General features: G+C 30.8%; 11 protein-coding genes and 1 pseudogene across 12 annotated transcripts in view; 8 read left to right on the top strand and 4 right to left on the bottom strand.

Moving 5' to 3' along the window:
• LOC133831636 (sugar transport protein 14-like) overlaps positions 1-469 on the bottom strand; it is a 2,968-nt gene extending 2,499 nt beyond the window's left edge. Inside the window, exon 1 of the mRNA XM_062262005.1 lies at positions 26-469. Within this exon, the coding sequence (XP_062117989.1) occupies positions 26-164 (139 nt within the window). The 5' untranslated portion in view covers positions 165-469. The remainder of the gene's footprint in view (positions 1-25) is intronic.
• An 11,671-nt stretch (positions 470-12,140) lies between these two features.
• LOC133831635 (uncharacterized) lies at positions 12,141-13,796 on the top strand. 2 transcript variants are annotated; one of them, XM_062262004.1, is made up of 4 exons: positions 12,141-12,298; positions 12,524-12,673; positions 12,934-13,077; positions 13,565-13,796. In XM_062262004.1, exons 2-4 carry the CDS (start codon positions 12,560-12,562, stop codon positions 13,598-13,600), a joined length of 294 nt encoding a protein of 97 aa, XP_062117988.1. In that variant the 5' UTR covers positions 12,141-12,298; positions 12,524-12,559; the 3' UTR covers positions 13,601-13,796. The 2 variants fall into 2 exon arrangements, with proteins under 2 accessions (XP_062117988.1, XP_062117987.1); XM_062262003.1 differs by lacking the exon at positions 13,565-13,796 and having other exon boundaries at positions 12,934-13,323.
• A 20,187-nt stretch (positions 13,797-33,983) lies between these two features.
• Positions 33,984-40,255, top strand: LOC133831632 (mitogen-activated protein kinase 9-like). The gene is made up of 11 exons (XM_062262001.1): positions 33,984-34,574; positions 35,510-35,915; positions 35,991-36,118; positions 36,268-36,327; positions 37,197-37,346; positions 37,552-37,707; positions 37,839-37,976; positions 38,074-38,147; positions 38,914-39,030; positions 39,193-39,430; positions 39,770-40,255. The coding sequence occupies exons 1-11, from the start codon at positions 34,284-34,286 to the stop codon at positions 39,842-39,844; spliced, it is 1,833 nt and encodes a 610-aa protein (XP_062117985.1). The 5' UTR covers positions 33,984-34,283; the 3' UTR covers positions 39,845-40,255.
• Positions 40,256-45,093: 4,838 nt separating this feature from the next.
• Positions 45,094-45,979, top strand: LOC133831633 (large ribosomal subunit protein eL13z-like). Its single transcript, XM_062262002.1, has one exon. It carries the CDS (start codon positions 45,190-45,192, stop codon positions 45,811-45,813), a length of 624 nt encoding a protein of 207 aa, XP_062117986.1. The 5' UTR covers positions 45,094-45,189; the 3' UTR covers positions 45,814-45,979.
• A 21,171-nt stretch (positions 45,980-67,150) lies between these two features.
• On the top strand, positions 67,151-69,688 carry LOC133831631 (uncharacterized GPI-anchored protein At4g28100). The gene is made up of 2 exons (XM_062262000.1): positions 67,151-68,200; positions 69,141-69,688. Exons 1-2 carry the CDS (start codon positions 67,529-67,531, stop codon positions 69,483-69,485), a joined length of 1,017 nt encoding a protein of 338 aa, XP_062117984.1. The 5' UTR covers positions 67,151-67,528; the 3' UTR covers positions 69,486-69,688.
• A 6,946-nt stretch (positions 69,689-76,634) lies between these two features.
• LOC133833159 (uncharacterized) lies at positions 76,635-78,380 on the top strand. Its single transcript, XM_062263410.1, has one exon. It carries the CDS (start codon positions 76,635-76,637, stop codon positions 78,378-78,380), a length of 1,746 nt encoding a protein of 581 aa, XP_062119394.1.
• A 4,285-nt stretch (positions 78,381-82,665) lies between these two features.
• On the top strand, positions 82,666-85,830 carry LOC133829529 (protein MOTHER of FT and TFL1). The gene is made up of 4 exons (XM_062259233.1): positions 82,666-82,987; positions 83,224-83,285; positions 83,976-84,016; positions 85,430-85,830. Exons 1-4 carry the CDS (start codon positions 82,793-82,795, stop codon positions 85,648-85,650), a joined length of 519 nt encoding a protein of 172 aa, XP_062115217.1. The 5' UTR covers positions 82,666-82,792; the 3' UTR covers positions 85,651-85,830.
• Positions 85,831-91,325: 5,495 nt separating this feature from the next.
• Positions 91,326-97,129, top strand: LOC133831630 (actin-interacting protein 1-2). Its single transcript, XM_062261999.1, has 6 exons — positions 91,326-91,839; positions 92,436-92,597; positions 93,048-93,234; positions 93,888-94,310; positions 95,415-95,822; positions 96,294-97,129. Exons 1-6 carry the CDS (start codon positions 91,448-91,450, stop codon positions 96,549-96,551), a joined length of 1,830 nt encoding a protein of 609 aa, XP_062117983.1. The 5' UTR covers positions 91,326-91,447; the 3' UTR covers positions 96,552-97,129.
• Positions 97,130-102,390: 5,261 nt separating this feature from the next.
• On the bottom strand, positions 102,391-113,261 carry LOC133831629 (beta-glucosidase 24-like; annotated as a pseudogene).
• Positions 113,262-116,600: 3,339 nt separating this feature from the next.
• LOC133831626 (beta-glucosidase 44-like) lies at positions 116,601-124,842 on the top strand. The gene is made up of 11 exons (XM_062261996.1): positions 116,601-116,942; positions 117,026-117,084; positions 121,691-121,766; positions 121,972-122,043; positions 122,333-122,420; positions 122,514-122,766; positions 122,875-122,990; positions 123,216-123,433; positions 123,957-123,988; positions 124,060-124,162; positions 124,377-124,842. The coding sequence occupies exons 1-11, from the start codon at positions 116,657-116,659 to the stop codon at positions 124,649-124,651; spliced, it is 1,578 nt and encodes a 525-aa protein (XP_062117980.1). The 5' UTR covers positions 116,601-116,656; the 3' UTR covers positions 124,652-124,842.
• A 2,416-nt stretch (positions 124,843-127,258) lies between these two features.
• On the bottom strand, positions 127,259-133,667 carry LOC133831628 (beta-glucosidase 44-like). The gene is made up of 11 exons (XM_062261998.1): positions 133,370-133,667; positions 133,215-133,273; positions 130,572-130,647; positions 130,176-130,247; positions 129,948-130,035; positions 129,370-129,622; positions 129,154-129,269; positions 128,842-129,059; positions 128,365-128,396; positions 128,175-128,277; positions 127,259-127,737 (listed from the first exon to the last, which is right to left on the bottom strand). The coding sequence occupies exons 1-11, from the start codon at positions 133,611-133,613 to the stop codon at positions 127,460-127,462; spliced, it is 1,539 nt and encodes a 512-aa protein (XP_062117982.1). The 5' UTR covers positions 133,614-133,667; the 3' UTR covers positions 127,259-127,459.
• A 3,460-nt stretch (positions 133,668-137,127) lies between these two features.
• LOC133831627 (beta-glucosidase 44-like) lies at positions 137,128-142,329 on the bottom strand. Its single transcript, XM_062261997.1, has 11 exons — positions 141,991-142,329; positions 141,466-141,524; positions 140,473-140,548; positions 140,317-140,388; positions 140,113-140,200; positions 139,382-139,634; positions 139,159-139,274; positions 138,562-138,779; positions 138,410-138,441; positions 138,221-138,323; positions 137,128-137,535 (listed from the first exon to the last, which is right to left on the bottom strand). Exons 1-11 carry the CDS (start codon positions 142,256-142,258, stop codon positions 137,264-137,266), a joined length of 1,557 nt encoding a protein of 518 aa, XP_062117981.1. The 5' UTR covers positions 142,259-142,329; the 3' UTR covers positions 137,128-137,263.
• Positions 142,330-144,179: the final 1,850 nt, after the last annotated feature.

The raw sequence follows: 144,179 nt of genomic DNA, 5'->3' as shown, positions 1-144,179 counted from the left end.
CAAAGAAAACCAACAATAGACTGACCTGAAACACCAAGGTCATAGCCAAAGAGAGAGCCTCCAAGAGCTGCAACAATGCAAGCAAAGATGAAATATCCAGTTATCTTATGCTCATAAAGATGAGCCCTTTCAGATACTCCTCCAGCCACAAATCCTCCAGCCATTTCTTCCCCCCTCTCTCTCTCTCTCTCTCCCCACTAAAGTTTCACTATCTGTAAAAATTTTCCCCCTTGTTAGCACATGAATGATTTAAGATAGGGGTGTTCATTGGATGAGTCCCCCATCCAACACTAAAGCAAAGAGCAAAGAGTAGTCCCTGTGGGGCAACCAGCCAGCAAAGGATAGGGCTAAGGATCCGGGGTTTTCATTGACCAGCGATCAGAAAGCGGTTAAAGTCAGGTCAGACCGAGCTGGTTGAGCAGCAGGAGGAGAATCGGTCTAATCTCAGGGAAACCACAGTCGGAGTCATAAGGAAAGTACCAGTTGGACAGGGCCGGTAAAGCCATTTCTTGATCTTTCACAGCTGTCAGACGGTAGTTCAAAAAGAGCTTCAGAAGGCTGGCCAGCACACGAGAAAGCAGAAGGATAGCTATAGAAGTGGGGGATTTATTCAAAAAGTGGTTTCAATAAAAAAAAAAACAGGGAACAAGCATCCAATGTTTTTAAGCCCATCCGATCCGATCCGATCCAATCATCCAATTGGATGTGGGATTTTTGGAACCGATCCGATCCAATCATCTTGAACCAACCGATCCGATCCGATCCGATCCGATCCGATCCGATCCGATCCAATGGATGATTGGATCGGTTCGGTTCCATCCATTGGATACATCCATTGGTTATCCGTTGGATCGGATCGGATCGGATCCATCCGATCTTTTAAAACCTTTATTTAGGTTGATTTTTTTAAAAAAAATATATTATTTCAATTATAAAAACACTAATTACTCATCCAAATAATAAAAATATTTAATTGTAATGATTTAGAAGTTTACAACACAAATCTAATATAAAATTAAAAACATAAGTCTTAATAATTTGTAAGAATCCAACATAAAATTACAATAATACATCATAATTAAATAAAAAAGTTTAGTACATCAAATATAATATATGTAAACAGTAAATGTAATAAAATATAATACATTTTAATTTTTAAAAAAATATATAATATATTTTTTATCTGAATATTAATTGGATGGCATTGGATCATTATTGGATTGGATCGGTCGGTTGGATCCATTGGATTTACATGTCATCCAAGAACCGACCGATCCAATATTGAATTTTTAAAAATGTCATCCGATCCAATCCAATTATGATTAGATATCCAATTTTTAGCGGTCGGTTGACATTGGATCGGTCGGTTTGTTATTGGATCGGATCGTTTCTGCACCGCCCTAATTTAAGAGCAGGGCATATAACAGAACACATATATATATAGACTAAGAGAAGAGCACAAGTGACCAACTTGAAAATAAGCTTTAGAGTCAAACTTAAATGATTTCAGGCTAAAATACAAACTCTTCCTTTGAAATCTATTCAATCAATTAACAATGCGCATACATACATACGTCCATACATATATATATATATATATTTAAATATACAGTCTACTTGACTACAGGTGTAGAAAATATGAGAAAATGACCTGTAGAAAGCTTTGAGGAATTAAATAATATCGCTTTATTATATGTATTCTTGGAATCTTTAATTTGTATAACTCCTAGGCCACCCTTACAAAAGTCAACGATGGCCTATTTTTTCCTTCTTGGTCCTCTCTTTCTCCATCTCCGATAGTTTAGCTTTAGGATAATTGTGGCAAAAGTACCCAATGTTTGGGTTTTGTACGCGGCATATACCCAAAGTTTATTTTTCGTGGCAAAAGTACCCAAAATCAGTAAAACTGTAATTCCGTCAGCCTCCTCCGTTAGGCAGACACGTGTCACGTTTTTATTGGTCCAAATCATAATTATTTTTAAACATTGGGTACTTATGCTGCTTACAAAACCCAAACATTGGGTACTTATGCCGCAAATATCCCTAATATATTATTGAATTAGACCAATCACGAAGTGACACGTGTACACTCAGATGTAACTAACGGAGGAATCCAAACGGAACCAAACGAAATAACACTTTTTGTTACTTTGGGTACTTTTGCCACGAAAAATAAACTATGGGTCTATGCCGCGTACAAAACCCAAACTTTGGGTACTTTTGCCACAATTATCCTTTTAGCTAATCATAAACTGTGCCATGACAATTCAATTGATTTTGCTTAGAAAAAGTGTGATTGAGTTACCCATTTATATAAGACCTAACATGGAAACTGGGAATGCAAAATTAATGCTGAAGAAAACGATTTTGCCAGATTAACGTTGTTGTATAAATCATATGAGACGACATCACGTTTGTGTTGGATAATAAAGAAAAACAATTAATTGGTAAAAAAAAACAGATTTGATTATAAATTGCATGGTACAATTCATTTTCAACCATACACACCAGCTAGCTACGATGAAGATAAGATAGATGACTTTGTGGTTGACCAAAACACCCTCATCTTATAATAAACAACAAAGACTGAAGCCATGATTATCCAATATTTTTCTTTTGAAATATATCTTTCCAACTTGGCATATTTTAATCTATAAACTATAATTCAGTTTCACACTTTTTAAAAAAAAAAAAAAAAAATTATAATTGTAGTTTTCAAAAACAGAAGTTTGTTTCTGTACAATACATCTCTTTACTTATAGCAATTTGGTATATTACCATGTTAAATGAGAAGATTTTTTATTTATTAAGAATTAAAAATAAAATAAAAGTTGTTGTGTGAGAGAGAACAAAATTATTAATATTTATTTATAAGATTATTCTTATTAGCTGAATTTATTCATAAAATAAAAAAAAATATTTTCTCAACAAGAGCTATGGTTCTCATAGAGTTTTGCCCCCAATTTTTTTTTTAAGTTGAAAAAATTCTCCCCAAACTATAGAAATTATTAAAATTGTACTACGAGTCCAGAATTCAGACGAAAATTACATGTATTAATATTGATCTAATGAAAAATTCTAGGAGTATGTATTTATATTCTTAGAGCTAATGTTTGTATGTTTAACATCAATAAATTTTATTTCGGCTAAATTGAGCATCAAGTATTATTATGCTTACTAATAACTGGCATTCTTTCTTAAAATTAGCAAAATATGCTCATAATTTTCTTTTGGACAAAAAAGTCCCACATACTCCAAAACACTCCAAACATATGACTAGGTAGATTCCATCACATCCCACTTTTATGCCTAAAAAAACTTTGTTTGAACCAATTTTGGAGCCCCAAAGATTTTTGTTTGATTTTATTTGTAATTTCTGAATTTTTTTTTCCTAAAATTTTAGGAAGCTATATTTATTTATTTACACTATCCATTTTGCATCCTTTTGTCTTCAAAAATCAAGATTGTACATAACCATTGACTTGGGATGGATTTTGCATTGTATTATCCGCTAAAATCAAATTTTTATGGGACCATCAATTTGCATTGTTTGTCCTTCAAAATTAAATTTTGATAGAACCATCAATTTTGTCTGTTCTCTTGCTTTCAATAAGAGAAAGAGATTAGAGAGAATATGATTTTTTGGAGTGAGGGTTTTATTTTAACTAAATCAGAATTATGAGTATAGTTTTTCGATTTTTGAGTAAGGAGTTATATTTATTTTTTTAAATTTGAGGTATTAATAAGAATAAGACCTCAAATTTCCCCAAGTACACATGTGGTACCCTCTCTAATTATGTCACATGAATTATAATATTTTCATATATGTGTATATATGTTACATAATTACACTAATACTGAAGCCGACGCCAAAGGGAATATGTGTAACAATTATGTGAATCTGATTGTGGAATATATGAGTTGTCGTTTTGGTGGTTTAATAATATGATAGTATATTCGTTTGTGCTTGAGTTGAGACATTATGATTATGAAGATCTCGCAAAGGTAAGGTGGTTGGAGACTGAAGGGTAGGATATTTTGCATTACAAATCACTTGATTATATTTTCTAAGCAAATACATGTACTTCTAACTACAAACATCCAATTCATTAAAAAAATATAGAAAGAACCATATAATATATATTTAAAGAGAAAGTTTAAGTGGGAATCTCTTTTGACACTTAATTTTAAGAATGCCCCCCTTTTTTCTTTTCTTTTTTAATTTGGACAAAGACATAAATTGTATAATATTATTACTAATTATGATGTGCTGAGGAATTTCGTCTCACTAAATATAACATTAATTTTATATTATTTGGTTGAAGATGATAAATAAGTCTAAAATACATCTTTTTAGAAATGAAATGAAAGAAGAAAATTATATTAATAGTGCAGTGCAATGGAATGTGAGTTCTCCAGTGCACCTCTCCTCTTGTTTTTAGTATTTTGATGATTTTTTATGCAAATATTTTTTTTATGTTTGTGTATATTGTAGTTATTTATATAACATCGTGCAAATTTTTAGGAAATTCTTAATAATTTATGTTATATTATTTCATATAATATAATATTATATTAAATAATGTGACAAAATGTGATTTGTCACACAAATGTGATTTATCACACCTTGTAACATATTATTGAGAGTTACAAAATTGGACATATGTGCGAGCCCAAATGTAACATATTTTAGAGTTACAAAATCAGTTACAAATTTGTAACTCTCAAATATCACTCAATAATGTGTATAGATTTTATATTACACATTTTGATTTGAATTCATCAAAGTCATAAGTGAAATGACTGTTGGGAACATGATTTTAACCCCCATAATGTGTATGGAGGTTGCAAAGTCATGTGAGAAGAAGATAGAACCGTTTGGAAATGCAAAAGTTGAGTTTTGATGAAATTGGAGCTATGGTCGCGACCATTGATTATCCCTGGTCGTGCCCTGGGGGACAGAGGCCAGTGGCCGCAGCCAGGGACGCTGACAGCCAACTCCAACTTCTTTTTTCCATCTTGAACGGTTCTAACATTTCATGTAACTCTCAAAACTCATTTTTAATTTCATAAACATCCAATTAAACATTGGTAACAACCATGAAAGTAAGTAGAATTTGAAATTCAAATGGTGTCTCAAAAATCTATAAATAAGAGCCGATTGCTCACTTGTAAGACAACACTATTTCTATCCACTACAACACTTGGCTAGAAATACACAAAAAAAAATTGATTATTCCAGAGATATATTTCTAATATTGAGAGAATTCCTTAGTGCTTGAGATATGGGAAATAAGCTTTTGGACAAAGGTTGCAAACTTTGTTGAAGTTGGTGATCATCAATGCTCTTCACTTTGGTTGTGTAAGTGAGTGATTTATTTCATTGTTCTTGTTGTTTATTATTTCTTCTATTGTTCGTCTTGTCATCTTTCTTCTATTTCCTCTTACTATAAGAGTTATATATTCTTCCACCTTTTTTGCTTTACCATTTCTAGTTTATTTGTAATTTTTGTCATAGAGTTGTGATTTCTTCTATTTCATCTTCTTATTTCTATATTTACTTGTATTTTTGCAATAGAGTTGTAAACTTAGAGTTGTAATAGTTCTTATTTTTTATTGAGGCAATAACATTTTCTCTAACAATTTATAGTGCCGAAGAAAATAAAGTCAAATATGATACGCATAAAAAAAGTCACACGTTTAACAAAATTTAAACATTGTTTTTAGCACTATAAATTATTCAGAATTTCTAAAAAAATTACATAACAAAGTAACTACAATGTACACAATAAAAAGAATTATACCAAAAATTATCAAAATACTCGAAAAACAATAAGAGGTACACCAATATACTTGAAGAAGCCCCTATAATTTATTATTTATATATTTTTACAAAGAAGCCATTACTTGTACATTTCAAGCTCCAAATTTATATATATACCACCCAAATATTGTCATATTTTGTGTAACTTTTGGAACTGATTTGAACCTTCAACTTGAAATTACCTCAATAAAAATCTATAAAAAATATTTAGAAAGAATCAACTAATTAAAAAGAGATGTGGATTTGTTGGGGTTTATTAAAGACAAAATGAGGAAGAAGATTGAGCAGTGGGAAGGGAGATTTTTGTCTAAGGCAGGGAAGGAGGTGTTGATTAAAACTGTGGCTCAAACGCTGCCTTCTTATGCTTTGAATGTATTTTTGCTTCCATTGGGGTTATGCAACGATTTGGAGAAGCTCATGTGCTGTTATTGGTGGCACTCCTCCTCTAGTAATGGTAGAGGAATCCACTGGAAGAAATGGCATAATTTAACTGTTCATAAAGTTAAAGGGGGTATGGGTTTTAGAGATCTTCATGATTTTAATAGATCTCTTTTATGTAAGCAGGCTTGGAGGTTACTTAGCAACCCAAGCTCCTTGGTGGGTCGTATCTTTAAAGCTCGTTATTATCGAAATGGGTGCTTTTTAAGTGCAGATCTTGGTTCTAATCCAAGTTATATATGGAGGAGTATATGGGAAATGAAGCCTTTAGTCAAAATTGGTGCCAGATGTAGAGTGGGTAATGGTGAGACCATTTCTATTAGCTCAGACCCTTGGCTTCAGGATAAGGTTAACCCCTGGATCACTACAACTCATCCTGCTTTATTTGGGACTAAAGTCTCCACCTTGATGCATGCCGATAGACTTGAATGGGATGAAGATGTGATAAACGACCTTTTCAATTCTAGAGACGCCGATTGCATTATGAGCATTCCTCTGTGCTCTAATCGGCCTATTGACAATTGGTATTGGTCGATGGAATCATCTGGGTTTTTTTCTGTGAAAAGTTGTTATAAGGCGCTTCAAGTTCTTAAGCATGGAGAGGCTTCAGATATGGAAAGAGTGTTTTGGCTGGGTCTATGGAAAGTGAAGGTACCCCCCAAGGTTAAGGATCTCGTACCCAACTCCACTTTAGACATGTGGATGTGAGTACAATATGCCCTTTGTGCGAGTTGGGTAGGGAGACTAACTCTCATTGTTTGGTGACTTGTAGTCAAGTGTGGCCTTGCTGAGTTCGTTTGGGGCTCAACCTTCTGGCTCCAGGCGCTGAATCATTTGGCAGTTGGTTAATGCAGGCTCTAGTTCGGCTAGATGAAGATCAGAAGGCTAAAGTCTTTATGTTGCTTTGGGCTGTGTGGAAGAGGCGCAACGATTGGGTATGGCAGAATAAAAGGGGCTCGTGTTATGGTAGTTTGCATCTGGCTGAACATTCGTTGACATCATGGAAGAAGGCTCAAGACCGTGACATTGCTCCCCTGCCTCATTTCTTGTTGCCTGAAGATGGGCGTGAAAAATGGAGCAAACCTCCGCTGGGATCCCTAAAGATAAATGTTGATGCAACAAATTTCATTGAGGCCTCGAAGTACAGCTTTGCTGGAATTATCAGAGACCACGATGGAGTCCTTTTGGAAGCCTTCTCTGTTTGTAGATCTGGTTATGTGGCTCCGGAGTTGGGGGTGCGCGAGGCTTTGAGCTGGCTAAAGGGAAGGAATTGGATGCAGGCGGTGATTGAAACTGACAGTGTTCTTGTAGTTCAAGCCTTGAGAAGCAACATTACCATGGATTCATATTTTGGGTGTGTTATAGAAGATTGTAAAGTCCTGTGGAAGGACCTCAATTCTGTTTCAATTTTGTTTGTGAAACGCTCTGCTAATGGGGCAGCCCATGCTTTGGCAAAGGAGTCTTCCTTTGTGGCTGAGCGTAGTTTGATTAAGGAGACTATCTCCTCTTTTGTGTTGGATGTAATTTTACAAAATTGTTGCTAATAAAGTCCACACTTTTCAAAAAAAAAAAAATTATAATTGCTATTTATATTATAATTATAAATTATTTTATATATAATTATAATAATATTGTGTATGTTTAGTTTAAATAAATAGTTTATTTATTATCACTACAAGTTTATGTTATCACTATGTTTAATATATCTATTATTTGGTGATATTTTTATATCTATGAATTGTGAGAAATTGCTACTGCTTATATCTTAAATTGCTTTACGAGAAGTTCGGTTGAACTTGTACAAAATTTCACTAGAGAAGTTGTGTAACATTCCCAATTTGCTAATAAGGTTTAGGACCTTGATTAGCGTGCCTGGAGGGCAATAAGTTAATTAACATGATAATATATGAATTTGAATGAATATGTGGTTAGAATGCATGTTTAGGTGGTATAAATATGCATGTGGACCCCGTTTGTATGTTAGGGGTAAATTGGTAATTTTAGCCCGCTGATGGCATAAATGTAATAATTGTATTATGTGATTTGTACCACGTGAGTGTGGTAATGTTAATGTGATGCACGTGCCGAGACGGTCCTAGGGAGCTAGTAAACTTAAAAGTCACAACGGGATTAAATACTCGGCTCAGGGTATTTTGGGAATTTTGTAAATTTGAGAATTAGTGGATAATGGTTATTGATGATTGAGTAACTTGAGTAACTATTAGTAATTGCTGAGAGTAACAAGTTGTGATGGGAAAATGGTAGAATTGTAATAGAGATGAGATGACAAAAGTGCCCTTGAGGTTTAGTTAGGAAATAATTTTTATGGAAGGGTAGAATGGTCATTTGGCTAAGGGTAGATAAGTTTCAGCTGAAGGAAAGATGGTTCACGTTCAACACTTTATTATTTTGGTTTATACTGAAATTGAAGAAAAGGCTAGAAAGAAAGGGAAGCAAGAAGGAGGGCTGAAACTTGAGACCTAGGAGGAAATTCAAGAGGGATTGGAGACAACCAATGTCAAATTTAAGCTAGGACTACTCAGAGGTAAGGATTATGCTCTGTTTTTGCTTGAGCTTAAGGTTGATTTTCAGAGATTAAGTGTGGAAATTTAAAGATAGGATGGCTGGTTTTATTTGAAAATTCAGTTTGGATAATCAAAAGGAAGGTGACTTGAAGCTAGGATTGAGAAGAATTCAAGTTGAGTTCTTGACTGAGGTAAGAGTTTTAGCATGTTTAAATTTTCGTAGCTGATGTGGTTTAAGATTTTAGAAGCATGGTGTATAGTTTTCAAGCTCTGGGTTATATTCTAGAAGCCATGATTTAAGTTTCTGAAATTTGAAACTCAAGTATGGATTTTGAGTGTGATTGTGTAATTGGGCTTGTTTATGATGTTTATAGGTTGTTAAAGGGTTCATTTGGGGTTTTAAATTGATGTTGGGGTTTAGGTACTTGTGTTGGGTTGAATTGGAGCTATTTTGGCTCGGGAAAAATGCAGGAGAAAACCCAGAAATCTGGGTTCGCGTAGGGGCGCCGCGGCCCTGTTCTTTGGTGCCGCGGTGCAGGCTTGCATCAGGATCAGGGAATGCTTCTGGGCGCCGCGGTCCTTGATGGGAGTGCCGCGGCCCTAGGCTATTTTTGACAGTCAAATTTTGCATTTTTAGGGCTTTTGCCCGAGGGCTCGGGGGATGGTTCCAATACATTGTTTTAGGGAATTAGAGGTCCCGAGAGTACGGGATTGGTTATGGGAAGTGGTTTTGGGATTGGTTAGTATTAAAAGTGCTTTATATGTGTTGTGACTAGGATTTCGGAGAGGCTCGGGATAGAGGACCGTACTTGTGACCTTGGTGCATCGGAAAGCTCGAGATACAGGTAAGAAAACTGTAACACCCATAGAGCAGGGCATGGGCCCATAGTGTTGTTGCAGGGCACGGCCCTAGATTGTATTATTGTTAGGGTGTAGGTTTAAATGAATTATTATATGTCTGATTGTTGTTTGAGAATGCTATATGTGGTTATAGCAGAATGAACGGCAAAGGAGCCGGGAACGGCGAAGGGCGAGAACGGTAGTGGGCCCGGGAATATCACTTAGCACATGGAGTGCTTATGGTTAGGGCGAGACCCCAATGGGTACATGGGATATCCTTACGGTGTGGACCGAGAACCCAGGCTTTGGTAACGCTTCTGGGACGACATGGCCGTATATGTGTTAAAATCTTATAGACTATCTGTTTGTCTGTGGATTATCTGACATAATGGTTATATGTTATGCGTATGTTATGTGCTGTGTGAGTTTTCTTGCTGGGATTCAGCTCACGGGTGCTCTGTGTTGCAAGTAAAGGCAAGGAGAAAGTCAACCAGCCATGAGTACGGAGAGTGTGGGGGTGGCGCGTACATGTTTGGCCTGCCCGGTTGCTTTGGTTGGGGGCATTTTGAGAAATGGCTGTATTAAACTATGTTTTTGATAATTAGTCATCTGTAAATCTATTTTGAATTGTAAATATTTTACAAACCTCATTTTGGGATCCCGAATGTTAAACTCTTGAAACTTTTAATGGAATGGAGTACTTTTAAAGATTACAGCCTTGACTTTCTGTTTAATCACACTTTTGTTCTAAAAACCTCGTTTAATGAGTTAATTGCATATTTTAAACTCACTTAGTAACGACTCTAAGGTAGTAGGGCGTTACAAGTTGTGTCGAGAAATCTGGGTTTTAAGTGAGACTTTTTGTGACCCCTCCAGACTCTCTTGGAACTGAATATTTTTACAGAAACTAGATTGCTTCAGCAAAGAGTGACTCTCCTAATCTTCTTTGAAAATTATATAGTTGAGATATTTGTTAATTGGGGATTGAATAAACACTCAAATGAAATATTCAACAAGAGGTTAGACCTGGTAGGGATTTGACCCTTTATGAGATTATCTTACAAATACAATTCAAAATTCTCAGTCAAAATGACAACTAAAACAAACCAAAGTGGTAGGAACGATGATATGATAGTTGAGACACCAGTTCTGGTAGTTCAAGCTCATACCCAAACGGTACCGGAGTCGGTTTCTATGAGCATCTGGGAAAGACCTAATAAATTCAACTGACAGAATTTCAAGAGGTGGTCGCAGAAGATGATGTTCTATCTAACTGACTACCTTCAATTTTACTTTTACGAGATTTGTGACTGATGATGAACAAAAGCTCAAAGAAGATGAGGATGATATCCAAGTCATTAGTGTTGTTAAAGCTTGGATCGAATATGATTTTCTTTGTCGTAAGTATGTAATGAATGGCTTAGAAAGTTCTTTGTATGAAGTGTATGATACGAAGAAGACGACTAAATAATTGTAGAAATCTATAGACTGAAACTATAAGTCTGAGGATGTTATTGCAAAGAAATTTGTGATTGGACATTTCCTTGATTATAAAATGATTGTTTCCAAAATAGTGATTAGTCGAGTTCAAGAATTTCAAGTAATCTTGCTTGAGATTCACTCTGAGGGTATATGATGCTGAGTGAGACATTCCAAGTAGCTGTCAGTAAGACCTTCCAAGTAGCTATAATGACTAAAAAACTACCTCCTTAGCTGCAAGGAGACCCATACACTATATATGGTGTTGCACCAACACTAAAACTAATGAATCTTAGCACCATATTGTTTTTTCATTCTAACCATAACACAAAAAATATATTCTTTATTATTATATTATTTTTTAATAAAATAGAATATTCTTTTTATTATTTTATTATTTATTTATTTAAATATTACACTACTAAAATAAAATACATTCAATTAACTCTAAATATAACACACCCTTGAAATATTAATTAAATTAAACTAATTTTCCGATACTATATTTGTCCCACAAGTGTTCAATTAATGCATTTGAAATTTTATTTTGAAAATTAAATTACATGTGTATTTATAATTTAAAAAACTCAACATAAAATATAGACAAAAATAATACTAATATATATATATAAGATATAAATATATATATTTTTAAAAATATGATATATATTAAAAAAAAAGCTTTTGCCGTGTGAACAGTGCACAACATATATACCGTGGTACTGTTCACACACGACTAAATAGGGTATTAATTGAAATCGGGTTGAAAGTTTACATGGAGTCTCACGGCATATATATATATATATATATATATATATATATGCAGCAATGACGTTACGTTGGTCTTGCCTTAAAACTACTTCCAAGTAGATGCAGAGAACTATTGATTTAGTTGCCTTAATCATTGCAGATAAAATCACCCCTAACACTTGATTTTACTCAAAATTGACCTTGAAAATGACCCCATCAACCCATAAACATAAAAACCAACCTCCAAACTCAACCAAAACATCACGTGCATAGCACACGTGACCTCTTCAATTACTCCACCCATAAAAACCACCACCTCACTCCTATCTCACTCCCTCGCCACTCACCACCGTCCCTTTCTCTCTCATCGTCTCTCGCCGAAGTCGCCGTCGACTTGTTCTCCTCCCTCATCGTCTCCGGCGTCCAATAATCTCGGCCCCAGGTAAGTTTCTTTGCTTTTTATATTTGTAGATCTTTTTCTTTTGTTTTCTTTCAATATGTTTAGATTTGAGTTTGAATTTCGTTGTTTTTCACGAGTGTTTGCCTTCCAGCAGTGAGAGAATTTTGCAATCACTATACATTTCTTTGTGTGGCTTTGTTTCTGCTATATGAATTATGTACTATGCCTAATGCCTAATGATATTGTTATGTCGCTGTGCTCAAATAGGGATTTGAAGTAGTCATCTGAAGAGATTGCAAACCAATGGATGGAACAGTGAAATCGCAACTCGCAATTCAATCTGCAAAAGCCGCTCATCTCATATTGAGGTTGAAAGGCTCCTCCAATCGTCACCGCCGGCTTACGTTTCAGAACAAGGTACATTATCATCAATGGCTTGATATATGTTTGACTGAGATAGATACATGTTTTTGACCGAACAAAAAATGTTAACCCACTTTTCACTACAAAGTAAAGTATTTAGTTCTCTGTATTTATGGAATATGAGTGTGTGATTTCTACGATTTGATCCTATAGATAATATAGAGGGTGGGTTTGTCATCTTTCTAGAGATGGTTTTACTTTGTTGGGTATTGTTATTCTATGATAGTATTTACTAACACTTCTGCTGTGAACAGGATGAGACGGTGTTAGAGGAAGAGATACTGAAGAAGGAGAAGGAGATTGAGGATCTGAAGATGAAATTGGTGATGGAGCGTCGGAAGAATAAGAGGGTTAAGCTCTGTGGCAGCTTAATGCAGCTTCTTCTTCCCCTCATCCTGGTGCTGCTCTCTCTCTCACTCTGGTTTTCACTTTCTGCTGTTTATTTTCAATGAATAGGAGTCAGAATTATATGCTTTTTAGCTTTGTTGGTTGATCTATTTGTTTGTTTCAATCAAGTCATGTGTATAAAATAGAAAAAGTGAATTGAAAATGTGGATACCACCAGACTAGAGGATGAATATTTGAACATCTTGGTTCAGTTGTTAAACAATGAGCACCAATGCATACTTGAGTGGTGTAAGAAATTCTCTGTCAACATTAGTTCATTTACTGGTAAAAAACATATTTGAATTATCGTATTAGGTCTTCCACTTGAAGCAGTTATATACAGAAGAGTCAAGAATGAAAGAGAATTCTCCTGAAAAGCTTTAAACAAATAGGACATTGCCAGCAATTGTTGGATTATATTATCATATTTTTTTAATATCAAATGTTTATTTGTAACTTGTTCGTCGAGAAAGTAACTCAAACTTTATGATTTGATAGAATTATTATGTCAAAAGTGTGGTTGAAGGCATGTAGATCCAGAGACCCTTCTATTCATTTTCCAAAGAAAGAACAAGAGTTATATTTTGTTGCACACAAGTTATGTTACTTAAGTGAGAAACATTGCCATTTTGTTTTGATGTAACAAAGTTCATTTTCACTTTGTTAAGGATTTATTTGATATAGAAAAATGGTTATCTTTTATGTTATATAATCAATCTTTATTTCTTAATGCATTATTTGGTTTGGGATCCTTTGTTGGTGAACAAATTGCAATTTCATATTGAAGTGTCTCATTAGAATTATTTTTGTTAACGTGTTTTAAGTGTTGAAAATCCATATGCTGGTTGGGTTAGCTATAGTTATCCAAGGAGGTCTCAGTTTATCTTTGTGAGATTTTGTTTTCAATTTCTATTGATTGGCCAATGAGAGGAATTGAGTGTTATAAATAATAGTCTTTTAGCTTAGAATGTTTTGGAAGAGTCAAGCCTTTTTTAATAGTCTATTTGTTTACACAGTGAAGTGAAATCAAATCAAACGGAAACTGTTAAACCAACAAATTCTGTAAATACCACTTTTTATATATAAAGCTACATTTAGTAACAAAAAAACAAGAATTAATAAAGTTTAAAGCTAATATCTGAAGAGGAAATTAGATTTTATATGAGATTTTTAATAGAGTGTGCAAAAATATGGCTTTTTCTAAAAAAAAGTTAATATATGGTTTTTTTTAAGAATTTTACTTTTATGGGTTTATTTTCTTATAATTTTGTATAAAAGTTGGTTGATGCCATAGTTTTACTCTTAATCAAGTTTTATTAATTTGGAAGGGTATATTTGTAATTTGATTATTATTTTTTTAGTTTATTTGTTTTTTTTTATATTGTTTTTATATTACTAATTTTATATTAAATTTTTCTTTGTTTGTTTTGCAAATTTTTTTTTCGTAATATGAATTGTTTTTAAAATTATGTTTTATTTATTATAAACATGTTTTTTTTTAGATTGTTGTTTTTTTTTTTGAAATCCTGGGTAAGGTAACCAGTTACTTGATTGATCTTTGACAGTTATGTAAAAAAAATTCATATAGCTAGGTTAAATAACATGCACCTGGAGGGGTAACCAGTTATCCTGAGATGGGTAATTTTCTACCATAAGATGAGTAACCAGTTAACTAAAAGGGGTGATAAGTTACTCATATTAAATATGAAAAGAAACATGAAATTTGAAGGAAAAAATGGAAGAACACTTCATTAAAAAAGGAAGAAGGAAGAAGAAGTAATTATGATTTTAGTAATATAGGTAACCAGTTACCATAAAGAAACCACAAATATACACACACCAGAGCGTGAGGGTAACTAGTTACCCCAAAAAATATACACACAAAGAAGTGAAGGTAACTAGTTACCCATTTACGTTTTCATATTTTTATTAGTTTTCTTTCCAAATTTTTTGTATTCCTATAAGTGTTACAGTAAAAAGAAAATGCTAAAAAATTGATTTGAATTTCTTTTACATATAGTGGAAAAAACTATAAAAAAATTACAATAATAAAAGATAATAAATAAAAAAATAGAAAAATAACAAATGGAATGAGAAAAGAATAAGTACAAAAATGAAAAAAAAAATATAAAAGAAATGATAAATGAAAAAAAATAGATGAATAAATAAAAATGAAGGGAAGAGAAGAAAAATAATGGAAAAATGAAAAGAAAAAAAATATGAATGAAAAAATTGGTAGAAAAAATGGAAGAAGAAAAAAAGCTTATATGTGTGAAAAAAGAAAAAAAAATGGAAGGGGAAAATAATAAATACAAAAATGAAGAAAAAATAGAATGAAAAAAAAAAAACTAAAAAAATATGAAAAAAAAAACAAAACAATACAAATGAAAGAAAAAAATAGATAAATGAATAAAAATGAAAAGAAGAAGAAGAATGGAAATAAAAAAATTGGTAGAAAAAAAAAAGAAAAAAATAGAAAAAATGGAAGAAAAATAAGTAAGGAAAAAAAAAAAATTAAAAAATGAAGGAAAAAATTAAAAAATAAAATAAATTACCTTCAAAATCAAATAAAACATAACTATGATAAAAAAAAAATGTAATATTTCTATATTTTAGTTAGCTACTAATTGTATTTCACATATTTTAACTTTCTTTTAATAAATTTTCTCATACAAATTAAAAAAAAATATATAATTATCATATTTTTGCACATCAACAGTGTAAAAGTTATATTTTTTAAAAAATTCTAAAAGATGTAAAAAGGTTGCTATAATGGGATTCTTTTCATCGCTTATCATTAACCTTCCCAAGCCTTTTTTTTGCCATATTTATCTCCACATGAGTTTTGGCAAAGCCAATAAGAACATATATGATGTCTTCCCCATGTTTCCGTTTTGTACTCCACATCCGACGAGTACCATAGCATTCCAAATTCTTCATTGGACAATAAATATCCTATATAAACAATTAAAAAATCATGTTAGATACATCATAAAAGTTGTATGAATCTAACTAAATTATCCTTATAATAATAAAATAAATAAATGGCTTCTTGGCAAAATGACCTAATTTTTTAAGTCATTTTGCACTCTAGTTTAGTTTTAATAATTATTTGCAAAATGACCTCTCATAATTTAGAGAGGTAGTCGAAAATTTAGATAGACGGTCGAAAAATTTAGACAGGTGGTCGAAAATTTTGACAGCTGGTCGAAAAATTTAGACAACTGGTCGAAATTTTTTGACAACTGGTCGAATTTTAGACAGATGTCATTTTGCAAAAAATTATCAAACGTAGGCCAGAGTACAAAATCACTTAAAAAAAAGAGGCTATTTTCACAAATTTCCCATAAATAAATGTGTTTCTTACCCTGAGAAATATTCTTTTAATTATTTTATCCTATAAAAAAAACATATATTAGTATCTTTAGAGTTTATTATAATTATAATGATTATATGGTATATAAATAAAATTTCTTTCTGGAGAGGAGAGAAATTAATTATTCTTTCATACAGTTAATCATATTCGTTATATATCTCGCATTTTATGATAAAATCAAGTATATCTCCTATAAAAGCTTCTTTACTATCTGTTTTGTAGTTGTGACCGTAGCAGCAATCAACCAAGTATTGTATTGATAATTTTTCTTTAATACCATGGAATTTTGCTCTTAGAGCCTCAGTGCATGCAACTATTGTGAATGCAGCACAATAAGCTATATATATATATTTTAAAATGAGATAGTTAAATTTTAGAGTTTAAATAAAGCACAAATGTATATAAAGGAAAATTATAATACCTACGTGTTTGTTTTTCATCTCTTATTGGACTTAAACAATTATAATGAATGATATCTAATTCATCATAGGATATGTTTAGGCTTTTGGAGCACGCTCTTTGGTCTATAAGGTGAGCAAAAACAAATTAAAGTAATTAGTAATGAAATTCAAGTACATTAAAAATAACTCAACATAGAAATAAGACTTATTTGTTGTAAAAATCTTCAATCTAACCCCCACACTTCCACACTTTTTGCAGATAGATAGGTCTCTAATGAATCAAGATTCTCTATCAAATTATTATATATCATATTGTGTCAAACTAATGCAAGTGTGACACCTCATATTAAAATCTAACTTGTTGTGAAAGAACAGTAACAATTTTTTCATAAATGAAATATTAAATATGAAGTGTCACAATTACATTGGTTAGACACAATATGAGACACACTAATTTGATAAAAAATCTTCATTCGTCTCTAACTACCACAAATGTTTTACATTTAAACCCAAATTTAATCTTATATTTTAAGAAAACAAAACAAAACAAAACACTATGTGATGATGAAAGGAATAATAATATATGACCAATAATGCAGCTCACCGCTCCACCAATCTCCAAAGCCTCATTAAACAATTTGAAACAAATTAAGAAGAAGTAAATTAATATTGAAAAGTATATTTACAAGAAAGAGATGAATTATTACCCAGTGAGAAGAATGATATGTTTGAGCCTTGAGGGGTGACTTGATTCATTAAAATATGAGGTTTTTTTAGATTATTTAAAGTTTTTTCTATTACTTTGTTTCTTGTTGAAAAAGAAAAAAAAATCACCTGTTTTTTTTTTCATCTATACAAAAATAAAACACTCACTTTCCCTTTTATTTTGATTTGAGCTTTGGAAAATGTGGGTATGTGCTAGATTTGATTGGAGGGAAGGAGTGAGAACACAAGATCCTTTGAATGTTGTACATCACTATGAATGAAATGAGCCAATATTATTTAAACGGTCATAAAAAAAAATCGCGGAAAAACCGTTCATGAGCCGAGAAACACAAAAGGTATGCACTATAGAATTATCTATTTATGGGCCCATATTGTTTAATTCCCCTCTTATATTAATTCAATTCTACAAAAATTTATTTATACAAAATAAATAAATAATTTATTTATCTCTCTCTTTCGCTAGTCCACAAGCAACTCTTATCTTCTACCACACTATTTAAGCTTACGCAGTTCAACTTCATCTTCACTGATTTCTTTGTTATTCATTTTTTCATTTTCTCACGTATCACTCTAAGGAAAATCCGTGGCTGCAATTTTCATAGCACTGAAGAACATCATGGATCGCAATCACCACTGACTAACAGTAGCTCGTCCCCCACAACACAGTCTGAAAGTTTTTCGGGTGCCAATACCAACTGTCGCTTCCACACTCCCACCGTCTCGGCCCTCACCCGACCCCGACTCCGTCTCCAGCAAATTGCTTCCTTTGCAATGGCTTTGTGGCCAATGGAGAAGGTATTGTTTATGTCCACCGGAGTTATCCCACTGAATGGGCAACCAGTAATGAACAAGCTAACATGGAAGATCATTAGATGGTATTGTTTGTGTTTTTATTTTAATTTAAGTTAAAGTCATTGTTATTCTGTTTGTAACTATATTTTTTTTATCCGCGTGGAAAACAACATGTTTTAACTTAGTTTTCTGCACTGTAAATTATTCAAAATTTTCTAAAAATTTACAGGATTATCTAAATAATTACAGTATATACGATCATAAAAAGAATTACGCAGAAAACAGTTCCCGAGCCAAGAAACATAAAAAGTATGCAATGGTGGGTATGCACTATAGAATTATTTGTTCTTGGGGCCCATATTGTTCAATTCCCCTCTATTATATTAATTCAATTATACAAAAAAAAAAAAAATTATACAATAATAAACAAATAGTTTATTTTATTTTTCTCTCTCTTTTGGCAGTCCAAAAGCAACTCCCATCCTCTACCACACTATTTAGGCACATGCAGTTTAACTTCATTTTCACTGAATTCTCTGTTATTAATTTTTTTTATTTTCTCACTTGATACAATGAGGAAATTCGTGGCTGCAATCTTTATAGGATTATAGACCATCATGGAGATCCTTGAAGAAATCGCTAAAGAATAACAAGCAAAGTAATGTTTAACAAAAACAAAATACTAAATTCAGGGCAATTAAATAATGAAACTCCCTATTCATTTTACACTGAAATGCATTATGTATAAGGCATTGTATTAACAAGTAATTTGTAAGAAATAAAAGGAAAAATAGAAATTGTAATTTATGGGACCATAACTTCCAAATAGAGAGTGTAAAGCATAAAACCCATAGAAATTAGATCACCAACTAAAGTTAAAGAATAACACACACAAAAAAAAAAAAAATCTCTTGAAGGCCTAATGGTCAATGTATAAAGAGTTCCTACAAAACCTCTGAATTATATATTCTAGGGTGGCATAAACCTAATTTTGATGAACAAAAAAATAAGTATAACAACACAGTTCTTAGGCAGAATGACTGTATTTTTATTATGAAGTTGTTAGTTTGATGAATTATTTGTGATTTTAGTTCAAAAAAAATTGATCAAAATCGAGTTTAGGGGTCTATTTGAACTATTTTAGAAAATACAGGGTCCAAAAAGTAATTTGTCAAAACACAAGATTCAAACAGGTAATGAGACAAAACATAGAGTCTAAAAAAGAATAAACCCTATATTCTAATAAGGCACTGAAACACTTAACATCAATAAAGTCAGCTGTAAGTATACTACATTTAAGGATGGTCCAATTTCAACAACCAACATCTACATTTACTCTAAGTATACTTAGAGCATGTTTGACATTGTTTTTAAAGTTGTGTTATCAGAAATGAGAACAGAAAACCGTTTTTGTAGTTTTCAAAAAACAAGATGTGTTTGGTTAATGTTTTCTAAAAACAATTTTTTAGTTTAATTTTTTTCAAATCTTAAATAAAATATTAACAAATATATTTACAAAGAGAAAAATATTTTAAAAGTTTGTAATAAATAATGAGATAAAATAATTTGAAAAAAAATAATGAAAAATAAGAAGTAAGAAAGTAAGGAGAGAAAATTTGAACAAATAGAAATTGAGAAGAGAGAGAAGTGAGTAGAGAGGAAATGACGAGAGAGAAAATGAGGATATATTAAGTGATGAGAGAGAAAGTGATGTGAAAGAAACTGAAGAGAGAGAAACTAATGAGAAAGAAAATTATGTGACAATAAATTATGTTAGATAATAATAAATAAATAAATGATATGAGAAAAAAAAAAAGATAGACAAATTTTTTTTGAGAACAACAGAAAATAACAACAGAAAATAACTTTTTGTTGTTCTCCAAATTTTCTGTTTTTTGTAACTTTGTTTTTAAAAATGATTTTCTGAAGACAACGCCAAACACCCCAACTTATTTTTTAAAAACAATTTTTAGCTTTTAAAAACAAAAAGCAGTTTTTTAGTTCAGGTGCCAAACACCCTCTTAATTTTTTGTTTATTTAATTTTCAAATTTATGCAACAAACAAGTACCAACATAAACCTATGCATAGCAAGGAAGAGGAAGAAAAATATTGGTGCCACTTTGTCTCTTCATCATCCCTAGAAGGAGCTACTTTCTTTGGAAGAATTTCGCCACCCAGTTTATCAATAGAGTAATGATATGTGCACCCAAAATATACACTAAAACATTACACACAGTGATGTGGTAGTTTAGCCTAGCCAATCACATTTATTAAAATTGGGGCCCACTATGTGTAATATTTATGTGCATATTTTGTGTACACATATCATTACTCTTATCAATAATAACTTCAAACACCAACATGTTTGCTTAAAATAAGATAAAAATAAATTCAAAGCAACCTAACTACATACTTTCTTATTTTTAGTTAAAAAAATAAAAGAAAAAGTTCAAACAATCTATTGAACCTGATGAGTTGACCAATTGTTCACCATCAACCACCAAAATAGGAACCTTCTTGTAATCAGACTATTTATGGGGTGCTTGTTTTGAGTAGTTGAGTTGTCTTGAAAGTGTAGAGAGGTTTATGATGGATGTAATATTAAACTCTTGTGTACAAAATGTTTCACTTTACCTTTAAAATAAATGTGGGATCTACACAAATTAATCACTTTACCCCTTTAAAATTTGAACCAAACATAAGAATGATTTTAGATTCTCATTCCCACATTTACTTTACCCCATACCAAACACCACCTTAGTCTCTTTCTTGCTAATTGGGTTGACTTCTACAACTTTGTAAGGTATATCATAGTAGTCCAAGAATGCTTAGAAAAAACAAAAAAAACCCAATAAGGTACTAAAAACATTTTAACACCCAAAATTATCAGATAGGCCAATAAGATGAAACAATGTATTAATGAAGTTTTCCAGTAACTGCTATACACCAAATAATTAGCATGTTTTTAAAATGAAATATTGAAGTCTAAAGAAAATATGTAAAAAGTATTGATGTTTGAAAGATTTATAAGGACTAATTGATTAGTGTCATCTTCCTTTCACCTTGTCAAAATGATCAAATTTGTTCAAATAAGACATCAATACAATTAAATTGCTACATATTGAATAGGTAATCAAATTATAATATGAGACCAGGATCCCTAATTGTAATGACCCAACTACTCTAGACTTTGGACCATTAACGAAAATTATCCATAGACACTAATCCTTAATAAAACTTACAAGTGAAATGATCATAACTTTATTAAAAACTTGTAAAAATAAATGTTAAACTTACAATTTAAAGTAGGATATGAGATCCCATTGTTTTAAAATCAAAACATAACATAATTGTAATTAAAAGGGATTACATAATAAAGTGCGGAAAAATACACATAAAACCATAAGTAAAGAAACTTCATCCTCGAATCGAACTCTCGACCCTTCGATTCCATTCCGCCTCAATACACATGCCCAAACTACCAAGAACCTTTCCCGCCATCAAAGCTATTTTCCTGCACATATAAACATTAAAGGAGTGAGCCTAATGCCCAGCAAGGAAAATCTAACACATAAACCATATACATAAATTTCACAATGTAACATAAAACATATCATAACACATATGTCACATACATACTATAATGACCATTATTACTTGGGGTCCCATAAACTAAACAAGTCATATGCCCATTAGATTAGTGGGGCTTGCTAGCTAAGCAAGTCATATGCCCATAATTTATTGGGGCTTGTTAGTTGTACGGGTCATATGCCCAAGTCTACAATTATACATATTATAGCATATTATATAACACATAATCATAAGATAACATTTATCATAACATATAAATCATATAACATAAATCCTATCCTATTTTCCTTACTAATATACCGGGATGATGAGAACAAAGTCGGGATTTTAGAACACTCCTAAAAACCATTAATATAGAGGTGAGTATTCTAAAAGAAAGAGATGAATGAACTAAAAACCACCGAGAATATACTTACCGAGAAGAATCTTACGTTCAAGATCTTAGATGCCTAACCAAGAATAAAGAATACGAGTTAGGATTTGAGTAGAAAAACTATAAGAACAATACAGAAAGGAACTAGAATAAGGAATACCTTGAATGCTTCTATGACCGAACTATACCTCAAAACCGAAATACACTATAACTTTACTTCCCAAGTGTTTATTAAGCTTATAATGATTAAGCTTATAACCCCAATCCAAGTGTTTATCACTCTATAGTCTCACTAGCACATGGAAGGCTCTCATCAATGCTTGAAGAATGAATGAAAATGCTTGGTGCTAGGTCCTATTTATAGAGTTCTAGGAATAAAAATCTTCTTTTTGGCTTTGAATAAAAATAATGAATTTAATTGAAAATATTAGAATATACTTCAGCCAAAGACTTAGGAATTGGTCAAATTATTCAGAGAGATTTAAGGAGTCAAAGCTTGATTTTTAAAACAAAAATAATAATAAAAACAAATAGAATCCTAACTTCTAACTCCCTAAATCTCGTAACTCTAAACTTACCTGCAGTAAAATCAATATATTTGAAGATATAGGACTCCGATTTAGACTCTTTTTATACCGTTAGAAAGCTAATTCAATTATCTACAACTTTTAGAAATACTATTTTTCGAAATTCATAACATAACTGGGTCAAAAACAGGTCGGAAGTTACAATACCCTAAAGTTACGAAAAATCTATTTAATTATCTAACCTAATCCGCAAATAAATAAAACTATGACAAATGTCATACTCCTAACATATTCTGATGAAGACTAAGTCTTATATTTCCTTTATTTTATCATTGAAATAATAATTCCTTAATAACCATGCATATGACAAGTGTCATAATCCTATTGGCTCTATCTAAACCTTAAATTATAATAATTATCATATTAATAGCCAGCAATATTAATCAAACCTTATGTTATAATTAATATTCTTAAACTATAGATTAAACTTATAAAATCCATAACTATTGCTAGGAGTTTCCAACTAAATCACGGCTTGAACCAAAATCCACAGTCATAAAAATACTACTACTATTACTATGACTATTACTACTACTATCTAACTAGCTAAGTAAAGTTCTTGGACTCTACACTAATATCTTCTTCTTAGACAGTAAAGTGTAAGCAAATGTCATTATAATTGGAGAAATATGATTCATCAATGAATTCAAATGAAAAAAAAACCTAAATTTTCTCTTATAATTATACAAAAAAATACAAGAATATAAGAAAAACCAATAACCTTTAACATAATTGGAGAAGGGGAAAGCTAAAGAACGACGCCTTTGGGGACCAACTCCGGTGGCGGAGGCTCCTTAGCGTAGACCTCGTCAGACAGAGTTACCGCCGCGGCCCCCAATACCATTACTCCAGCGATACCAACTGACATCGCCCTAAACAAGCCACTGGGAAAATATTCAACAATGGGAGAGAACCACAAGCTACGAGAGCGAGAAGAGGCTTCGCTGGTGCTACTACTGGCGAATAGAGCTACCTGGAGGAGATGACTGCGCCGTCATCAACAGTGGCCAGAGATCTGGAGAGAATGGAGGAGGTGGCGAGATCTGAAGTCCTTCTCTCTCAAATCATGAACATCATCATATATAGTTGTTTATTGTCTACCCTATATATCATATGGTCCATAAAGCAAAATTTGACTCATCAAAACAATTCTTTTATAGGGGCTTCACTTTAAGCCCTACCGGTAGGGCTCTCAGTGTTTCTCGATCCGTGAACATTTTTCAGCACGATTTTTTTTTATGACCGTGTATATTGTAGCTATTTAGAGCATCCTGCAAATTTTCAGAAAATTTCGAATAGTTTATAGTACCGAAAACTATGTTCAAACATGTTGTGCATGCATGACTAATTTTTTTTATGCGCGTGGAAAACAACATGTTTGAACCTAGTTTTCGGTACTGTAAACTATTCGAAATTTTCTGAAAATTTGTAGGTTGCTCTAAATAGCTACAATATACACGGTCATAAAAAAAGTCGCGCCGAAAACTGTTCACGGGTCGAGAAACACTAAGAGCCCTACCAGAGGGCTTAAAGTGAAGCCCCTATAGAAGAATTGTCTTATAAATATATAGCATATTTATCAACCTATATAAATATATCATATGGTTGATGAGATTGAGGTTTACGTAGCCTTGTTGTGAGAATCAATAGTAGCTCGTCCTGAAGTTCGTCAGGTGCCGATTGCGCCTCATCCTAGTCCCACTATTTTCACCCCCACCAACCACCGCTTCTTCCACTCCCACCGTCTCGGCCCTCACCCATTCCCAACTCCGTCTTTGGCCAACTGCTTCCTTTGCAATGGCTCCGTGGCCAACAGAGAAGCCAATGTTTACGTCCACCAGAGTTGTTCCACTGATTGGGCAGTCGGCAACCACCAAGCTAAAATGGAAGATCATTAGAAGGTGTTGTTTGTGTTTTTATTTTAATTTCAGCTGAAGTCTTTGTTATTTTGATTTTGTTGGTAAATCAAATCTTTCGTCTTGTTTTCTCTTAGTATGTTCAGTTAAGTTCTTTTGATTTAGATTTGAGTTTGGGCCAAATTTGGCACAAATTATACACCATCCATTGAATATGGACTTATTGAGTAATTAAAAGGTTTTTTAGGGTTTGATTGGTATAGTATCTGAATCTATTTTATTATTTTTAAAACTTAAAAATAGTGGGACTCATAAGAATAACTGATTGGTAAGATGGTTTTGAAAATAAAATTCAAATCAGTATTCTAAATTTGTGTTCCAAAATAAAAAACAAGAAAATCATGTTTTCTCTGATTCCAAATTATAGTATCCTAAAATCCTACAAATCTATCACTTTTTTATATTTTCAGATTCCCTATCAATCACATATTCAAATTTTTTAAATTCAAAAATAATTTTCAGTTGCTGAACCAATCACATTTTTAAAAACATATTTTCAGACTATAAATTCAGATTTTTATTTCAGAAACACACTTTTTGAAAATACATTTTTCCAATCGCGAACAAATCTGCCCCTTAGGTTTTAAAAGCCTTCCTGAAGTGATTATGGCATGTTTGGGTTTGATTATTGCGAACTTGTCTAGTTTGAATATGAATGTTGTTGTTGTTTTTGTTTTTAGTTTGAATATTGTTCTCTCCTCGATTCAATATCTGGTTTGCTATGTTTTTCTGCATCATTTTGAAAGCGACCATGGTGTTGGTGTTTGGCTTACATTTGCAAATATTTTTACCCTTGGATCTTATGATGTTCCAAAAATTCAAAGATGATTTTAATCAATTTGTACTGAAAACCAAAAAGAATGTTGAATGTGTTATTGAGTAATTAAAAGGTTTTTTAGGTTTTTAAAGCATTCGTGAAGTGATTATGGTCTGTTTGGGTGTGATTATTGTGAACTTGTCTAGTTTGAACATGAATGTTGTTGTTGTTTGCTTTTTTAGTTTGAATTTCAATCTGTCCATGATTTAATATCTGGTTTGCTATGTTTTTCTGCATCATTTCGAAAGCGATCATGGTGTTGGTGTTTGGCTTACATATGCAAATATTTCTTACCCTTGGAGTTCACGTTGTTCCAAAATTGCAAAAGTGTTTTAAATCTATTTGTATAGAAAACAAAAAAGATTGTTGAATGTGTTAGGACATCTCGAATGGAGTGTTATAAAAGTGATGTATAATCATTTTTTAGTCCGTCTCCATGTCTCCTGCAAATTTTTGAGAAATTTCTAGATAATTTATGATATCGAAATTAGAGTTAAAACAGTTTGTCATTAAAAAATTGAGATTATAATTAATTTATGTACCTAAAACATGATCATGTCCTGCTAAAATCACTAATGAAACATACCTTATTGTAAATTTTTACAATATATATATTTTTAAAATTTTCATGTGATTATTATAATATGAAATATATTCTTATTTATTAATGGTGATTAGTAACACCTCATATTTGTATTAGTGACTAATAAAGTCTAAAAGATTAGTTGTAAATAAACCAATTTAGGCAAAAAAGTCTTACGTAAAATAGGGGTACTATTATTGTATTTGAATTTAATAAGTATGTAATGTGGGCACCTTATCAAATTGCTTTCACACTACCATGGCCATCACATGAGCTAAGTGTAGAAGTATATGATAATTTCAAATAAATCCCAAATATAATTAAGTTTTAATATGAAAAACTTAATTATATTTGGGATTTATTTGAAATTATCATATACTTCTACACTTAGCTCATGTGATGGCCATGGTAGTGTGAAAGCAATTTGATAAGGTGCCCACATTACAACTATAGTTTATAATATTAATATATTAAAACTTAATTATATCAGTTTTAATATAATTAAGTTTTCCATATTAAAACTATAGTTTTAATATATTATAAAGGAATATTAAAACTGACTTCATGTACAAAATTTTAGCTATTTTCTTGATCAATGCCCAAGGACAAAAAGAAAATAAAAAAAAGTGATCTCAAAAATAAAAAATTTATTAAGAGCAAGATAAGAAACATATAAGTTGTGTTTGGTAAAATTTTTGTTTTTGAATGTTTTAAACACAAAAATAAAAATATAATTTTATTTTTGTTTCTTTATTTTTAAAAAATAAAAATATGTTTGGTAACTATTTTTGTTTTTTGTTTTAAAAAATAAAAAATAAAAATCCGTTTGATAACTTTTATATTTATTTTTTGCTTAACAATATGAGGTGTTGATTTGAAAAAGAGAAGAAAAAAAAAAAAAAAAAAGTCAAAAACGGTTTAAAAAAAATTTGAAAGTGAAAAAATTTTATTTTCAAAATTTAATGAATTTTAATTAAAATTTTAAAAAATAATAAATAAAAATAGAGTTAACAAACACATTTTATGTTTAATTGTCAAATTTTTAATTAATTAAATAAAAAACAATTTTTGTAAGTGTTACCAAACAATACCATAACTTTAACTGTAGTGGTCCAATTTCACATGCAAGACTTGAAAAAAGATTAGTTGCAAGCAAGCATAGTCTCCAACAAGTTAATAAGTGAACTTACTAGATAATGAGTTGACAAGTCCTTGATTAGATACTGTTGTAAAACTTAACAACACAGCTGAACTCAAACAAAGAACCAAAGCAAGAATCGGCAATACAAAACTTAGAACAACAAACGCAAAACCGAAACTAAAGGAAGAACACAACCAGATTTTTATACCGGCTAACAAAATGTTAGCCTAATCCAGTTCCCTCTCCGGGTTCTACTAGCTCAAAACAATGTCAATGTACAGCTTGTTCGAATACAATCTTGGACACCACAATTCATGCATTCAAGAACCGAAAGAAACCAGTTCAAGAACACTCGTACAACTCGATAATCTTTTGGACCAAACTTAGAAAACTAACTCTCCTGATCTTATTCCCATACACCTCACTCGAAGTGTTTCCCAAACCAAGTTACAACTTCAGAAATCTCTGTTACAATTAAATAAAACAACGAGAGTTTAAATAGAAGGTAATACGAGAGTAGAAAGACACAACTGCCCTTCACACATAACTAACTTAACTAACCGAGACTAAATTAAGTTTAATGATCAGTTTGGCGAGGATTAGAATACCACAGAGACAACGTAAAGACACTTTCATTTAGCCACTCCAACTCTCTGTAATTCAATTCTAACTTCAAATTCCATAGTATGTTAACTACAGGACCAAACCATAGTTTAAATTTCACTTATAGTGTATATTCCATAAATTCCCTGTATTGAATTGTTTACTCAAAATATCACTTAAAAATATCACATAATAACGCTATAAATATATCCCATAAAAGTTGAAAACTGCAGTAGTAAAAGAAGCACAGGTAGGATCATAAGAAACCAAAGAAGCACAAGCAGATGTTTAATAATCAATAGAGGTGTTTGTGGTGCGGTTGGTGTGGTTTTTCTCTAATTTTTTGGACCGCACCACATATGCAGTTTGAACAATTTTCCAAACCGCAACCCGCACCGCATAGACCTCAAACCACACCGCAAAAATGCGGTGTGGTGTGGTGCGGTGCGGTTTATACATATGGCCAAATAATTTAATAATTAAATATTATAATTAAGAAAGATTCATAATAAATCTCACAACCATAGAGTGTTTAACAAAATAATTAAATGTATAACAACAAGCTAATAAACTTAAAGCAAAATAATAAAAATATAACAAACTAATAACAAATAAAAAATGTAATATAAAAGTAAATATTATTTTAATTAAGGAGAAATATCTTTAGATTGAAGTATAATATGTGTTAACATCCTATGAAACATTATATTTTTTTCTAGATATTGTGTATATTGTATTATATTATATAAATATTTATGCATTAACTTTAAATATAGTAAAATTGAAAAAAATAATATAAAAAAATTAATATATACAATGATACGGTGCAGTGTGGTTTGAACTGTATTTATAAAATTTAAAACCACAAACCGTACTACACCGCGAAGGGTTCTAAACCGCAAATTGCGGTATTGTGTGGTGCGGTGTGAGCAGTTTGTGTGGTGTAGGCAGTTTTATGAACACCCCTGATAATCAATCGAAACAAACACAAATGAAAGGAACGGAGATGAAGCAAACCTAAATGTACCATCAGAAGCAAGAGTCAAAGCCTAAAATGCTTCCATAATCACTAATATGCAATGATATAAAGTTCTTTTGTTTACTTTATTATTGTGAAGTCAAGGACATTTCTACAAACACATTGACTGCATTATGTATACAAGAAAGAGCAACTCAATAAATGTGCTAAAAATTAAAACCCACAAAATTATGTAGAGGAAAAAAGCAACAATGGTAAAAATGGTGAGCAAGGCTCATGTGAGAATACAAAGATAGACCATTTGGAAAAGATTCAAATCAGTTAGGTTGCTCACAAGGGGTAAAGCAAGCATAGTCTCCAACAGGTTGATAAGCTACCACCACCAACACTTAAATGACAACTTAAGTTTAATAAATTGCACCCAAAACAATTGGGGATAGGTGTGAACTTACTAGATAATGAGTTGACAAGTCCTTGATTAAGAAGATAATGGACACTTCCAACAACTTAATTAATTCAGGTCACGTTTGGATATTAAGATTGGATTGGATTAAAAATTATAGAAGAACAAATTAGTTGACACTAAATTAGAATAATATAAGTTAGACCATCTTCAATGCAAGACGTAAATTTTGTGCCAAATTTGACACAAAAGATAAGTCAATGCTATATTTGGCTCAATATTTACAATTGTGATCTAATGCACATGATTCAAATTAACTAAAAACACTCAACAAAGTAATTTTTTTATTGTAAAAAACGTAGTAATAATTGTTAATTAATAAATTTGTAATAATATATTAAATAAAAAAGTGACATTTGTTGTTGGGCAAAATTTTATCCATGTTATATCTTGTGTCAAATTTGACGTTGACACAACTTTTAATATGGGCTAAATTTGACACACTTTTTAGAACATTATTAGAGTGATAATTTTGCAAAAATATGCTAAATATAACAATGCAACATCATTTTGGCACTCTATTGAAAATGCTCTTAGGATATAACAAAGTAATTATTTTTTCTTACCAAGGAAATACATGCAGGAGGGGATTGAAAAAGATAAAATTATCTTAAGTTTTTTAATAAAATTAAGTTATCACGAATTCGGGGGATTATTTAGATTGTTGGATTACTTTTTTCAATAATCTCTCTAATATAATAATAAAATTACATTATAAAAATCGTCTTATCATATCCAATCTAATCCCACCATCCAAACGAGGCATCAAAGTAGTCGCGTGTTTATTTTGTTAAGCAAAACCTCCTTGAAGAATTTTTATAGTGATTTTATTCTTTCATGTTTAGAGTTCATTTTATATTTACTATAAATGGAATTAGGACAACCAATGGGAAGCATTTTCTTCTTTTGACATATATAGAGAGACATCATTTTTAATTATTTAATTATTTTTATGAACCCTAGTATTTAAGTGGAGTATTACTTAATGTGCTATCACATAAATTAATAATTTATTTTCAATAATGTGCTGCCCATTGTTTTTAATTTATTTCGTTTTCAAATGTATTTCAATAATTGTTTATGGATATACATTAATTAATAATAATAATATAGTATAATTATAATGGGGGACACTTAGATGATGGTATAAAAGTCAAAATATTAAAGCTTTAAAGTATTATTTTACTCGTGTCATCTAATTTGATGGCTTTGTCTATCAAATTATCATTTATTAGAAATAGTGCAAAATCAGTAACATGAAACTGACACAAAAGCTTGACCAAAAACAACATCTCACATGCTATGGTTTATCACATGCTATGATTGTAACTTAAAATAATACTTGATGTACCATTTATTACAACCGCATAATTGTACTTAATATAAAATAAATAAATAAAGTTCTCAAGTTTTTTTTGCATTCTCGCTTAATTTTGATAATTTTTTGCAAAATAGCTCCTAACACTTCAGATAGATAGTTGAATTTTTGTAGACATCTCATCAAAAAATTCAGATAGCTGATCGAAATTTTTAGATAACTAGTCAAAATTTTAGACAAAAGTCATTTTGCAAAAAATTAACAAAAGTGCAAAAAGATGTCATAAAAAAAAGGCTATTTTTACCAATTATTAAAAGGGAATTTACTCATTTGGTACCTTATATTTTTGCAAAGTATTATTTTAGTACTATCTATTTTCAATAATGCTCATATGGTATCCTGTATTTTAAAATTGTACATATTTGGTACCCTAAACTCAGATTTAATAGATAAAATTTTGTCAATATGATCAAACTGTCATTTGTCATCAGTTATATGTAATTATGTAATTAAATTTAAATTTGTAACTTACATAATTGACAGCAGTTTGATTAAATTGGTAAAATTTTATTAATTAAATTTGAGTTTAGGGTATCAAATATGTACGATTTTAAAATACAGGGTACCATATGAGCATTATTGAAAACAGAGGGTACCAAAATAATACTTTGCAAAAACATATGGTACCAAATGATTACCTGTCCTTATTAAAAACATAATAGTTTAATGCGCGATCAGCTTTCACCATTCACATATCTTGTTTCAAAATGTTGATGTAAAAAAAAGTTTGGCAAAACAATCTTCTTTTCATTGTTACTTTACATACTAATTTTTTTTTTTTTACAAAATAGTCTTCTTATCTTATCTTGTAAATTAAAATGTTATATTTTAACTAATTATGCCATATAAAAAATTAAACAAATATATATATAATAAAACTTTTATACCAAAATATTGTTAATACCAAATTAATTTTATTATTATGAACATGTTATCACTTATAACATATTTATTAAACTATAACCGTAATAGTAATAAATCAATGAAAAAAATAAATGGGAATAAAATATTAAATCATCAGAATTATTATTTTATTATATAGTTTACTAAATTGATTGGAGAGGAATCAGAAATATTTTATTTTGTTTACATAACTAAGAAAAGTAATCAAAATGGTTTCATTTAACTAAATTGTCATTTTATAGGAAATGTATATTTTCAGAAGAGAAGATTTTTTGAGGGTATATTTGTCTTTTAATTTTTAATAATAAAATTTGATTATCGATAACGTCATTACATAAGAAAATGGGAGTATTTTCATTATTTTCTCCTAAATTCATGCAGTTCATTGAGCATTTCTATTACTAAATAAAAGTAAACAAATAAATGTAAATGATTACAGTGAATTCAATTACTAATTAGTAAACATGCAATTTGAGATGTAGCTAAAACATTTTAATTTCCATTAAAATATACTTATGTTTGCCAGCTTATAGTTTCGTAAAGTGGAAGATTTTATAACAAATTTAAACAATAAATTATTAGCTAAAAGAATTACAAATAAATATTTTATTTAATCTTAAATTATATGAGTAAGGTATGTAATTTTACCATATTGGTAGGCCATGATCTCAACGTAAATCAATTATAATTTTATTTTGTTATAATAATGTTTATTGTAGTCATAATGTGTCTCTTGCAACTTTTTTATTCTAGATAATTTATGGTACTAAAATTAGAGTTCACACAGTTTGTCATATGCACATTATTTTTATATACGTAGAAAATAAATTTTTTGAACCATGATTTTGGCACAGTATATTATTCGAAACTTTTAAAAAAATTGCAAAAGAGCTAATATGACAATAATGAATTTCGTCATTAAAAAAAACTGAAATTATAATTAATTTACATACCTAAAATATGATCGTGTCCTACTTAAATCACTAAAAAAACATATGTTATTGTAAATTTTGACAATATATATTTTTTAAAATTTCATGTTATTATTATAAGGGTCATTGGGCAAAATGATCTATTTTTTAAAGTTATTTTGCATTCTAGCCCAACTTTAATAATTTTTTGTAAAATGATCTCTCATAATTTAGACAGCTAGTCAAAAATTTAAACAGGTGGTCGAAAAATTTAAACAGACGATTGAAAATATTAGATAGCTGGTCGAAAAATTTAGACAATTGGTCGAAATTTAGACAGAGTCTATTTTACAAAAAATTATCAAAAGTATGCCAGAGTACAAAATTACTTAAAAAAAAGAGGTTATTTTCACAAATTTCTCTTATTATAATATGAAATATCTTCTTATTTATTAAGGGTCTTTTGGCAAAATGATCTATTTTTTAAAGTCATTTTACACTCTAGCCTAGTTTTAATAATTATTTGCAAAATAACATCTCATAATTTAGATAGTTAGTCGAAAATTTATACAGGTGGTCGAAAAATTTAAACAGCTGATCGAAAATTTTAGACAGCTCGTCGAAAAATTTAGACAGCTGATCGAATTTTAAAAAAAATTATCAAAACTAGATGAGAGTGCAAAACCACATAAAAAAAAATATTATTTTCACAAATTTCTCATTTATTAACGGTGATTAGTAACACCTCATGTTTGTATTAGTGACCAATAAAATAAAAAAGATTAGTTGTAAATAAACCAATTTAGGAAAAAAAAAGTAGAATTGCTAGGGCTACTACTCTAACTAAAAATAAAGTTTTATGCTATTGGTTCAAAGCAATATGGGTTCCTACGACTTTGAATTTAATAAATATGTATTGTGGGCACCTTGTAAGGCCAACTCCAATCTGACGGGACTACGGCAATATATGCCGTGGAGAGCACAAATTCATCTCCAACCCAACTCCAAAAATACCAGTATTTATCCGTTGATGAACAGTGCCACGGCATATATATATTTATATATATAAACATACGAGTATTATTTGGGTTTATATTTTATGTTGGGTTTTTTAAATTATAAATACATATATAATTTAATTTTTTAAATAAAATTTCAAATATTTCATAATTAATTTTTTATATAATTTATTTTAATTTGTGTGAAAATTTTTACTCTACGTTATAAGATAATAAAATTAATATTGAAATTGATTAAATATACAAAAGATAATTAAAATAATATAATAATAAATAATATATTTTTTGGTGTAATTTTTGTTTTTTTTGTGATTGGAATGGAAAAAAAAATATGATGTTAAAGATTACCCAAATCAAACGGAAGAGAAGAGTCACTTCTTTCAATCTTTTCTCTCTGTCCACATCTCTGAAAGTTGAGTCCGCAACCTTCGGGTCCGGGAAAGAAAAAATCAGAGGGAAAATTTTGTTGATTAAAAGAGAAAGAGAGTGAAAGGTATAAGGATTTTTTCTCGGATAATTAATACATCTCTCTCTGTGTGTTCAGTATTGAATGTCAAAGCCAGCGAAGAAGTAGAGATAGAGAGAGAAAGCGGGAAATGCTGGAATCGATTGGCTGTGAATCAAAAGCCTAAAAAGGGGTTTTTGTAGTTTGTGTTTATGGGGAGTGGAGCTACGTTAGTGGACGGTGTTCGTCGCTGGTTTCAACGTCGCCCTTCTACAACATCTACTTCTACTTCTTCTTCTTCTTCTATTGATAATAACAACAATGATTCGAGTACTAACACAGACTCTGATGACAATGATCGTAATGATGGCCTTGTCTCTGTGAAAGAAGCATCGGAGGAGCTCACTGTTGTTGAGGAAGATTTCGACATATCTGGATTGAAGCGTATCAAGGTCCCCATTAGGACCCAATTCAAAGTTGGACATATGCAGACTCACAAGAAGGTTTTTTTTCGATCTTTCTTTTGGTTTTAGGATCTGGGTTTGTTTTATTTTCGAGTTTTAGTGAGACCTTCTTTGTCTTTTTGTCGATTATCTTTTTCTGGGTATTGATCTATTCACTTTGTTGAAGGTCTTTGTTTATTGGTTAGTTTAATTTGATTAGATTAATTGTTTTTATAGTGTTTTTTGGAGGGTTTGTTTGGTTATAATGATAAACATTCTGATCTGGCAAAGCAATGAAATTTTCGAAGTTTATATGATGTTGGATAGGGCCGTGGAGACAGGGATTTTGTTTGATGAAGCTCATTTATGACTTGGGAGACATCGTTTTAATTTCTGTGTCCAGTACGGATATCTAGGAGGGAAAAAAAAATATAAATTTATGTTTAAAGCTAACATCTTTTACTGTTTTGTTTTTTTTAATATAAATCCCTGTAAAACAGAACTCATGCTGAGTTATAGTTGATTACTAATTGAATGTGTTAATTGATATAATTTTTTTTTGTCCTTCTATTCTTATTTTTGTTGATCTAAAATAAATAAAAAAATAGTTTAAGCATTTTCCTTTATGAATAAATCTTTCAGATTAGATATTAGTCAGTAAGGCTATGGTGTTTGATTTCGTGTCATCTATTGATTCACAAAATGGATCTGAAAATTATAGAACAGTTTTGTATGTGAATTGTGATCTTAGGAATGTAGCCAGATTGCATTTTCATATTGAAATTGAAGTGTCATTAGAATTATTGTTTGAAGTTGCAGTTTCATAAAGCTGATGCACTGTTTCATCACGGGGGAAATTAAAAAGACCATGTGAACTCAGATTGCTGCAACTTTTTTTGTTAAGGACGAAATGTGATCACATTTCCATGTTTTAAGTATTGAAAATCAATAAGCCCATATACTTGCTAATGACTCCTTATTGCTTACTTGTGTAGGGAGCAGAGGCAGAATTCTTCACTGAATATGGAGAGGGAAGTCAATATGAGATTCAGGAAGTTATTGGGAAAGGAAGTTATGGTGTGGTCGGTTCTGCAATCGACACCCACACTGGAGAAAGGGTTGCAATAAAAAAAATTAATGATGTTTTTGAGCATGTTTCTGATGCTACTCGGATTCTGAGAGAAATCAAGCTGCTGCGATTGCTTCGCCATCCAGATATCGTTGAAATAAAACACATCATGCTGCCTCCTTCACGACGGGAATTTAGAGATATCTATGTTGTTTTTGAGTTGATGGAATCTGATCTTCACCAAGTAATCAAGGCAAATGATGATCTTACTCCTGAGCATTATCAGTTCTTTTTATACCAGCTTCTTCGCGGTCTTAAATATATCCATACAGGTTGGTGCTGTTTAGTAATTTCTGAGTAATACAGCTTTAGTAATTGTTGGTTGATTTTCATTGCATTTCTTACAGCAAATGTATTTCATCGCGATTTGAAGCCAAAGAACATCCTTGCTAATGCTGATTGCAAACTAAAGATATGTGATTTTGGGCTTGCTCGAGTTTCTTTCAATGATGCCCCATCAGCAATCTTTTGGACTGTAAGTTAATTTTTAAGGCAATATGTGACATCTTCTCTTGAAATTCTAAAACTACACCTTTTTTCAAATGATTGTCAAAGTTTATTTAGTTCCGATATCTGAACAGCAGCCTGTTAAACTGCATTACTTATACATTTTTTCTTTTGAAGGACTATGTTGCCACTCGATGGTACCGTGCTCCAGAACTCTGTGGGTCATTTTTCTCTAAAGTAAGCTGGGATTGATCTTTGTGATTTCATTTCTTATTGTGATTTCATTATCAATTTCTATTGATTGGTCAATGACATATGCATAAAGTATTGCATTTTTTTTGTTGATTTTGTGATGTCTTTCGAAGTTCTTCTTTCCTGTTGTGTCTTCAACTTCTTTTATCACTGATACCACAGTATTCACCGGTACTTTTCTTCAAGTATTGTTTCCTTGCTTAGTGCAAGCTATTGTGGATATAAGTATATTTGAGTTGATATTGGCTTCTTCTAGTGTATTTAGGTCCTGGTTGGATTTACTATCCAAAAGAGTTTATTACTTTGAAAAATTATTTCTTAATAAGCTACAAAAAGTAGCTTCTCCAAGAAGAGCTTTTGATAAGCTCAAAACTAAAAGTGGAAGTTTTGCCAACCAAGCCCATAGTACTGGTTGTGTGGCCATTATTATTGTCTATTATGTACATGGCAAATAAGCTACAAAAAGTAGCTTCTCCAAGAAGAGCTTTTGATAAGCTCAAAACTAAAAGTGGAAGTTTTGCCAACCAAGCCCATAGTACATGTCTATTGTGTGGCCAAATGTTTGTTTCTGTCAGCACCATTGATCTATTGTTCTTTATTTTATTTACATGGCAATGGTTCAGTCTACCTATTATGTACCTTCATACCTATTTGTGGTAAAAGAAATAGTTGCCAACATTGTTTTTGATTGGCAATTAACAAGTAGCAATGCTTTTAAGTATTTCCCAATATCTTTTGAAGGGATTGGCTAATGTTAATTTTTATATTACCTTCTTATTCTAGATCATATCAAGTGTATGGTTGCTTATTATTACTTTGTTTCTAAGTGTAAGACCTCTACTTTTTGTCTTCAGTACACTCCTGCAATAGATATTTGGAGCATAGGATGCATATTTGCTGAAATGCTTACGGGAAAACCTCTGTTTCCTGGGAAAAATGTTGTACACCAATTGGATCTCATGACTGATTTGCTTGGCACCCCCCCAGCTGAATCCACTGCAAGGGTTAGTTTTTATTCTTTTTATCCATGCTGGTCACTCATCCATTAGCAAGATAATCATGATTCATAAGATAAAATATTTTAGTAGCTTTTCCCTGAATTCTCTTGTTGTAAACACTATTTTCGTCATGCTTAAATACTTGATTTTTAGCTTTTGTGTTTCATTTTATGGCTTGTTTCTTAGCCTCTTTATATGATACAACTGGCAGATTCGAAATGAAAAAGCACGAAGGTATCTTAGTAGCATGCGGAGGAAACAACCGGTTTCATTATCACAAAAGTTCCCTCATGTGGATCCATTAGCTCTTCGTTTACTGGAACGCTTGCTTGCATTTGACCCTAAAGATCGTCCAACAGCTGAAGAGGTATTGTACCATGCATAATTGTAATTTACCATATGAATTTTGCATCTAATAAATGAAAAAAGATTGAATCTCTATGACAACTTTCTGGAGTATAGCTGTTTTGACAGTATTCTTTATGTTTATGCTTCCAGGCACTAGCTGATCCTTACTTTATTGGTTTGTCAAATGTGGAGCGTGAACCATCTACTCAAGCCATCTCTAAACTTGAATTTGAGTTTGAGCGCAGGAAATTGGCAAAGGATGATGTTAGAGAGTTAATATATCGGGAGGTGTGGCCCTGCTACTTGAAACTTGTTCATTTGCTAGTGCCACAGTTTCTTTTTTTTTTAGATTTTATTGTACTGATACTCTGTTTGAATTAAACAGATTTTAGAGTACCATCCTCAGATGTTGCAGGAGTACCTTCGAGGTGGAGAGCAGACTAGCTTTATGTACCCGAGGTCAGTTGGAGATCATAATTTTTATGACATTCGTTGAGCATTGATAAAAATTTAGATGTGTTAGCCATATCATGTTATTCTGTACTTATTACTACTATTCTAGGTTTTTTTTTGGTGTGGTAATTAGATTATTCTATGTCAAGGTGATGTTCGAGTCCCTCTTGGGTACCTATATAGAAATTGCTATAGTTTCTTGGTCCCTAAATATTGTAATGCTTGGCGGAGAGCCTAGTTTCAAAAAAAGAAAAATGATTATATGCTTTTCTCTAGTGTGTGCAACTATCAATTTATCATCCCAAATCTTTGCTAGAAGAGGAATTTCGATATTTCTACATCCAGGAATTTATTACTAGTCCTCCTTCCAGGTTCAGATTGTTTCTCACCTTGTTTCTTTAGAGATTCTTCTAGACTATAACTTCAGCTGAAGACTTGTTCTATAGTATTGAAGACTTGTTTAGACTATACATTTTGAAGCAAATCATGTAGGAAGACATTTCTGGTCAAGTTCATTAAATGTTTTCATCATCTTCTTCCCCAATGGTTCATCTTTTAGCTAAGTTAGTTTGTTTAAATTTTAATTGTTTGAGGGCCTTAGACATGATGGATGCTATCAAGTGTTATATCTGGGAACTTTGCGACTTTTGAAAGCTTTTGACTGTATGGTATTGGATAGATTACTTGTCAGTTATTTTTGATGAACAGGCTTTGTGAAACTGTTTTGCTTCTAGTTGTCAATTAGTAATTAGTTCTCTTCTTGTCCATTTAGTGGTGTCGATCGGTTCAAGAGACAGTTCGCTCATCTCGAGGAACACTTTGGTAAAGGCGATAGAAGCAAGGGTGGAAAAAATACTCCCCTCCAAAGACAGCATGCTTCCCTTCCAAGGTTTGTATGCTTAAAAATATAGCAATTGTAAACATTGTCTGGTTTAAATTTTTTATCAAAAGGCACAAAATGAGGCAGCATATTCAATTTGGTAGACCATTTGTGCTTTTTTTGAGTTGTTATTACTTGGTATATTGATTTTATTTTTCTCTTTTTAACCAGAGAGCGGGTTTCTGTACCCAAGGATGTGCTCGATGAGCAAAATGATGATTTCGAAAGGAGAACTGCTGCTTCTGTTGCCTCAACTCTCCAGAGTCCAAGGTCACAGCAGCCTGATGGTTTAGAGAGCGTAAATACAGATACGCCCAGCAAGTCAAACCCCAACGTCCGTAGCTTGTTGAAGAGTGCTAGCATTAGTGCTTCCAAGTGTATAGGCGTGAAAGCAAAAACAGATTTGGAGGTAACTGATATTAACTGTGAACATTACATTTCTCTCTATGATGTTTATCTTTACTTTTATTGTATTCATCTCGGCACCTGAAATGTATTATCTATATAAATTGTTTATTTGAGTTTTTGGTCTTTGAAATGAATTTCACTTCTGTAGTTAATCCAAATATATATCTAAGGGTGCAGATTCTAAGAAAGGATTTCGGTTCATTTTTATAAACAAGGAAGTATAACCAGAAAACCGAAATCAAAAAGAAAAAAACAAAGACAAGTAGAATTCTGTATAGCATTCATCACTGGGGAGACTACAATCTTTCTCAAGAACTATATCATGTGTTTATGTCTGCAGGATGAAGCGATTGCCGAGGGTATGGATGAGGCCGTTGATGGGTTGTCTCAGAACATAGCAGCGCTTCGTGCCTGACTCGGTATGATAACAAGTGATGGAGTATATCAGAAGGTTAACATCTTCCCGTTACCTTTTTCCTCATTATGTTTGTGAAGAGGCGTTTGGCCACAATTTTATATTGAAGATCTTCATTTGCTTGAAGGTAGTTGCTAAGCTAACAATAGGATTCCATTGAAATATTTCTTGATTTTATGCTGGTACTACTACAATTACAAAAAGATGAGGTTTTCTTCTGTAATTTTTACTCTATTCATTTTCCAAAGAAAGAACAAGAGTTATATTTTGTTGCACACTGTGTAACCATAGAAAAAAAGTTAATGTACTGAAGTGAGAAACATTGCCATTTTGTTTTAATGTAACAAAGTTCATTTTCACTTTGTTAAGGATTTATTATATAGAAAAATGGTTATCTTTTATGTTGTTTAATCTATCTTTATTTCTTAATGCATTGTTTTGTTTTGGTTCCTTTGTTGGTGAACAAAGATGGAATAATTTTTTTCTTTTTTTGTTGAATTTTATAATTGGTTTTTTTTTTTTTATCTAGAACTTAGGGTGAAATCAAACTTGTGTAGTACATGTATTTGAATTTATTGGATCCAATTCAACAAATTGTGTTGACATGGGATATTATTTTGTCTTGTGTATTATAATTTTTATCTTTGTAAATTATCCTTGATGAAATAAAAGTTTAGTACTTGAATTTATTACAACTACTACAAATGGTGTTTAATATATATTCATTTGGTATTTCAATGAAATTTCTAACATGCTCCAAATGATATGTTGGATAATTTGGTTTTTAAAAAACTCTAGAGGGATTTATTGGATGGATTTGGTGTTTTACATTTGTTTGGTAAGAAAATTTTTAGGTGAGAAGATAGTGGACAAATTCTAGTTTTAACTAAATTTAATCCCTCTTAATTGAAAAGGTTTGGGAGTGAAGTAACTAATTTGTGGATAAGGATTTTAAAAAAAATGGTTCTTTTAATTATTGTTTTTTTGTAATAATTTAATTAATTTTTTTTTAACTACAACTAATACGCTAACCTTTTTTTTTTTAATTTAATAACTTTATAACTATATTTAAACCACTGGTTTTAAATTTAAGTATTTATCAATTAAGTTTATTTAAATAAAATAATTTTTATATATTTAATATTTTGTTTAATTTTAAAATTATAAATTTTTAGTATTTATTTTGTTTTTTTTAATCTTTAAAATGATTTTTTTTCATATTTTTTAAATTTGACTGCCTAGTCAATGCCCAAAATGTGAAATCTCCTCTCCGTTAGTGACATATGATGAAATCTAAGAGAAGTCCCACAACTCAGTAACGTGCATAGTTCAGGGGATGACAGTGATAATAGTTCAGGGGCAAAAATCATATTTATTCGTAAAATATTTTTTTGAAGGAGAGCTAAACATTCTCTACATGTGGAGAGTGATTCATGGTGAAGTATAATAAATGAGTAATGATATGTGCACCAAAACATTACACACAGTAATGTATTTTAGCTCACCTATTGAAGCATGATTTTTCTTTATTTCTTCAAATTTTGAAGAATAAGCTATTTTAGCTCATCCATGCTTTAATAAAACTTGCCTAAATTATCCAAATTTCAAAATTTATTGCCTTTTTAATTTATTTTTTCATTATCTCATAAATCGTTATACAAAAAATATATTTTCTTATTTAATGCCATTTTCATTTTTTATTTTATTTTTTACCATCAATGTCATTTTATTTAGGAATTTTTTTTGTAATAACTAAAACTTATTTAAAAAAATAGCTTATGTATCGTAGCACGGGATTTATAACTTTTGTAAGAAACAAAAGTTTTGTATACACAAATACGACTTGCTCTCTCCTTTGCATGTGGCAAGGTCTCTCTCCTTCACAGGTGGCAAGGTCACTCCTCAGGTGACCCACGACAATTTCGACCCGAAACAACAACCAATCTCGACTTGAAACAACAACAAAACTATAGTTGATTTTGATCTAAAACAACACCACAACTTCAGTTGATCTCTCGATCTGAAAACAACACCACAACTGTAGCCTAATCTCAATCTGAAAAGCAATAACATCAAAACAGCATAGCTACTAGTGATCTGGATTTGACAGCAACAACATTAAAATCTATATGCAAAAAAACTGAAAACCACCATTTAATCTTAGAAAAATTGGTCGGACAAAAATGGGTAAGCAATCAAAACCCAAAATCAAAATAACAAAAATATGCTTATAGTGCATAGGGAGCTTTTCGTTCGTTGATCACCTGTAACGGTCTGGATAACCAAGACCGTTACACTGTGTGTTTGAGATACTATAAGACTTGCTAATCATGTCGTTTGAATAAAAAAATGTATTTCTAAAGTCAACTGACAGGTTAGGGTTATAATTTTTTTAATGGTAAAAGGGTTGATTTTCATTAGAATAAGAGTTTGAAAGAAAATGACTAAAATTGGTACTTTGTGTAAAATTCTCTTTATATAATTTACTTTTTATAAAGAATTTCTAACATTTTGAATAAATACACGGTCTAAAGGTTATTTTTTTAAAAAATAAAGGGTTAAAACAGGTAATATATTGTTCAAATAATCGATTTATCTATTCTTATTTTTAACTTTTTAACAAAACTTGAGGTCCACAAGTTAATTTTTTAAAATAAAATGTCCCAACGGGAAATCGGCTAAAATACAAGGTTCAAAATGGTGTGAAACTATACAAAAAACATAAATTATATAATTTACTTTTTATAAATAATTTTTAACCTTTTGAATAAATACATGGTCCAGATGTTAATTTTTAAAAATAAAAGGTCAAAACGGGTAATCAACCAAAATACAATGTTCAAATAATCGATCTATCTATTCCTATTTTTAATCTTTTAACAAAACACAAGGTCTAAAAGTTAATTTTTAAAAATAAAGGGTTCAAATGAGTAATCAGCCAAAATAACCCTCACACAAAACATAAATTTTCTTATACATAATTTAGATTTTTTTTTATAAAATAAAACCACATAAAACATATAATAATATTAAATAAAAGTACACGTAGAACAAGCTTTTTGAACTTTATTTTCAACACTTTAATTATTTAGAATTTATCGAAAACATTCAGGAGGTTCGCTATACAATGAACACCATCATGAAAAAAAAATGGTTAAGATGCCCTCACGTGTCCATTTTAAAAAATATGTTGTATGAGTAGCGTGAAAATGATCTCTACCCTACAGTCTCCAAAAAAAAAATATTTTTTAATAATAACAAAAACTGCGCGAAACGCTGTTATGTTTTTTAGTTTATATATAAATATATAATATTTTAATTATACCAATATAAAATTATAATATATAATATAACTCAATATAACAGAAAATAATTCTATATTCACACAAGCACCATGACTTTTTTCCACTAAAAAAATAAATTATGATTTTTTAAATATGGTTTATATTTTTTTTGAATTTTGTGTCTTGTCTCGTTATTTGTTTAGAGCTTATATTTTGACAAATTACTTTTTAGATTGTGTGTTTTGTAAACTTATTCAAATAGACTCCTAAATCTAATTTTGATGAATAAAAAATTGAATATGATAGCATAATTATTAAACAATGATTGTTTTTTAGTTTAAAATTGTTAGTTTAGTAAATTATTTTACAAAATACATAGTCCAAAAAATTATTTGTCAATATATAAGATTCAAACAAATAATAAAATAAAACACAATATCCAAAAAATTATAAACCTTAATGATGATTTATGAATTCTATCATAAAACAAAAATATTTACCAGTATTCAAAACCTTTTTTTTTTTTTGTTTTACACATCTACTTTGATTAATGTGGAAACATGAATAAGTAAATACATTTATATATTGATTTCCATATCAAAATATTAACCTATTAAGTATAGTAGCTCAATATTTAAAAAAATAAAAGCAAGTTTCCTCTTAAAACATTGAGCAACTTTTTTTTAAAGATTAGGAACATTTTTTAAATATAATATTTTACTTTTGGCCAATTCTTTTAAGAAACATAAAAATATCCAATTTAGTTAACCAACAAAATAAGTTTCACACCTTTGTATTTTTTTTGGTCTAATTTTTACTTTTAAATAATAAAAATACACAATATTAAATAAAATAAAAACTAAAACAAAATCTTTAATTAATTATCTCTCCTAAGGTAGTATGATATGTTAGTGTCATTATATAGATAATCTTTTAACACTCCTCCTAAGAAAATGGATATGAGCCAATTTGCGCTTTAATAATAAATTTAAGGGTTTATATTTTTTGGATTTTGTAATTTGTCTCATTATTTATTTGAATTTTGTATTTTGATAAATTATTTTGTGGATTTTATATTTTATAAAATAGTTCGTATAGACTCTTAAATTTGATTTTGATGAACAAAAACTTGAATATAACAATATAGTTATTAGACAAGATAATTATGTTTTTGTTATGAATTATTAGTTTAGTAAATTATTTGTGATTTTAGTTCAATTTTTTTTTTATCAAAATCAGGTGTAGATGTCTATTTGAACTATTTTACAAATTACTAAATATAAAAAATAATTTGTGAAAATAGAATATCAAAATAGATATCGGACAAAACAGACAGTCCAAAGATTTAGGCTATTTAGGATTTTTACCCCCGAACTATTACCACTAACGCATCGTGCCCCATAATTTTTTCAGGCCGTTAAAAATTCCCCTGAAATATTCACAGTAATGTAAAGAAGGACTTCCGTTAACTTTCAGCACAGCTCTTTACATGCTGATGTGTCTTGGCCATGTCAACGCCATGTGTGTAATTTTATTGTTTTTAAATATGGTTTTTATTTTTTTTAATGTATAAAAAATGGTTTAATTTATTAATTCTATTTTTAAGTGTTTAATTCATTACTTTTTAATATGATTATAGATTTTTTAATTTTAAAATTACACACATGGCGCTGAAATGACCAAGACACATCAGCATATAAAGAGCCATGTCAGCCTTCTGTTAGCCACATGTGTTGAAAGTTAACGGAAGTCCTTCTTTACATTACTGTGAATATTTCGGGGTAATTTTTAATGGCCTGAAAAAATTAGGGGGCATGATACGGTAGTGGTAACAGTTCGGGGGGTAAAAATCCTAAATAGCCAAAGATTTAATTATGTTGTCCTTTGTGGGAAATAGGGAGAATTGTGGGGTGGAAATGTAATATAAAGAGAAAAACAATTATAATTTCTGATTTGCTGAAACCCTAACTAGGGTTTCTAAGATATATATTATTCGCACCTCTTTTGTGCCTCCATTTGAAACTCGACGGAGCTCGGTTGAGAAATCAGAAGAGGTGAGCCATGGTTAAGCACAACAACGTCATCCCTAATGGGCATTTCAAGAAACATTGGCAGAACTATGTGAAGACTTGGTTCAACCAACCAGCGAGGAAGACGAGGAGAAGAATTGCTCGCCAGAAGAAGGCCGTGAAGATTTTCCCCAGGCCTACATCCGGACCCCTTCGTCCAGTTGTTCATGGACAAACTCTGAAGTACAACATGAAGGTTAGGGCTGGCAGAGGCTTTTCGCTGGAAGAACTCAAGGCTGCTGGAATTCCCAAGAAGCTCGCACCCACCATTGGAATTTCTGTCGATCATCGCCGTAGGAATCGATCGTTGGAGGGTTTGCAATCTAATGTTCAGAGGCTCAAAACTTACAAGGCCAAACTTGTTGTCTTCCCAAGGCGTGCTCGTAAGTTCAAGGCTGGAGATTCTGCCCCAGAGGAGTTGGCTAGTGCTACTCAGGTTCAAGGCAAGTACTTGCCCATTGCTCGTGAGAAGCCAGCATTTGAGCTTGTTAAGATTACAGATGATATGAAGTCATTCAAGGCCTATAACAAGCTCAGGCTAGAGCGTACAAATGAGCGACATCTTGGTGCTAGGTTGAAGAGGGCAGCTGAGGCTGAGAAGGAAGAGAAGAAGTAGAGGGTTTTTTGCTTTTTGGGTTGGACCCTATTTTCTGAATTATATAAATTTTGTTGTTGTTAGCTAAGTTTGGAAGATTTTTGAGTAATTTTATGGTTGCATTGCTGATTGCACTATTGGCAAATTCATCTTATTTTGAAGATTTTTAAATGATGTTATGGTTGCAGTGCTGTTGGTAAATTCATCTTATTCTCAAAAAAATTATTGAATTATGAATGTTTGAGATTTGTTGACATAACATTGACAGGTCAGTTCCAACCTCTTCTTCTCATCCTCAGGTCAGTTCCTTCCATTCTTTACAACTTTATTAGTAAAGTTTACACATTTTCTTAGTTAAGTTTTCCACTTTATGGGAAGAGGCAAGTAAAGCTCAGATAAATTTCAAGTTATAAAAGTAAATGTTTGTCTGCTATGTGAATATGATAATAATCAATTCCTAGCCTTTGTTTGCTTAAACGAACGACCCCCAATTTCACCTTCAAAGGTGATTATAATATTTGTTGAATTGTTTAACCTTTGCCTCATCAAGTTTAAGTTTTTTGTTGCTAATTATCATTATCATTAGGCATTAATTTGTGTAGTTGTTTAAAGAAGCATTGCTTTATTGGTTCCACATAACCAGCAGTACAAGTTGAATCACCCAGTTCAAGTTGGCAAATGACATTTTTCTGAATGACATTTATAGTTAGTTTTGTTACTAACAGAGATCTAACTTTCATCTCTCTCTCTCCAATTTTATTATTAATTGCTTAGTCTTAATTTTGTTTACTTGTTTGAAGAAGAAGAAGAAGAAGCATTGTTTGTTGGCATACTACTCAGTCTTCAACCAAACCACCAAGTAAGTACCACTCAACCACCACCACCAACAACATGCTTTATTTATAATTTATTATTAACTAAATGAGAAGATAAACAAGTACAACAACATAGGATCACCGTTCTAGTATGAGATTAGCACCACACACAGAAAAAGATGACATAATAAACACACAACACTATATATATATTAGTGAGCAGCGACCCTGACTACTTGTTTTGCCCACCCTGCAATGCGGCCATGCACTCTCATGTTCTCAAGCACTGCCTCCAGCTTTAGCCCTCTCAATTCCTTCGAGAAAGTACCTTTTCAAAGTTGAGGTCAAGCCATGCTCTTCCTGTTAAATTGAAAGCCTCACCAATACCCAACTTGCTCTTTAGAAGATCCACCTATACATATAATATCCATATTTCATTTTGTGATAGGCTCACTTCTCAAGCTTCACTCCCATGGCATATTCATATTGTTATATATATTTTTAAATGTCAAGTGTTAGAAAAAAAAGGTTCTTTATTATATAAAGAAGTCAATTACTTTTATGTTTGACAATTCTTCCGGTTATTCTTCAGAGAGTATAAGAGATCAAGTTTTTTTTTTTTAGACAAAAAGAAATGAAACTTCAGTGTTGAAACAACAGTAGTACTTTCTTCTTTCAACAGAGTGATCCCTTTTACTATTTTACTTTAAAGAAAAATCTTCGTATTAGGCACCCTAAAAAAACTTGTGCAATACCTGGCCTCGCAGTCTATCACATACTCTGGCGCCACCACCTCTGGTAGCGTCTCTCGATGCAGCTTCTTCAGGAACACATTCGAACTATGCATAAGCTGCTGCTTGGCCGTGTGCAGTCCGATTGTCATGGCCAGTCTGACCATCCCCACTGCCACGTAAAGTGGCACAAGGTCCCCTTTGGGCTTGCCTGTAGCTAGGAGTGTAAATGGGGCAGGTCCGACCAGCCTCGACTCGATAATACCCCGTCCCGCCCCGACTTATAAGTGTTTTGAAGCGGTCGAGTTAGATATTCTTTTTCTTTGGGTTTGAGTTCATCAAAAAATTAATTGTTTCCTAATCCTAGGAACATCAATAAGAATATTGATGTAGTTGGTTCTTACATATCTACCTGATGTCAGGCACAAAAAAGGATTCAAGCAACACCATCGTGAATCGAACAATGAATAAATCCGTGAACAATGAAATGTTTGTTTGCTATAAACGATCTTTTGCTGTTTTCAATTTTGTAGGCAAATTTTAGAATTTTGTTTTTGAAAATAGTTCTCCAATCAAGTTTTATAATGGGCTCCAATGTTTTTGAAATGGTGAAATCGTTTTTGGATTCGAAACCAATCACATGTTATTGTCTATCAAGACAAAAAGAAAGTCACTAATTAACAACTTGAGATTCTGGCTATTGTATAGTTTTATATTGGGTTTTATTGCATAACACTTTTTTGGGTTAATAGCATATAGGTTCCCCATTTTATTGCTATTGTATTACATAGGTCCCCATTTTATTTTTTTTAGCACTTAAGTCCCCATTTTTTGTTAAATGCAACAAATTATTTTTCTTGTGAATAGTTTAATCAACATGCTCCTATTGATAATTATACTTAATATACGTTCTTTTATTTCTACTTAAGGTGAATAGTTTTATATTGTTTTTATTGCATTAAAAAGAATATAAATAACATTTTATACCTACTCTATTACTTAATGTGTATGGAGCCAAGAGAAGGAAAATAATGGAAGAGAGAATGAAAATAATAAAAAAAAATGGAGAAAAATGGATAAAAACCTTATGAGAGTTGGCTAGCGTACACAATATTAGCCAAACCATATTTTTGAAAAATGAAATTAATGATTCCTTAAAAATGTTTAATTCTCACCTCTAGATAAGAGAATCAAAACCCACAAACCTCATTCACCATTTATTTAAAAAGAAAAAAAATCACACATTTTATGGTCTCTCAAAAACATAAAAAGAGTGAGTAAAAGAGAGAAGTAAAATGTAGAATTGGGAATGAGAATTGAGAGAGAGAGAATGTTTTGTGTTTATAATTGTTTTTCTGGAATGACTTAAGGCTTTAGGTTACAGTGTTTTCATTTGATTTGGAATTATATGAGTGATGATTTGTTCAAAATAGACCAATTGCTCATTTAATTGTTTTTTCTTTATTCTTTTTTTTTATTATACAATATTTTTAATAAAATCAATAATATATTAAAGGGACAATTTCATTAATATATTCATAAAAAAGTTTTGTTTCATTTTTACTTCATAAATATATAACTTAATTTTTTTTTTCCAAAATTACTGTTTGCCCTACTGGACTCCATCTTCTCTTGCAGGATCTCATATGATTGCGATGTGAGAAAATAACTGACATTATGTCTAACATGGTGGTCTCACTAAGCCAACCAGTTATATAAATATACGTATATATTGTGGGATGGTCTATCTGAAATATACAGAAGACTACGATTTCTCCAATACATTAGTTTTGGTAACATTTATAGAGTAGAATGTAAAATATGTGACTTTTGACTAAGTGACATACTTTTCATAGAAAAACTCTATAGTATAATAAAGCTATATGATGAAATGGACAACAATAATTAAAAAATGATGAAAAAAACAAGTTATAGGTTGCATAGGAAGTTGCTTACCATAATGTAATTTGCATTTGAGATTGTAGTGGTTGCATCATAAGAATGAAATTAGCATATAAATTTTTAAGTTTCTATTAGTTACATTAGGTTGCATTGGGTTGCATGAGATTGCATTTGAAGTTGTAGTGAGTTGCATAAGAATGAAATAACATATGAGTTTTTAAGTTGTCATGAGTTGTATTGGGTTGTATGAAAACCTCTTTGGTAACATGAGCAAACCTCTTTTGCAACATCTGCAACATTTATTACAACCTTTGCAACCTAAGGTAAATCCTTATTTGTGACCTAAGGTGCAATCTCATTGGCAATATCTGCAACATTTGCTGTAACCTTTGCAACCTCATTTGAAACATTTGCAACCGTTGCAACTATTGACAACATCTGCAACATCTATTATAGCAACTTGAGGTGCGACCTCTGCAACCACTGTTGCAACCTGATATGAAACCTCAAAATCCTGATAAACTTCAACAAACTACAACCTTATTTGACAACAGCTAATAACAACAACTTGACTATTATTCAAAAAGAAGGATGAGCAACTACTTATCCATATATGCCAAAGGTATGATAAAGTACTCTTCTTGACAATCGTAAATAATTTTTAATAAAACCTTCCTTAAATAGAGAATTATGTAGTGGCATAAAAGGCTTATGTTATTGACAAAGAAAATCTTTTTTTCCGATTAAGTTTTTATCAAACCTTTGTTAAAAAATGTTTTATATACCATAATCTCACATGGTAGGGCAATATTCCAATAAAATAAAATAAAATTAAAACCCTATAAATAGCAGTGCAAGGCTTTTAGTGTAGAATCTCCTAATTATTTTGACCCATTAAATAGGCATATTCTCGTATGGGATTAGTAATTCTTTGCAATTACTTATGAAGAAATATATATACATATTTCTTCCACATTTGTCTTCCTATGTAATAGCTAAAAGAGAAAAATAAAAAAGGATCAAATGACTTATTATATGCAATCAAAAAGTTAGAGTTGAATTAAGTAATAGAAAACTAATCATGTAGTTTTGTTTAATCTAAAAATCTTCATTTTTCAAGGGTCAAAATGAATTGTTCTACACTTCATCCATGAACAAGTCATAGTCAAAGCTTCTTTATTATAGAAGAAAATAGATAAATAAATAAAAGAGAAATAAAATTGTAAGAGAAATCTGCTGAATGAATTGAGGGTCAAAATGACAAATAATATTTGGGAATGAAAGAGAGAGACTGAGAGAGTTGGCATGGTGGGTTAGCATAAAAAAAGAGGGAAAAAACTGATCCTCTAAAAAAAAACTAATGAACAAAACATAAAACTGAAAATATAAAATTAAGTAGTATTAATGATAAAAATTATTTATAAAAGTGATTAGTTTTTTTAGGGATAGTAAAAATGAAAAAAAAATGCAAAATGTAGTAACTGTGGTAAATTCCCTATATTAAATGAGCGGGTCAGTTATTTAAAAAAAGGTTGTCCGCGAGTCTTCTTCAGCGACAATAAAGATTCATTTTTGGAAAAATTTGTCTTTATTTTTGTGTTAGAAATTCAGAATGACTACACAGTATAAATATAAATAAAAAAGTACCAAAACCGTATAAAAGTTAATAGCAAATAGTAAAAATGATAAAAAATTCTCATATAAAATTGAAAGAAAAAAAAAGCTAAAATGAGTACTTTATGTAAAATTATCTTTTGTTTATTTTTTTTATACTAATTAAAAATTCAAATTGTTTTTTTCTCTATAAATTAATTTCAATATTTTTTTGAAAGGATTTAAGAATTCATTAATATGTTATATATATCTGATTTGAATTTAAGTGCGAAAAACATAACTCAAGAAATTCTTAAGCTACAATGGTAGATGAACATAAGCATTAATTTCTACACAATTATGAAGTATAAACCATGCATTAAGATAAACCTTCCCGTTTTAAAGACTAAAAAAATGATTATGGTCATAAAGGAATTGAGAATATCATTTTTTGTTTCTCAAAAAACAATGAGAACATCAAAATGCTGTAAAATAAATTACTTTAAAACAAAAGTCTTATGTCAGAGAGTCAGTTAAATTTTTTTTTGAAGTAATTTCTATTTTCACATATATTTTTTATAAAAAAAATAAAATAAAAGAGAGCTGCACAAACGTGTATTGATATTAATTATTAAAAAAATTGGTCAATAATTTAAGTGGTAAAAAAGTTCTAAAAATATCTTATGTCTCATTAGCTAGAATCATCATTTTTTATGAACAAAAGAAATACCGAATTTAATGTAAAAAAATAAAAAAAATGAGCATTGACAAAAAAAAATATTGTACTTATTGGTGACTTGGTAGAACAAGTCACTATTTTGTCATGTCATCAATTTTTTTAAGTAATTATTAAGATTTGGAAAGTGAGAATGACCATCATTGCATTAATGAGAATAACCAAAATTTATGTTTGGTTACAATATTTAAGAATGGAAATTTCTTTGGTAGGGCCTTTAAAAAAAACCCTATTGTATGGCTATTTTGTGTTTCTCAACCTTTGAACAGTTTTCGGTGCGATTTTTTTTTATGACCGTGTATATTGTAGTTATTTAGAGCATCCTGTAAATTTTCAGAAAATTCTGGATAATTTGCAGTGCTGAAAGCTAAGTTCAAACATGTTATTTTCCACTCGCATAAAAAAATTAGTCATGCGTGTAATAATATGTTTTCGGCACTGTAAATTATTCGGAATTTTCTGAAAATTTGCAGGATGCTCTAAATAACTATAATATATATGGTCATAAAAAAAAATCGCGCCGAAAACTATTAACAGGTTGAGAACACAAAAGAACCTTACGGTAGGGCTCTTTTTAAAGGCCCTACAATAGGGTTCTTTTTAAAGGCCTACCATAAAATTGTCCTCTAAGAATAACCATCTATTGCCCTAATAGTGATTTATATGTATTTATTATTATTATTGGATAGTCATCTTAATAAATAAAATAATTTTTGTAAAAGGCCAAATTGCTTAAGACAACTATCCAAAAAAAAAATTATATATTTATATTGTCGTTGGAAGAAGTATTGTAGTTTTCTAGAAATAATGTCGTTTTAAGGAGTTTTGTAGGTATTGTCGTTCCTTTGGATTTTCGTCATTTTAAAGAAAATTGTCGTTTTTTGAAAGTATTATTGTCGTTTTGTAGGATTACTGTTGTTTTGATAAATTTTGGCGTTTTAAAAAAATTATTGTCGTTTTTAAGAAATAATTTCGTGTAAAGGATTTTTGTCGTTTTCTAAATTTTGATGTTAACATGTGATGGACATATTTTAATTATCTCAAATAACATAAAAAGATGGCATCCTTCTATGTGTTATATACTCATTAACCTTTTTTTATTATTATTATTATTATTTTACTTTTTGAAATAAAAAATCAATCTAAAATCGTTTATATAAATTATTTCTGATTTTTTTAATGTTAATATATAATAACATTTTCATCTCTTGGATGAAGAATTTTATTAGATTTATTTTGCTAAATTTGAGTTATTATGATTAATGAGGGGGATTTTTAAAAAATATGGCTTTTTAGCTATCAATGTGCAAAAATATGGAAGTTAAATTTTACTTATTTTGTATGGAAAAATTTAACTACAAAAAATCAGAATATGAGAAAAGTTATCCCACATTAAAAAATAAAAAATAAACAAACAAATCATCCATTAAGGAGCTGTACTTGTAATCTCGTTGATTGCTTTTTATTTAATTGGATTGTTTGTTGATAATTATCCCCATTAGTTCCATCACCAAGCTAATTACATTTTTGTTTTGTTTTTTTTAATTTTTGGTCTTGGATTATTTGGTCAATGATAGCTCCGAAGTAGATTTTGAAGCTTTTTTTTTTCTTTCTAAAAATAATAATTAGAATAAATAATTTTTTTTTTTTATGAATTGGAGTTTAAATATGATTTAATATGGAAATTTGTAATCTCAATTAGATGGTTACATATATACACCGGTATACTAAACACTTAACAATAAGCAACTTTGATTGGCATTAGAAATGTCAAGATTGTTTGTAAAATCTTGGTCTGTCAAATACTATATTAATCTAATTTTCTTCAACTTAAAATCCACCCATAACATGATCAATTCTCATGAACAAATCTTCATCCAAATATTTTTTTAGGCTGTGAGATGTAGAGAAAAAAAAAAACTTACAAAGGGGGCAAGAACTATATATTAATTGATAGGAAAGTTAAATGTGTTATCATATTCAACTCTTTATTTGGAATGATATTGTGACAAGTTTTGACAAGAAAAATCTTCACTTTTGGTAGAATATTCAAATTCCAAAGAAAATTCTATTTGAAAATTGTCGTTTCTTGCCTCAATAATGAACCTTTTAACTATTATATTTAATGTTATTCAAGTTAACTTTTTATTTAATTTATTTTTATAGAATTTGTTATTATATTTTACTATTTTTTTTTAATTTGTAACTGCATATTTATTACTTTGACCATTTTTAAAATATACCAAAATGAAGAGGGTCGTGTATGTAGGTCTCATTTATACATATTAAATTAAATTTGGAGAATTTCTACACGGAGGTGGCATACAACTATTGATAAAATTTAATATTGAGTCCTATATAATTTAATTTAATAGCTATTATAGAGTATCACTAACTAATTAAACTGTGACACCTCTTGTGATGTTGGACACTTTAAAGTGCAAAATAACAATACTCTTAAATTTGATAAATAATAATAAAAATTCACACCTAATTAATCTTCTGTAAATGTTGTTTATTACTATTACTAATAAAATGATGTTGTTTTTAACCAAGCAATCACAGTTAAAAGTTACTGCAACAAATAACTATGAGCCATGTACTAGATGACAATTCTATAAGATTTGACCTTATTTATTAAATAGTTTATACTTATTTGGACTTTGTATTTTGTCTTATTATTTATTTAGACTTTGTATCTTGACAAATTACTTTTTAGACCCTATGTTTTGTAAAATGGTTCAAATAGAACTCTAAACCCAATTTCGGTCAAAGTTTTTTCAACTAAAATCACAAATAATTCACCAAACTAACAAATCAGAACAAAAATAAAATCATTCTGCTTAAAAACTGTATTATTATATTCAATTTTTTCTTCATCAATATTAAGTTTATGAGTCTATTTAAACCATTTTAAAAATATAGGGTCCAAAAATAAATTTTTTAAAACACAGTGCTCAAACATGTAATAAGAATAAACACAAGTCTAAAAAAAATATAAACCTTTTATTAAATGATTATTTAGTTTTTACTTCAACTATATACGATTCTTCTTTAGTTATTAAGAAACTAGAAGTAATAATTTTGGCAAGAAGTGAAGAGATTTAGATATGACTAAAGAAAAGGGAAAATTGAATGGATTTAGTTAAGTATCATTTTGTCATTAAAAAAAGCAGGATTGAAATAAGAAAGTGTTATAATTTGCTCTAAGACATCATTACAAGACACTAAAAGTGCTATAATTGAAATAAGAAAGTTTTTAATGATTTTTTATTTTTTTATGCAAAGCACCATAGTGCGGCTGGAATATTTGTCATCTTTTTTTAGATGTAACATGAACATTTATGGATCAAAAACTATATAGGAAAATTTATTTTTTTATACACATTTTATAAAATATTTACAAAAGTAACGTACGATTTAATTTCTTACATATATAATGGTTTTTATTATTATTTGTTAAAAAAATCTAACACCGAATGTTAGTTTTGATTCAACCATTATTAATCCAACAAATTAAAACATTTATAACACACATATATTTGCAGATATTTTCTCATGTAATTAGAATTAGGGGATTGTTGGGGTGTTTTTCTCCAAACTCAATAGTTAGGTCAAAGATTGCATAAGCTGTGAGACCTAGTTTAAAACTCCCTAAAGTTGAGCAATCACCTATTGAGTCAAGGGATGCACATTCATCCAGCCACGCTACAATCACAAAAGTATTGTACTTTTTCAAAATTTTGAGATTTTTCAAAATGTTAGTTTATGGCAATCAACTTTCGTGCTTGAATTTAGATTCTAAGATGAGTTAACTCGAGGTTGTATTACTTTGCTTTCTACACGCGATTAGTGTTTAAAACTCGGTTAAATTACCCACCAATAGTGATCAATTTTGAATCTATCTCAAGGTTAGTATTTTAGATCTCGACACTCGGTATATGTCAGGTGACACAAGTTTCAATCTCGTCGTTAATCATGTACCAACATATACCATTATTTTTTTTAGTGATTTTATATATAATCTTTTAATATTAAACTGCATCACCATGATTACTAATTCAATAAAAATAAATGAAATGTGAAATTTTTGAGTATTCTACTTGACTTTGAATATGAATTGATTGGAAACATTTTTGAAATCTCAAATTTCCTATTTTTCTAATAGTAACGTTTTGGTTACTTATAATGGCAATAAGTTACCAATTTGTTACTTTTTCACAAAAATGTTTATTTTTAGAGCATACTATTTCATATGCATTTTGGTTACCTCTAAAATTTATTTGTTGAATTTTTTTTTAAATAATAATTAGTTTTTTTTAGTTTATGTTATAATGTCCTATTACTTAAGATATTTTTACGATACCTTCAAATTTGTTTTAGGAACTAATAAGTTATAATAACATATAACAAATTGCTTATCATCCAAAGTTATTTTTAATATACTACATAGCAATTTTTTTAATAAAAAGTTTTAATTCACTTTTTAGTCACTACTAATGTAATTTACATGTAAATAATAATGTTTCTTTTATTAATCAAACAAAAAAGAAATTTAGAAGTTAATATCTTATTATAATAAAAAAAATTGTTTAACCAAATTAGAAAGCAACTACATACTTATTTTTTAAATACAATAAAGTAGAAAAGAAACTTTTTAGTTAACAAAATATAAAGAAACTAAAAAGTTATTTTTGATTCCGGTCATCTTTTCCGACGATGATGAAACAACTTATGCTTCCCACATATTAAAATGACCGCATTGAAGAGTAGGTCGCGATAGAACCACCTGTGAGCCCAAACGACTAGCGGTGTAGCCAGAATTTTATTTTTACAATTTATGAGAGGTTACATTTTTATCATTCTGAAGTCGAGCTATTTTTCCACATAACCTTCTCTATAGTATCATCACTGCAGTAGAGTTTAACCACGTTGAATGGTAAAGTTTCTCTTTGCCAAAGAAAAGACGGGATTCGATTCTCACTAACATAATTATATCACTTCGGTTTGGCTTACTAATAAATAACTTACTAGTAAACCTACAAATAATAATGGTTCACGATTAAAAAAGTATATAAATCATTACTTGAAAATTAGGGGTATAAGTCGCCATTTAATTAAAAGAAAATAAAAGTAATTGTGAAGTTAACCCCTTATACACATGGCTATTAGTAGAATTTCTATCCTAACAAAACTACTATGACATGGACAGTAGAACCTTTAATAAAAAAATGGAATCAAAGTAAATTGTTTCTACTGACAAATCCAAGTGTCGTTTTCCAACATTGCTTATTGGCATAATCAATATTTTGATTAATATATATCTTAATATTCTTTAATCATGATTTGTTTAAACTGACCTTTGGTGGCCATGGGTCTCTTTTTAAAAGAGTAGTGGACCAAGATTATTACTATTTGACTGACTTTGTTTACAAATACTCAAGTACCCAAAAATTTACCAAACTGTTGGTTTATCCATCTTTCTCCAAATCCATCTCCTAAACATCAGCGAAAGTTTGTTGCTAATGAGTATTATAATTCACTCTATTTTCTAATTTAGATGCAATATGACATATTGATATACCTAATTTCCCATCACCCTTAGATGGATCAAAGCAACTCATTTTCACCTCACCTCCATTTTGAGACTAAAATATACAATATTATATTGTATTTGTACGAGTCGGGTTATATTTGTTGTCTATTTTATAGTTTCGCTATGGGTTTCTCTTAATTTAGGGGTGTTTATTGGTCAGTTTGGGCAGGTTGGGTGGATTTTTGACAAACTCAAACCTATAATTGAGTTGGTACTTTTCAACTCGTAACCCACCCAATTAAAAAAAATTGAAGTTCAAAGGAGCACACCGGTGCACTCCTGGTGTTTTTGGCTAGGGAAGTATTTTCGGCGAACTTCTTTTTTATGATCGTATACATTGTAGATATTTAGAGCATCTTGCAAATTTTCAGAAAATTTTGAATAATTTACAGTGCCGAAAATAAAGTTCAAACATATTATCTCCTATGTGTATAAAAAAATTAGTCACGCATGCAACTACCTGTACCTAGTTTTCGGTACTGTAAATTATTCGGAATTTTCTGAAAATTTACAGGATGCTTTAAATAACTACAATGTACATGGTCATGAAAAATATATTCGCCAAAAACACCAGAGAATACACCGGTGTGCCTCTTTTTCAGGGTGCACTAGAGAATTCCCCAAACATAAATACTTAGTGAGAGAAATGCCTATTATTTATTTATGGGTTTATACTTTTTTGGACCCTGTGTTTTGTCCCATTACCTGTTTGGACCCTGTGTTTTGACAAATTACTTTTTGGATCTTATGTTTTGTAAAATGGTTAAAATAGAACCATAAATCCGATTTTGGTCAATGTTTTCTCAACTAAAATCACAAATAATTTATCAAACTAACAATTCAGAACAAAAATAAAATCATTCTGCTTAAAAACTGTGTTGTTATATTCAATTTTTTATTCATCAAAATTGAGTTTATAGTTTTATTTTAACTATTTTACAAAACATAGGATCCAAAAAGTAATTTATCAAAACACAGAGTCCAAACAAATAATGAGACAAAATACATAGTTGGAAAATGTATAAACTCTTTATTTATTTATTTGTTTTTTTGGTGAATCATAGAAAAAGGACTAATTAATTAATAAGGGTATTTTGTTTTGCTAAAGGGAAAAAGAGAAGGTTGGTTTGGTTTGGTTGCAGCAGCAGCTTTGGGTGGAAGGCGTGCGAGTCCATCATCACTCCACACCTCGAACTTCGACCACTGCTGCATTTTGCTTTTATGTTTTACCTTACCATGCATACCCTTTATAAAACAAGTATATTCCTTCTTCTTTTTTCATTGGACTCATCAAACTTTAACCTATTCTATTTAATTTATTCATTGACATATACATCCTTTCTTATAGGAATTTTTGTTAGGTTGGGGGTATCAATTCCATAAAGTTATTTTCTATTTTTAACATTTTCACAAATTATAATCCTATTTTTTTTTTATATGTTGTCGTACATTATACCTATCAAGTATTGGTATTTGACAATTTAATGTGTCCAATCTTACATGAAGCAACATTTTATGATTGGTTAGCGATACCTTAAAATATCTATTAAATTCAAATGTGTGAGATCCGATATTAGATTGTACAAATAACAGTATGCTACTTCCTTATTTTCAATTTTTAACATTTTGAGAAATTATAATCTAATTTTTTTATATGATGTCGTACATTATACTTATAAAGTATTGATATTTGGCACATTAATGTGTCCAACACTACTTGAGGTGACACCTTATGATTGACTAGTGATACCCTATAATATCTATTAAATTTAAATGTGTGAGACCTGATATTAGATTGTACCAATAGCGGTATGCTACTTCCTCGTGGTGTTGGACACCAGTGATGCCCCTTAGCAATTCTCATACCTATAATAGATATCTTGCCAATTTTTGGAAAATTTCAAATAATTTACTGTGCCGAAATCAGAGCTCAAACACTCAGTTGCACACGTATCTGATTTTTTTTATACGATGGAAACTACAAATTATTTGAATTTTGATTTCGACACTATAAATTATTCAAAAATTTGATAAGATAACTATTATAACTATGACGTAAGCTGTCATAAAAAAAATTAAGTTACTAATTTTTTTAGTATCGAAAATAGAAACCGATCATATGGTAAAAGCAAAAATAATATCCCTATAAGAAGCTGCCATTCTTTATAAATAAGTGGAAACATGACTGTACATGAATTGTGTGTTGTCATTTTCTTAAATTTGTTATGAAGTAATCATGTTTCTATAATCCAATAAATATTTGATATTATCATAATATCTTTGAGCTAAAAGAATAATTGGATTTTTTTTTCTCTTTCCAATTTTAGTAAGTCCAATCATTAGCAATTAATTGAGCCTGAATCAATTCATTGAATCTGCTCTAATCTCTAAATTAGACTTAACTTGAGTTTAGCTAAGCCTGCTTATCATTTTTTGGGGGTGAAAATGAGTTGCTTTGATCCAATATAAAATAAAATTATGATTTGAATTAGTCCTAACTTAATTCCATCAATATTTTTTTCGGTAAATTAGTAAAATATAATATTTTTCAACTTAATAGTTTGAATTTTTTTTTTTCATTTTCTTTTTCTTTTTGTGATAGTTTAGTTCGCTAAAACAAACGAAATTCTAAACCATTTTTAAGTTTATTATTGTTAAAATTTAAGTTTAGGATATATTTTTTTTTTGGATATTGGCAGTATAAATACTCAAGTTTATACTTTTGTTACACTTAAATACCTAAGTGGAAAATACCAAACTTTTTAAATATGAATATGATGGCATAAATACCTAAGTTTATATAATTGTTACAATTAAGTACTTAATTTTTAATTTTTGTAGTATAAGTAAAAAAAAATGTTTAGTTTTAAAAAAGAAAATATTTATTGTTTATGCACAAATATTAAAAGTTTGGTATTTAAGTGCAATAATTATATAAACTTATGTATTTATGCTGCCAATATTCCTAATTATTAAGTTTGGTATTTGCCTATCAACGGAAAAAAGTAACGGTTGCAACAAAAAATAAACTTTAAGTATTTATGCCGTCAAAAAAATAAATTAGGTATTTAAGTACAACAGAAGCATGAACTTAAGTAATTATGCCATCAATATACCATTTGTTTTACCAATTTATAAATCAGAAAGATCAGTTTATAATTGTTAGAAAATGATAATCTAAATTAATATTCAATCATATAGAAGACCTAATAGGGTATAACCCTAATAAAATAATTCTCTACAAAAATAAAAGTAACAGAAGATAGATTCTCTTGGAAAGTAAACCTACAATGGAATATGGGTAAGAGCCTTTTGTCACTTCATATGCAAAAGAAAACATATTCATTTGATGTAAAATCCACAAACAAATAAACCAAAACTCTATGATTGTACTGTATTTTGCAAGACTTGCACTTTCAAAAAGTAAAAAGTAAAAAATTCCTTTGTCTTTTTGTATCTTTTGTAAAATCCCTTGTATTCAAAAGAAGAGAAAAAAAAAAAAGTGACTAATATAACTAAAGTGGTTTTGAGGACTGTGTCACATATTTTTGTACAATCCAAAGTCATAAAATTAATCACTTTGATCTCTCCAAAGTAGCCATAAATTATTAATAAAATTCTTAGTGGGAACCCTGCTTCTCAAGATTAGAATCTCTAAAAGCTGAGGTGTGGGACTCTAGAAGATTATTGTGTAAATTATTTATTAAATAAACCATTTAAAATATAAGAACTTAATAGAGGAATTTGGCAAACTCTGACCTTGAGAGCTCAGAAATATAGGTTCATTCCCATTGTGGAATTTGATGGGAATTTGGGATTTTGTAACATGATGACTAACAGTTCAATTATTATTATTATTATTAATTACATTTTATATCACTAAATAAACTTCTTCTTCTTCTTAGTGAGTGTAGTTGACTGTTATAAACTATGATATTGATCATATTTCAAAGGGATTTCTCATTAATTGTTTGGATCCTGTGTTTTGACAAATTATTTTTTGAATTCTATGTTTTGTAAAATTGTTAAAATTGAACCCTAAACCTGATTTTGGTCAATATTTTCTCAACTAAAATCATAAATAATTTACCAAACTAATAATTCAGAACAAAAATAAAATCATTCTGGTTAAAAACTGTGTTGTTATATTCAATTTTTTCTTTATCAAAATTGAGTTTAAGGTTCTATTTTAACTATTTTACAAAACATAAGGTCCAAAAAGTAATTTGTCAAAATACAAGATTCAAATAAATAATGAGACAAAATACATGGTCTAAAAATGTATAATCCCTATTTCCAATCCCTCCTTATCATGTTGGAATAGATTACTACCACTCATTCATGAATGGGATTCACATAGGTTCCCATATCCTTATAGAAGAGACAATATTATTTTAGACTTTCTATTTTTGTTAAATATTTGTTTAGATTTTTTTATTAGGAAAATTATATTTTTGGATCACTTACTTTATAAATGTTTCAAATTAATTATGTGAACTCAATTTTAGTCAAAATATTTGTATTTGTTTAAAAATACAAAAATGAAAAAGAGCAAAAATAAGTTTAAGTTTGCACGGTTAAGATCCTTGTGGGATTGTGTAGAGTTTTTATTGGAGGGGTTTGGGCCATTTTTAGCATATCATATACTTGTGTGGGTTTATTTTTGTGCCCGCTTGTAGATTGTTTATACCTATTTGTAGGTTTTTTGTGTCTGTTTGTAAGTTGTTTTGTGCCTGTTTGTAGGCTTAGTTTGTACCTGTTTACATACTTGGTTTTGTGAGCGTGGTGATCGTGCAATCTAGGTTACTCACGACAGTGCTCCCCTTATGATAAAGTATATTATGAAGAAAAAATAAAAATATTGAAAATTTTTATCTATCAATTATATCTTACAAAATTCTATTTAGGTACCAAAATTATTTTTTATTTGTTTTTCTTGTGCCTTTTTAGGCTGATTTTGTTCATTTTTAGCTATTTTTAGAAGAAGTTTATTATTCTTGTTGGTATGGATGATGGTACTAGTATCTTACTGACATTTCAAAGAAAAACATTTGTTCTTTTAATCAAGTTTTCTAACATCTAGCTGGTATAGTCAGTAACTTGCCTAATATATATATATATACATATTTCTATAAATTATATATTGATAACTTATAAATTTTATTTGATTTTCAGGTTAAAATCTCATTTTTTCAGAGAATTTTAGATGTGATCAAGTTTGAGGACTTTCAATATTTTATTATCTAATTTTTCGATGCATCTTTGCATGCTCATTGACTAGACAATAAGTTAAATTACAATCTGAAATTAATAAAGTCTATTCCTCAAGAAAACAAATATTTGTGTTTTTGAACTTTATTTATGAGGTTATCAATTTATAAAATGTGTATATTTTCATTGAAATCAGATTCAAAGACTATTTTAAATCAATTATGAAAACACTAGTCTAAAAAATACATAGTAAAAAAGTGGGTCCAAAATAGTAATTATTGTATTAAAAAATAAATTATTTGTTTCTTCTATAAAATCTAGCTACAATACCAATTTTCAATAATGCAACCTGTGGGACAATGATTATGTTATATATTATGTAAAATTACATGTCCAGTTTTGATTTTTCTAGAATTTTGCCTGCTCAGTAATTAGTACAAGAGGAAAAAAAAATAGTAATTAGTACAAGAGGAAAAAAAATACAACTTTGATCATAAGAAGCAAAAGAAAATACTTTTATTTGGTTATATTGCCCATCGTGCTTTGTATTTTTTTTTTCTACATCAAAATGGAATTTATATAAAGTTCAAATTTAGATTTCACGTGATAGGATAGTAAGATATGAATGGATATGATCAATTTATTATTTATGGCATGTTCCTTGATATTTAGGAATTGTGTGAAGACAATTTAATATTGAGATTTGAGACCATATATTTTTAAGTAATATTTAGGCGAAAGTACTTAAATTATTCTATTTATAATACTTAAATATTTAAGTTATTTTTTTTAAGTGAAAATATCTTTCGTTCGTGTTTTGTTGCAGTCGTCTATTACAACCGTTAAGTGTGTTTTTTTATGACTCTGTATATTGTAATTATTTAGAGTATCCTGCAAAATTTCATAAAATTCTGAATAATTTACAGTGTTGAAAATAAGGTTGAAACATGTTACTTTCCACGCGCATAAAAAAATAGTCACGCGTACAACAAATTATTTGAATATTGTTTTCGGCACTGTAAATTATTCAGAATTTTCTGAAAATTTGCAGAATACTCTAAATAACTATAATACACGCAACTATAAAAAAGAAATTTGCCAAAAATACTTACCGAGTCAAAAACAACAAGGGAGTGCACTGGAGAAGCTCATATATTATTGGCAAATTATGGAGTGCACCTCCCTAAAAGGGGTACATCGGTGCACCGCCTTAGTATTTTTGGCTCGGGAAGTAATTTCGGTGAATTTATTTTTTATGACCGTGTACATTGTAGTTATTTACAGCTTCCTGTAAGTTTTTAGAAAATTTTGAATAATTTACAGTGCTGAAAATAATATTCAAACATGTTACGTTCCCACGCGCATAAAAAAATTAGTCACGCGTGCAACAATTTGTTTTGAACCTAGTTTTCAGCACTATAAATTATTCGAAATTTTCTAAAAATTTACAAGATGTTCTAACCAACTACAATGCACACAGTCCTATAAAAAAAAAATTCGCCCTAAATACTTCCTGAGAAAGAAAAAAAAAACCTATATTATTTATTATTAATGAGAACCATATTTAAATGCCATTTCAAATGTCACACGTGATTCTCGATATATCCTTTAAAGCATTAGTATGTTATTACAGTAATTACTTCATTTATTTTCACACACCTCTTATGCGTGATATATATATATATATATATAAAGTGATACACAATATTTGAATTGCATATTATTTATTTATTTAATGTGATGAATGTTATTGCATTCAATATTTGAACAAAATCTGCATGAACTCACTGCATATTCTTAGCTCTTCAAACCATATCATACCAAAATTTATTGCAAAATTTATTGAACTTTTATGTTTGAGCTAACTGTTTTACCATATAACAGTAAGTAAAAAGAAAATTAAAAACATAATAATGTTTAGACAGCATTCTATTAAAAAAAAACTTTTGATTGTGGCTTATGGTTGCAATTTAATTTTAAAAGTGAACAAGTTGCAATATGTATTTGAATTAAGATTAAATTAAATAATAAGTTTTCAATATTTTTCATTATTAATTCCTAATTTTCTTATTGCTCATCATACATTTTTAATTTACAATTAGATATTTAGTTACCAAATTTTAAATTATATTTAATTTATTGCTCATCATAAATTCAATAGGGAAAATTATATATATTTAAATAGTTTGTCAATAGATGAAAATAAAGGAACCGCTTAAATTAATTACAAAGAAAAAAATAGGGAAATTAATGCCCAAACATACACGTTTCACTATATATTTGTATAGGATTAAAGAGAAATTTAAAACTTTGGCCAAACAAAATATAGAGAATTTAATTCCTTCAACTAATTAATAAGTAACAATATCTCAGTCCTTAAATTTTAGCAAACTAAATTAAAAGAAAGCAAGCTCTACCTAACAAGTCCATATCTCATTAATGACCAACTGTGACATTTTGGAAATCAAATACACATAATATTATAAAGTGCCAAAGTGATAAGTTGATTCTTGACACCAGGGATGGAAACGAGGCTGGTAATTGGCTAGGGGTTCTCCTCCCAACCCCATTTCCGTCGGAGGTGAGGCAGGGAATCCTGTGGGTTCAAATTTATTTAAAAATAAAATAAACAAAAGTAGATTATCTAAAATTAATATATATTACACTATATTAGTCACTCAAAATATTAAATATGTTTAAAATAAAATTGAAAATATTTAACATCTTACTATTATGCTACAAAATTACATAAAGAAACATGTAAAATAAATAAAAAATATTACAAAATAAATAAAAAATATTATAAAATAAAAAAAAATTAAATGGGGTCCTTTCGAGGCGGGGAGTGTTATCTCTGTCCCCACCCCATTTAACATTCGGGGTTTGAAAATGGTCCCCGTCCCCGCCCCGTTCCCTGTTTAGGCTGAGAATCCCCGTCCTATTAGGAGTGGGTCACCACAGGTGGGGAAAATTTTCATCCCTACCTGACACATTATCAAATAAGTTTGAAAAATTATAAATTATACTTTATAAGTTTTTTTTTATGTGATGGATTTGAAAATATTGAATTAGATTAAAAAAATTAATTATTTCATCAATGATATAATAAATTATGTTTTCTAAAAGAAAACTATGAAAATGTGAGTTAACTTATTAAATTTCATAACTAAATATTGTTGATAGAGAATAGAATCCAACATAGAAAGTATATGAGATCATCATACTATTTATAAAAGTATCCACTTATTATTATACACCTTATTCTACTTTCTAAATTACATTAGATAATTTTTCGATCCGTTTTGGGATTTATAAAGAAAGACTATAATTTTATCCAAACTCCAAGAAAACAATTAAACTAGAGTTGTCATTACTTAAAATTCAATCTAACAAGAATATAATACATTAGATGTCTTTAATATAATAGATACAATACTAACAAAATTGATATTTTTAAATTATAAAAAATATTTTTATATCTGATTAAAATTCATATATAATATCTATTATATGACAAAAAAAACTACTAGTGAATTATTAGGGAAACTATTTTTAAAGTAAAAAAAGAGTAATATGACTATGTTGTCCGTGTTTTATCTGAGTGACACGTAGTGCACATTAAGGAGGATTAAGATTCCACGTAAGCTGGTAAAGTCTTCCGGAGCCCATTTTGGCCTCTACGGGAGGTAAGCCCATTCTTCATCGTAGTTCACCACCATCGGAGGAGTACATCTTCATAGAAGCATCACTTCTCGAGGACCCTCTTACAGAATGGTGCTCCAAGTCTCGCTAAAAAAACTATCTCCTTCCTTATCACATCCTCCGAGTCTGCGAGGACCTTCCTTCGACCCAAGAGAACGGTAGCCAAGTGCAAGCACAATGACCCTGGACCATAGGCAACTTTTTGACACCTACTGTCACATGGATTGCGGTGTCCATTCTGTACAAACGACAAAATGGATGTCTCACGACACTGCCTGACATGGAAATACGTGCAACAACCGCCATGGCAGTGTCAAAGACGTTTCTCCCTACAAAATGATGGGCTGATATTCCTCACTTTGGGCCCACCAGTGCATTTAAGCATAGAATGTGTATTTATTATGTAACAAATCTCCATTAAAAGAGAATAATTGTAATCAGCTCAATTAATGAGCTTAATTGCCCAGCAAATTATAAGTAGAACTAGGACACACATTTTAAATGTTCTGATTTCTATTTTCGGAGAGAACCTATACGCTGCCTAAAAACGAAGAGAATTTGAGCTGTGCAAGTTCCTAAGCATCCTGATACCAGTGACTCGTGAACTATGGTTAATCAATTATCTGAACCACGTAAAAATCTGTGTTCCAATCTCATTTTTTTTTAAGCTTTTGTTTATTTAGTTGTTAGCAAAAAAAAAAGCTAGTCTAACAAACTATTTTAGAGAATTGGACAATTTTGTCCAAGTTCTCCAAAAGGACAAACCTAAAGCTTGACATAATTGTGTAATCCAATGTATTAGTCCCAAGGCCAAACTAGTCCTAAAATTTTATCTCATTGGGTCCTGAAAAGAAGAAAAGGTGTTCTTTTTCATTTCTTTCGCAAAAGAAAGTAATCACCTATAAAAGTACACACATACATACACATATACATATACATACAAAGTAAAAATTGTACTTATATCCCATTTTGTTCTTCACAACAACTAAATGAAATATATGACTACACACATATATACACAAGGTGTAGCTTCATTGTCTATACATATATGCCTCGTAAAGCAAAACTTAGAAATGATTTGGTCATGATACTATTTAGCATATACTAATCCCCACTCTAATAAGTAATAGCTATTTGGAGGACCTTCATCCACTTTGTGATCTAATCGAGACCCAAACTCTCAAATAAAGCCAAACTAAAGATAGAGAAAGAGTTTATATACATATATATATATATAGACTCATCCCCACCACTCTTTTGCTCTTATACTTTCTTTTCCTTTCTTTTCTTTTCTTTTCTTTTCCTTTTACATTTCCCCCCAATACAACTATACTCACAATCCAACCCAACTCAACCCCTTTACTCAATTTATCACTCATTCCCTTGTCTAGTCCTTCCCAACACTCATTCACCTGAATCCCATTCCCATTCCCATTCCCTTTCTCTCCCAATGTCCTCTCTCCTCACATTCCTCCTCACTCTCCATCTCCTCCTCCAGGCCAACTCGGCTCATTCCGGGCCCGACCCAACAGCGGTCCAGCCATTCGTCACCGACCCATCTCCGCCGGTAACAATCCCAGCCTTCCCGGAGCAGTCGGACGTCACCGGATGCCGTCTAAACCTACCGGAGCAATTCTACCACGGGATCAAAACAGCTTGCGGCGGTTCCGGCGGGCAGCTGAAACGAGGACGGTGCTGCCCGGTTCTCGCTTCGTGGCTCTACGCTGCATACTCGGCCACTGCGCTCGGCAGCAACCGGGCAGTGAAAGCTAATCCGGAGGTAGCTGCGGCAGCGGGTCGAGGAGTGAACACGACGTCGTTCGACATGCCGATGCTGCCTGATGACTCGGAGACCTGCGTTGGAGAGGTTGATAAGGCGCTGAGAGGGAGAGGGATCGAGCTGGCCGGACCGAACGAGACGTGCGACGTCGTTTACTGCTACTGTGGAATCAGATTGCATCCGTTGAGCTGTCCGGAGGCGTTTTCGGTGAGCCAAGAGGGAAAGGTGAGAGGAGATAAGAGAGTGAGGAGATTGGAAAGAGATTGCTTGAGCAGTAGCACTGATGTCAGTGCCTTTCCTGGTCTTGGTGGCTGCTCAAAATGCTTGAACACTCTTCAGTTGGTCAGTAACTAAAACACTTGTTTTTCTTCTCAAAATTTGTTTAAATTCATTTATTTCAACTTTTTCTTTAATGGGTAGTGGAAAATAATGAAAAAGATTACAACTTTGGTTAGGGTTTGTTCTGGGTATTTTCTTCTTCTTCTTCTTTCATTCTATGTCAATTGGGAAAGTTTGTTCTTATTTTTTTTTATCCAAAGTGAAAAAGTTAGGAATAGCAATTGGAGCCTTAATTGAGTAACGCTCTTATGAAGTGAGTGTGTTTATGTATAAACAAAGATTTTATTTTTTAACAAAAGATTAATGATGATAATTTAACTAAGATTAATTAGTGCCTTTCTGGTTTTTGGTTCTGTCACAGTGTCATTCACCAAATGGTGAGTGGGGGGCAATGAATTCATCAATAGGCCAAAATATAATCGTTTCATTTCATATTTCCTGATTTCAAGATAAGACTTCAGTGTCTTTTTCCTTGCTCACTAGTCATTTTCATAATGTTCTAGCCAAAAAAAATTAAAAAAAAAATTGTTCTTTCAATAATGGCTAAAGTCCAAAAGATTTCAGTCTGATAAATTTGCAATTACCACAGTTTTGTTTCATTCTTTATTTACCAACTCTATCTTGACACTTTTTTGGTTCAAAAGACCTACAAAACTTGTAACATGTCACATTACAAGTTTCTAAGAGAAAGTTTTAGTTACAAAATATTCTTTTGTTCACTAACTAGGAAATGTTTGGCTACTTTTGGTGGTTGGTTGAGGCTTTGCTTGAAGTGCTTATGAGACATGTTTTGATCTTGATGTTCCACCAATTTAATTAAGTAATAGCTCATTAAACCTCTAAGTACCAAACAAGTGCTTTTGCCATAAGTTTCCTCATAACTTTTCCCATTATTATTTGGTTTGATCTCTAACTTGGGTGTGGTCAAACAAATATTATGCAGCTCAACAACAACAACAAGGCTTTGAATACAAGCAAAAAATCAGATGACAGGACCACCAAAATGCACAACAAGGACTGTGAACTAATGGGTCTAACATGGCTCCTTGCCAAGAATCGGACGGCCTATATGCACACGGTTTCAGCCGTCTTGAGGGCGATCATGATGAGCTCGGACGGCTCTGATTATCCTCGCCGATGTCCTCTCACAAGCGACGGAATGCCTCTGGCCGTTGATTCTTCTGAAATATCAGATCAATCCTCTTCCACCAAACTTGGAGGAGCATTGCCCATTTCTCTCTTCATTGCATTTATTTCTTTGTTGTGTTGTATTCATTTCATTGCATAGTCATTCTAGTTTTTTTAGTCTAGCTACCAACTAGATGGTATTTGTGTAGATTTTTTTCCTTTTTTCTTTGGTTCTTTTGGCACTCTGTACCCTGTTTTTTTGTATTATGAAATGCCCATTTCCTCAATTTGCATTGGTACTTTCAGATTTTGTTTGTTCTCTATGAATTGAGAGAAGCTTAAATATATTCATATATTTTTTTTGGAGTGGGCCTAAGAGAACATGTGCAAGAGTGAGTGATTGCTTAGTTTTGGAGAGACAAGCTTTTAGAATATGGTGACTTGTTTAGTGGCATTATTTTTTCTTTTGTGGACAGTTGTGTGCTTCACGGGAAATTTATGAAATGTCAACATCTTCACAACAAGCCACCTTTATCTTCTGTGGCTTGTATCAAGAGAAAATGCCAAGCTTTGGAATCATAATTTTTACTCTTTAACTTTCAGATTTGAGATAGTGCCGACTGTTGGTGTTTACTGTGATTGTTATTATGCATGGTGATGGAGCGTAATGAAATGTGCACTCAAACATTACACACAGTGATGTGTCACTGCTTTTTTTTTTTAACAGTGGATCCCAGTTTTGATAAATGTGATTGGCTAGGTCAAACTGCTACATCACTGTGTTTAATGTTTGAGTGTATATTTTTGGTGCACATATTATTACTCTTTCTGTGAGACTTTAACTCTTCTTTTCTTGTAAAATAGTTTATCATACAACACTCAATCTCTATTCAATATTTGATCAATAAAAGAGAGCTTTGGAGGGCTAGTGGTGGCACTAAATACAAATCTTTAAATGCTTGAAACTATTAGACATAAAGTTCCACATGGAAACTATACCCTTTATATGAAAATGATTACTCTATTTAAACCTAATTAGTTTCAAGTAGAAACTTCAATTCTATTCATAAATGATCTTTCTCGCTCAAAACCAATGTTAAACTTCTACGTTTCTCCACCTTTAATATCTATTTGGGATAACGACTCGTGTACTTACGAATTTTTCGACTAACTTTGTGGCATTTAACCACAAATTTTTTTATTCGATTTTGTGTAAAGTCTGTTAGGTTCTATTATGTCGTGATTTAGTGTATTAGAAATAAAGTTGCACATGAAAACTATATACTAAACATAATAATCTATAAAGAAAATGACCCTAATATTCACGCAACACTATTATAAAAGAAATGTGTGATGTGTCACACTTTGGTGAATGTGAAGTTAAAATCATACCATTGATTGAATTGAATTGAATCTCACGAGAAAATGATGCCATAGTTCATGGGTCCGAGGACATGAATTGAATTCTAACACAACTATAGTAGTAGACCATTTATTAGATGATAGATAGGTCAATGGTGCTTAAAGATTATAGTGATAGGTAGAATTGTTGAAGAGCAATTAAAACTAAACTACTTTTGGCTTTTGGCTTTTGTGTAGTGGTAGTTGGCACTATATATTGTGATATATATATTTTTAGTTCAATTCAAAATTAAGATTGTTGAGATTTCTAATTTCTTGTATAAGGGTTTTTTTGGGCAATCCTTCAATGTAAAAATAAGTGTTTTTGTCAATGGGTATGAACTGTATGATATTTCAAGTTTAAACCAGCTAGCATTTACTCAATAATATAGCCACTTATTCAGCCATGACATTAAATACTATGGGAAAATAAATGTATGTATTTACTACGTTTAATTTAGTCACAAAGTTATGCAAGTTTTTTGGTAAAGCATTAAGTTGGCAATAATATTTGCAAGTTCCATTTTTTTAAGAAATTTAACTAATAACTAATAACTAGGGTTGAAATACTTCGAGTCTGGTTGACTGAGCTTTTGCTTTAGTTTTTAGCTTTTTAAAAAACTGTGAAGCTAGCTTCTTCTATGTAAAATCCCGATTTTGAGGAATCTGTTTCTATTTTTAGTTTATTGGCATTTTTGGTTTTAGTCAAAATTAATATTGTATTTATTGATTAAATTCTGTTTATTGTGTATTATTCTCTGCTGTAATGTCTCTTTCCGTATATAGAATAAATCTGGAATTATCTTGGAGATATTCTTGTCATTTATTCTTTTTGTCTCGGTTAGGAAAGTCTGGGTATTTTTGGTTCCAGCAGAATCCGGTTCTGTCTAAACAGGTGGATATTTACCTTATTTAGAATTATTTTGTGCATCAAGTAATCAATGGTGAATATTCTTTATTTTTGCTTTTGTTTCTCTATAAAAGCTTCTGACCTAGACGATTAGGTTATCACTTCAGAGATTGATTTCATATTTTGTTGAAGTGCCGTTTTCATGTGCAGAGAGCTTTTGTTCTAGAGCTCTTTGTGTTTTGTTTTCTGTTTTTCTTGCATATGTTTTGTTAACTGTTTTGCAGGTAAAACTCCCAAGGACACCTTGTTTAAGAGCTTCGGGAGAAGCTTGTAGTGTGAGTCACTCTTCGGGATGATTAGTGCACGGACCAGAAGTTGAAGGGAGTTCAAGTTTCTGAGTCATTTGGAAGTGTTATTAGGAAGTGTCAAATTGCTGGGATTGCGACAATTTAAAGAGGGAGTCTTTAAGATTGTATAAGTCAATTGGTGATTGTAATTTGAATAATTCTTATCTAATAAACTTCATTCTCTGGGCGTGGCCCCGTGGATTAGTAACAATCTGCAAAGGTTGTTGATACCACGTAAAAATTCGTGTGTCCTTTATTTTTTCGTTTCTGATTAAGTAATTCTGTTTACACATATCATACATCTGTTTAAGCATTTCCACAATCTGTTAAAACGTGTTTTTACATACATCCTTGGATTAATTATTTGAATTAACCAATTAATTTAATCCAAATAAGAGAATTTCAATTGGTATCAGAGCGGTTCACTAAACTCTTAGTGAGATCTTGTGGTTATTTTCCGTTTGATTTGTTTTGTGTGAAATGTCTTTCTTTGCAGAAGGTAGTTCGGTGTCTCGACCTCCATTGCTAAATGACTCAAACTATCCATATTGGAAAGTTAGGATGAAAGCCTTCATAAAAGCTCAAGATGAGAAAGCATGGAGAGCAATTTTGTCTGGATGGTCACCTCCTACTGAAAAAGGTGAAGATGGAAGCACAATTGTAAAATCTGAACTTGTTTGGGACACAGAAGAAGAAAAATTATCTAGCTATAATAATAAAGCTCTTCACGCCATATTCAATGGTGTTGGAGAAAGTTTTATAAAGCTTGTTTCCACTTGCACCTCTGCTAAAGAAGCCTGGACAATCCTTCAAACTCAATTTGAAGGAACAGCTGATGTCAAGAGATCTCGATTCATTATGCTTCAAACTAGGTTTGATGATCTCAGAATGTCTGATTCTGAGACTTTAACTGAATTCTATGAAAGACTTTCTGATATTGCTAATGAATATTTTGCCTTGGGTGAGAAACTTGATGATTCTGTACTTGTTAGGAAAATTGTTAGAGTTCTACCTGACAGGTTTAATGTGAAGCTCACAGCAATGGAAGAGGCAAAAGATTTCAGCAACATGAAGGTGGAAGAGTTTATGGGATCACTACGAACTTTTGAGCTTAACCAAAAGATTCGTCAAAAGGACAAACCTAACCCATCAAAAGAAAAAGAAAAAACGATTGCTTTCAAAAGCACGGAGATGGAGACTCCTGATGAGGGAGACGGTGATAATGAAATGCCTTTGCTCTCAAAAATTTTTCAAAAATACATGAAAAAGATTGGGAATAGGCAAACCATTGGAAAGGCTCCTAGAGGTAATTTCTCTTACTCTAAACTCTCTTTCTCTAACAAAAAGGGTATTCAGTGCAGGGAATGTGAAGGCTTTGGGCACATCCAGGCTGAATGTGCAAACACTCTAAAAAAGAACAAGAAAGGTATGATCGTTACATGGAATGACGAAGACTCGGATAACAGTGAAGAGGAAAAAGAGAACGTTGCATTCACAACCAGTGTTTCTGAGTCAACATTGAGAGAGGCCAAAATTGTGTGCCTAAACAATTGTACCAAAGGTGAAAGCTCGGATAGTGATGAATCCGATCTAAATGATGAGTCTCTAGGAGAAGCATACAAAAAATTGTATGAATCATGGGAGAAATTGTGTTCTGAGAATCGATCATTGGTTAGTAAGAACAAAGAAATTTCTGCTGAGATTAAAATACTTGTTGATCAAAATGAATTGCTTGAAAATGATATTAATTCGAAAATTAATGAAATAAGCAAATTGACAAAAGATCTTGAGAATCTCAATAAGAATGTTAGAATGCTTAACCCTGGATCTACTGTTTTTGAGGAAATTCAGAATGCAGGTCAACAAGGGCACATAGGACTTGGAGCCTCAAGTTCTCAAAAAGTGCAAAAAACTGTGTTTATTTCTGCAGGGTTATTGGCACCTGAAAGTTCTGCTCCCACAGGTATAGTGTCTGACTCAACAGAAAACAAACCTGTTGTTACTAAAAAAAGGTTCACTGGTCGTAAGAACAAAGGTAAGAATACTGTGTTTATTCCCACATGTCACTTCTGTGGGAGAAAGGGACATATTAGACCAAGATGTTTCACTCTCATGAATTTTGCTAAAAACAAATACTTTGAAAAATTGAATTATTTCAAAGAAAACATGAAAGTGAAAAGATCTAAATCAAAAAATGTTTGGATTGAAAAGACAAAATGTTTTGCTGGAATTTGTGATGATAGACTTCCTTCGTCTTACTTATGGTATTTTGACAGTGGTTGTTCTAGACATATGACAGGTAACAAGACAATTCTCATTGACATAAGACCTATGCATTGTGGATCAGTCACGTTTGGTAATGGTATTGAAGGTAATGTTCTTGGAATAGGTACTCTTGATTTTGATGGGTTACCTAGAATTAAAGGAATTTTACTTGTTGAAGGACTTAAGGCTAATCTCCTTAGCATTAGCCAAATTTGTGACCAAGGCTTCACGGTCAACTTTGATAAAGAAAATTGTGTTGTGGTAAATCAAGATGGTGAGAAAATTCTTGAAGGGTACAGGTCTAGAGACAATTGTTATACCATGTTACCCTCTTTCATGTGTTATTCTGCCTTAGGTAACAATACTGATGTGTGGCATGCCAAACTTGGGCATATAAACTTTAAACTGTTGAAAAAGTTGTCTCATGTAGGGATTGTTCGTGGCTTACCTAGTTTGGGTAAGGAAACTGAAGGCAAGTGCAAAGAATGCCAACTTGGTAAGCAACTAAAAAGCACTCATAAAAGTGTCTCTGACATTAATACTTCGAAAGTGCTAGAGTTGCTTCACATGGATCTAATGGGTCCAATTCAAGTTGAAAGCTTGAATGGTAAGAGGTATATATTTGTGTGTGTGGATGATTTTTCTAGATACACATGGGTTGAATTCTTAAGGGAAAAATCAGATACGTTTGATGCGTTTAAAACCTTGTGTACTAAGTTGCAGGTTGAAAAAGATTGCACAATTGGAAAAATTTTGCGCATACGTAGCGATCATGGGAAGGAGTTTGAGAACTCGGTCTATGATGAATTTTGTAAAACTGCTGGTAGTTGTTGTGCTAAACTCTTATGGATGAAACAAATGCTGAAAGACTATGGGTTTGATCTTGACACCTTAACTGTTTTTTGTGATAACACAAGTGCCATCAACATTTCAAAAAATCCAGTACAACACTCTAGGACTAAGCACATTGATATTCGACACCATTTCATAAGAGAATTAGTTGAGAATAAAACTCTTGTGCTTGAGTATATTGAAACTGAAAAACAACTTGCAGATATTTTCACCAAGGCCTTGGATTCGGTTAGGTTTGACTCCCTCAGAAAATCCTTGGGAGTTTGTCTTGTTTAAAGTATTAGTTCTTGGTTGTTGGCACGAGCTTAGAATCTGTTCAAACATTTTGAGAATCTGTGTGTATGACTTAGAATAAATTATCCTCTGTTGTATGAATTCCTGATTTGCATGCCTAGAGTAAAATCAAATAGCAATCCCTTCGTAGTATATTTCTGTGAATCAAGCATTGGTTTATGTGACAGTGGTGTTTAGTGTTTCACAATTTCAAGCTCCTATGAATGAATAGAGCTACCTTCCTAGTGTGTGAAAGCCATCTTTGAGTAAGTTGGAACTTTGTAATTCGGAGTTATGAAGAGGATACACTACCATAGAAAAGGGCTACCACTAGGGTAAGTGTGAGAGCGTCTTCATAGGGTACAAAATTTTGAAAGAGACTTTCTGTCAAATTGGGCAATGTTCCCTTGCTACACTCTCACACACATATGCTTGAAGTTGTGATTCACCGAATTTTAAAAAAAAAATAAAAAGAAAAATTTATAATAAATGTTCACATAGTGTTTGATTCATTTTGAAATATGCTTAGTAACTGGATTGTGCTTGATTTGTGTTCAGGTATTGCTCAAGACTTCATCTTCACAAGGTTTTTTATTTTAAGGTTCTCATACACACATGATTCTCTCATTGATTGTTCAGATTGTTTGTCACGTGCCCATAATTCAAGTTGTATTTGTTGTTTAGTTTTATTCTATTAAATTTTAAAAAAAAAGAAGAAAATTTATAAAAAAAAAAAAAGGAAAAGGAAATATGGGGGAATTGTCTTGACCGAATCTTGGTTTTCTGAATATTGCTTTGATGAGTTTCTTTTCAATATACCAAGTTATTCAAGTTTTTGGCATCTCACGTGAATTGATTGAGAATATTGTGTTGCTTAAAGTCTTTGATGTGGTTTCCTTTTTTTGAAATCGTATGGCTAGGGTTTGATCTCTCTTATTGTGTCATGATCTTCACCATTAAATTCGGTTTCCTTTTATGTTCTTCTATTGTTGTATTTTTTGAAATAAAAAGGGAAAGAAAATTGTAAAGGAAGGGAGAAAGGAGATCGTGTGCCATGATGAGGATATTTGGTCTTAATGAGAAATTTTTTTGAAAAAGGAAACATCACTTCCATATGAGATTTGAGCAGTTATTTCAGAGAGATGTGACAGATTTTTGGGCAATTAACCGTCCATTTTGAGTAATGGAAAGATCATGATCGGTTTGGTCCTTTATATAAAGGTTTCTTCCTCTTGTCTCTCTCACACGATTTCTCTAATTCTTCTTCATCTTCTTGGCTGTTATTTCTTGTCTTTGTTTTTTTTCTTGAGTTATAGATACCATGGTGAGGACCAGAGGAGCACACTCAAAGAAAACTCCAACCAATCTCTCGAAACCTCTGTCTGAAACACCTGACAGCACAGCCTTGCCGTCTGCCTCTGCTCTTCCCAAGTTCGTCTCGACGCCTAGTTCATCTGCGGGGACAAGACCCAAAATGAAGCCGCGTAAGCAGACAACTCCGGTTCCCACAGCGACCCCTCTGGTGTTCCCCAATGTTGCTGCTGCTGTCCCTGTGTCGTCACCACCACCTAAAGGGGTGGTGACCGAAAAGGAATCTGTTATTCCTTCTTCTCAGAGCGCTCCAACCAAAAAGACTAGGGCATCCGAAAAAGGGTCTGTCGAACCCTCTCCACCAAAGAAGTCGTCTCTCCCACCAAAGACATATGCCAAAGGTTTTTTGAAGAGGAAAACGCTCTCCGAATCGACTGTCTCTCCTCTATCCTCGGTCAAGAAACGTCTCAAGGACAACCCACCATCACCGTCCACTTCTGAGGCAGATGAAGAAGAAGAAACAGTGGCTGAAGAATCCACAGAAGATATCCCAGAGAAAGTGGCCTCTGACAAAGAGCTGTCTCAGGAACCTGAAGAATCAGCCACCGAATCTGAGCCAAGGGAAGAGGAAGATGTTGCGTCGTCTGATCCAGATGTGGACACAGTCCCAAGCCCTATCGCTGCTGTTCCCAGTCCTGTGGTAACAAAACCCTCATCCAAGGGAAAAGGCAAGAAACCCATCTCTCGGTCTGGTACTCCTCTTACTAAGTCAGTGGTAAAATTTCAACCTCACTCTTATTCCTTTTGTTATAATGATAATGAACGAGATATGATGCTGTATGCCCATCGTAAGTTCCTTCCCGAGAGGAATTTTGTTCTTAGTGATCATAGGTCCTTCGGAGTTCTCATCTTGCTTCAAACCCGTGAGTGGGTTGGGTCCCTGGTGAAGCTTTCTGGCTATGTGGAGCGTGTTGTGAAGGAGTTTTATGCCAATCTTACCCATGATGTGCTTGATCCAAAGTCCCCTCACTTCGAAAAGGTTTATGTCCGCGGACATTGGTACTCCTTCGCTCCTAAAGATATTGCAATCGCACTCCAAATTCCGATTGCAACTGTTGAAGACCAAGCTGCTGAAACACTTGATCGCGATGAAGTATTGTCCGAGCTCGTGGGACAACGAATGCAGTGGTCTCCCAACACTGTTCTGCTGGTCACCAACCTGACAAATACGTATGCTGTGCTCCACAAGTTCGCCACTTCAAACTGGAAGCCTACATCTCACACTAACACCATTTCTTTTGACATGGCCGCATTCCTCTATAAAGTTGGCACAGGCATAGAAGTTGATCTGGCGAAACACATTTTTGATCAAATTGTTGGTTTCCGCAGAGGTAATCGTAAGTCTCTTAATTTGCCATTTCCCCATCTCATTTATAAAATTCTTAGCATGCAGAATGATGACATCAAACTGGAGACCGAAGACTTGGTCCTAGCTTCTACTACCGTTTCATTCCGATCAGGTGGTTCTTCAAATGAGTCTGGCGAAGCACCAAGCGCCAAGAAAGTGAAGCCTCAGTCACTCAATTTCGCATCAGAGGACCTGCCCCCTGATTCTGTCCCAACAGATTCACCTGCTGTGGCTACTGAATTGGTGTTCCTTCGTTCTAGTATGGCTGATCTTCACACAAAGTTTGCCATCATCCAGCAGTCCATTCATGACCTTCGGCTGCTTGTCACCCGTGCTTCAAATTTCTGACCACTGTTTTTATTTTGTTTGTTTATTTTGCCATACAACATTGGTCTTTTGGGGTCTTTTATATTTTTCTTTGGTACTTTGACAGACAAATAGGAGGAGAAGCACACTCCTGGTTTATTTTTTATTAAGTTTTTGTGAACATCAAACTCTGGACCCTCTACTTTTTGAGGGGGAGTTTTTTATGATTACTTGTTTTTGATTACTTGTGATTACTTGTGCTTTTTCGCAGGGGTAGTTTTATTTGGTAATCACTAACTTGTTTTTCTTGCAGGAGTGTTATATTAATTTTGCCTTCCAAAGTGCCAAAGGGGGAGATTGTAAAATCCCGATTTTGAGGGATCTGTTTCTATTTTTAGTTTATTGGCATTTTTGGTTTTAGTCAAAATTAATATTGTATTTATTGATTAAATCCTGTTTATTGTGTATTATTCTCTGCTGTAATGTCTCTTTCCGTATATAGAATAAATCTGGAATTATCTTGGAGATATTCTTGTCATTTATTCTTTTTGTCTCGGTTAGGAAAGTCTGGGTATTTTTGGTTCCAGCAGAATTCGGTTCTGTCTAAACAGGTGGATATTTACCTTATTTAGAATTATCTTGTGCATCAAGTAATCAATGGTGAATATTCTTTATTTTTGCTTTTGTTTCTCTATAAAAGCTTCTGACCTAGACGATTAAGTAATCACTTCAGAGATTGATTTCATACTTTGTTGAAGTGTCGTTTTCATGTGCAGAGAGCTTTTGTTCTAGAGCTCTTTGTGTTTTGTTTTCTGTTTTTCTTGCATATGTTTTGTTAACTGTTTTGCAGGTAAAACTCGCAAGGACACCTTGTTTAAGAGCTTCGGGAGAAGCTTGTAGTGTGAGTCACTCTTCGGGATGATTAGTGCACGGACCAGAAGTTGAAGGGAGTTCAAGTTTCTGAGTCATTTGGAAGTGTTATTAGGAAGTGTCAAATTGCTGGGATTGCGACAATTTAAAGAGGGAGTCTTTAAGATTGTATAAGTCAATTGGTGATTGTAATTTGAATAATTCTTATCTAATAAACTTCATTCTCTGGGCGTGGCCCCGTGGATTAGTAACAATCTGCAAAGGTTGTTGATACCACGTAAAAATTCGTGTGTCCTTTATTTTTTCGTTTCTGATTAAGTAATTCTATTTACACATATCATACATCTGTTTAAGCATTTCCGCAATCTGTTAAAACGTGTTTTTACATACATCCTTGGATTAATTATTTGAATTAACCAATTAATTTAATCCAAATAAGAGAATTTCATTCTAAAAGAACTTTTTAGAGCTAGAAGCCAAAATGTAATAAAAACCTAACTAATGTTAAAAGTATTTTAAGTACTTTGAAAGCCGAAAAATGGCTTTTAAAAGCCCAACTAATCCCTTCAATAGAGTGCCAATATATATGCAATTATGAGTTTCTTTGAACCACTTTGAATCTTGAGTAAAATTTATCTTGTTTGAAACTTGTTGGTAAACTTTGACAAATAGCGAGAAAATCCCAAATGGGGGATAGAAACTTTATTTCAATATTAAAAAATATTCATTACATTTCTACTCATAAACTTAAGACATGATAATAAAAATAATATAAAATCAACTACACAAAAGAAATGACCAACTAGTCTAATAAATTATACTATTTTCCAGAATATTCATAACTATTGTCCAACATTATTTATCCCATCAATGAAAAAAAATTGGTTAAATTACCTTCAACTTGAATGGTTAACTCAATATCTCCATAGAAAAAATGTGCTAACAAATGCATTTCTTCATAAATTGCAACCTCTCAAACTTCTGATAAATCCTAATAATATGTTGAATCTCTAAATGGTCATTAGTGATCACCAAATATTGCATCAAGTTAAAAAAAAAAAAAAAAAACTCATTGCCATATTCCAATACTAATCGATTTCCTTGCGTACGATTGCGGTATTTTTAAAAATAAAATTGGATCAAAATTAATTAGAAAAAATAGCTAATCCAAAAGTTACCAATATCACCATTAAAAGTTAGAATATGCAACAACAACAAAAAAAAAAGGAGATTTTTCATAAATATAGCTTTTATATCATTATTGTGCAAAAATATGAGGATTATACTTTTCCTAATTTATATGAGAAAATTTATTAAAAAGAAAACTAAAGTATGGGAAACACATTTGCTAAATAACTAGATATTAGAAATTTGATTAAGAGTAAATCTATGACATAAACTAACTTTTATACAAAAATATGGGAAATTAAACCCATAAAAATGAATTTTTTAAAAAAAGCCATAGAATAACCTTTTTTGAAAAAAAAAACCATATTTTTTGCAAACTTTATTAAAAAACCCATAGAGTAACATAATAATTGATTAATTAAAATGGATTTGGTCATTACCATTTTTTTTTTTTTTTGACATTTCCACAATTTAGAGTTGGGCTAACTATGCCATGGGCCAACATTAAATTTTCACCATGTACCATCTTCAATTTGGGCCATCAATGGACTTGCACAACAATATATTCGCCAGTAAAGTTGGGCCTTTTGGTGCAGTGTTTCTCTTTCTCCATATCATATCACAAGTCACGAAAATCATTCATTATGAATTTTTTGATCTCATCCTATAAAAGAGTGTTGTGTATTCAAATTTAATGTATAATAATATGGGAAATTCACATATTTACCTAAGATTTAAAAATAAAATATTAAAAATACGGAATCTGTAAAAAATTACAAAAATATGGAGTTTCATAATCGTAAAAACAGAACTTTTTTTTTTTAAACAAAGTTTACAAGTTTGTAACCAAAATTTACAAGTTTGTAACAATATGTTACAATTTTGTAAACATCATTTACAGACTAAATAGAAAATTGTAACATGCAATTACAAAATTGTTACAAATTATTATCCATATTTTTGTAATTTTTATAAAATTTTGTATTTTTCAAAATTTACCGTGTTACGCGTAATTTTTCCTAATAATATTAGTTAAAATAAAGTTATATTTTCCTGGTGTACATAACTTAATGCATTGACAAAAGGACCTTTCCCGACGCTATGAACAATCAATGATGGAAAATGTCACTTTTCTTGTAGTGACAAGAGTCATAATATTTGGTACATTAAGGTGTTTAATACCATATAAGATAACATCTCATTTTATAATTGATTAGTAATATCTCATAATATTTATTTAATTAAAATTAATAATGATATCAAATATTTAATTTCACCACTAATAACATGTCGCTTCTGTGTGGTATTGAGTAACACCGTAGCCTTCCATAAGTAACAATAATTAAAAGGCTACATATACCGATGGATCTCATGACAAGGTACTAATTATAAGTTCTTAGGTAGTTAAAAAGGACATCATTGAACACTTAAAATTGTTAATATGATTATTATTATATATATATACACACTTAAAATTGTTGCAAACTCACATTTTCAAAGAAAACAACAAATGAAGAAGGATATGTTTTTGCTCACATTTATAATAACATTACACCAAAATGATATGATGAAGGATTTTAAAACAATAGTTTCCGGTTTGAATAAATTTAATTGGTTAAATAAAACTGACAGGATCCCGATTTATGGATCTCTCGGTTCGAGAACTCAAAATAAGAGGGGATCGAACCATTTCTTCTGACTCTTTTTCAAATTTAAGAAACGTTGATTGATCATATAGTTCTACGATTCAAAATATCATTTCCTATTTGATCCTTTTAAATTACATATTCGAAGTTGCGATCGAATCTATTCATTAAAAATAATCGAATCAATACCGACACGCCAGTTGTTGTGGTAATGATTCATGCATAATTTTGGTGCAAATATCATTACTCGAATATATATATATAAAAGCAAAAAGAATCTCAAAACGAAACGTATGCATATATTTCTAGTTTCTTTTCCAATGGGCTCCCCTACGAATCGGCATATTTTGTCTCAAACCTTTTTCTTGGGCTCTCTCTCATGCTTATCTCGGGTCTCTTTCTTCTTTACCGTTAGGCTCCTCCAATTCACACATGATCAAACACTAGTAAGGCCAACGGCGTAGATGAGGCCATTTGGAGCCCAATCACAACCAAACGCCACGGCGGTTTAATTCACTTCTCGACTACTGCCCTCAACACGTGTCACCCTCTGCCTCTAACCTCTTTTTTTTTTTGCTTAATTTATTCATTTTATTTCTTTCATCACTTTACATGCAAATCTCTCTCTCTCTCTCTCTCTCTCTCTCTTTCCCTCTCCTTGAAATTCGATTTCAACAACTCCTATAAAAACCCTAATACAATATATACCAAGATCCAAACCAAACCAAAAGCACTGCTACTACTCTTGCTTTTGCTTTTGGTTCATATATATACATATATAGATATAGATATATAGACGATATAGAGAAAATGGCAGCCTCAGTTGATCCACTAGTGGTGGGAAGAGTGATCGGAGATGTGGTGGACATGTTTGTTCCGGCGGTGGCTGTGTCTGTCTACTTTGGTTCGAAGCATGTCACCAATGGCTGTGATATAAAACCCTCCATTTCCATTACTCCACCAAAACTCACCATTTCTGGACACTCTGACGACCTCTACACTCTGGTCCCTCTCTCTCTCTCTCTCTCAACTTTCTTTCACCATATATATATATATATATATTAGTTTGAGAATGTTCATATAATCAATATATAGGGCTTGATTATTTGCATGCAATGGCTCCTCTATAGGGGTTTGATATTAATTAAGTTGATGGTGGTTAATTATAATAATTAGCTTTGGATCTTAATTAATTAATGTATAAATATATATATGTATTGATCTTTATTCGATGCATGCAGGTAATGACGGACCCCGACGCGCCCAGTCCGAGTGAACCCAGCATGCGAGAGTGGGTGCACTGGTGAGAACTTAGAACTTAGGTCATGTTTGTTTGGTTGGGTGTAATAAAACATAAAAGAATCAATTTTTATTTATATTTATTCGTTTCGTTATATTTTAAAGCATTTGAATGATTTTTCTATTCTATTTAAAAATAAAAGAAAAATTATTTTGATTAAAGATGGAAAATTATTATTTTTAGGGTAAGTAACTATTTGGTACTATGTGTTTTTGCAAAGTATCATTTTAGTACCTCTATTTTCAATAATGCTCATATGGTACCCTGTATTTTAAAATCGTACATATTTGGTACCCTAAACTCAAATTTAATTAATAAAATTTTACCAATTTAATCAAACTGCTGTCAATTATATAAGTTCCTAATTTAAATTTAATTACTTAATTCATATAACTAATGACAGTTTGATCATATTGACAAAATTTTATCTATCAAATATGAGTCTAGGGTATCAAATATGTATAATTTTAAAATACAGGATACCATATGAGCATTATTAAAAACAGAGGATACCAAAATGATACTTTGCAAAAACATAGGGTACCAAATAAGTAAATTCCTTTATTTTTATTTTATTCACATTCCTATTATATAAAAAGATTATTTTTTTAATAAAGTTTATATTAATATAAAAATATATATAATATCCTATATATATATTAACTCATGAAATTTTTTGTGTAACAATTTCAGGATTGTCGTGGATATACCAGGAGGGACAAATCCAAACAGAGGTGAGACCTTTGTTTGAACATGAAAATTTATATTGTTTTCAGTTCTGTCAATCTGTTGTTGCAGCATTGCATGCATGCAAAACTGAGCCTTTTTTTTTTTTACAGCTCTACTTTACTATAAATCTTTATAGAGAAATTTTATCGAGAAATTGGTTTTAGTGGTTTTTTAATCTAATATGTTTTTAATAATTTTTTATAAAATAATTTTTGTCTAAAATTTGATTATTTATCTAAATTTTGCATTTTGCAGGGATGTTTGAATTTTTTTGACCATTTATCGAAATTTTTAATTAGTTGTCTAAACTATAAAAAAGTTATTTTATAAAAATTATTATATTATTAAATATAAATTAGATTACAAAATTACTGTTACATTACATTACCCTGTTACAAATATTGGCTAGTTTAATTAATTACTTTATGTATATATATTAACTGACACAACATTATTTTGGTTTAAAAAAAACAGTAACAAAAAAGAATCTCATTAATTTCAAGGCAAATGTCTAGCTTCACCAGAATATTATATCACAAAATTTATTTAAAATTTCTGGTCCTATCACATCACTATCACTATGCCAGTGTCTATGAATAATTTAATTACAATATGAAATAAAATATACTATATTTATGTTAACATATATAATAGAGTAATATGTTAAATTTTTTTTTTTTAACTATGTTAACTTTTTTTGGCAAAATAAGGAGTATTATACGGTAAGGGCTTAAAAAAGAACCACATTGGTTGGATTTTTTTGTATTTTTAACTCGTGAATAATTTTTTGCGTAATTTTTTTTATAATCGTATATATTCTAGTCATTTAGGACATCCTGCAAATTTTTAGAAAATTTCGAATAATTTATATTGCTAAAAACTAGGTTTGAACATGTTATTTTGCAGGCGCATAAAAAATTAGTCACGCGTATAACAACATATATTTAAACTAATTTCTGGTACTATAAATTATTTAAAATTTTCTAAAAATTTACAAAATACTCTAAATAACTACAATATAAACATAAACACTCATAACAAAAAATCACGAATTAAGAATACAAACAAGTTTTAGCGGTAAGGCCTACCAACAAAATTTCCAATAGTATATTCATAAATTTCGACTAATTGTCAAAATGTTATATAATATATGTTATTTTGTTTTAATTTTGTAATTTGTGAATGGGAAATTATTCTCGTGTTTTACACCTGTCGAAACATGATTAAGACACGTGTAATTTGTCAAGCTACACCTGTCAAAATATAAATACTCATCTAAACAATGATGCTTGCTTGGTGTTTTTCTCTACACATCTGTCTAACTCCACAGCTCGACACGTGTCACGCATGTAGATAAAGATACGTTAGTCTACAAAGCTCAAAGTTCAAATAATTAATTGGCATATATTCTTGTTTAGGGAAAGAGATTCTACCTTACGTCGGGCCGCGGCCGCCGGTGGGTATCCACCGCTACATTCTGGTCCTGTTCCGGCAGAAGGCGCCGCTGGGGCTGGTGGACCAGCCGCCGTGCCGTGCCAACTTCAACACGCGCTTCTTCGCCGCACACCTTGATCTCGGTCTGCCTGTGGCCACCGTGTACTTCAACTCCCAGAAGGAGCCGGCGACTAAGCGGCGTTAATAATCAAGAGCCGAGCCGAGCCGAGCCGAAGTGAGCTGAATCAGGAGGTTGAATCATGTGTACATGGATGCATGGTAATATTATATAGTTGGAAAGAAAGAATAAAGCAATGTGTGGTGTAAGCTTTATTTTTATTTTATTGTTAGCTTTTTATATTATATTTTTCTTTAATATACACTACTACTGCTTGGTCTGTTAATTTTTTTTTTTAAATAATGTATTTCTTTTTTAATTGTGTGTGTTTCTCAAAGCCTATTAATTTCTAAATTTTGAACCCTTTTTTCTCAATATACATATTCATCATTCATTGTTATATTAATTATAAGTCATTTTATCTCTATTTCCTTAAATGTCCACTTATTATTTTTGTTGTACCATATATTTTACCAAATCTTTGAAAATAATTTATTTAGATAAAACAAAATGTTAACTAAAAAAAAATATTATTTTACTTTATATAATAAAATTTTACTATTAAAATATTTTAAATACTTTATTTATTTTTAGAATATGAGATACGTACAGGAAAAGTATCATAAGTTTAAATTTTTTTTATGTGTCCATGTCACACATTGTATACCTAAGTGACATTAAAAAAAAAAAAATCTTTAAAATATTTTAAAATTATATTAAAAAATTAAAGTTAAATATACTAGTTTCATTTAAAAATAAATAAACAAATTATAAAATCTTAAGACAAAATTAAATCTTATTTTTAAGAAGAATAATTAAAAACTTGATAACCTAGTTTTAAATTTGTTTATGTTGTACTTAAATTCATAAATTTTTGTTCACACGATTTTATTTTAAATTAATTCAAAATCTAAACTTAAACTAACAAATATAAGTCAAATAAAAGAATTAAATTTGACATAGATTAAACCATTTTGTTATTTGCGGCAAAAATTCTCAACGTAATTCACCGTTTGCACTTAGGTCCTCAACCTTTTTTTTTTTTTTTTGCATTTAAATTCTCAATCTCTTATTTAAGAAAAAATATATATTCTCAATCTCTTAAAAATTTAGTATCTTAGTCCTTTTAATTTTTCCATCTATTTTTTGTTAAAAAACTATGGTTTTGTAGTAATAATCCCTAACTTACACATCTTTCTGAATTTAGGTCCTCAATTTTAAATTTTAACATTATTTTTTTTAATAAAATCTAAATGATTAAAATAATAATAACTACATAACTTTGTGATTTATTTATTGTGAATTAAAAAAACTATTAATTTATCTTTTAAATTTTGAAAAAATTATGATATAAATATTGAAATTGTCATTAAATATTTTAACTACTTATTGAAACTATGCTAAAAGTACATTTAAAAAACAATTTAATTATAATAAATCTCATATATTTATGAATTTAAAATAATTATGAAATGTATTTTTTTTTTAAATTTGAAGTTATGTTTTTTATAAAGAAAATAAAATAATGCCAAAATTTAAAGTTGGGGACCTAAATGCTAAAAGATGTATATGTAAGTGACTTTTGCTGCAAAATTTTAGTTTATTAACAGAAAAAATAGATGGAAAAGTGAAAAAGACTAACAATACTAACTTTTTAAGAATTTAGAGATTTAAATACAAAAAATTTGAGATTGGAGACTTAAGTGCGAAAAATAGGTTTGATTAAAGATTTTAAGTCTTTGGGTATTCATCCATGTTCATGGTCTTCACCTTAATCCAAATTTCAATCAAAATACCAAAAATCACACATCTTAAATTAACACACCATATTAGTGTATCAGTGGTCATAAGTGTTATTTTTTTCTATTTTGTTATTGAATGAAGATAAATGTCATTAATCCATGTTTACCAAAATTACAACAATACATGCTAAAAAAATAATTGGCAACAAAACAAATTAGAAAATAAAAAATTAGGCCAGATTCAAAAATCATAAAATCTCATTTGAACTTACAAAATCATAAACCAACTCAGAACCATAAACATCAACAAACCAATAAACTAAGATTCATAAAACTAGCACATAGACCCACCACCTAACTCACCGAGGATTAGCTTATTCACAAGGCAAAGTAGGCTTAAGCCTAAGAAATCATATTTTTCTTACATTTTTTTTACGAAAAATAAGGTCTCGAAAAAAAATCATATAGAAATAAAAGACATCAAAAAGATTTTACAAGCCTAAGGCCATGAAACATATTGAGCGGCCCTCCACCTAGCCCTTCCCATTAAGGGTGAACATTTGATCTGCAAAACTCGTAACCCAGAAACTCATTTTTTCGCAAAACCCATTGGATTTGGGTGAAATCCAGTCCAAACCCGATTTGGCTCGAGTTTCAATATTACAGAGACGGGTTTGGGTGTAACTCGAACTTGAACCTAATTTAAAAAAATAAAATTATAAAAAACCTAACCTAAAAAAAATCAATTGAATCAAACTAACAACAAACTTTAAAAATTAAAAAAATAAATGTGAAAAGTAAAAAAAAAATGGTTTTTTTTTTTTTTAATTTGTACCAAGGCCCATTTTCGGCCCAAAGCCCAACCTGAAATCCGACCCGACCAAACCCGAAACCGAATAAATACTTAAAAAAATCGGACCGGATTTGGTACCACTTTTTTCCATCTGAAACATGCAAAACACAAACCCGATGCACCCGAAACTCGAAAATCGTGTGCACCCCTACTCCCCATTGCCTTTTGTTTGGCCCAATGTAATGCCCCGGATTCCCTATTATGGTTTAATGGCTGGATTAGTAGGCGGGGAGGGCCATAACTGTTTTATTATGCCATCAAATTTGTTTATGCATGTTTATGAGAATTATATTATAATATGATGTTAAATGCATGCATGTGAGTCCACATTTGTTTACATGGGTGTTTTGGTAATTTGGCCCGTTGAGGGTATAATTGAATATTTGTTTGCGTGCTTATGATATATTGTGAGACCACATTATAATGTGGATTGGTTCGAGTATTTCGACATGAGACGATCTCTAAACATGATTTATCGGTTTGGTCATAACAGGTTTGAGCTCGGGGCTCGGGGTGAGTCTTGGGGTGATATTAATGATTATAGCGTTACCGGAGATTTTAGGGTAACGGGATATGAATTATTGGTGTTTGAGGATATTGAGATTAGCGGGAATTGGGAAGCGTTAATTATGATTAACGGGATAAGCGGAAAGTACCAATTTTACCCTTGAAATGGTTTCAGAGGCTTTAGGTGGCTTAAGGGTATTTTGGTCATTTGAGGGGATTAATATTACCCTTTAGTTGGCTATAGAAGGATAAAGATTAAATAGAACAAAAACAGGGGTTGTCTTCTCCCTTCCCATACATCATCCTTCTCTATATTTCTCTTTGGTGTTCTTGAGCTCAAGGTGGGGTTTTAAGCTAGGAAACTCAAAGGCTGGGTTGGTGGACTTGGTTCAACCATTGAAGGAGGTTCAAATCTGAATTTGAGGTGAGTTTTAGTCACTGGTTTCAGGTGTTACTCTATTTTCCTTTTAGTTTTCAATTCATGGTTTTTGATGTGGAAAGTGGGAATCAAAGGGAGTTTTTGTGTTGGTTTGATTGGGATTTGATGAGGGTAAGCTATGGGTATTGTCTAGAGGTTAAATTGAGTGTTTGGAGGAGGTTTGGAGTTGATTCGAAGGGTTGGTTCCAAGGGAAAACGCAGGGGAGAGTTGGCTGGTGCGTGCTGGTTTCTTGGCTGGTTTGCGAAATAAGCCGCGACCTGTCTATGGTGTGCCACGGCCTGTGTTGGCTTTAAAGGTGCAAATGGCTCTGTCAGGAGGGTGAGCCGCGGCATGGCTCTGTTGAGCCGCGACCCATCAGGGAAAATTTAGCCAAAAACATGTTTTTAGCTTGGGGTTTCAAACCTTAGGCCTCGGGGTTGAACCTAGTACCTAGTTGAGTTATGTTTGATGTCCCGGAGGCTAGATCTTGGTTTGGGAATCCTCAGTTATCATTTTTATTGATGAATCCTATATTTTGGTTATGACCAGGTGACCGTCAAGGAATTTAAAGGTTGATCGTTCTCAGGGATCGTTCATATAATAATTCTCACTCGAACCAGAGGTAAGAAAACAGTGTATGAATACAGTTGCACCCTATATAGGTATATGACATGCATGGTTTGATATTGAGGCATGTCGGTTGATATATGTGGACATGGATTGCATATTAAATGCTAATGAACGATGATTACCTGTTTGAGACACTGACTAGTCAGGGACCGACTCTAAAGTCGATGATCACGCATTGAATGGCTCTATGACATTAATGCGGGACCGACCCTAAGGTCAAATAACTTATAAGCGCTTGCCTGGTCTATGACCAGATGTTTATAGCCAAGGTATATGACCCCGGTGACTGTTTGTCACATGGCTAGGGGACGCTGTCCATAGCACGACTCTAGAGTCGGGAGGTAGGTTATGTTGGTGACCACTCACCATGTACCTGTCTTGATCAAAGTTTTGGAAGAATCACTTATCGGTTAAGCCTTGGTGACCTTATCGTCACATGGCTAGAGGGAGCGATGCTCATTATTGTGACTTTTGGTTATTGTCACCTATTTGCTTGGACTGATAGTCCTGAATGGTTATTATGATCGTTGTTGATATTATATCATGCTTTATTGTGTTTTCTTGCTGAGCCTTGACTCATGGGTGCTTTGTGGTGCAGGTAAAGGGAAAGAGAAGCTCACCCAACCCTGAGTGGAGAGCTTGGACGATGTTGTGTACATACAGGGCCGCTTGACCGCCACGGTCAAAGAGTTCTCAGAGGGACTAGGGGTTTACCCTATTTTTGCCGCTTAGGCCGGCGGGGGCTGTAAATTTGAAACAATAGCGACTTTTTTGTGTTACGAACAACTTGTAAATATTTTGAAAGGCTCATGAGCAGTTTATTTACTTAATGAAATATATCCTTTCCTTTTTACTAGTTTTTCATCTTAACCTGATAATAACACTTAGATCACATTTTTAACCAAAGGACTCGGGTAGCGAGTCAAATTTCTGGTTCACTGTTCACCGTAACTGTTATGTGGTAACCAGGGCGTTACACCCAACCTCTTTTCCTTTGCGATTTACATGAACTCTGCAAGCCATTGCGAGATCTACCACTCTTGAGTTTAGTTAATTTCCTTTGATTATGGGGTCTATCATAAAAGAAGAAAAATAATAAAAAAAGAGAGAGCAAGGTGAACTACACATATAAATAAAAAATATATACACATGTGTAACTAAATTATATTTTCCACATCATAAATTACTCGAATTTTTTTAAAAACTACTAGAATACTTTATATAACTATAACTTACATTTTCATATAAAAAAATAAGAAAGTGTAAATATTCAAATCCAAAAAACACAAGGAGATACACTGGCAGTCACTACCAAAGAATTTTTCAAAAATATAAATGGACAATCGAAATAAAACAATAAATAATTTCAAAAAACAAAAACAAAACAATAAGTCAAAACTCTATCAAATAATTTGTGAAAAAAAATAAAAGTCTATCAAATAAAAAACTAGAATAAAAGTCAAAAGAAATAAGGCGTTTAGTGTACGAATAATAAATGGACACGTGTCAAAAGACATTATTCTTCTTCTCTCTGCTTAATCGTTCAACGTGTCACCATCGTCCCTTCCCCTTCGTGTTGCGCACCAGATCATAGCCCGTTCCAGTGTTTCACTTTCACCCGATTATATATAAAATCCAAAACCTTTCAAATCTCCACATTTTCAGACCGAATCCGAGTCCGAGTCCGAGTTCGACTCAGAAGCCATTGAAGCTCTCTCCATCTCACTCGGAATATGCCTGACCTCGCCGAGACCTACGCCTGTGTCCCTTCGACGGAGCGTGGCCGAGGGATTCTCATCTCCGGCAGCCCGAAATCCAATTCCATCCTCTACACCAATGGCCGATCCGTCATCATTCTCAACCTCGATAATCCTCTCGAGGTCTCTGTTTACGCTGAACATGCTTACCCTGCCACCGTTGCGAGATTCTCTCCCAACGCCGAGTGGATCGCCTCAGCTGATGTCTCCGGCACCGTTAGGATCTGGGGGACCCGAAATGAATTTGTTTTGAAGAAGGAGTTCAAGGTTTTGTCGGGTCGAATCGATGATCTTCAATGGTCGCCTGATGGGATGAGGATCGTTGCTTGTGGTGACGGCAAAGGAAAGTCCTTGGTTCGCGCTTTCATGTGAGTAGTTGTTTTTTTTTTTTTTGCTGTATGGATATGGTTAGAGAGAAATGCAGGGTGGAAATTAGTTAGCTGAGATGAAGTTCTTATATGATTACTGTTAATAGGACTGTTAAAGGACTTTTGGTTTTGGGTTATAGTTTTTCAACAAGGTTTGGAAATGGTTGATTCAAGATTTCATTTTCGAATGCGAATTCGAACATTTGGGTATATATAACATTGCCTCACATTATAGAGGCTCTTATCATGGACATGGAAATGGTGATCATGTCAGAGAGATTCCCTTGTCTATTTGGTACATGTTTACATATACACACCCGCACTGGAAGCTACCTGAACTGATTTTCTTTCAAAACTGAAAATATAAAAAGGGCTCATGCCCCAAATTGAGAAGATACTGAGTGACACTAATCTTGAGCCAAGGGCATGGAATTTGTGATGGATTATTAAGACACTGATCTTGAGCTAACATGCTCATGTGGTCAATATTATTGCTTGATATTTGTTCTGTGATTTTCTCATCAATGATGTATATTTTTGTCTTTGTCTAAATTGAAGTCCAACATAATTGTAGCAATGAATAATGTTTTGAATAGGTGGGATTCAGGAACAAATGTAGGAGAGTTTGATGGCCATTCAAGGAGAGTTCTGAGCTGTGCATTTAAGCCAACACGACCATTCCGCATCGTCACGTGTGGAGAGGACTTTTTGGTTAACTTTTATGAAGGACCACCATTCAAATTTAAACAGTCTCACAGGTTAGCACAACAAACTTCTGGCATTAAGTTCTGTTGCTGTAATGGTTTCATGTCAAGCTGACAGCTTGATGTGTATCCTATACTGCATTTTTCTAATTAGTTGCTCTTTACTGCATTCGCTGTGCTGGTCATGAGTTTGGGCGAGATTTAAGTGTTTTTTTTTTGGAAGCATGAACTAAACTTTCACATCATTCATATTAAGCTGATATGATATCAGATCAAAGCCTGCGCTGTAATGATCTAAATGTATATGCCCCATGCATAGGCTGGGCTGAGATCAGATCAGCCGCAGCTCATATCTGCAGACCTGGTCCAGTGTATACATACATATATATATATATTTTCTCCAAATGACCGTTTAGATTGTGATAATAAGTTATTTAGATCTGATTTTGTTTCTTTATCACTAACCTATCAACTAAAATGAAATCTTTTCCTTATTGGTTGCAGGGATCATTCAAATTTTGTCAATTGTTTAAGGTATTCTCCAGATGGGAGTAAGTTCATTAGTGTGAGCTCTGACAAGAAAGGTATTCTCTTTGATGGGAAGACCGGAGAGAAAATTGGAGAGCTCTCCTCTGAAGATGGACATAAAGGGAGCATTTATGCTGTTAGCTGGAGTCCTGATGGTAAACAGGTAATCATATTGTTGGCCTTAACTCAGTTGAAGAATCACAGTTTATCTTGTACTCCAAAAAATTTCACAAAAGGGCCAAAGCTTTCTACTACTGAAACTTGCAACATAAACATATGAAATTAGAAAATTTGGTGAAAATTTTGTAATAAAATAAATTCTATAGATACTAGAAAGTTATAAGGCCTGTTTATTATGGAGAGTTTGGCAGGTTTACATTGAAGTTCTTTAGTGCTTGATCAATATATATTTGATTTTTTTTATTAACTATGTATCTTATATTTGATAGTGAAGTTTTTCCTAGCGAGTTTTGTATTTCCTTATAAACTTGATTTCTGACAGTTGCGAACTATACGAAATTGCTTATAAATGCATGGTGATGGTGCCTTATAATGGCTGTATTTGAAAGCTAAATTTTCTTTTTCACCTGTAGCTCAAATGAGAAAAGATTGTTAATTTGAAATGTATTAAGGTGGGTGATGGAATTTAAGACTTATTTGTCATGAAAATGAAGTATGTTTTGAATTTTGTATGTGGAAGCTATTGCTTTATTAGTTTTGTGTTTGTTTCCTTTCTTTTCCTTTTATTATAGAAGTTGCTTATCTTTCTTCCATACTTTATTTACTAACGGATTTCATGTAATCACTTTTTTTAAGGTTTTGACTGCATCTGCTGATAAATCTGCTAAAGTATGGGATGTATCTGAGGATGGAAATGGAAAAGTGAAAAGAACATTGACTTGTCCTGGCTCAGGTGGTGTAGATGACATGCTAGTTGGGTGCCTATGGCAGAATGATTATCTGGTTGTTGTTTCACTTGGAGGAACAATTGGCATATTTTCAGCAACTGATACTGATAAAGCCCCTGTGTGTCTATCTGGGCACATGAAGAATGTTACTTCATTATCTGTTTTGAAAAACAATCCAAAGGTTATACTGTCCAGTAGTTATGATGGTCTAATAGTAAAATGGATTCAAGGTATTGGATATAGTGGAAAGTTAAAGAGGAAGGAAAACTCTCAAATCAAATGCTTTGCTGCTGTTGAGGAGGAGATTATTACTTCTGGTTTCGACAACAAGGTGCCTTGTTTGTTCAGTTTTGCATGTTGATTTGTTATGTTCTGTATCGGAAAGTTTTTTTTATGTCTTTATATATGTATATATATTAAACTATATTATACTATAGGATGTCACTAGCAATTAGTCATGCTCGTTTCAAAAGCTTAATCCTTAAATGCATAAAACATATAAAGCACTGAACAGTTTTTTTTATGTAGTTTACACAATTATGGAATCTGAATCCAGAGTATGAACAGTTGATACACTATTATGAGGAGAGAAAAACCACTGGGATGGTTATCATTGCTGTATCAAATCAGTACAAAGCATTCCAACTAATTCGAGAGACTTGGACACTCTCTCAAGAGCCTAAGCTCACTTTTTGATTACATTACATACACTTTCTCCAAGAAACAACTCTATGTATATAGCCTAACCCTCACAAATCCCACAGCCTAACAGCCTAGACAGCTAGCACAAAAAAGCACAGTCACTAATGCCTAAGCTCACTTTCTGATTACATTATGTACCCTTTCTTCGTCCTGGTGCATGTAATACTTATAGTTGGCCTCCTAATATATGTGATAAGTATGGTAGACTTAGCATACATATTGAGTCTTTGCTTCTTGTGCATGTACCTAAGTTCGTCCTGCCATTGTTTGTTTATTTTTTATTTTTTATGTGGAAGTAAAAGAGGGAAGGTTAATTATGTATCTTAATTTTGCTCTTCTTTTTGGATGAAAGAATTTTATAAGTTCTTGCACCTTACTTGTAGATTTCCAGACTTTCTACCATTATATGCTAAATGTAGCGTTAACAACTCATAACTGAAAGAAACTGTTATTTTTCTTGAGAGCTTTTCCATTAGCTTTTGTTTTTGTTACCAAGTTTTAGCATGTATAGGAGTGCCATTCTTCTAATTTTATTGATAAAGATTTTGACTTTACAAAGATTATTTATTCATGCTAGTTATCTTTACTTGAAAGACGTCTAAAGTACTTCTATACTTCCACACAAACCTTATGACAAGTGTATGTTGCACTAGAAAATACTATAACTAAGAGAAATTACTCATAAATTTCATTCTGAGTTGCTTGATCTCTTGATTTTAAATTTGACAACCAGGTATGGCGAGTTCCTGTTCTTGGTGATCAATGTGGAGAGGCAAATTCAGTTGATGTTGGCAGTCAACCGAAAGATTTAAGCCTTGCTCTTCTCTCTCCTGAGCTTGCTTTGGTTTCAACTGATTCTGGAGTTGTCATGCTTCGTGGGACAGCCATTGTGTCAACTATTAACCTTGGATTTGCTGTGACAGCATCTGTAATTTCACCTGATGGAAGTGAAGCCATCATCGGTGGTCAGGATGGTAAATTGCATATATACTCAATTGCCGGCGACACACTTACAGAAGAGGCAGTCCTTGAGAAACACCGGGGTGCTGTTACTGTTATACGATACTCTCCTGATGTCTCAATGTTTGCATCAGCAGATGTGAACCGGGAAGCTGTTGTTTGGGATCGTGCCTCTCGTGAGGTAATTAAATTATTTACCCACAATATTGCTTTATCTTGCCATGCGCACACGATGCATATTTGTGAAGGAGTTTAATTTATATATTAATTAGTAATTACACCCTGTTCATACGTTTTGTTTATATGAAAGACAGTGGACAGAAATAGTGGCTGCTCTGACTTTATGTATTGACCAAATTTGCTGACCTGCTCTCACATTTTATTACTGGCACTTGATAATTTACAAAATATACACCCCCTAAGTATAACCCTTCTCATAATAGAAGATAGGTTGATTTTACCTTTTGGGATTTTTCGCTACTTCAAGAATTTATAAATAAAAAAATGCAAGGGAGTGTAATTTTACTTGCGACATCACAATTTTAGGGCATTTCTCTTGGATGCTTGCTTTGTTTGTTCGTTTGTTTTGGACATATTTTTTCTGGTTGTAGAATTCAGAAACCTGATTCTTTACCTGACAAAAAATTTGCAGATGAAATTGAAGAACATGTTATACCACACTGCGCGTATAAATTGTCTTGCTTGGTCTCCAGACAGCAGCATGGTTGCTACCGGATCACTAGACACGTGCGTCATCATTTATGAAGTGGACAAGCCACCAGCAAGCCGTTCGACCATAAAGGGTGCTCACTTGGGTGGTGTTTATGGATTAGTTTTCACTGATGAGCACCATGTGATGAGCTCTGGCGAGGACGCCTGTGTACGTGTTTGGAAGTTAACTCCACAGTGATTAGATCACCAGAACCTTCTTCTAGACCGTGCTTCGGGGTTTATTTTCTTTTCTCTTAGTTTTTTTTCTTGGCTGTCTTTCCCATGAGAATGGAAACGATAATATATCTTTCACAACCAGAGAGAGTATTCGAGGAGGTGCGGTAGCGTTGTTTTGTTGTCTGATTTTGGAAATGGCAATACATAGCAGCAGCATGCTTCATACCGAGCTGAATGAATCGAGAAGTTGAAGCCGAAAATGGATGGTTTTCCTTTTTTTGTAACCGATCGTCCATAAACTGTTCCTCTTATGATGATTTTGGCAAAGTAATAAGAAGTGATACTTCTCCATGTCCACCTGCAATGTCAAATTATAAAAGCTTCTGCATATGAGGTAAGAATTTTGCTCATCAATATGTTATTATGGGGTGTTTGAATCATCAGAGGTCCTTTGTTGTCTGTTTTTATTTATTTATTGTTATTTTTTCAGTCCCATCTTTAATGGGTCCTATGGTGAGAGGGTGAGAATGTGAGATAGTTTTTATTTATTGTGTAATCTTATGTTTCTATATTAATGTTATAAATTATGTTGATTGTTTTGATCTTGGTAGTGTTGAAGCTTTTGTGTCTCTGGTTTTAAGCTCTGTAAACAATGGGATTTCTTTCTAGGATGCCTTTTCAAGTGTATGTGTGTGTGTGTTTTTTTAATTAATAGTAAATGAATGGATTTACTTGTCATAATTGAAGACTGATAAGTACCCAAAAAAAAAAAAAAAAAAACCTAACAATGCACTGTTACCAAACATCTTAATCAAATTTGCTCATTATTTGTTTTTGAATTAGTCTTACAAAAATCTTGCTCAAATTTTTAATTTTTGTTGATGTGAGTATATTAAACCTTTAAAAAGGGAAACTTTATGGAGCCTTCTATGAGATAAATAGTCTTTTATGTCCAATTCTAAATGTGAAGAAAGTTTTCGGATCCTATTTGTGAGGTTTAATATTTGAAATACAATAAATCATTTGTTTTTTTTTCTTTTTCTTCGTGCAAAATAATTAGGTTAAATGATTTTTTTTACCATAAATCGAAATCTTCTCCACTTATCTACCCACCAACCCTATTTTTATGGCTAGTTGTTTTTATTGATCAATAATAATAATAATACTCGTTTTTTTTACTTGTCATACACAATAATTTTAATTTTGTTAAAAATTATATCCATTTAGGAAATCACTAATGATGATTCTGTTTTTGTTTTATCAAGTTATAAAACTTTGTCTACGCATATATGTATCAACCATATACAATATATGAGATTATAGATTAAATTTTATAGGGTCCTTTCGTGAGAGAACTTGAAATAAAAAGTAACAATTCTAGAATTTTAAATGCCATTTTTTTTTTGTTATATGTTATGTTTCATGAATTGACAAAACAACATCTATAAACAATATATTGTAGATTAGTGTTTATGGTTGCTCTCATAAGAAAACTTGAAACCAATAGTGACAAAAAAGCTAAGCTGTATTTCAAAAAGAGGTATCAATTCTTCAAATTATCATTTTTCTAAATTTAATGAATTTTTTTCTTCTCGTAGAGCAATAACCATATGAAAGTAAATCAAAACTAATTAATTAGTCGTATACATATAAAACATAAATACTATATAACGTTTTTTTTTGCTATACTTGTAAAATACAGTGACCAGTGTAAATTTTCCAATGAAATAATAAAGAAAACAGAATAAGACACTATAGGTAATAAAATATACAATAAATTTTACCAAGTTAATTTGTTTCGTGTATTTTTTTTTAATTTTCGCATATAATTTGAAAATAAATAAATAATTTAATATGGATAATTAGGGGATAGATTTGGGCTAACTTGTACAGCGGGAGCGACTAAAATACCACACGTTTTTTTATACAATATTGTACATTACACTCCAATTTACACATGTGTGGAAGTTGTAACTTCAATTTTTTTACATGACGATATTTATTGCAACTAGAGCAGATATTTTACACATTTTCACTATATTTCATATAAGTTAGAGTATTGAAAACAATATCAAAAAATAGTTTTAATAGAATAATAGAAGTTTGGACTTATTTTTGGCACTCTAAACTATTTTGATTTTTTACAAAATCATACAAGATGCATGCTTTAACTACAATAAACACAATTATATATAAAAAAAAATATTATAAATTCTGCATGTGTGTAAACCATTTTCTTTATAAATATATATATATATAACAACTTTTTCTCACTCTATACTATAGCAACTATATGTCAACTGATTGTTAATTGAGCAAAACTTATTGATTGGTTTCTGCCAAGTCAAGAATCTAAAGTTAGTATCAATTAATAAATTAGGACAACTTTGTAAGTAAGTTTTTTATAAAAAAATTAAAAGAGTTAATTTCAAGCAAGTTTCAAATTCAAAAGTAATTTTTTTTTTGGTGAATTGGTAAAATTCTTTCCACAATTCTCCCTAACCATTGATTTTTTTATAACCATGATTACAATAGAACGATAGTATTTTATGGACAACATAAATTCTATCTATAATAGGTGATATAGTGTACCAATAAATTTGATTATTAATTTAGATTTTCATGTTTTTATTTATTTCTATAATCTATACTCTACCTTAGGGTTTATATTTTGTTGTATGTTTGTTATTTAATGACTATATATTCTAATGTTTTCATATTGTTTAAAGTTATTGAGTTCCCATTTTTCAATATATTTCTTTAAACTAGATCCTCCTTTACAATATATTTTGGTTGAACCCAAAAATTTAATGTTATAGTAATTCAATAATTTCAATTATTTTTTTAAAAAAATGCCAATCAAATTAAATATAAAAATAAATAGCCTAAAAAATGAACACTTCCAATATGTGACTAAATCGATAAATAAATAACTTCAACTGTAAACCATAGAAACATAATGAAAATATAATGCTACACATCTTCCACGATATAGTGTGCTTTGACTATTTCTTTTTAGTCTCATATTTTGTTGAATAAATAGGATTTGAGTGGAATTTTTCACTTGTTAGAAATTCTTCTTAAATTATTGAAATTATTAAAAATAAATCCATTGTCCAAAAATCTAACAAAAAGGGCGGCATGCTGTGAAATCGATATTAGATTTTTTCCTCTCGTGAAGTATTATTATTGTAGAGTTGCGTTCCTTGAATTATTATTGCATTGTAGAGTTGTGTCTCTCAAATAATTTAATTATCGTAGTTTGAATAATTCATCAAGAATTTTTGCAATACTAACGTAGAAAAATTCAATTTGTCCTATTTGGTTTATGTAATTTAGTTTATTGAAATGTGTCCTTGCTGCAACATTACATGGCATATTTGTTTTTCCTCACATGAAAAAAATAGTTATCATCATTATAGAATAACTTAACTAAATCAGCTCCACAAATGATACAAAAAAAAAAAATGTTTTCAGTATTGCTTTGATTATTTACATTTTATTTGCATGGTACACACCTAGTTTGTATCAAAAATTGAAAGATGTTATATTGCATAAAATATTTTTCTTTTTTTCCTTCTCTTAATCCTTAGTATGGAGAAATAAGAAATTAATATGGTGCTTCTTACAAATCAAGAGTTTTCGTCTAATTTTAGTGTCTTAATTCATGTCCAATTAATAAATATACACTACATTATTTAAAATATTTAAATCAAGATAAATTGAGACACCAAAATTAGACCAAAAATATCCATCCTTATATTGATATACAATACAATACATCCATGGGCGCACTTACTTAAAGTTTACAAGGCAATTGAAAAACAAGATCTCTTTAATATATTTATATATATTAGGTGCAAATAAATTTATTAATTACTTTTATTAAGTTGTTATGATTGTGATATAAATTTTAAATAAATAAACAATATTATATATAAAAGAATAACATAAACATATTAAAAGACAAATTAAACTAAAACATTGTTTATGCTTTTTTTTTTTTAAATAATACGAAATTTAGATCACAAACTAACTATTTAGGGAGTTTTTGTTTTGAGTAGTTGAGTGAACTTGTAAAGTGTAGAAAAGTTTATGATGGATGTAATATTAAAGTCAAGTGTATAAAATGGTTCGCTCCACCCTTAAAATACATGCGGGGCCCACATAAATTATTAACTTTATCTCCTAAAAATTTGAACAAAACAAGGGAAATGATTTAGATTCTCATTCCTACCTTCACTTTACCCCATAACAAACACTATTTTAAGGTACAACACATTCATAATATTATTCAAAACACACCTCAATGATTGGAGAATAAATTTATTTATTCTTGATAGAAAATAAATATTATTTTAGTTTCTTATTTTATTATACACTCATATTATTTGTACACATACGACACTTATATATAATATATTTGTTATGTATTATATATTATTGTAGTAATAAAATTTTATATGTGAATTTATATTAATATAATTATTAAATATCTAATTTTATATTAAATACTATTATAATAATTAAATTTATATTAATACAATTACTATAAATATTTATTCTAGCAAAATTTCATAAAAATTAGGATTATATATTATATATTATAATAATAATAATTCATAACATTTAAATTTATATTAATATAATTATTAAATATCTAGTCTAGTCTTGTATTATATATTACTATAATAATGTTAGTTTATGACATTTGAATTTATATTAATATAATTAATAAATATCTAATGAGATTTTATAATATTTAAATTTATATTAATATAACTAATAAATATTTATTTTTAATTATTTTTAAAAGTAAATGTTATACCCAGATTTCGAGCCATAGTAAGTATGACTTCGAAAACTGAGTTCGCAACAAATGGTCTCGTGAGGATTAGAGTGATCTAGGATTGTAAGTCGAGCCTGCAAAGTATGATGTATGATCTCGAGTGCGGTGATCTCGAAATGACCTCGATCTCGAAAGGTAGCTCCGAGAACACCTTCATCTTCAGGAACTTCTGAGTATGGTTCTTGATCTCGATATCCCATCTCGAAAGAAACGTTAGCTCGGGAGATGTCAGTGGCTCGCACAATGACATGAGACCAGAAATGCTGGAGCCTTGAAGATATGCTATAACCACCTTGAGTATCTACAAGTGTAATCTCTATGAGATGTAGTCTTCGTTAATTGATGTAAATCCCCAAGAATTGTGGGATATTATTTAATACAGTTATACGCCCCCTGATCTTTGGGGGACGTTTCCTTTAATATCTGATTATTGGCATTTAAAGCCATTTATTTGTATTCACAAAAGAGTAACTACCCAAAATATGTGGGATAGTATTCTGCATCCTTCTCTATAAATAGAGAAGGCATGCACCATTGTAAAGGACCGAAATCCTAATCCTTGAGAGAAAACTCTGGAGAATTCTTGCTAAAGAATTGTTTAGAGATAATCTTGAGATTAATAACAGAGACTCGTGGACTAGGCAGATTTAACTGCTGAACCACGTAAAAAACCGTGTTTGATTCGTTTGTTTATTTTTGGCCATTGTCTTAAATTGCTTACGTGCTCTATTATTTTATCTGTTGACGAAAAACGGCGTCAACAGTAAATATTTGGAATAGTTCCGTTAGTGTTAAAAAAAACCGTTAAAATTAATAATTTCCGTTATCTAAATACTTTTTATATAGAAGAGATATTATATTTTTAATTTATTAATTTTTCACCCAATTTTTTTTTAAAAAAAACAAGATAAACCTTTTCGAAAATAGATAAAACTACTAAAATTAAATATATAGATAACCATAATTTTATGTTTATAGATGTTAATTAATACATAAATCTTTTATTTATGTATTATTGGTCTTTCAAAAACCTATTTAACCACTTAGCAGAGTGTTTGGGGATACGTTTGAGATTGTGTTTATAATCAATGTAGTACAGCCCAAACCTTGGAACATAGCCCTCTCCCCATTCAAAGTCATCAAATAAGGACCAATAGAAGTATCATTTGACATTCACTCCATTCCTATCAATTTTTGCAATAACCAATCAATAAACAATTTAAATAGTTTAATGTCATCATTTTTCTAAAAAATTTTTTTTGAAAAAAATCATGAATTAAATACGTAGATATAATATTTATAGAGTGTCGTTATTTGACACTTTAAGATGCCCAAAACCACATTAGGTGACACCCCATGATTGGTTAGCGATACCCCATTATACTTATTAAATTCAAATAAATGGGACTCGATATTAGATTGCACCAGTAGCGGTATGCCAGCTATTTGTGGTGTTAGATACCGGTGGTACCTCTTAGCAATTCTCATACTTATATGTTTCATCAATATTAAGAAGAGTAATTGGTGAAAATGACATCTTTTTTGAAGTCATTTTTCACTTTAACCTAGTTTTGATAATTTTTTGCAAAATGATATTTGTCTAAAATTTCGACTAGCTGTCTCGAACGTCGGAGATTATTTTGCAAAAAAATATCAAAACTAGATCAGAGTACAAAATAACTTCAAAAATAGATCATTTTACCAAATGACTCGTATAAGAATGTAAGACAATATAAAGCATAATAATATTTGTAAGGTGTGAGTGACTTACTTCATTGCTTCATGGATCATATATAAATGACGAAGAGTGTTTATGATTCGATGTGGATCATATAATGCTATTTCAAGTTGTTGATTAGGATTATTTGCTTCCGTAATGCCTATTATTCACAAATATTAACATTGAGATAGCTATTATATGTGTATGAATTACATATATTGTTATGTTTATGATCCAAATTCTAATCGATGTAATTCGAGAACTATGTGCAATGATATTTAATAGTGAAATAAGACATTGACAAAAGTTGAGACTCTATAGTAGTATGGATCTATTATCTTTTAGGTTTTTCTTTTATTTTTTATTTCGACATAGTAAATTTTTTATATTTAAGATTTTTTTTTATATTCAAAAACATTTTTCAAGTAAAATTGATGTGTTATTTAATTTTTCGAGGCATACTAAGAGATGGAGAATAATTTATATTAAGATTACCATTCTCAGTCACAAAGATTTTAGGGCTATCGTACTTGTCTTTGATGAAACACAAAAGTTTCTTTAGTCCTTCCGGATAAGCAAAGATGAATGTGCTTCCTTTTGCCTGAAATATAAAGTTTAATTTTTTAAATAGATGAAGAGAAATTGGTCAAAATAACCATTTTTTTAAGTGATTTTGTACTATGGCCTACTTTTGATAATTTTTTGTAAAATTGCCTCTGTCTAAAATTCGATCAATTGTCTAAATTTTTTGACTAGTTGTTTTAATTTTTTGACCACCTGTCTAAATTATGAGATGTCATTTTGCAAATAATTATTAAGATTAGGCTAGAGTGTAAAATAACTTTAATAAATATGTCATTATGTCAAGAGGCCCGTAAATATATAGAAAAAATAAATGAATACCAATCAAAGCATTTTCAAATAAAAAATCTCTTACATACCTTAGGACCAATAGGACTTCCATTAATTTTATGGCCTGCAAGAGCATCCAAAAACAATTAGACCATTTCATACAAAGCTTCATTTCAATCATTACAATTCTTTTTCTACACAAATATACAATCCTATAAAGCATTTATTATTACCCAAGAGTTGTAAAGAATAGAAAAGAAGTTTTAAGCAATGTTTGAAAACTCTTTTATTTAGTTATTTATTTATTTTCACTTCATCACCTTATAAAAAAACAAAAGAAATAGTTAAGGTGTTGTTTGGTAACACTTAAAAAATAATTTTTAATGTAATTAATTAAAAATTTGACAATTAAACATAAAACAGTATTTGGTAATTCTATTTTTATTTATTATTTTAAAAAAAATTAATTGAAATTCATTAAATTTTACACTTTCAAAATTTTTTTAAACCATTTTTTACCTTTGGTTTCTTTTTTTTCTTCTCTTCTTTAAATCAACACCTCATTTTATATTATTACACAAAAAATAAAAATAAAAGTTATCCAACAAATTTATTATTTTTTGTTTTTAAAAACAAAAATAGTTACCAAACATGTTTTTATTTTTTAAAAATAAAAATAGTATTTACATTTTTGTGTTTGAAAAATTAAAAAACAAAGACTATTTGGTAAAATTTTTGCTTTTGAATTTATTAAACACAAAAATGAATATATTATTTTATTTTTGTTTTTTTTATTTTTAAAAAATAAAAAAATGTTTGGTAACTATTTTTTGTTTTTTGTTTTTAAAAACAAAAAATAATAAACCCATTTGATAATTTTTACTTTATTTTTTGTTTAACAATATGAGATGTTGATTTGAAGAAGAGAAGAAAAAAAAAAGTCGAAAACGGTTTAAAAAAATTTTAAAAGTGAAAAAATTCTATTTTCAAAATTTAATAAATTTTATTTAAAATTAAAAAAAATATTAAATAAAAATAGAGTTACCAAACACATTTTATGTTTATTTGTCAAATTTTTAATTAATTAAATAAAAAACTATTTTTTTAAGTGTTACCAAACAACACCAAAAATTTAACCAAACACAACCTAAAAGTGTTACCAAGAAATAATTAAAGCACTAATTAAAAGGTAAAAGTTAATTACTTTCTTCTGTGGCTATTGGGTCTGTGGTATAGCTAGGTGGATGGTGTGGAAATCCATTTTTGGCAAATCTTGATGTGTAATAATTTATGCCAATGAAATCAAAAGCTCCTTTTACCAATTTCTTCTGTTTCTCTGTGAATTTTGGCAGTCTCTCCTTCACCAATGTTTTCATGATCTGTGGATAATCACCATATACTAGTGGTTCCATAAACCTATAAAATAAAGAGTGCAAATGTCCACATTTAAAAACATTACCAAAAAGAGAAAAAACAAAATTACCATTTATACCCTCTCAATTTAAGCTCATTACAAAGTTTAATTTTGGGTAGGGGTGCACACGGGTCGGATTTTCGGGTTTCGGGCTCATCGGGTTCGGGTTTTGCGGGTTTCGGGTTAAGAAAAATGGTACCGAAACCGATCCGAAATTTTCAGGTTTTTCGGGTTCGGGTTCACTCGGGTTCGGGTGTAATTTCGGGTTTTCTGGGCCATTTATGATTTTGGGCCGAAAATCCCAGATTTGCAAAAATGTCATTTTTTACACTTTTTTTTTTCAAAAATGCCATTTTTTTACACTTTTTTTTTCAAAAAATACCAATTTTTTTTCGAAAATACCATATATTTTTTTCGGATTTCGGGTTTGAACCCGAACCCGAGGCTAACAAATTTTCAAACCCGAACCTGACCCGACTTTTGTCGGGTTCGGGTCGGATTTCACCCGATTTCGACGGGTTTTCCCAAAAAACGGGTTTTCGGGCTGCGGGTCGGGCGGGTTTTCGGGTTTTTCGGGTCAAATGTTCACCCCTAATTTTGGGTTTCTAAGAAAACTAAAGATAACCTTATGTTTTTTTGCTATTTAAATTAACATAGTGTTGCTTTTAGAAACTCAAGATTAAATTGAGAGAACTAAAATAGTAAGAGGAATGTTAGCAACAACTCCTATTTCAACCTCTTAGTCAACTTCCACTTTAAAAAATACATGCCAAAGTATATATTTTTTTTTGTAAATTTTTTTTATGGCGGTGTTTGTTGTAGTTACAACATCATTCTTGTAAATTTTCATAAATTTAGAATAGTTTACAATAGCAAAATTAGAGTTCCCGATATTCCAGTTCACCACATATGTTCGAAAAAAATACAATTATGTTTTCTGTACTATAAACTATTTAGAATTTTTTCGAAAATTTGTAGTAAGGATGTCGTAACTACAATGAACACCGCCATAAATTTAAAAAAAAAAAAAAATACTATAGCATGCATTTTGGGGACAGAGGTTAACTGTAACACTCCTCAAATAATAATTTCTCATTAATTAATAAACACAATCATTGAAAATAATGCTAGAATTTTGTTTAGGAATTAATATTGGTAAATTTGGGATCACAATATATTAACATCAAACCCACCCAATAGAATTCACTTGAAATAATTCTCATCACAATCAATATTATGCCATCCCTTAAATAAATAAAGCAATTCTCATTTTAGCCTAAATTTCAAAGTTTCTCATTTTTGCTCCTACATTGTTAATATGTTCTTTATCTTTTTGAAAAGTTTGTCTTACAAATAAAAACACAATTAACAGTAAAAAATAGAGACCAAAATGAATTTTGTTAAAAAAGTCAATGAATCAACACAAACTTTACTTAAAGGTACAAGAAATCACATTTAAGATGAACAAAAATAGAATTTCATCAAAAGTATAAGGACCAATAGTGTCAATATAGCATTAGCCTTTTAACAAGAAAACAAGTTCAACTTTTATATATATATATTGTGCAATTCTATTTTTAAGCTAGTGAAAAATTTATAACTTAATTATTTTATATGATGGTCTACATTGTAGTTATATTAAACATCTTATTAGTTTTTAAGAAATTTCAAATAATTTACAATACCAAAAATAGAATTCAAACCTCAATTTCACGCGTGTTTTTTTTATACACATGCAACTGACAATTTTGAATATTGTTTTCGACATTGTAAATTATTCATAATTTTCTGAAAATTAGTAAGATGACTACTATAACTACAATGTATATCGTCATATAAAAAAACTTAATTATAATTTATCAAAATGCCAAATGCAGAAACACTATTATCTATAGGGACAAAAATGATATTCACACCATAGAATTCCCCTATATATTTATTTGTGTGAATTTACTAACCATCCTACTTGAAAGTCCATAAGTCTTTCAGATGCAGCTTTGTCATCCACTGATTCTGAGTAAGGCTCAAAATATTTGCCCACTAGACTAATTCCAACTTCTCCCCCTTGTATTTTCTATATAATAGATTAATTTTACAAAAAGTGGTTAAAATTCATGAAAAAAGAAGATATAACACACTACTTTTATCCATATATGTATTGTGTATCTATATGTGAAGTGCACACATAATATATACAATTTTTGTTTAAGAAATAGTAAGTAGTCTAAAATGTTGAATTTAAGTTATTAAATAATTTTGTTAGCAGCAAAAGTAAAGTAAATAATCTAAAATGTAGCACTTAAGTCATCAAGTAATTTATTTGTGTGGAAAAAGTATATTTTATATCAATTCAGTGTAATGAAAATTAGTAAGTAATCTGTTAGATTTAACGGAGAGTGACTTACTAACAAACGCACTAAATTAGTATAAAATACGACTTATACTGCAAAATAAATATACATAGTGACTTAAGTTCAACATTTTAGACAATTTTCTGCATTTCGCTACCAAATAAATTACTTAAAAACTTAAGCACAACATTTCAACTACTTAGTCGAGATTGTGTCTAACCTGGAACTTTTTTCTGTAGAGCTTAACAGCAGTAGCATGAGCGAGAAGCATGTTATGCGTGACGATGTATGGTTCGATAGAGGAATTACCTTGTTTGCAAATACCAGCCAACCATGGATAGGAGCACCTACCTGGTGCTGCCACTCCCAAATCATGTCCCATTTGAGCTACTATCAATGGCTCATTGATAGTTACCCAATTCTTCACTCTGTCTCCAAAGTTTTTGAAACATAGCTCACTGTAATCCTTGAAATCTTTTCTGCCAAAATTTTATGCAAATGTAAGGCATGCATAATTACTTAAAACTTCAAAATAAATAAGTAGAAGTATTACTATATTTATATATATATATGAAAGACTTCTCAATGTTACTACTCATATATATATATATATATATATATATAACTTACTTACACAATTGATCTGTTTAAAAATCCTCCATACTTGTGTTGTAGTGCTTGTGGGGAATCAAAGTGCAAAAGGGTCACATAGGGCTTGATTCCTACATATGTAAATAATACAAAAATATATTATTGATTATATAGGAAGGAAAATATATAGTATTGATTAATTTTAAGTACAAAATCACTTATTTGTAAATAATTTTATTATTGTTTTTTTTTGTCTTTAAATTTATTATTTAAAAAATTTAAATATCTCGGACACTGTTAATTAAAAAGAATAATCTTTTTAAGAATTAAAAACTTAATCACTAGAATTAAAATCATTAGTAACATTAAAATGTTCAATTTTCATGCTTCTAAAAATTAAATTATGTAATTTTTGTATTAAAAATATAAACTAATTAATATATAAGTAGTATATTAAATATATTTTAGGTATATTAGAAAATAAATATTTTGTTATTTCTTATTTAGGTCAACTTATCAAAATTATATATTTAATAATAATTATTTAAGCAAAAAATGTAAAATAAAAAAAGAGGGGTGTCAAATTGTTGTCAATAGTCACACCCTTACTAATTTTTGTACTTCTTTATTCTATATATAGTTTTATGAATTATTTACATTTTTATAATCATAAAATGTAGCTTCTTACCTTGCTTGAGTAATTCATCAATGAGTTGGTTGTAGTGACTAATACCATCTTCATTCACTCCACCACTTAGCGAACCCTCTAAAAAATTATATTTCCAACAAAAAAATTAATTAGTATATTAATGATGGTACTATAGTCTCATCTTAAATAAATATGATTGGTTGAAAAAACTGTTATGTATGACACTGTGTGTAATATATTATTGTATAAGAATATGTCAATATTTAAAAAATGGGATATTTGCGGCATAAGTACCCAATGTTTGAGTTTTGTATGCGGCATAGACCCGATGTTTATTTTTAGAGTAAAACTGTAATTCCGTCAGCCTCATCCGTTAGGTTCCGTTTCGTGATGACTGGACCAACACGTGTCACTTCGTGATTGGTCCAACTCAATAATATATTAGGAATATTTGTGGCATAAGTACCTAATGTTTGGGTTTTGTACGCGGCATAAGTATCCAATGTTTAAAAATAATTATGATTTGGACCAATAAAAACGTGACACGTATCTGCCTAACGGAGGAGACTGATGGAATTACAGTTTTACTAACTTTGAGTACTTTTGCCACTAAAAATAAACATTAGGTCTATGCCGCGTACAAAACCCAAACATTGGGTACTTATGCCGCAATTATCCCTTAAAAAATAAATAAAAATGTGTATATATGTAAGAAATTAAACAAAATTAAAATATATGTATACATAGCTAAATTCATGAATCTTACTAGGTAGAATCCTGGTCCAGGCAATAGAGAATCTATAAGACTTAACTCCAAGCTTATTTATGTTCTCTACATCACTCTACAAAATACATAAAATGGAACATGATGTAAGAATGCATACATTTTTAATAAACAAAGAAAATAATATTAATAAAAGATTTAGTTTCAATAAAATTAAATAAATTAATTTCTGAATTAGTCCTTATAAATAATTAAGTGCTAGAGAAAAGTCTTTGGTTGATATAATTTTAAATGAGTCATTTGCGGCAAAAATACCTAAGTTATTTTTTTGACGGCGAAAGTACATTCCGTCTATGTTTTGGTGCAGTTTGGTATAACCGTCAATTCTCACTATTAAGTTCGTTTGTAAAACGTAGACAAAATGACTCAATTAAAGTGATATTTGCGGCGAAAATATCAAATATAAAAGATGTTTGCGACGAAAGTATCCAATTTAAGAGATGTTTGCAGTGAAAGTACCCAAGTTATAAGCAAATTTCACACCATGTAGGCGGACTTAACGACGAAACAGACAGTTGCACTAAACTGCATCAAAACATGGACGGAAGGTACTTTCGCTGCCAAAAAAAATAATTTGGCTACTTAGGTACTAAAAACACAATAATTTAAGTATTTTCGCTGCAAATATCTCATTTAAAACTGAGATTTTAGCGTAAATGTCATCTAAGTTTTATCTAGATTGGTGATTCAGTCATTTAGTAATTTTATTGGCGATCAAGTTCTTAAGTTTTATAAATAGTAATAATTAAGTCTTTATTGTTTATGACTTAACAAAATTCTTAAATTTTGAATGATTTTTTTATACAATATGATGTGTAAAAATATTTGGAGATGTATGGTATTTAAAAAAATATATAAATTATTTATATAAAACTTAAAACTTTGTTAAAAAATAAAGTAAAAAGACTTGGGCCTTGTTCGGTAACCTTTAAAAAATCAATTTTCTATTTATTTAAAATAAAATTGAAAATTGTGTTCGGTAACCGATTTTTACCTTTTGCTTTTTAAAATTTTAATTAAAATGTATTAAAATTTGAAAACAGAAATTCCTTACTTCTAAAAATTTTTAAAACAAATTTCTCAAAAAAAAATTAAATATATTTTTTTCTCTACATTATTCTTCACGAACTATGGCTCTCTCTCTCTCTCGTCTTCCTCTTCCATGATGTCTCTTTTATTTTTTTGGGAATATACTGATTTGGTATCCTGTGTTTTTGCAAAGTATCATTTTGGTACTCTCTGTTTTCAATAATGCTCATATGATACCCTGTATTTTAAAATCGTACATATTTGGTACTCTAAACTCAGATTTGATAGATAAAATTTTGTCAATATGATCAAACTGTCATCAGTTATATGTAATTATGTATTTAAATTTAAATGTGTAACTTACATAATTGACAGCAGTTTGATTAAATTGACAAAATTTTATTTATCAAATCTGAGTTTAGGGTACCAAATATCTACGATTTTAAAATACAGGGTACCATATGAGCATTATTGAAAACAGAGGGTACCAAAATGATACTTTGCAAAAACATAAGGTACCAAATGAGTATATTCCCTATTTTTTTTTAACAAAAATAAAAGTTTCCAAATGCATTTTTTATTTTTTGTTTTAAAAAATAAAAAACAAAAATGGTTACCAAACACATTTTTATTTTTTTAAAATCAAATAACAAAACAAAAAAAAATTTCTACTTTTGTGTTTAAAAAATGAAAAAATAAAAATTTTACCAAACAACACCGTAATTGCTACTATTTTTTAAACTTAAAGACTTGGTTACCAACAAATTTCCCACAAAGTGAATCATCAAACAAACTCTTTAAAATTTATTATTTTACTATTCAAAGGTTTTTACTTGTTAATCTAATTTAAATTCCATTTAAAGGAAGGACACAATGATAATTTTCTAATTAATCCGTTTTGAAATGAATTTCATACAAATTTATGGGCAAAGATAAAAGATGAACACATGTATTAGGTTAACTCCAATTGGCAAAAATTGACCAATGATATTTATCAATTAATTAATCCAATTATTAATCAAATAATTAGTTGACAATATCACAATATACTCACTTTGAATCGATTATATGAATCAATAGCCGTAATCATGTTTGAGCCATCAGCAATTTTTCCTGCACATAAAAAAAATTAAAATAAAATCTTGCAAAGTTTTTAGATTAAATAATGAGATACAATGCCAACTAGTTAATTAGCATACAATTTTGTCTCCTTTGGCTAAGTTTTTTTTTTCCCAGATGTTTATAACTTTTAAGATTAAGAAAGTGCTTTTAAAAATATTTAGGTAAAAAATAAAATAATAAAAATTATTTTTTAATTAAAAAAATCTTTTTAGAGAAACTAAAGTTTTTTGCTTCTTCTTCTAAAAGACTTTTTTAAAGAAGCTGTTCTTTTATATTAGAATAACTTTTATAATTTACTCATAAAAAATATTTTTTTTTATTGAAATTTAAAAAAGAACTTTTTTTATTATTATTTTTATATTATATTAATCAAAACATAATAAATAACTATAACTTTTATTTATTTTGTGTTTTTAGGTATAAATAAATGTAAAAAGTTTCCCAAACAAGCAATGCCAATATTGCACAATACTAATAGAGTGACTGAATAATATCTCACATTATTATGTGAAGTGGAGTAGGGTTTTTAATCATAATAAGATATCTAAGTAATTTTTGGTGTATCTTTATTATTTTCCTAAAAAGAAATTGACAAGAAAAGCATGAATATGATTATAGGGAGCGACTGCAACACATTCATTTTTTTGATCATACTGTTGCATTTTTTTTTTCTATTTTTGGTACCTGGATAGATATAATCCCAATTTTTTTTATAACGGTGTAAATTATAGCTACCTAGAACATCCTACAAATTTTCAAGAAATTCTGAATAAATTATGGTATCAAAAACAGGAGTTCACACAGCTTGTTGCACGAGTGCTTATTTTTTTATACGCATGCAAAAGTCAGCTGTTTGAACCTTGTTTTTGGCACTGTAAATTATTCATATTTTTTAAAAAATTTACAAGGTATCTTAAATGACTACAATGTACACTGTCATATAAAAAAAAATGAAAAAACAAATTATCGAGGTATATATTACACAAACTGACTACACCATTGTTGTAAAAAAAAAAAATGAATGTGTCGTAGTCTTATAATTAGAATATATATATATATATATATAAATATATATAAATTTCACCTGGGTTTGTCTTAATAAAATTGTCCCATATGCTTTCTCCTTTCCCATGAGCATTTACAGATCCTTCAATCTGAAACCATTTGTAGTAAAGTATCAAAAAATTAATTTATAAGAAGAAAATAAATGTTTAGGAAAATAAAATAAAGAAGGATATATATAATTTTTCATTACAAGTATGTATTTATGTATGTATATACCTGTGCAGCAGCAGTAGCAACCCCAAAAACAAAATCACTTGGGAAATCAGACCTTAAAATCTTTAGTTGTTCAGGTTTTGATGCATTTTTCAAATGCACATTCAAATCAAACTTGTAATTTTCTCCAACCACTGCAAACACATTTTAATTAACAATATATTGGTTGTCTAGTATTAAGAATAACAAGTTTTATTTATAATAATAATAATAATAATAATAGTTTTAGCTTAAATGCACTTGATTTTTATCATATTGAGCAATTAGTCCCTAATTTTCTTTTTGACAATCAAGTTATTGAGTTTTATAAATTTTCTTTTTTCACAAAATTCTTAGTTTTTGAATTCTTTCATATGATATGATGTGTAAAAATATTTCAAGTTCTATAATATTTAGAAACATGTCAAAATTATCCATAATAAGTAGAATTTTGATAATTTTTTTAATTAAAATAACTTATTAGGTTTATACATTTTTAGACCATGTATTTTTTCTGATTACATGTTTGGATTATGTATTTTAAAAAATTTATTTTTGGATCCTATATTTTGTAAAATGGTTCAAATAGACCCATAAACTAAATTTTGATGAAAAAAATTGAATATAACAACACAATTTTAAGCAGAATTATTTTATTTTTGTTCTAAATTGTTAGTTTAGTTAATTATTTGTGATTTCAGTTGAGAAAACATTGACCAAAATCGAGTGTAGGGTTCTATTTGAACCATTTTATAAAACATAGGATCCAAAAAGTAATTTGTCAAAACACAGATTCAAAACAAGTAATGGGATAAAACACTGGGTTAAAAAAAGTATAAACCCTAATTTATTTGCTATTGATTTTGAAACTCAAGGATTCCATAACCGAGAGAATTTTCTCAAAGACTAAAATTTCAAATAACAACAAATTTAAGAAGCATTTATGCAGATACATACATCATTAATCATTAAATCATGATTTTAACTCATTAACCATTATTGTAATAATTCCCTTTAATGAACAATTAATATCTAATTAGTAGCTTTCTTTCTTTCTAAAATCTAAGTACATTAACACAAAAATTATAAAACAAATCAATAAATAATATGATTAGAAACAAAATAAACCAAACCTTTATCCTCCAAGAAAAAGCAACAAGCTAGCAAAGTAACTACAATTCTTAACAAAAATTGTAATGATGTCATGATCTCATCTATGAGGGGTTAATTAAGCTCTGATTAATTATTATAATTATTAAAGAAATAATCTGATGATCCTGTCTTGATATCAGGTTATTTCTTTCATAATAACCCTTTCCTCTTGCAATGCCCTGAGGATCATCAGATTCAGAACTATTTTGTTTTATGAAAGGCCAACAAATTATATATTTATATATATATATATATAGTAGATATTGATTGTGATTGCCTAATATTAACTCTTTTCTTTTGAAAATAAAGAAGTTTATTTGATGGTTGGTAATATAGGAATCTAATTATATATGCTATTATTAGAGTTAATACCTCATTTGAGATTTTTCCAAGACTATAATTAAGGAATTAGTCAACTCTTTATTTTATTTTGTTTCTATATTTCAGGAATCGTTCTCCTCAACTTTTATTATCAGTTTATATGTCTACATGATGCATGATTTATAAAATTATTGCATAGTGATTTTATTTTCTATCGGTACCTAACACATAGGTACCGACCAAAACAATTATGAAAAAAAACCCTAGAGTCACTCTCTTGGCTTGGGATGTTGGTGTCAGCACTCACCGTGCGTTCGATTATGCCTGGTCGAGAGGAGAAGCTTTCCATTTGGTTCAGTGTTGTCATGTTTTGGAGGGTGGTCGGTTTTCGGGGATTCATGCTTCTCTGGTCTCTTTGATGGTTGAATCGGGGCTCTGGAGTGTTGTATGGACTAGGTGTAGTCGATCCTGCCTCATGGGTGGCTTCGTCGTCAGAAACATATTGAGTTGCGTGCGTGATTTCTTGGTTGGGCTGAGATGTTGTTGCAGGAGTGATGTAGATCTCTCTCGGCGGATGGTTGGATCGGTGGGGTTTCGCTCGGTCGGTGGCGTTGGCAGTGCCGACCTCACCTTAAGGCAGGTGAGGCAGTTGCCTAAAGCCTCCTAACATAAGAGGCCTCATCTTCAATATATCAATCTATTATATATGTATAGATTACATTTTATATAAGATTAATGTATACTAATAAATTACTAATGTAAATCCATGTATAAATGTGTGGAAAATATAATAAAAATAATAATAAGAGAAAGATAAAACAAGAAAGGAAATAGAACACAAGAAAATAACAAACAAGATAATTAAATTATAATAGATTGTTTATCTCTGTTTTAAAATTCTCATTGTGAGTATTAGATTATTTTGTATCAAATTCCAAAATTTACTATTCATAAAAAAAAAATTGGTTGAAAAATGACATATTCCTTGTAAGTCAATCTAAGTTTTATAGGTAATAATTTAGAGTTAACATAAAATATACATTAAATTTCCAATAAAAAAAAATATGCATTAAATTATATTAATATTAAAATTTGAAAGAAAAAGTTCATCTACAACCCCGAATTTGCTCGGGCGAGCTTGGGCTACAAAGATCTATTATCTTGTTGATATTAAGATTGTTTAAATATAATGGTCAAATTATTTATTCGTAACATAATTAACGATTTTACTTAAGTTGACATGAAGATGTAAGTTTTTATTGTAAGCGTCTATAGTTGAGTTATTTAAGCATAAAGTAACACAATAACATATCTAAACAATTTATTTTGAATAAATTTGAAGTTGATTTGGTACGAAAAACAAAAAGCCTGATCAAAAAGCCTGATCAGCCCTAGAAAAACACCACGTGAGATTTACTTAAGATAATGAGTTGTTAACATACAAATATTTTTAAAACAATAAGAGCTGATATTCTCTATTCTATCTTGAGACTAACGCCTTCATTTTAAAAAAACAATAATATAATAAAAATTAATTATATATAGCAAAATAATTATAATTTATTATAAGGTTTATATTTTTTTACATCCTAATTTTTGACTCATTATTTGTTTAAATTATGTGTTTTGATAAATTATTTTTTGGACACTGTATTTTGTAAAATAGTTCAAATAGATTCCTAAACTTGATTTTAATAAACAAAAAATTGAATATAATAACACAGTTCTTAGGCAGAATGATTGTATTTTTGTTATGAATAGTTAGTTTGATGAATTATTTGTAATTTTAGTTCAATTTTTTTTTAATAAAAATCGTATTTAAGGGTGTATTTGAATTATTTTATAAAACATTAAAACTAAAAATAATTTGTGAAAATGAACAAATGATAAACCATTAATCCTTAATTATTTATATATATTAAAAGAAAAAGTAACTGTTGAAACATGTTATATAGACTAGACTAGACACACACACTCTCTCTCTTAAAGTGTCTAACCATAGCTTTCTCTCTCTTCCTTTCTTCTTCTTCTTCTCCATGGGTTTCAAAATGAGAATCCCAGACCCAATAGCACTGCTTCTCTTACTGGTGACCACCAGTGCCATTTGTGTGATCCACTGCAACGCGACTGCACCGGAGCTCGGTGAGGCTTCATTTTCCTCCGAAAGGTTCAATTTGGAGAGTGGTGGTGATGGGCTTAGCAGGGCCCAGTTTCCTAAGGGGTTCGTGTTCGGTACGGCGACGTCGGCTTACCAGGTCGAGGGCATGGCCCATCAGGACGGTCGTGGGCCCAGCATTTGGGATGTCTTCGCCAACACTCCTGGTTAGTCTTATTATTATTATTCATTAATTAATTTCTCATTTATTATGTATATTTTTTTGTTTAATTAAAAAATAAATTAACAGGGATTATTGCTAATAATGGGTCAGCAGATGTTACTGTAGACCAATATCACCATTATAAAGTAAGCTCTTTTCTTCTCTTCTCTTCTCTATTTTAATGTCTTTAAAATTATTCCTTATAATATTTGAATTTTGTACAAAGTATAAGCTAAGGATGGGATAGAAAGAAAAAGAGTGTAGAACAAAGAGTTTGAAGCAATAAATGAATTTGTAAAGTGGCTATGGTGAAAACTAATGCTCTTAAGTTTAAAGACTATTGTTTCTTGTAATGAGAAAGTAAAAGAAAGTTAATAATTTTATTATTATGGCTATTATTGATTTTTCACTGACAAATGTAACATGCTCACAATTATAAAATCTGTTTGCATTATTGATCTTCAAATCTTGTTTCAAGTGAGAATAGTTATTTTAGAATGATTTGTTACTTAGAATATGCATTTAAATATTATATTATAATATTTTAAATAATGAATCTTAATTTTAATAAAGGGTAGGTAACCATTTGGTACTCTGTGTTTTTGCAAAGTATCATTTTGGTACTCTCTGTTTTCAATAATGCTCATATGGTACCCTGTATTTTAAAATCGTATATATTTGGTACCCTAAACTCAAATTTAATTAATAAAATCTTACCAATTTAATCAAACTGCTGTCAATTATGTAAGTTTCAAATTTAAATTTAATTACATATAACTGATGACAGTTTGATCATATTGACAAAATTTTATCTATCAAATATGAGTCTAGGGTATCAAATATATATAATTTTAAAATATAGGGTACCATATGAGCATTATTAAAAACAGAGGGTACCAAAATGATACTTTGCAAAAACATAAGGTACCAAATGAGTAAATTCCCTTTAATAAATATAATTAAAAAAATTATATTATTATATATAATATTTATGTAAATATTTTAAGCACAATTATCGTTGCTACTCCCCATCTTATCCTTGTCTCATTATTTGGTCAGAAGACCAAAATTTTGTCTTGTCGGTGGAGTAATAATAATAATATCGGAAACCTCACATTTCTATCTTTTATTATTACTTCTAAAATTAAAAATGTTTTTTCATCGTTTTTGAAAATCCTAGCTGACTAAGACACCAAAAGTATCCGACATTGCTTTACATTATATATTGTTATTGTTGGAAGTTAGTTTCGAGTTTTATTATATTTTAATTTAAAATAAAATATACAAAATTCGTGACTAAATTATATCAATCAATATAAAAGTTGTATTATAATAGAGAGTGACTACAATATATCTATTTTTTTGACAATATTGATGCAGTCAGTTTATATTTTCTATACCTCAATAATTTTTTTTCAATTTTTTTATATGACAGTGTATATTGTCATCATTTAAAATACCCTGTAAATTTTCAAAAAATTCTGAATAATTTACAGTGCCAAAAACAAGGTTCAAACCGTTGGTTCTTTTACACGTGTATAAAAAAAATAAGCACGCGTACAATAAGTTATTTAAACTCTATTTTCTGTACCACAATTTATTCGGAATTTCTTGAAAATTTATAGCATGTTCTAGATAGTTACGATGTACACCGTCGTATAAAAATAATTGAGATTATATCTATCTAAGAGCTTAAAATAGAAAAATGATCTACCAGTGTTGTAAAAGAAGTAAATGCGTTGTAGTTGCTCCTTATATTTATAATAATTTATTAAAAACAAAATACATTGTACAAAGATATAGAAAAAAAAAACATTAGGTGGACCCTGAGTCCCCTAGCTCTGTCATTATGCATGTCTTTGATAGATAAAAAAAATCAAAATTTTATTTGAAAATTTCTAAAAGTTTAAATTTATTATTTTTTTAAACATTTTAATGGAATAAAACATTAATAATTTTGTTTCTTTTTCTTTTAGTTATCTGACTAGTTGTGGTAACCGAGCTCCAATAATGCTCGGCCTCAAACATTTCTTTCCTCGGCTGCGAGGAAGAAGGTTCCCCCATTAGTGAAAATTGGAGCTCTCCTGGATGGTATGCGACAGTGACCTTTAGTGCAGGGTCGAGCGGAATCGGCCTAGGTCCTGAATTGGATTCCGGATAGAGGGCCTCCCGAAGAACTCTCCTCTTCCCCTCTATGACCTCGTTTATCTGGCGGCGGTAATGAGCTCGAATGTCCTCCTGCTCGCGCGCAAGCTCGTATTCCCTTATCCGACGTTGATTCCGGGCGAACAGCGATTCTGGGCTCGGAGTTTTTTGCTCGTAAGGGATTGCCAGCAACGACCCCCACCGTCTTTCCAGATTCTGTGATATCTAGCGAGAAAGAAAAAATGGTGAGGGTCATGCATGCAAGAGTTGCGAGCTCGAAGTTACGAGCTCGGGGTTTAGGAACAAAACAAGCTATATATTAAGGCCCTTATTAAAGAGTCAGGACGTGCGTTTCACGAGAAAGGAAGGAGAGTGGATAATTTTTTGAAAATCCCGAAAATTAAGGGAAAAAAGAGTGGCGGTTAACCAGAAAAGGCAGCCTTGGATTTCGTGCATTTGTCAAGGCCAGTGTTTTTTCCCGAAATCTTGGTGTACAAGAAACGTCTCTTAAAATTTTAAAACCCAGAAAACAGGAATCTTGCTCAAACATCAAAACTGGATATGAACCAGTGATGTAAATTTTGTGTTGGGAGTCTAAAAAAAAAAAAAAAAGCCAAGAGCCTATCGGATAGAAACCTCCTATCATATTATGCTAAGGATGTAAACTAGTACATACACAGCATGAACAAAAACTAACAAAATGGAAAACAAAGATTGCATACTTACACAATAATGGCGATTGCAGAGAGATCGTTGACTGAAGGAGAGGTTGCAAATAAGAACTCACGGACTCGAACAAACCAGGGTTTCTTTGGCTGAGAAAACATGCACATAATGGAAACTTTATAGGATGGTCTCTGGTTTTGTTTTTTCTTCTTTTCTTGCTTTTGGTGAACGAAGATAAAAAGGAAGATGAAGAGTGGGGTCTCGTATATATAGATGGAAAAAGGGGGATTAATCCGGGGCGTTGAATGAAATCCTTGCTAGATCCAACGGATGGGGATCAATGACAAGATGGCGCCGAAAAGGTGGCAGACAGATGATCGTGGGCATGTTTCCAAGGTACTCAAGTACCAAAAATGAGCAATACCTGGCTGACGCGTGTCCATTTTCAAAAAGCGTATGACGGTATGGTTCCCGAGGGAAGTAGTTCAAAAGTTTCCTTCTCTTAGGATTCGAACAAATACTTTTGAGGGGGCAAGATGTTGTACCCAGTTTTCGAGCCATGTTAAATGTGATCTCGAAAGTTAGATTCACAAACAATTGGACTCGTAAGGTTTAGAGTATGCTCCAGGACTAAATATCGAGCCTGCAAGACATAGACGACCTCGAATATGGTGACCTCGAAGTGTTCATGATCTCGAGAGGAAGCTCCGGAGATGCATCCATCCTCAGGGATGACCTCGGATCAGGGGTCCCGAGCTCGACGCACATACAATCTCGAAAGCCACGTGACCTCGGGAGATGTCTCTAGTTCGAAAGATGACGAGAAACCTGGGAAGCTAAGGCCTTGGAGATATATGATAAAAACCTTGAATATCTATAAGTGTAGTCCATACGAGATGTAATCCTTATTTATTATTGAAAATCCCCTAGAATCGTGGGATATTATTTGGTCAGTTATACGTCCCTGGTCTTCAGGGGACGTTTCCTTTTATATTTGATTATAGGCATTTAAAGCCATTTATTTTATTTACACAAAAAGAGTAACTACCCAAAATATGTGGGATAGTATTCTGCAGCCTTCTCTATAAATAGAGAGGTCATGCACCATTGTAAGGGACCGAAATTCTAAACCTTGAGAGAAAACTCTGAAGAATTCATGCTTAAGAATTTTCAGAGATAATCTTGAGTTTAATAACAGAGACTAATGGACTAAGCAGATTTAACTGCTGAACCACGTAAAAACCGTGTGTTTGTGTTGTTATATTTTAATTGGCCATTATCAGTTATTGTTTACGTGCTCTCCTTTCATTGTTGACGAAAAACGGCGTCAACAAAAATAAATTTATTTATATAAATGGATATATCATTTCTTAAATGTATGTAATTTCAGCTATTAAATCTAATAATAGTTCAAAATTTGTCTTTAATAGTACTGGTCTATTATATTAAAACTAGAAGGGAGGATATCATTTTGGTCACCGTGTTTTTACCGAATACATGATTGGCCCCTGTGTTTTGTTAAATGACAATTCAGACTCTATGTTTTACAAAATAGATCAAAATAGTACTGGTCTATTATATTAAAACTAAGATAGCTTATTACATCGAATAAATATGAGGACATTAACACATTATTACTTGTTACTCCATTTATTATTAATTAGTTTTAACATAGAACCCAATGATTCGTCTTAATATGGTATTCGAACCCGTGTTCGGAAAGAGCCACCATCACGAGCGGCATAATAAAAAGAACTACCATCTTGAGAGAGTATATAAGAGTGTCGCACATCAAGTAAATGTGAATATATTAATACATTTATAGGATTATGAGTCACTCTATTCATTGTCAATTGGTTTTGAGTAACAAAACGACTATAATTTTAGGTATATTATATACATACAATGTGTATTTTGTGATATCTTATTTTGTTGTTTCAGGAAGATGTTGATATCATGAAAAAACTAAACTTTGATGCCTACCGGTTTTCAATTTCTTGGTCCAGAATTTTCCCAGGTAATTTTCAGAATTTTTTTTCTTCTTTGTTCAACGATTTAAAAGTCCATTTGTGATAACTTTTATTTCAATTTTCAGATAAGAAAAGTAGAGAAGAAAAAGTCTCACTTTGAAGTACTTCAAATTAATATTACTTCATGCTGCTATGTTAGTCTTTTTATTTGTCAAGTTCAAAAAACTTATATGTCTCATTCAACAATTTCAGAGGGTACTGGAAAAGTAAATTGGAAAGGAGTTGCCTATTACAATAGGTTGATCAACTATATGCTTAAAAGAGGTAATTTTTTTGGTTCACTTTGATCTATTGTAGCTCTACAATCGAATTATGTAACCAAACATTATACACAGTGATGTGACAGTTTAGCATAGCCAATCACATTTATTAAAATTGGGACCCACTGTTTTAAAAAGCAGTGGCACGTCATTGTGTGTAATATTTGAGTACATATTTTGAGTGCACGTATCATTACTCTTAGACTAAATACAACATTGCTATTCATATTTCATACTACCTTATGTGAAAGCTATCAAAATAGGTTATGTTTGAATCAATGTATTGTTCACAGGGATTACTCCATATGCAAACCTTTATCATTATGATCTTCCTGAAGCACTGGAGAAAAAGTATTTGGGATTGCTTGGCAACCAAGTTGTGTAAGTACCATAACAAAAGAATTCATCTCTCTTGTGCATGAAATTTGTGATAGTTTGTAACCAAGTCTTCACTTCTTTTGCTTCATTTTGCAGAAAAGATTTTGCTGATTATGCAGACTTTTGTTTCAAGACATTTGGAGACCGAGTAAAGAACTGGATGACATTCAACGAGCCTCGAGTTGTGGCTGCGCTTGGGTACGATAATGGACTTCATGCTCCAGGAAGGTGCTCCAAAGCATATGGAAACTGCAGAGCTGGGAACTCAGCAACGGAGCCTTACATCGCTGCTCACAACATGATCTTATCTCATGCAGCTGCTGTTCAGAGATACCGCGAAAAGTACCAAGTAAGATAACCATTCACTTCTTGTAAAAGGAAGCATTTTTTTTTGGTGGTTTTGATTGATCAAGCAAGTTTAAGTTAGGTTAACTTATAAAAATATTTGCATTGTCAGAAAACACAAAAGGGAAAGATTGGGATCTTGTTGGACTTTGTTTGGTATGAGCCTCTTACTAGATCAAAGGCAGATAACTATGCAGCACAAAGAGCCCGAGACTTTCATGTCGGATGGTAAAATAACTATGCGCAATAGCTTTGTTTTGATAATTTTTTGCAAAATGGCCTTCCAAATACAATTTATTTTGCAAAAAATTATCAAAAGAATGTCATTTTACATAAAAACGATTTATTGCATCTTAAATTCTTCTTATGATTACATGGTATGTACTTCAGACTAGAACATAATATTTTCAACAAATGGACAACTCTGTTCAAATTGTATTAACTTTTTATCAGGTTCATTCATCCAATTGTATATGGTGAGTATCCAAGATCAATGCAAGGAATAGTAGGCAAAAGGCTACCCAAGTTCACAAAAGAACAGGTTAAAATGGTGAAGGGCTCAATGGATTTTGTAGGGATAAACCAATACACTACATTCTATGTAACTAGTTCAAATAAACCAAAACCAAAGGTCTTGGGGTACCAGAGGGACTGGAATGTAGATTTTATTTGTAAGTCTCTTTCACTCTTCATATTTGTACACTGAGTATAATATTGTCAGACAATTCTCTTATAGGGTCTTTACTTTAAGCCCTACTGGTGGGGCTCTCAGTGTTCATGACCCGTGAATAGTTTTCAGCGCGATTTTTTTTATGACTACGTATACTGTAGCTATTTAGAGCATCCTGCAAATTTTCAGAAAATTCCGAATAGTTTACAGTACCGAAAACTAAGTTCAAACATGTTGCACGCGCGACTAATTTTTTTATGCGCGTGGAAAGCAACATGTTTGAACCTAGTTTTCGGTACTGTAAACTATTCAGAATTTTCTGAAAATTTGCAGGATGCTCTAAACAACTACAATATACACGGTCATAAAAAAAATTGTGCCGAAAACTGTTCATGGGTCGAGAACACTGAAGAACCCCACCAATAGAGCTTAAAGTGAAGCCCCTATATGAGAATTATCCTAATATTATCACTGTTTATTTAATTACTTAATCCATTTGTGTTCATTTTCCTTGAACATTGCAGATAAAAAGAATGGAGTTCCCATAGGTCCTAGAGTAAGTTATTTCAACCCCATGAATACATTTGACTTTAGAAGTTATGCCCTCTAACACAGTGAAATTTCCAGGCAAATTCCTACTGGCTCTACCAAGTACCATGGGGTTTGTACAAATGTTTAACTTACATAAAAGAGCATTATGGAAACCCAACTGTGATCCTATCTGAAAATGGTAAATAACATTCACTCCAGCAATTTCATTTTATTTGATTACAAGAAAAGGTTGAGTTTATATTCCTGCAGTGGCATCATCAAATCTGTCATATTGTGCTTGTTTTACTCCATATCAACATTTGCTCACCCCTTGTTAACACATGATATCAATACTCTATTGATTCGAAAATCGTACCGAGTTTTGCTCACATTCTTGATGTTAAAATTCTCAGGCATGGATGATCCGGGCAATGTGACACTAGCTCAAGGTTTACATGACACAACAAGGATCAAGTTCTACAAAAACTACCTGATTCAACTGAAGAAGGCAGTTGATGAAGGAGCCAATGTGGTTGGCTACTTTGCATGGTCATTGCTTGACAACTTCGAGTGGAGATTAGGTTACACTTCAAGGTTTGGCATTGTCTATGTTGATTTCCACACCCTCAAGAGGTACCCGAAGATGTCTGCTTATTGGTTCCAAAAACTTCTCCAAAGAAACAAGTAGTAGTGCTTTTTGAGTCACCAAGGTTTTAACAAAAGTATTCATATATCTATAATCTCATGCCTCTTAGTCCTACTCAACATACTATCCAATTGCAATTAGACTGTCCTCTTCTATAATGGTTTCTAGCTACCATGCCCTTTTATTTGAGTCTAAGAGACTGGCCATTTTGTTAAAGAGACTGCTTTTTTTTATTTAGTTTAATTAAGTAGACCTCCCTGTTGTTATTAGATTCAAAATGGATCTTTATTCTAAGCACTTGCACAAAATTGTCCCTTTTAATGTGAGGAAATCAACAATCAACATCCTCTTTGTGGTTCTTCTATATATGATCTTACACAAAAACCCAATATCCATTTACAACTTGCAAAGAGAGTAGGGATCAATGCCAACTTTGTTGGTCCACAATTTCAATATAATTGATTACATTTCAACATTTCAGTATATTTTATATATATATATATATATATATAAAAACTATAAATAATACTGATACTAATAATAATAAATAAAATCCAGTCTATGAATTAGACGAGTGCACCTAACATACACTAAATATTCTGCCCAACATTTTCTAGGATCATTTGTGAGAACTCTACAATATAGAGTTATCTTTCCTGCTTTAATTTTTCCCTCTTATAAATTGAAAAGGGTGTGTCTGTTTGTGTTGTTATTAGTATCATCACTCGAGAACGAGTAATGGTTCAAGTTTAGGGGTGTGATAACTTTATAATATAGAGTTATTTATTATAGAATTATCTTCGAGCTTTTAAACTTAAAATCTAATTAAATTGGGGTGATTTATGTTTTTATTGTGCCTTTTGAATTATTTTATTTATTAATTTTGTTTGTGAATTTTATTTTAGTTGATGTTAATTATTGTTGGAAAATAAATAGAAAAATGACTAAAAATTGTGAAATCTATTTTGAATGTCAAAATGAATGAATGCTTGGAAAACTTAGTTTGAAAATTTTGAAGAAAATATTTTGGATCTCAAATCCTGATCTTTGTTGGAGCAAAGTTGCACTCATTAATTGGGTTGAATTATTTTGTTGAGGTGGAGATGATGAGAAGGATGACAGCTTGTCAAGTTTAATTATCTCACATGGAAAAATTACGGGGCTGCGTGTGAGAGAAATGAAGTTTTACCAATTTTGGAATTTTAGAGCATCTCCAGTGGAATACTATAAAAGCGGTGTATAACTATTTTTAGTCCATCTCCATAGAATGGAACTCCAATAGTAGTCTAATGTGTGTCTAATTTAGCACGTGCTAAACGTTGTGCCAAATTTGGCACACAAAAAATATCACATTTTTTAATTACTCGTTAGTACGATTTATTAATTGAAAAGAGTTTTTAATTTTTAATTTATCTTTTAATAATAAAAAATTAATTGTTTTGTATATTTTCAATAAGCATTAATAGTTATATTTACTTTTTTAGCTAGTTTGTACTCTGTACATTGGAGTACAAATGTAAAAAGTGGGCCAAATATATCATTGACACATATTTTGAGCCAAATTTGGCACAAAATATGCACCATCCATTAGTCTTAGCCTTCGTACACACTATCACCTAGCAACCCACCACCATAGAGAGACATACTTTTTGCATTTTCGAACCATCAAAACTAGAGAAAAGGAGAGAAAAACATGGGGATGCAGAACTAGAGGAAGAAGAAGAGCTAGAAGAGAAAGAATATGAGATTTCCATCATTTTTCTTCTTGTCTTCTCCCTTAGTATTTTATTTTTGTATGTTGAGTATGAGCTAATTTATTTAAAGTTAGGAATATTGATTAACGCTAATTTGTAGTTAACCCTAAATTGTAGAATCTTACTATACAATTGTCTCTTGTTCATTTAAGCAATGTTTATTGTTAAAATTCTTGCTTGAGAGTGATCAACTTAAGTGAGATAGAAGCGAGTATGAATTCCGAAAGAATTTAGATTAGTGGATAGGCTTATTTGATGCATATTTGATAACTATGTTATTAATTAGTGGATAATTTAGGGATATTTTTTCCACCATGCAAACTTAAAGGATTGATGCTTGAAATTATATTCTTGCAATTGAATTGACATAGGAATATGTGAATTTAATTATGAAAACTTTAGTATGAGCATTTGGAAAAATGACATGTATATTGATTAGGGAATCTTAGTTACAAGAGTAACTTTGCTATAACAAAAAGGGGTTGAACTACAAATTAAGAGGATTCATTATTCCTAACTACCTTTATCATTTTATTCACAAATTGTCTATTTCCTTAATTTATTTTTAATTGCTTATATTAGTTCTCTTATTTAGTTTGTAAATTTTTCATTAATTAAATCATCTCAATTTGTTGATTATTGCAATATTTACTTAAACAATTCCCGAGAAGACGATAAACATTATTATCATTATATTACTTGCTAGCAATTGTGTACACTTGCACAACATAAGAAAATATTGGAACAATTTACATCTTAATTATTAAGGATATATGTTCTATGACTTTAATAACTAGTCTAATGACTTATAACAAGGATTTTCAACAAGAATAATAATTATTACATACTAAAAAATCATACACAATAATGCGGCACACTATTTTATAGTATGAAATAGCTAAACGATGAACAATTTTATTGAACATTGTTTTATGGGCTACCAACAAAACATGAGAGTTACAACATTTATTTATCCGACTTAAGATTAAAGAAAGAAAAAAAACTCAACATCATTGCCGTAAAGATAATTTTGGCATACTACACAACGTTAAAGACCACAAGGACTATTACTTATTATGCTGCTCATAGTAGGTCTCTAATGCTTGTTCCTTTGGAGAAGCTTTTGGAACCAATAGGCAGACATCTTTGGGTACCTTTTGAGGGTGTGGAAATCAACATAGACAATGCCAAACCTTGAAGTGTAACCTAATCTCCACTCGAAGTTGTCAAGCAATGACCATGCAAAGTAGCCAACCACATTAGCTCCTTCATCAACTGCTTTCTTCATTTGAGTCAAGTAGTTTTTGTAGAATTTGATCCTTGTTGTGTCATGTAAACCTTGAGCCATTGTCACATTGCCCGGGTCATCCATGCCTGAGAATTTTAACACCAAGAATGTGAAATTGATACTTTAATTTTTCTCTAAAAGACATAAGTGGATATTGTTAAGTATCCCACATAGAAAGTGTGTGGGAACATTATACCATATATAAGAGGATGTGTGACTCCACTCATCATCACTTAGTTTTGATATGAGACCTAATGTTTTAGCATATCGTTTCTTTTATTTTTAAAATTTTCTATTTTACTGTTTAAACTTCTAGTCCATTGTCTGTTCTAACATAGTATCTGAGCCACTTGTGATCGAGCAGCTCAAGATTGGTGAGCAAAAATAGCCACCATCTTAAGGGGATGTTAGAGTATCCCACTTGTGATCGAGCATTCTACTATCTATTCTAACAAATATGAAGTGGTCCAACAGTGTTTTTCATTTCCCAACAGAGAACAAGAAAGTTATTGAGGTTAATTACCATTTTCAGATAGTATCACAGTTGGGTTTCCATAGCGCTCTTTTATGTATGTTAAACAGTTGTACAATCCCCAAGGAACTTGGTAAAGCCAACTAGAATATGCCTGCAAATTTCAGCAAATTGTATCAAACAACATAATTTTTTGAATCACAGTTATGTGAAAGCAATGTGTGATTGGATTGAAACTTACTCTAGGACCAATTGGCACTCTATTCTTCTTGTCTGCAAGTTTCATTAGAAAAAGGTCACTAAACATCTGTATAAAGTAATTTTACATGCTATTTATTATAGGGTTTATACATTTTTGGACCCTCTGTTTTGTCTCATTACCTGTTTGGACCTTGTGTTTTGACAAATTACTTTTTGGACCTTATGTTTTGTAAAATGATTAAAATAGAACCCTAAACCCAATTTTGGTCAACGTTTTCTTGACTAAAATCATAAATAATTTATCAAACTAATAATTCAGAACAAAAATAAAATCATTCTGCTTAAAAACTGTGTTGTTATATTCAATTTTTTCTTCATCAAAATTGAGTTTAAGGTTCTATTTAAACTATTTTACAAAACATAGGGTCCAAACAAATAATGAAACAAAATACAGGGCCCAAAAAAGATATAAACTTGTAATATAAAAGCTAATAAGACAAAGAAAAAAGAAACTTACATGCAAATCCTGCATTCCAGTCCTGCTGGTACCCCAAGACCTTTGGTTTTGTTTGGTGAGGATCATAAATATAGTATGCAGTGTATTGATTGATGCCCACAAAATCCATTGAGCCCTTCACCATCTTAATCTCATCTTTTGTGAACTTTGGTAGCCTTTTGCCTACTATTTCTTGCATTGTTTTTGGGTACTCACCATACACAATGGGATGAATGAACCTAACACAAGTCAAGTCAATACAATCAAACAATTCCAGATTGAAATACTTGTGATGAACTAAGTCACTACATTAAAATAGTAAACAATTTTTACCATCCAACATGAAAATCGCGCGCTCTCTGAGCTGCATAGTTATCAGCCTTTGATCTCGTAAGAGGCTCGTACCAAACAAAATCCAACAAAATTCCAATCTTTCCCTTTTGTTTTTGCTGAAAATGCAAACATTCTTCAAGTTAAGACTACCTCAGAAGATTCTCATTTGTGTTTAATTGGCAAGAAAGCTAAACACTGTAAAAATGGTTATCTCACTTGGTATTTTTCGCGGTATCTCTGAACTGCGGCTGCATGAGATAAGATCAAATGGTGGGCCGCGATATAAGGTTCGGTTGCTGAGTTCCCAGCCGTGCAGTTCCCATATGCCTCGGAGCACCTTCCTGGGGCAAAGAATCCATTGTCATATCCAAGAGCAGCCACAACTCTGGGCTCGTTGAATGTCATCCAGTTCTTGACTCTGTCTCCAAATGTCTTGAAACAAAAGTCTGCATAGTCAGCAAAATCTTTTCTGCAAAATAGTTGTGAAGCACAATAGTCAAATTCCAGTCTCTAATAGGTCAATTTAGAGATACCTTTGCATTAAAATATGCAACAAAAACCATAAGTTAATAGATTGAGAATTGTTAAGGGGCACCACTGGTGCCCAACACCACAAGTAGGTGGCATACTGCTATTGGTGTAATCTAATATCGGATCCCACTTATTTGAATTTAATAAGTATTATGAGGTATTGCTAACCAATCATGGGGTGGCACCTCATGTGGTGTTGGGCACCTTAAGGTACCAAATAACAACACTCTGATAGATTATAAGTAGTTTTTCAAGGTACTTACACTACTTGGTCATTTAATAAACCCAAGTACTTCTTCTCTAGTGCCTCAGGAAGATCATAATGGTAAAGATTTGCATATGGAGTAATGCCTGTAGAATAACACAAAGTCATTATAAAAATGATAAATATATTTTTTTATCTGTACATTACTTCTCTATTTTTATTTTCTTTCTATAATATGACACCAAAAATTATACTATAGATTTCCCAAGTGAAGAGAAGAAACTACCTTGTTTGAGCAAGTAGTTGATCAGTCTGTTATAGTATGCAACTCCCTTCCAGTTTACTTTTCCAGTACCCTCTGAATTGAGAATTTATTCATAAAAAAAATTCGTTGAAAATTGAAAGCTTAGTATAATAATTAGTGTCATAATATAAAATAACTTTTCATAAAGGAAATTGGGAATGTGAGTGTTATAAATAAAGTCCCACATTGGTAAAAAAACATGAAAAACACAATGCTTATAAAGGGTGACTCCACTCAAAATTATTTAGTTTTAAGTTGGAACAAATTCTATTCCCAAAAAAGTTTTTTTTTCTGATTTTTTTAAAGATTAAATATAATAAAATTCTTCTAAATTTCTGTACTAAATTATCGAATATATATTATTATTATTATTATTACCTGGAAAAATGCGTGACCACGAAATTGAAAATCGGTAAGCGTCAAAATTGAGTTTTTTCATGATATCAATATCCTCCTGCAAAAAAATAAAAAATAAATAACAAAATTTCAATTTACAAACTTTTACTACCACACAATCAATGATGGTCTAAATTCAATAAAATACAAAAACATTCCTCTAAATTCAAATTTGCAATTAACTTTTTTTTTTAATTTAAGATTTCCTACGACTACATCCACGGTTAATTTTCAAGTCGTGATAATAAATTCAAATAGTGATAAAAGAAGTTTTTAAAAAAAATCTAAAGTGGCTTCAATTTTCTTTTATTAAAAAGAGTACAGCTAAGGGGCACTAGTGGTGCCCAACATCATAAGTAGGTAGTGTATCGCTATTAGTGCAATTTAATATCAGGTCTCACATATTTGAACTTAATAAGTATTTTGGGATATCACTAACTAATTATGAAGTATTACCTCGTGTGGTGTTAGACACCTTAAGGTGTCAAATAGCAACACTCTATTAAAAAAGAGTATTAAACCACTTTTATACTACTTATTAAATTATTATAAATATGATACAATTTTAAACTCACTTACATGTAAAATATCATCTTATGTGATGTTAGGCACTTTTTCGGATAACTTGTGATATTTATCTAAGAACACACAACAACCCTCAAATCACACTTTGATTTGCTAGAATGAATGAATTATAGAGGTAAATGAGGCAAGGTGGGGTGGGGAGCCATCCCTATTGCCACACCAAATATGCCCCCCCATGCCTGTTCCCATTCCCACTTAAATAGAGTTGGGGTCCATCGAGTACTTATTTAAAAAAAAAAATTAATAAGCAATATTTATCTTATATAAAATTCTACTATTAAAATATATATTTTTATACATATGTTATATATTTTTAAGAATATTTATATTAAAATTAAAATATAAACAAGATGAATTTATGTTTCTAGTCCCCAATTAAGAACTCACATACCTGTCTTGTTAAGGGTACTCATATCCGCATGTACTAGGGATGAGCAAGATCCAAACTAATCTAATTACACTTAACTAATCCAATTATAATTGGATTTGAATAATTAGATTTTAATTGAATTAGATTGGATGACGGATGACACTATCAAAATCCAATTAAAATCTGATCTAATCCAATCCAATTACATATAATATATATAAAAAATATTTAATTATTTGTATTTCTTTAAATATATTTAAAAATATTTTTATATTTCTTTTAATACATTATTATTGGCTAACTAATAGTCTTCCCTTATACATTTCCACACATAATTAAAGAAGAAAACACTAAAAATATGCATCAATTCTCTTCATTCTCTCTCATTTTCAATACTGCTTCAACTTTTTAGTTATATTAAACATGTAATGTTGATAATTTTATGTAGTTTGAACCTAAATAACTGGTGTTGTTAAATTTTTAAGTGATTTTTTTGGTATAGTTTTAAGTTAATATTAAAAATCAAGTTCCAACTCAGTTTCAAGAAGAAAAAAAATCAAGTTCCAACTCGAAATCTAATTAAAAAACCGAACCAATCCAATAACTAATTTTGATGCTTAATTGGATTAGGTTGTATGATAATCTTCAAAATCCAACATTTAATTGAATTAGATTTGATTAGTACAAATATATTGAATTAGATCGGATGACTACTCCTAACGAGTACCCTATCCATGGGTCAACCTTTTGTACAAAGAAAGTAATTGCAAAGGCCCTACCAATTAACCTTTTGTACTAGCCGAATAACATTTCATTACTAATGTTAACGAGACTCGTATAAGAATTTAATTTAATGCCAAGACACTCACATAAGGACAAAATCCAATTAAGATAAAAGTACCAATAATTGACCCATGAAACATCTTTTCTTTGTTGCATTAATTATTATTTATATTTATATATATCATTTGTATGGTTCCAGTTTTTCTTCTTCTTTTTCTTTTTCTCAACATTATTTGTCGAAAATGTTATATTTTCAGTTCTACTAACACTAACTCCTAAAAAAGGGTGAATTTTTTTTCTTGTTAAAATCCTAAAAATGGAAATAATAATTTAAAAATGATGACCCATCTTTGTAAATTTTATATCTTTTTGTTCGAAAGATAAAAACTGGAGACAGAGAAAATGAATATATATATATATATGAAAGGTCCTTTGTGACTTGTGTATTTCATGGTTCGAAAATAGTTTTTGACGCGATTTCTTTTATGATTGTGTTTATTATAATTATTTAGAGTATCCTGTAAATTTTCATAAAATTCTGAATAATTTATAGTATCAAAAACTAGGTTCAAACAGACTGTTTTCCACGCGTATAAAAAAAAATTAATCACACGTACAGCAACCTGTTTGAACTTAAATTTCGGCTCTGTAAATTATTCAGAATTTTCTGAAAATTTGCAGAATGTTTTAAATAACTACAATAAACATAATCATAAAAACAAATCGCGCCGAATACTATTCACGAGCCGGAACATAAAAAAAAAATATGCACCATAACAATAGCCTATATATATATATATTTACGGTTAAAAAATCATTTTTTCGTCTCTTTAAACCTTCCCAATAATTCATCAAAAAATCCAACAAAATAAAGAGAAGAGACTTACTTTGTAACGGTGGTATTGGTCCACTGAAACCTCTCCAGTACCATTATTTGCAACAATTCCTGTTCCCATTTTCCAAAAAATAATTAATAATAATAATTAATAAAATATGGGTTGGTTAAATTTTTCAGTAAAATTAAAAAAAAAAAATTAGTGACCTGGATTTTTAATGAAGACATCCCAAATGCTGGGCCCACGGCCATCTTTATGGGCCATGCCTTCGACCTGGTAAGCCGACGTCGCCGTTCCGAACACAAACCCCTTCGGAAACTGGGCTCTGCTAAGCCCACCACTTTCAGAAAATGTGGCCGCGTCCTCACTGAGCTCCACTGCACCAGCATCGTACCTGATTACAAACTGAGCTACACTCAGTAGCAGAATAAGCCATGGTGGAATTCTCATCTTTAGAGCTCCCAAAGAGAAAACACTAAGCTATAGACACAGCTAGAAAAGCCCTTAAAATAATAGTCGGTGGTTTTATAGACAATTTTTTAAATTTTAATTTTCATTTTTGGGATAAAATTAAAATCTAAAAAGTTTATTTATTTATTTTTTAAGTCAGTAAGTCACAGCTACATGATTGATCATGTCCCATCTGATGTTACCTCTTTTGGATTTTTCAGTCTTTTCATCTTATAAAGCAGAAATTTTGATTTTTAAGAATCAAGGATTTAATTTTATAAATCTTAAAACTGAAAATACGTGAGCTAACAAAATAAATATTAAAAATAAAACAATAGTATCACATTTCAAATGGTGCCGCAAATATTACATGTTATATCCAATTACTAAATTCAAAAGTTTTGTCAAATGGTGCTCGATATAGTTGCTTGTATATTTGCACCGAAATACTTAATTTATTATTATTGTAGCACTTAGATACATAAGTTATTTCTATAGTGACAAAAATATCTTTCATTTATGTTTTGATGCAATTTAGTATAATTGTCAATTCTCACTGTTCGATTGTGACATGTAAGCGAAAGTACTCAATTAAATGGATATTTGCAGTGAAAATACTCAATTAAAGGGATATTTGTGGCGAAAGTATCAAATTTAAGAGATATTTACGGCGAAAGTACTCAAGATATAAGTAAATTTCACATCATGGTGGCAGGCTTAACAGCGAAACAAACAGCTGCATTAATCTGCACAAAAACATACACGGAAGGTACTTTCACCGCCAAAAAAATAATTTAGGTACTTAAGTGTTACAAACACAATAAAATTTAGGTGTTTTCGCTGCAAATATCCCATTGGAAAAATTGGGCAATTCTAACGGGGCCAGGGTGGGGTTGGGGTCAGGGTCCGAGGCGCAAGCCTCACGGGGTCTTATGTTCTTAAATTAAAATGATTTTCTTGGTGTGAGTAAGAACTAATACAATAACACAATTTAATTTAATTAATAAGTCAAAAAAATATTTTAGAAAATATGTAAACATGTTAATGAATAAAATTTTATTTTAGTAATTTTAAGTAATATAATATATATTTTTGAATTCATTATTTAAATTATTTTTACATTTTTTATTAATTAAATATAATTTTATTTGACTTTTACAATTTTTTAATCAATCAAAATAAGGGTAAATACCATTTGGACTCTGTGTTTTGCAAAAGTTACCGAACGGACCATTTGTTTTGTTAAGTGATAATTTGTACCCTGTATTATATAAAATGGAACAAAATAGTACCTTATACCCAATTTTGATTAAAAAAAAATTCAAATATAATATTTCATTCTTAGCTCCTCGATCACTTTCTCCGCTACTTCTCTGAACTCATCGCATCACTAACGACCCAAGAATTGATCTTATAATTGAAAATATTTTGACCAAAATTAGGTATAAGGTACTCTTTTGTTCTATTTTGCAAAATGCAGGGTCTAAATTGTCATTTAAAAAAAATACAAGGGTTGATCGGTAACTTTTACAAAACACAGGGTCTAAAATAGTATTTACCCTTAAAATAATGGGTGTTTTGACTAAATGACCTATTTTTTTATGTTTATTTTGCACTCCAACCCACTTTCAAAACTTCTTTAGTAAATAACCTCCATTTTACCTTTATTGAAAAAAAATATTAATAAATAATAAAAAAAAAGTTTAGTTTTAAAAAAGAAAATATTTATTATTTATGCTACAAATATTAAAATTAGATATTTAAGCACAACCATTACATAAACGTATGTATTTATACTGCTAATATCCCTAATTATAAAATTTGGTATTTTGTCTATTAACGGAAAAGAGTAACGGTTGCAACAAACAAACAATATTAGCTATTTTTGCCGTCAAAAAAAATAAATTAGATATTTAAGTACAACAAAAACATGAACTTATGTATTTATGCGGTAAATATCCCAGAGATAAATTGCACTATTCAACACCCCATAATCTATCTCTCATCTAATTCACTATACCAAAGGGTAAACAAAAATAAAGTAAATAAGGATGATAATACCTATTACCCATTCTCATTTCCTAATCACACAAGTAAACACACTACAAAACAAAACTTATCTATCATTGCAACTCATGACTCATGAAGCAAAAAAAGACATTTTTGTGTACATAACAAAAGTCCAATACCAGGGACCATGTCCTCTTTCAAGCCATCTAAAATTGACTTTCAAACACTTGCAAAAATGGCCCCAAATCCACTAAAATTTATAATAAAACAATTTATATTTATATGTTTGTCTCTTCATTTTTTGGGGTCATTTTATGCACGCCATTTGTGTAGATAGTTACTGCATCTCTTTATTTCTGGCTTTTCTTACAGTTTGTACGTTTTTTGGATACATTTTTAAGCATGCTTGTCCAGTCTTTTTTCAAGGGTTGAAAAGGCATGTATCTATCTTTTTGTTTGTTTTTCTTTCTTGTTGATTTCAGTACAAAAATTAACATTTTAACAACCATATAAATTAGAGTAATGATATGTGTATCCAAAATATACACTCAAATATTACACACAGTAATGTGACAATTTTGTCTAACCAATCACATTTATTAAAGCTATCACTCACTGTTTTAAAAAACAGTAACACGTCATTGTGTGTAATATTTGAATGTATATTTTAGCTGTAAGTATTATTACTCTATAAATTAACTTAAAATATCGAGTAGTATCCAAAACCCCAAGATCCACTAGACAACTTGTGCAAATAGTAGGGTCATGGCTAAATTGGCTAGTCTACATATATGTACCCACAATTCCCTAATTTCAATGCAATAGATCAGACATTTGCATGCCTAATAATTTTGGCTAGTCTACACACGTGGTGTGGACCATGGACTCTTTTGTTCATATGGATTCATTCAAAAAAAAAATAAAAGAGATTAAAGAAAATATAAATTTAGCATAAACCTTTGTAACAAGATTTTAGTGGTTGATTCATTATTTTTTATTTCGCATAAAAACAAAAAGAAATTTCCATAGCCATGACTTCTATTGAATTCTTTCTTTGTCGGCTTAAAATCGACATAAAAAGAGTATATCATTAATGAACAATAGACGTGATAGGTTATACAGCAGATGCGGTATATCTCTATTACCTCAGTTGTTAATCAACATGATAGGGTTATTACGTTGACTAACTGAGTTCAATAAAAAGAAAGTGATTGTTAGTTCTCGAACTTAAACCTACTCGAAGACTAAGTCTAATTATGTGACATTCAATAAGAAAGTCATACAAGAAGGTCAATTTATCAACCATTAACTTGTTAATGACACGTAAAATTATATATAATCATAAACCTTTTTTTCTCTTTTTTTATAATTTTTTATTCTTGCACTTTTTGTATATTGTTGTTTCCCATTAGATTATGTTTATTTACACACTTCATATATTGTGTATGATTTTTTTTTCATTCTAGCTTTGTTATGAATAAGAAAGAGAATTGGGGCATGGTGCTTCAATGAAGAATGCAAAAGAAATTTTATTTCATAAATCTCAGTGATACTTTCCCAATGTTTTATGTATCACATTACATCACATCTCAATGAAGAGAGACAATGCCAAACTTATTAATTGTTCCAAGTCAAGTACACTAGTTTCTTTGGAGAAATTTTTGGAACCAATAAGCAGACATCTTTGGGTACCTCTTGAGGTTGTGGAAATCAACATAGACAATGCCAAACCTTGAAGTGTAACCTAATCTCCACTCGAAGTTGTCAAGCAATGACCATGCAAAGTAGCCAATCACATTGACTCCTTCATCAACTGCCTTCTTCAATTGAGCCAAGTAGGTTTTGTAGTAGTTGATTCTTGTGGTGTCGTGTAATCCATGGGGGAGTGTCACATTACCCGGATCATCCATTCCTAATAGGTTGAATATTAAGAGATTGTTAGATTGAGAAAATTTTGATACATTTCTTTAAATATATAGACTTCAGATGTAATGTCGTTCTTTAGTATAGAATGATATTGGTGTCGGAATGCACTACATTCGTACCCTATATATATTTATAGGAGAATTCTCTTATAGAAGCTTCACTTTAAGCCCCTACCGATGAGACTCTCAGTGTTCTTGACCAGTGAACAGTTTTCGGCGTGATTTTTTTTATGACCGTGTATATTGTAGTTATTTAGAGCATCCTACAAATTTTCAAAAAATTCCGAATAGTTTACAGTACCAAGAACTAAGTTCAAATATGTTGTTGCACGTGTGACTAATTTTTTTTATGCGCGTGGAAAGCAACATGTTTGAACCTAGTTTTTTGTATTGTAAACTATTCAAAATTCTCTGAAAATTTGCAGGATACTCTAAACATTTACAATATAAACGGTCATAAAAAAAATCGCGCTGAAAATTTTTCATGGATTGAGAACACTGAGAGTCTCACCGGTAGGGCTTAAAGTGAAACCCCTATAGAAGTATTGTCCTATATTTATATATACGAGTGTTTGGTTTTTAAATATCATTGCACTTGACACTCTATCACGAAGACTACTTTGCAAGAAATTATCAAAATAACATAATGTAAGCAAATTTATTGAGACATACCATTTTCTGACAAGATCACAGTTGGGTTTCCATAATGGTCTTTTATGTATGTTAAGCATTTATACAAACCCCATGGAACTTGGTAAAGCCAATAAGAATTTGCCTGCAAAGATCAACCAATTGTGTTAAGAGAACATAACTTTTGAAGTTATGAGTACATAAAATTTGTGTGATTGAATTGTAACTTACTCTAGGACCAATAGGCACTCCATTCTTCTCAACTGAAAGGTTCATAAAAAAGAAAGGTATAATTCATTAATTTAGATATTATTATATTTGTATTGAGTAATATAGTGTTATATTTTTGGTAGATCAATAGGAAAAAAAGTAGGAAAACTCACAAGCATATCCTACATTCCAGTCTTGCTGGTACCCCAAAACCTTTGATTTTGGTTGATGAGGATCATAGATATAGTATGCAGTGTATTGGTTGATGCCCACAAAATCCATTGAGCCCTTCACCATCTTAATCTCTTCTTCTGTGAACTTTGGTAGCCTTTTGCCTACTATATTTTGCATTGTTTTTGGATACTCACCATACACTATGGGATGAATGAACCTAACACACAAGTGACATGTCTTATATTTTAAAATGTATTTCAATTCAAATTCAATAGTGGGTGATGAACCAACATTATAAATATATGTGGTCCTAGATTCTTAAATAAATAATAATTCTTATTCATTATCGATATCTAAAAAGAATTTGAAGTATTTGGAAACCCTAAGTGAAAATAGTGAGAGTGAGATTTAGTTGTTTGTCAATGGCTAGAAGTAATTTTCTTTAGTGTCTCCATATTTTTTTTTTGCATTTTAGATCGTACAATTTCTTACAAACAACTCCCTAAAATGTAGTTCTCGATCGGAAAAGAACCAATAGAAAAAATAAAGAATCAGAATTGATCGATAATCTAAAGAAGTCGAAAAGAAGATTTTACCATCCCACATGAAAGTCTCTGGCTCTTTGTGCTGCATAGTTATCAGCTTTCGATCTAGTAAGAGGCTCGTACCATGAAAAGTCTAGCAGAATTCCAATTCTTCCCTTTTGTTCTGGCTGAAAATGGGAAAAGAAAAAAAAGGATCGTTAGTTTAATTAAAGATTATTAAGTTATGAAATTAGTTTGCGAATTGAAATAAACTTCGATTAGGGTTTGATTTTACTTGATACTTTTGGCGATATCTTTGAACTGCAGCTGCATGAGATAAGATTAAGTTGTGTGCAGCAATATAAGGCTCAGTAGCTGAATCCCCAGCTGTGCAGTTGCCAAATGCCTTGGAGCACCTTCCTGGGGCATGGAGACCATTATCATACCCAAGTGCAGCCACAACCCTAGGCTCATTGAATGTCATCCAGTTCTTCACTCTGTCTCCAAATGTCTTGAAACAAAAGTCTGCATAGTCAGCAAAATCTTCTCTGCAAAATGTAGTGATAATAGTCAATGAAATTTGTTCCAAAAATATGCCAAGTATTATAGGTCCTTTGTGTTTTGTTTTAATGCTAGTTTAGATTCTCGGTTTTAAATAATTACAAACCGAATTGTGTGTTTTGTAAATCGGTAAAAAATAGTACCCTCAGCTCAACCGTTCGAATTCATCCTACGAACTCGGCCCGTTACATAAAACCAACAATGAGAATCCATAACATTTTGAGTTTATTGTCGACTAAATTTAAGTTATAATTGTTTGAAACTGAAGTGCATGATAAGAAAAATGAGGTTCTATCTCAAAATTAATTGGTGATGAGTGAAGTAACCGTACTCTTATAAATTGTTAAATATACCCATATACTTTTCATGTGGGATATTTTCTCTAAGAATAAAAACAGAAGCACCCAAAATAGTATAAATTTGTGTTAATTTTAACCCAAATGACTATAAGTGTGTTATACTTACATAACTTTCTCACTTAGCCATCCCAAGTACTTTTCCTCAAGTGCCTCAGGAAGATCATAGTGATAAAGATTTGCATATGGTGTAATGCCTGCATATATATATATATATATAATAAGTATATAAACATAATTTTATCTTTTCTGAATTGGGAAGCTTCAAAAAATTATTATTATCTACAATTGTTGCTTAGTGAAACAAACTTACCTGATTTAAGCAAGTAATTAATCAACCTATTGTAGTATGCAACTCCTTTCCAATTAACTTTTCCAGTGCCATCTGCATGGAAATTTAATTAAGATTATATAAAATATTTATTAAATTAAAAAATTAAGAATATTATTTAATTAAGTGGATTTTTACCTGGGAAAATTCTGGACCATGAAATTGAAAATCTATAGGCATCGAAGTTTAGCTTTTTCATGATATCAATGTCTTCCTGAAACACCACACAAAATATAATATATGTTGTCATCAGATAAAAATATATAAGGGAATTACCCGGTGCACCCTCAAAAAGGGTCACACCGATGCACCCTTATGTTTTTGGGCCGGGAAGTATTTTCGCCGTTTTTTTTTTTTATGAACGTGTACATTGTAGTTATTTAGAGCATCCTGCAAATTTTCAGAAAATTCCGAATAATTTATAGTTACGAAAACTAATTTCAAAACAGGTTATTGCACACATGACTAATTTTTTTTATACACGTGGAAACTAGCATGTTTGAATCTTATTTTCAGCATGGTAAATTATTTAGAATTTTCTGAAAATTTGTAGAATGCTCTAAATAACTACAATATACATAATCATAAAAAAAATTTGCCAAAAATATTTCCCAAGTAAAAAACACCAAAGGATGCATTGATACACCTATTTTAGGAAGTGCACCGAAGAACCCTCCAATATTATTATTTATTGATATCAATGTTTAGCTTTTTAAAAAAAATAAATAGCATATACTATTTATAAGATATAATAACTAATTTTATTTACTATTTTCTGTCCTTATTGGATACTTCTACTATATTTATTGCAAATATGATCTCTTCATTTCTTCATTATTCCCTTTTTTTTTTTTTTAAAAAAAAAACCTACATTAACTTCTTATATTAAGATATAATCCAAAAATAAATACATAAATAAAATCCGATGTTATATATAATTTTTTTTAATATAAAAATTTCATGTTACCAAGTTAATAATTACTGTATTATGCATATACAATTTCAAAATTGGTCCTGCTTAATAACCATTAGTTTCAACTAACTGTAAAAATTAGCAATTTACCCTACAAATACAAAAAAACAAAAAAATTTGAAAAATAAAAAATAATAAAAAGGACAAGAACAAATTACTCTGAAACGGTGATACTGGTCTACTGCCACGTCTGCCGTGCCATTATTTGCAATAATCCCTGCTCACAATTTCAAATTAATAAAATAGAATATTTGTTTGGATCTTTAATTTTAAAAAAAATTCTTAATTTGAGGTTTTGTCTTTAAATTTTACAGAGATCCTACAATTTGAACTAATTTACAAAAATATAAAGTTAAAAAAAAAAAAAGGTCCAAACAAATATTTTATAAAAATAAGAGGGTCTAAATGATATTATCACTAATAATAATGAGGGTTTTTCGGTAAAATAATATATTTTTTAATGTCATTTTTTATTTAATTTAGTTTTAATAAATTTTTAAAAAATAATCTCCCATATAGACAGCAACTTTAAATAGCTGCTCAAAAAATTTAAATAAATAATTGAATTTTAAATAGAGTATATTTTACAAAAAATTATCGAGAGGGCAAATCACTTAAAAAAATTCTCTAATAATAAAAATTAAAAAAAGTTAATTAAAAATAAAATAAAAACCTGCACTGACCGGGAGTTTTGACGAAGACATCCCAAATGCTGGGCCCACGGCCATCTTTATGGGCCATGCCTTCGACCTGGTAAGCCGACGTCGCCGTTCCGAACACAAACCCCTTCGGAAACTGGGCTCTGCTAGGCCCATTAGTGTCTAATTTCACGGCCTCAGGCCCAGGGAATGTTGCGGCGTCTTCACTGAGCTCCACTGCACCAGCACCGTAGCTGATTAAAAACTGAGCTATGCTCAGTAGGAGGAGGATCGGCAATGGTGGAATTCTCATCTTTAGAAAAGAAAGAAAAAAGAAAAAAGAAAAAAAGTGAGAAGAGTGAGCTATTGATATGTGGGTGAGTGGTTTTATCTTTTATATATGGACACTTTTGTTTGTTTAGGGTGTTAAAAGAGATAATGGGAACTAAAAAGTATATCTCATTCCCAAATCCACAATAGTTGTTGGTCCTACCAATAATAATTGACCATTCACAATAATTTACTATTTTTAATTTATTTATATATACATTTTTGGTATTTACTAGTTAGATATATGTGTAATGGATAATCATTAACATATTCCTAATTTGCACACCAATATGATATACTATGATAGACTCATTATTTTTTTGTTTTGAAGAAAAATAATTTCATTAATTAAAATAATCTAACATAGGAGAACTAATAAATTAAGGATAAGAATGAGTCTAAATGAACTCTATAACTAGTAACAGAGATTGTCAGTGCATGAGTCACACAATTCGCAGAACACAAGATAGCATGACAAGAACCACCACCTACAACATCTAATAACTGAATGACATCAAATAAAACATGATTAAACACATGAGTCTCGTTAAACTTTGAAATCCAAGACACTACAACACTAGAGTGACTCTCAACAATATCAATTTTAAAACCCAACCGAGATGCCACTTGTAAATCATAACGAATTGCTAGTAGCTCAGCAACATTAACTGAGAAATTACCAGGAATACTAGCTGACCATGCTGCCCAAACCACCCCAAGTGCATCTCGAATAACCACTCCAACACTAATAAAACATCTTGCATCAACCACTGAAGCATCTTAATTTAATTTGAAGCATCGTACAATTTATATTATGAAGGACTCACTTAAATATATTAAATGTTTGATATTTGTGAAACATTATAGCGTGTAAATTTAGTACGTCTCTAGCATTACTCTAGATGTGTTTAGGGAGCATATTGTAGATTTTTTACCTTACTTACTAGAAGAATATGATATTATTTTCTACACAGATAAGTTATGACTCTAATTTTTTATGACTATGTCATATTAAATCTCCTAAAAGTTTAAAAAAAATTGTATGGTATTATTCATATTTTTTATTTGAATCATATTTTCGGCGCAATAAATTATTTATTTTAAAAAAAAAAAATTATAGGAGATCTACTATGACTATAATAAATACTGTCATATAAATATATAAAATCTCAAATTATAATGTATCTATATATCAAAAGTTTTAGGACTTATACATTTTTGGACCCTGTATTTTTTCTTATTATTTATTTGGACCCTGTGTTTTGGCAAATTACTTTTTGGACCCTATGTTTTGTAAAATTATTAAAATAGAACCCTGGTCAATGTTTTCTCAACTAAAATTACAAATAATTTACCAAACTAACAATTTAGAACAAAAATAAAATCATTCTGCTTAAAAACTGTGTTGTTATATTCAATTTTTTCTTCATCAAAATTGAGTTTATGGTTCTATTTTAACTATTTTACAAAACATAGGGTCTATAAAGTAATTTGTCAAAATACAAGATCCAAACAGGTAATGAGACAAAACACAGGGTCCAAAAAAGTATAAACCCAAAGTTTTATAAAAGTCTATCCTACTAATAATGCCTCCCATATATTTATATATTTGTTTTTTTCCATTTTTAAACGAGTATACCAAAATTATAAAATGATCACATATTTATTATTTACAAAAAGAACATCAAATCTATTTTTTTCAATAACCTAAAAACAAAATCATAATCATACTTAAATAATAATCAAGGAGAGTACTTTTTTTTTCATTTATTTTTTGAGGAATAATTATTTTCTTTATTTCACTCTATATCTATATGTCATTCCATCATAATGCTGCGATTTTGATGTAATACCGCGTTGTAATCTTTTATACCCATAAAAATGACTCATTGTGGTCATATTTC

The sequence above is a fragment of the Humulus lupulus genome, chromosome 4, assembly GCF_963169125.1.
Source record: "Humulus lupulus chromosome 4, drHumLupu1.1, whole genome shotgun sequence".
In the NCBI taxonomy this organism is placed as follows: domain Eukaryota; kingdom Viridiplantae; phylum Streptophyta; class Magnoliopsida; order Rosales; family Cannabaceae; genus Humulus; species Humulus lupulus.
This window is presented reverse-complemented; position numbering and strand designations above follow the sequence as displayed.

What these genes read in the sequence shown, in the direction of transcription:
- LOC133831631 (XM_062262000.1), top strand. Translation starts at nt 67,529, where the DNA reads ATGTCCTCTCTCCTCACATTCCTCCTCACTCTCCATCTCCTCCTCCAG. An exon ending in GCTTGAACACTCTTCAGTTG is followed by an intron (nt 68,201 to 69,140) that starts GTCAGTAACTAA and finishes AATATTATGCAG; the next exon opens with CTCAACAACAACAACAAGGC.
- LOC133831633 (XM_062262002.1), top strand. Translation starts at nt 45,190, where the DNA reads ATGGTTAAGCACAACAACGTCATCCCTAATGGGCATTTCAAGAAACAT.
- LOC133831627 (XM_062261997.1), bottom strand. Translation starts at nt 142,258, where the DNA reads ATGAGAATTCCACCATTGCCGATCCTCCTCCTACTGAGCATAGCTCAG. An exon ending in ACCAGTATCACCGTTTCAGA is followed by an intron (nt 140,549 to 141,465) that starts GTAATTTGTTCT and finishes GTGGTGTTTCAG; the next exon opens with GAAGACATTGATATCATGAA. An exon ending in TGGCTAAGTGAGAAAGTTAT is followed by an intron (nt 139,635 to 140,112) that starts GTAAGTATAACA and finishes TACATTTTGCAG; the next exon opens with AGAAGATTTTGCTGACTATG.
- LOC133831632 (XM_062262001.1), top strand. Translation starts at nt 34,284, where the DNA reads ATGGGGAGTGGAGCTACGTTAGTGGACGGTGTTCGTCGCTGGTTTCAA. An exon ending in GAGAGTTAATATATCGGGAG is followed by an intron (nt 37,977 to 38,073) that starts GTGTGGCCCTGC and finishes TGAATTAAACAG; the next exon opens with ATTTTAGAGTACCATCCTCA. An exon ending in ACTAGCTTTATGTACCCGAG is followed by an intron (nt 38,148 to 38,913) that starts GTCAGTTGGAGA and finishes TTGTCCATTTAG; the next exon opens with TGGTGTCGATCGGTTCAAGA.
- LOC133831635 (XM_062262003.1), top strand. Translation starts at nt 12,560, where the DNA reads ATGGATGGAACAGTGAAATCGCAACTCGCAATTCAATCTGCAAAAGCC. An exon ending in GGCTTACGTTTCAGAACAAG is followed by an intron (nt 12,674 to 12,933) that starts GTACATTATCAT and finishes TGCTGTGAACAG; the next exon opens with GATGAGACGGTGTTAGAGGA.
- LOC133829529 (XM_062259233.1), top strand. Translation starts at nt 82,793, where the DNA reads ATGGCAGCCTCAGTTGATCCACTAGTGGTGGGAAGAGTGATCGGAGAT. An exon ending in CTGACGACCTCTACACTCTG is followed by an intron (nt 82,988 to 83,223) that starts GTCCCTCTCTCT and finishes CGATGCATGCAG; the next exon opens with GTAATGACGGACCCCGACGC. An exon ending in AGGGACAAATCCAAACAGAG is followed by an intron (nt 84,017 to 85,429) that starts GTGAGACCTTTG and finishes ATTCTTGTTTAG; the next exon opens with GGAAAGAGATTCTACCTTAC.
- LOC133831626 (XM_062261996.1), top strand. Translation starts at nt 116,657, where the DNA reads ATGGGTTTCAAAATGAGAATCCCAGACCCAATAGCACTGCTTCTCTTA. An exon ending in TGTCTTCGCCAACACTCCTG is followed by an intron (nt 116,943 to 117,025) that starts GTTAGTCTTATT and finishes ATAAATTAACAG; the next exon opens with GGATTATTGCTAATAATGGG. An exon ending in CTGGAATGTAGATTTTATTT is followed by an intron (nt 123,434 to 123,956) that starts GTAAGTCTCTTT and finishes TGAACATTGCAG; the next exon opens with ATAAAAAGAATGGAGTTCCC.
- LOC133833159 (XM_062263410.1), top strand. Translation starts at nt 76,635, where the DNA reads ATGGTGAGGACCAGAGGAGCACACTCAAAGAAAACTCCAACCAATCTC.
- LOC133831628 (XM_062261998.1), bottom strand. Translation starts at nt 133,613, where the DNA reads ATGAGAATTCCACCATGGCTTATTCTGCTACTGAGTGTAGCTCAGTTT. An exon ending in TTATTAAATGACCAAGTAGT is followed by an intron (nt 129,623 to 129,947) that starts GTAAGTACCTTG and finishes ACTATTTTGCAG; the next exon opens with AAAAGATTTTGCTGACTATG. An exon ending in GAGTGCCAATTGGTCCTAGA is followed by an intron (nt 128,278 to 128,364) that starts GTAAGTTTCAAT and finishes TGAAATTTGCAG; the next exon opens with GCATATTCTAGTTGGCTTTA.
- LOC133831630 (XM_062261999.1), top strand. Translation starts at nt 91,448, where the DNA reads ATGCCTGACCTCGCCGAGACCTACGCCTGTGTCCCTTCGACGGAGCGT. An exon ending in AAATTTAAACAGTCTCACAG is followed by an intron (nt 92,598 to 93,047) that starts GTTAGCACAACA and finishes TATTGGTTGCAG; the next exon opens with GGATCATTCAAATTTTGTCA. An exon ending in GGGATCGTGCCTCTCGTGAG is followed by an intron (nt 95,823 to 96,293) that starts GTAATTAAATTA and finishes AAAAATTTGCAG; the next exon opens with ATGAAATTGAAGAACATGTT.